The sequence below is a fragment of the Zootoca vivipara genome, chromosome 15 (assembly GCF_965207765.1).
Source record: "Zootoca vivipara chromosome 15, rZooViv2.hap1.1, whole genome shotgun sequence".
NCBI lineage: Eukaryota > Metazoa > Chordata > Lepidosauria > Squamata > Lacertidae > Zootoca > Zootoca vivipara.
The window spans coordinates 10,908,599-11,049,686 of record NC_142598.1 but is presented as its reverse complement, the minus strand read 5'-3'; the positions used below and the strand labels follow the sequence as shown (position 1 = coordinate 11,049,686).

Sequence of the window (141,088 nt, the reverse complement as noted above, 5' to 3'; positions counted from 1 at the left end):
ACAGGATCTGGTTGGCCACTGTGAGGACAGGACGCTGGGCTAGATGGGCCACTGGCCTGATCCAACAGGCTCTTTTTATGTTCTTATATACTTAATTGAGCCTCTGGCTGTTAGGGCTACATAGAAAATAGCCCTGCTGGAGCAAGCCAAGGTCTGCTTCCAACTGCAGCCTACCAGATGCTTCGAAAAAGCAGCCCCTAAGCAGGGCATGAAGGCAAAAAAAAAAAAATTAGAAGCCTCCTACACTGTCTGCATGCCAGCAGCTGGTATTCAATGGCCCATTGCCTCTGGACCGGGAGTTTCTATTTAGCTCTCTCTTTTTGGAAAAATTATAATATTTATAAGTGGCTTTTCAAACATCCAAAGCAGCATTTGTTTTTTTTCAGCACAATAAGACAAAATTATAAAACAAAGCTGAGAGATAGCTCAGTTGGTAGAGCTGGAGACTCTTAATCTCAGGGTTATGGGTTTGAGCCCCACACAGGGCAAAAGATCCCTACATTGTAGGGGGTTGGACAACAAGAACCTCACAATCCCTTCCAACTCTACAAGTCTGTTGATTCTGAAAGCAGCAAACAATAACCCAAACTCCTAAACCAACCAAACAAGAGCTACCAGAAGACTTTAACTGCCAACGTTTTAACAAGCCCCTGCTGTGCAAAGTTTGATCTATAGATTTCTGCAGATCAAGCTGGCAACCCTACATGAGAGTCTCAAAGCAATTTCTGGGTCTTCCTGTTGATATTTTACCCTGGCAGGGCCATTTGTAGCAGCTTCAGCCTGCAGTAACCAGCTACCATGGACTTGCTCCCAGTATGTGTGGTTTTCATGGTTTTACCAGTCAGTCCAAATCTTGATTTTTGGTCATACCCAGAGTCTGGGCTGCAGCAACAAAAACGGATTTCTTCTCTTCTGCGATTGTGCCTGCAAACTGCTGACCAGCCACTGGATCTTACTCATACTGTGCAATCTAAGGTGACTAGGTGCAGTCGGTGGACAAGGCTCTTTCTGAATCTTTAACAGGTGTACAGAAGAGGGTACCTGCGGCATATGGTTGGTGCTTGTTAACCAATGGGGATTGTGGGGGGGGGGGAATGTGTTGGACAGCAGCTTTTCTGCAGAAGTTAATACACGAAGCTTTTTCATAGCACGGAGAAGGAGCATTCGCCAACATCTGGCAATCAAGCTGTTGTTAAAAGGCACAGGAGCCGGCTGGTGGGGACTGGTTTTAAAGGTTGGCAAGCTTATTTGGCAGGTGCAACTTGCCATGTAAGGGTTAAAAACATAAACACACGCAACCTGATCTTCCATAATAGGCTCATCAGGTGCAAACTGGAAAACCGCCCTGCCACTTTAGCAGCGTGTGATACAGAACAAAGGAAGGAAGAAGGGCTCAGGACCCGCAATACCAATACATACAGTGGTACCTCGACTTATGAACGACTTGACAACCGAATTTTTCTACTTACAAATGGGGCAAATGGCCGCATGCCTACAGATTTCTCGACATCTGAACAGAAACCACGGCAGTTTTAGATAGGGTTTTTTCGACTTATGAATTTTTAGATGGGGTTGCTTCGACTTACGAAATTTTCCGTTTCCAATGCATTCCTATGGGAAATCGCGTTTCCAATGGCGCTTTTCGACTTATGAATTTTTCGACCTATGAAGGTGCCTTCGGAACGGATTAAATTCATAAGTCGAGGCACCACTGTACCTCAAGGACCGCCTCTTTCCATATGAACCTACCCAGACCTTGAGATCATCTTCTGAGGCCCTCCTTCGTGTGCCTCCTCCTTGAAAGGTGTGGAAGGTGGCAACATGAGAACCGGCCTTCCCCACAGTCCACGGGGGTCTGTGGAATGCGCTCTCCCCAGGGAAGTTCACCTGGCACCTTCATTATACACCTTTAGGCGCCAGGCAAAGATGTTCCTTTATAACCAGGCCTTTTAAAATGTGTTGGGTTTGGGGGGGGGCTATTGGGTTCTTGTTTTTATTTTTATTATGTATTTTGTAGTTTTGTATCTTGATTTTATTCTGTGAACTGCCCTGAGACCCCCAGGTATAAGGCAGTATATAAATCCAATAAATAAATAAAGCAATAAATAATGTTGCTTTCCCCTTGGATCTGCTCTTCACCTGATCCCCTTGCCCACCTCCCACCCAGTCTCCAGAGAAGTACAAGAATCCTGTCTGCTCCAGAAGGTGGGAGGAATTGAAAAGGGCTGGGGTAAGGAGAAAGCACAGGTTAATGACATAAGAAGAGCCTGCTGGATCAGGCCAAGGGCCCATCTACTCCTGCATCCTGTTCTCCCAGTGGCTGACTAGATGGCTGTGAGAAACCAGTGGGCAGAACATGAGCACAAGAGCCCCCTCCCCTCCCGTGGTCTCCAGCATCTGGTACTTGGAAGCACTGCTGTTTCCAGCTGTGCAGATAGAGACCATAACCATCCTAGTACAATGATGGCACATAAAGTACCACGACCCACAGAGAGAACACAGCATCTTTAGCTGTGTGACATTCATTCATTCATTCATTCATCCATTCATATCCAACCTGAAAGCATGCAAGTTTTTTAAACAGTATTTCTCCCTCCAGGCTTCAGAGATCCTTTGTCCAGCTTTTCTGGCCTTCTACACAGTCTCCTTGTGGCTCAGACTCAGCGTTACTGACATTGCCTGCAGTGGAGGAGTTGTGCACATTCCAGCTGGGATTAATTCTAAGTCTAGCGCACACACATACACACAGAGTTCCCCTGGCCTCATAAAGCCTGGCATTGTGTGAAGGGCACCGCTGCGTCCACCGAAATATCACTCCCATGCAGTCATCGCTGTCACCAAAGCACAATGGAAGGCCTGCCATGCGCTGCCTCGTCAGCTGTAGAATTCTCGGCGGCCGGCTGCTTCTCCCACATTCACCCACCCCAGTCACAGCAGCTTCTCTGGGCATTGCCGCCAGCAACACACAGAACCCAGCTTACAGCTAAGGGGTGGGGAGAACATTAGCACTATCATTAGCATTTATTGTATTATTATCTTTTTGAATACCTAAAGGTATCCCAAGCAATTTGTTCAATCATAAAACTATTTTTTTTAATGTTCTTTTTCTGCACTGAAGCACTCCTGTGTATAAATACATTGAGAAGTGAAAAGGACGAGGAGTCAGAGATACTTCCCGATGGATTTGCATTGTTGGGGAACACCGTTTTTATGTGGATCCCTCTTCTTCTTCTTCTTCTTCTTCTTCTTCTTCTTCTTCTTCTTCTTCTTCTTCTTTAAATTTGTATACTACCCTTCATCCCCCTTCATCTGGATAACACAGGGTGATTCACAACAGAAAAATACAAAATGAGAATACTAAGTGCATAATAAAACAAAAACCAATAATCCCCTACAAGCACATTTAAAAATGCTACTACAGTCATACCTTGGTTTTCAAACAGCTTAGTTCTCAAACGTTTTGGCTCCTGAACGCTGCAAACCTGGAAATGACTGTTTTTGGAACTATTTTTGGAAGCCGAACGTCCGACAGGGCTTCCGCTGCTTGCGATTGGCTGCAGGAGCTTCCTGCAGCCAATCAGAAGTTGCACTTTGGTTTCCGAACGTTTTGGAAGTCGAACAGAGTTCCAGAATGGATTCCATTTGACTTCCAAGGTACGACTGTACTGCGGCCCGTGTTTTGTTAGCCCAAAATTTGAAAATGAGTGAAGTCCCAACCAAAGAAGAATGGCAACTTAAGCTGATGGAATATGCTCAGCTTGCAGACTTAACATATAGAAAAAGAGAACAAGAAGAACATACGTTTAGAGAAAATTGGAAAACGTTTATTGACTATATGGGAAATAACTGTGTACAGCTGAAAACGCTGGCAGCAGCATTAAGATAAATTCAACAGTGTAAATAAATTTTGATGAATGTAATAATGCAATACTGAAAGGTATAGTTTCTGTAAAATATGCAGGGATTTATGATATGTAAAATGAACCATGGAAAGAGAAGAAGGAAAGTCATTGATATCTTAAAGATGTAAAAATGAGTACTTTAAATTGTAAAACAGAAATGTTAATAAAAATTATATTAATAAAAAGCCATAGAATGTTAATCAGCCTGGTTGAAGAGAAACCTTTTCGCCTGGTGCCTAAAGATATATATTGATTGAAGGCACCAAGTGAGCCTTTCATCAACATCATCCATGGGCGTAGCCAGGATTTATGTTGGGGGGGCCCCTCAGAACCTCAATTAAGTTTTATTGATTTACTTGATTTAGGGGGGCGCCCCTCTTTGGCCACGCCCATGTCGTCATCATTATGGCTATTGTTTGGTATTTATTAAATTTGTTACTCCCTTTAACTTGCCCGGGGCAACTCAAAGAGACTTACAACCCAACCAAACTAAACCCAACTCATCATCCGGATTCTATGAGGAAACCGAGTGGAGAATTAAGAACGGGGCGTTTCTCTGCTTCCCAGCCTCTCTTCTTACGGGATCGGGGTCCCGGCTGGGATCCTATGGGGCGACTCGCTTGCGCGCGTCGCGTGCACACGACGCCTGTCCGGCCCCTCGCTCGAGAGAAACCGCGACGTCTGTCCTCCCACTTCCTTTCTGTCGGAGGACTTCTATCCCACACCCTCCTGCTGCTGCTGCCTCCGCCTCCTCTCCTTTAAGGCAGCTCAGCTCACCTGTAGGCGCAGTGCCCTCACCTAGCCCAGGTGGCTGCCGAGAGCGAGCGAAGCAGAGAGGAGGAGGAGGAAGTGGGCGCACCAGCAGCATGTCCGCCTCGGCAGTTTTTATCCTTGACCTGAAAGGCAAGGTGAGTGTGACCCCCCCAGATCTTCCTCTCAGGTGGGGCAGAGCACCTGAAGAGCAGACTCCACCCTACAGGCGAAGTTTCCCAAATAAGTTCCCCTTCTCTCTACGCCCTCCAGTATTTCCGCTCGGCAGATCCAAGTTTCTGGGTGTTAGACTTCCATTCATACTGTGTGTACCCTTATCCCGCCCCCTTCACTTTTCAGCCTAGAGAAGAGGAAGTTAAAGTCTCTTGAGACCAGCTGGGGAGAGGAGTAGCACCCAGGTGGCCTGGCTGTGCCTTCTAACTGCTAGGCCACCTTTGCCTCTGGGCACAAGGAGAGTGATGGAGGCTCCTGGCCCTGCTGCCAAGGTTTCTTCCCACAGCTGCCACCTTCCAGGAGATGGGGCCCACCTGTGCTGCGTCTGGCTGGCCACCCCCTATCCCAGAGCTGGGGCTTCTTGGTGCTCCATTGCAGGCTCTTTCCTGTTGCAGCTGGTATGGAAGAGTTTCCTTTCAGCCCTCCTTTTCTAGGCTGAGGAAGGGTCTGAAAATTGTGGCCGCTTAGTGAGCGGAGGCAGCCTGGGAATGTGTGGACCGGCTTGCTGCCACCCTGGTGGCTCTGGTTGCATCAGGGAAGCCTGTTCGACCAGCTGGGTTGCTTCAAATGGGTTAAAGAGCAGGGCCAGAGCTGTAGCAGCAGAGCAGAATGAGTCCTGAGCCCATCACTTTAAGGAACAGAAACTGGAAACATTTGTTTTATCGGTGATAAGCTGTGCACACTGGAACTGCCTGCTGCTACCCGTTCAAAACAGCAACAACAGTTGATAGCAGGGTTCAGAACAGTAGCAGGCCAATTTGCGGAAGAGAGGAATAGTATCAGAGCTAGCGCAAGGTAGCAGTTAAGAATGTGAGTGGAAAAGTCAACATCTGAACACAAGATTGAGGAGATTGGTGACAAACAAGATTTATTTGCTAGAATCCTCAGTTTGTTCAATTCTGGTATGAGAAGCATGCTAATACCGTTCAGCCATTTACTCCCCACCCCCACCCCCGTTCTTATAGAATCCCCTCCCACACACACACACAAAGCAATTTTATTAACAATTACAATTACTGTGTAATAATGCAAGTCTCAGCACAGCTATAGCTTTACTACATGTTGTTAGGCAAACCACAGTCTACATCAGGCATAGGCAAACTCCACCCTCCAGATGTTTTGGGACTACAACTCCCATCATCCCTGACCCCTGGTCCTGTTAGCTAGGGATGATGGGAGTTGTTGTCCCGAAACACTTGGAGGGCCGGGTTTGCCTATGCCTGGTCTAAATAACACACACCCCCCAATTCTGTAATAGGATGGTAATAAATATACTGACTACCTTAAGGGGCTGTTAAATGGTACTCTGATTAAGCATTTCTAAACAATCCAAAAATTCATCTACATGCATGCTATTAATAACAACTACAACTATTAAGGCTGCATTCCCATACCTACCTTCATGGAAGCAAACCAAACTGAACTCAATGGGACTTACTTTTGGAGTAGTTAGCTATAGGAGTTTGCTGCAAGTGAAGTACTTGGGGAACCTTCTGATGATGGGTGCCCCCTATCTTACACAAAGCTGAGTTTATGCGCTGCGTCTTGTGCAGGCAAAATCATGGAGGTACAGTATCGCATTTTTTGAAAATAAGTGTGGCATGAAAGTGAAGCCTGGTCCGTGACAGAGACAGCTGTGGAAGTGGGGAATATTATGGTACAGTTGCACTTTCCTTTCCCTCCCATCACACCTCTAAAATAACAACTTCATCAAAGGATGAAAAAGACCAGGGCTGGAACAAGACAATTTGCTTCCTGAAGCAAAGGACGATATTGCCTCCCTCCCTGTTCCATGTAGAGAAGCTGGCCAGATTGGCAGTTGAATCTTACTTCAGCTGTGCTAGGGGGATGGTTTCCTCCATCGCACCCGACAGCAGCTGGCAAGTTTAGAGGGTGCATGAGAGGGTTGTGGTGCACATCTCTGTTCTCCCACAGAGGCAAATGGTTAGAAGTGAGGCTGTGGCAGCTGTCACCTGAGGCAATTGCCGCTTCTACCTAATGGCAGAGCCGGCTCTGAAAAGCACAAAGGAGAGAACCTAAGAGAAGAGCTATTGTTTATTTGACCAGGATGTGCTATGACTCACGTACGTGGTCAGGGAAAACAGGGTGAGAATGCAACCTTGAAAACTTGCATCTTCAAGTCTTCAAGTGTCTACTCAGATGTCTGTCCTATTAAGTTCCATGGGGCTTACTCCCAGGTAAGTGGGTAAAGGGTCCCAGTCTAAACCTCCTCCCTGGAAAATGGTATGTGGATGAATGACATACAAGGTGCTACTTAGAGGAAGCATCAGTGAGCAACGCACGATGGGTGTCTCAGTGTTAGCCATGCAAGGCTAGCGTGACTTAAGCTTCCTTCCCATCCTCTAGCCACTCATCAGCCGCAACTACAAAGGAGATGTGAGCATGTCAGAGATTGACTACTTCATGCCGCTCTTGATGCAGAAGGAGGAAGAAAGTGCCTTGACGCCACTCCTGTCCCGCGGAAAAGTGCATTTCCTTTGGATCAAGCACAGCAACATTTACTGTATCCTTTCAGAGCCTGAGCTAATTCTGGGGAGGGGGGGTGGGATGCTGCTGCCCCTGTGAGGGGCAAAACCCAAGTCAAACTGGATTCAGAAGCACTAACTACTGCCTCCATCTGTGGAGCATAGCCAGCAGGGCAGGTACAGTGGTACCTCTACTTACGAATTTAATGCGTTCCGAACGCACATTTGTAAGTCGAAAAAAATTGTAAGTCGAATCCCATAGGAATGCATTGGGAGAAAAAATTCGTAAGCAGAAGCAACCCTATCTAAAAATTCATAAGTAGAAAAAATCCTATCTAAACCACATCCAAGATGGCGGAGAGAGCTCCATTCGTAAGTAGAAACATTCGTAAGTAGAGTTATTCGTAAGTAGAGGTACCACGTAGCCTTTTCCTCCATGAATTTGTCTCCTAAAGCCATTCAAGTTTGGGGGCCATCACTGCCTTCTCTGGGAGGGAGAGCCATAGTCTTGACTACAGGTGAAACTCGGAAAATTAGAGTATTGTCAAAAAGTGCATTTATTTCAGTAATGCAACTTAAAAGGTGAAACCAATATATGAGATAGATGCATGACATGCAAAGCAAGATATGTCAAACCTTTATTTGTTTTAATTGTAATTATTTGTCGTTAGGTGGGTCAATCATAAATGGAATGTAATTAATTAAATGTAATAGCGATGTTTATTTTTGTATTATTGCAACTATTCGTTTTATTACTGCTGAATTTCCAAAAGAAAGTGTTTGTAAAAATTAAAATAAATAATAATAATAATAATAAGTTGCATTACTGAAATAAATACACTTTTCAATGATATTCTAATTTTCCAAGTTTCACCTGTATGTGCTGCGTGAACGGCACACAGTATTCTAAATGCAGTTGCACCATAGATTTGTATAACAGCAATATGATGTTGGCAGTTTGTTTGCAGTTAGCCTTGCCCTGTGCTCTTAAGTTTCAGTCAAGTGGAGATTGCAGGCCCTGCATTTCTGAACTTGTTTGGAATGATAGAGAAAGGGCAAGAATGAAGCATGTGCAGAATCCTTTTGGCTAGACGGAAGCCTCATGTTAGGAGCTGAGTTGTGAGATGAGAGCTGAAAGGCTGGTCCCAAAAAGGGGAAACTGCAAACTGGTGCAAGATCCAGTCGAAGGAAACTTAACCTTTGAAGAATCCACAGGAGGGTTCTGTGCATCCCAATGTTCATCTACTGCCTGACATTGGTGGCTATGTCCTCTGTTTAGGCTAGAGTCCCCCAAAGCCAATACTCCTTCCCAAGTCTCTAGTCCGGCAGTTCAGAAATCTTTTTCTTTACCCATAACCTTTCATGCAGTGGTGGCCTTAACCATGAAGAATGCCAATGCCTCACTGGTGTACTCCTTTCTCTATAAAGTGGTAGAGGTAAGTCAAGAAGCCATTTTTAAACGTACAAAGAACAACAGGGCACCAAGATAGGAAAGGCTGTTGCTATCTTTGAGTTCCCCACTCCATTCTTCTGTTGGCTTGGAGTAGCATGCAGACAACAATCACCCTACCCCATAGGAGCCATCTCCTAGGGGCTGAGGTCCCTTCCCCCCCATAAAATATTTGATGGGGCCCCCAAAGCTGATGGGCATTGCCATTCAAATGCTGTGTGTCCATTGCGCCATGTGATCGATTGTGCGGGGCAGGGCATACCTGGGGTCCCCCAATATTTTGGTCAGGTTGGCATCCCTGCCCTCCCTGCAAATGATCTTAAGGGTTTTGGTTTCCTCTTGGCACTACAAACCCTGACAGCATCCTTTTAGGGTCTGGTATGAAAGACCAGGATCTGGTATGGGACCCAGGTGGTGCTGTGGTTAAACCACTAAGCCTAGGGCTTGCTGATCAGAAGGTTGGTGGTTCGAATCCCTGTGACGGGGTGAGCTCCCGTTGCTTGGTCCCAGCTCCTGCCAACCTAGCAGTTCGAAAGCATGTCAAAATGCAAGTAGATAAATAGGAACCGCTACAGCGGGAAGGTAAACGGCGTTTCCATGTGCTGCCCTGGTTTGCCAGAAGCGGCTTTGTCATGCTGGCCACATGACCTGGAAGCTATACGCCGGCTCCCTCGGCCAATAATGCGAGATGAGCGCGCAACCCCAGAGTCGGTCACCACTGGACCTAATGGTCAAGGGTCCCTTTGCCTTTTATGAAAGACCAGTCTGCCCTTCGTAGCATAAAATCTGGCTTCTTCTACCCCGTTGATTCCAGCCTTTGAAAACTAAACTTGTATGCTGTCTTTTAGCGTATTCACTCTCAAGTTTTGTTAAAGGGTAATAATAACTTCAAGGCCCAGTTTTATAATATTTGCAGCAGGGGTGAGGAATTTGTGCCCTCCAGAAGCTCCCACCAGCCTGAGCCAGCATGGCAAATAGACAGAGATGATGGAAGTTGTAGCTTGCAACATCTGGAGAGCTATAGGTTCCCCGTCTCTGATTTACAACAGTTAAAACAACAGAGCAATTAAACAACAACAACATTTTAGCACCAACAGAAACCAGTTTAAAACAACACTCTTACACTTAAGGACTTTAAATGTAAATCCAATTTACTTTGCATTTGCCTCCCACTTTAATTCAGAATAAAAGTGTGCTGCTTATCTGACGTTTGGGAAAAACTGAAGTAGAAGTCGCCATCTGGCAAGGCTGGAATGGGGGTATAGCAACCCATATGAAGCCAACTCTCTGCCCCTTATTCATACCAGAAGGGCCGACCTATCTTCCTTGTCCAATAACTAATGCATCCCACACTGGGAATTCTGCAAGAAAGATGCACTTGACCCAAATGCAGATGGATCAAAGTTCCGGAATTTGGGTATTGGGGCTGCAGAATTCTAGGATCTTCACCCCTGGGCTTGGTGTGTGTGTGTGTCACCTCTTCTGTATAAAATCCAGTAGGGTGAAACCTTTCATTCTCTCATTGTCAGGTCTTTTCTGAATATTTCAAAGAGCTGGAAGAAGAGAGTATCCGCGACAATTTTGTCATTGTGTATGAACTGCTGGATGAGCTTATGGATTTTGGGTTTCCCCAGACAACAGATAGTAAAATTTTGCAGGAGTGAGTCATTTGGTCTATTCCCCCTCTCCTAACCTCCCCCCCCCCTGCTTTCCTGCTACCTCTTTCTGGCATTGTGCAAATAAATGACCTAAAAGGATTTGAAAACTACCTGTGCTGAGGGTGGGTGTATAGGAGTTCAAGTGGAACAAAACGTTTCCCCGTGTGTAAAATCTCAAGTGTTAAATTCAGATGTTAATCATTCTGCTTGGGCCAAACTTTATTTCTGAGGAGGCCTCAGTTTGAGGGAAATGAGGTCTGAAGAGATACTTAAATTTCAGTTTCAGGGAGGTAGCTGTGTTGGTCTGACGTAGTCGAAACAAAATAAAAAAATTCCTTCCAGCAGCACCTTAGAGACCAACTAAGTTTGTCATTGGTATGAGCTTTCATGTGTATGCACACTTCTTCAGATACACTTCTGAAGAGAAGCTTAAGGGGTGATATGATAGCCATGTTCAAATATATAAAAGGATGTCATATAGAGGAGGGAGAAAGGTTGTTTTCTGCTGCTCCAGAGAAGCGGACATGGAGCAATGGATTCAAACTACAAGAAAGAAGATTCCACCTATACATTAGGAAGAACTTTCTGACAGTAAGAGCTGTTCAGCAGTGGAATTTGCTACCAAGGAGTGTGGTGGAGTCTCCTTCTTTGGAGGTCTTTAAGCAGAGGCTTGACAGGCATATGTCAAGAATGCTTTGATGGTGTTTCCTGCTCAGCAGGGGGTTGGACTGGATAGCCCTTGTGGTCCCTTCCAACTCTATGATTCTATGATTCTTCTATGATTCTGTTTCAGTGTATCTGAAGAAGTGTGCATGCACACGAAAGCTCATACCAATGACAAACTCTAAGGTGCTGCTGGAAGGAATTTTTTAAAATTTCAGTGTTGTGGGGCTCAGAAGCAAATGTCAAAATCTGAACTATCAATGCTTCAAACATGCATTTTATTCTGAATTGGCATTTCAGATCAGGCAATGTGAAGTTTTGCTGAGATTCTGAATCTGCTTTAGAGAGCAGAAAGTGCTCTTTACAGTCCCCCGCAATCCTCTGAAAAGGTGCGCTTGTTGGGAGGTGGAACAACTGCATCTTATGAGGGCCATTCTAGATCTTGATATTGCCCCCCCCTTCACCCTGTTGTAGGTACATCACTCAACAGGGCAACAAGCTCGACACGGGCAAATCTCGTGTTCCACCCACCGTCACCAATGCAGTCTCCTGGAGGTCGGAGGGCATCAAATATAAGAAGAACGAAGTCTTCATTGATGTCATTGAATCTGTCAATCTGCTGGTGAGTGAATGCAGGAATGGGGGGGTCTGTCTGACTCACCTAAGTACGTAGGGATCCGGACAACATTACGAGGAGCCTAAAAAGTTGGCATGGCCTCTCGTGTTCCGGCACCTGCCCCATCGGAATTCCCTTCCTTTAAATATTACATGGGTATCAACTCTGGTGGCATGAAGTTGCTCAGGTGCTTGGCCTTTCTCAGCGGAGTGCAGGAGGAAAGCTGTGTCGCTGGCAGCTGCTCAGAGAAGGGCGTGTGTATCTCCCTTGAGATAAGTGCTGGTTTCCAATGGCGACGGTGGTGCTCCCGCAGGGATGGTAGTGATCAGCCCTGAACCAGTGTTTTCTCCTCTCAGAGCATCAGCTTTGACAGCAAACGAGCTCGGAAGAGACGATGATAAGATGAGAAAAGGAGAGTGGGCAAAAGGTAGCTCGGGATCTAGACTTAGAATTAGAACAAATCTTTATTGCCATTGTCCCCTTGTGGGAACAACGAATTTTCTCGGTTGCTATATCAACTCAAATAGGACACTCCACATAAATTAAAATGCTAATAAGCACAATACAATACAGAACAATATAACAGATAATTAAGATGACTTCAAAGTCCAGAGTTTCCATTTAAGGCCAAAATTGCTCTAGGAAAGAAACTGTTCTACTGGAGATCCCTGGGCGATTTCGGGGTTTCTCAATAGCAACAGAAGCTGCTCTGCACCCCTTTCTGCTGAAATGAAGGGCAGGAGTAGATTTCTCCCTCTTTATCTCTTTATGATTAGAGTGCGTTTATTTATTTAGTGCATTTCATAGAATCGTAGAGTTGGAAGGGATCCCAAATGCCATCTAGTCCAACACCCTGCAATGCAAATATCCCACGTTTCCCCCACCCCCAGGAGCACAAAGTGACTTTTATGGTTCTCCCCGTCAGTTCTAGTCCTGAGATCCACTTCCTGGGCTGAGCATGTTCCTTAATTTTGTGTGCTGTTTCTCTCTCCACCCCCCATTTTGCACCTAGATCCAGTTGGAGGATCTCTGGTTTCTAGTGCAAAAACAAAGCATATAATAATAATAATTTATTATTTATACCCCGCCCATCTGGCTGAGTTTCCCCAGCCACTCTGGGCGGCTCCCAATCGAGTATTAAAACAGTACAGCATTGAATATTAAAAGCTTCCCTAAACAGGGCTGCCTTCAGATGTCTTTTAAAAATAAGATAGTGCTTATTTCCTTGACATCTAATGGGAGGGCGTTCCACAGGGCGGGTGCCACTACCGAGAAGGCCCTCTGTCTGGTTCCCTGTAATCTCACTTCCCGCCAGAAGGCCCTTGGCGCAGATCCAATATGCCTGAGTCTGCCCACTCATATATGATTTCATAATGATTTTTAAATTAAATTTTATAGAATAACAACAAACAAAACACAACGCACAAACAAAACAAACAATTTCACAGTTCATCACATTGTTACTTTCATTATGTTGGGACTCATACATGATTTCAGTTTGCACACAGCACATCGAAGTACTGAATAATGTGGTTTCCATGATGTTTTGTATACTGGTGGGTAACTTTCCTGGGCTTTGAAAGTTCATTTTAAAAAGGGACTAGTTTGAATTCAAATTCAATGTGTCCAAAAAGGAACTAATTCCAGTTTATATTCGTCCCTTTAGTTCTGTTCATGTTCAGTTCAAATACATCCAAACTATTTTACCTTCAGCATTCGGAATGTTACAAGCTGCTGTGCTGAAGTATAAAATATGCTTAAGAAAACACAGTGGAATGTGAATTGTTTGGTTTATTATTCCCAACAATTAAGCTCTTTAAACTTCAAAGCCCAAAGAATCTAATCAGTAGAAAATGCATGTAGGAGATTGAACCTGAAGCTAAGAGAACATTTAAAATGAACACTTCACATTCAGTTCACTCGGCAGTTGTGGGAACTATACTAGTAGCCAAAATTGTGGAAACCTTTTGGAAAAAGTGCATTTCCGAGGTTTGATGGCACATAACACGTGATTGTCTCTCTAAGCACTCATGCTCATTGGCTAAATTCAAATGAAGGAAAACTACTACATTTCAACCTAAGCAAGTTGTGCTTCCTTTTTCTGGTTATTTGGCTATAACCTTTGATAGAATACAGATAATTGAACAAACTTTGTTGCATTACATTCTTCATTAAATTATCTTTCTATTGATATATAATTTCATGGTGTTACTCCAAAAAGTGGGGTTATGAGCCATCAAACCTCAGAAATACACTATTTCCAAATGGTTTCCACAATTTTATGATATAATATTTTTTTATTATTATTTATACCCCATATACATGAGTCAACAGTGTGATGCAGCAGCTAAAAAAGCCAATGCAATTCTGGGCTGCATCAATAGGAGTATAGAGTCTAGATCAAGGGAAGTAATAGTACCACTGTATTCTGCTCTGGTCAGACCTCACCTGGAGTACTGTGTCCAGTTCTGGGCACCACAGTTCAAGAAGGATACTGACAAGCTGGAACGTGTCCAGAGGAAGGCAACCAAAATGGTCAAAGGCCTGGAAAAAATGCCTTATGGGGAACGGCTTAGGGAGCTGGGTATGTTTAGCCTGGAGAAGAGAAGGTTAAGGGGTGATATGATAGCCATATTCAAATATATAAAAGGATGTCATATAGAGGAGGGTGAAAGGTTGTTTTCTGCTGCTCCAGAGAAGCGGACACGGAGCAATGGATTCAAACTTCAAGAAAGAAGATTCCACCTAAACATTAGGAAGAACTTTCTGACAGTAAGAGCTGTTCGGCAGTGGAATTTGCTACCAAGGAGTGTGGTGGAGTCTCCTTCTTTGGAGGTCTTTAAGCAGAGGCTTGACAGGCATATGTCAAGAATGCTTTGATGGTGTTTCCTGCTTGGCAGGGGGTTGGACTGGATGGCCCTTGTGGTCTCTTCCAACTCTATAATTCTATGATTCTACCCCGCCAATCTGGCTGGGTTTCACTCTACTATAAAGCATAGTTAAGAGATTTTTGAACTAATTCAGCAAACTGCATTAAACTGAACTAGCTCATTCCAAGACTAGTGCTGCAATTTCAGCCTGGCTGTTATCAGGGACAGGAGGGAAAAGCCACCCTTCTTCCAGGCAAAGAGAGGAGAGGAGAGGAATTGTGACCCTGAGACTCAGACTCTGCTCTCTCTTCCAGGTTAATGCCAATGGGAGTGTCCTGCTGAGTGAGATTGTGGGCTCCATCAAGCTGAAAGTCTTCCTCTCCGGCATGCCAGAGCTGCGTTTGGGCCTCAACGACAGGGTGCTCTTTGAGATCACAGGACGTAAGTCACCCAGTGCCCTGAAAGCAGGAGCACCAGCAGTTGGGTGGGCTGGGCAGAGAGAGCCTCCAGCAGCAGGAGGTGTTGGGCTGAATGACACTAGATTTGGCTGGGGAGCACAGTAGAGATTTTGCTTATTGTTGTGGTTTTTCATCTTATGTGGATAAGGTGTAATTTCAGCCCAGGAGCTTATTTTTAAAAGTAGCATTCATGAAAGTACATTTTTTTGGGGGGGGCATCTTTCCCTCTGCACTGAAACACCAGAGCAGCACCCACACATCTGGGTGTGTCTATGAAAAATGCTGTTTCTTTCATTAATCATTAACTTGCTGGTAACTTTATTTGGGAGGGGAGAGAGGACCTTTTATTATTCTCATCATTATGATCAATTATTAGTCTTATTCATTTGCATCACAGCTTTCCCCCTGCCTGGGACTCAAGGTGGCTTGCACAGCTAGAGCAGAAACAATTAAAAAACATAGGTGAGGGAAAGCATTCATTAAAAAACAATTGCTGCTGCTGCTGTTGCCATCCATCAGTCTTGAGAAAGAATGGAGTGTGCCTCCAGGGGTGAAGACATACGCTGTGTTAACAGCACCCAAGTGGCCTCCCTGGGGCGCAAGCCTGGAGATCCTGGGCTGCCCAGACGACAAGACACCCCCCCCTTGCTGACGGGGTCCAAAGGAAAGTAGAGGAAGACATTTGGCACCGGCTTGGCTGCAGGAGTGGCCGGAAGGAGGTGTCCGAGGTGCCATCCAACCACCTTAGGGACTTTACTGCAGATTGGCGTAGAATTCACTCCTTAGCCTTTTCTTCTCCTGAAGATAGGGACCCAGGTGGCACTGTGGTTAAACCACTGAGCCTAGGGCTTGCTGATCAGAAGGTCGGCGGTTCGAATCCCTGTGACGGGGTGAGCTCCCGTTGCTTGGTCCCAGCTCCTGCCAACCTAGCAGTTCGAAAGCACGTCAAAATGCAAGTAGATAAATAGGAACCGCTACAGCGGGAAGGTAAACGGCGTTTCCATGTGCTGCTCTGGTTTGCCAGAAGCGGCTTTGTCATGCTGGCCACATGACCTGGAAACTATACGCCGGCTCCCTCGGCCAATAATGCGAGATGAGCGCGCAACCCCAGAGTCAGTCACGACTGGACCTAATGGTCAGGGGTCCCTTTACCTTTTTACCTTTACCTCCTGAAGATATACAGTACTACAAAGCAGCAGAGGTTTAGGATGAGAGAGTTTCCCTTCTAGAGGGGCTCCCTTCCCAGCTGGGCGAGCCCCATCTACCCCTCACTTCCCTCTATGGCAAAGGCAGAAACTGCCTTCTTCACCATTGGACCCACTCTTGGTCTCATCTGCTTCATTCAGCAGAGCCCGTCTTTGCATGCAAGGAAAGTCCCTAACTCATGGAGGGTTTGAGACCCATTCTCACCTGGTTTAGCTGGCTAGTCAAACCCATTTCCCATGGTGTGGATCTTGTGTTTTGGGAATGGACAGCCTCTGTTCTTTTCTGCCAAATACTCGCATATTTCTGCTGCTTCCAGTCTTTGTGTGTTTGCGTTTTAAAGTTGAGGGCTTTAATGATAACTTTAAAAAAACACCCTCCTTTGCAAGCACCTTCCCCACTGAAGGCTTGGAGTTCTGAGAGGCCAAGAATCACAAGGATGGGCAGCTATTTCTTTCTGGCTAGAGCATAGTCTCTCCCCTGCTACCCCCTGGGCAATTGTGACAGGCACACTTCTGACTTCTCAGGTGGAAAAAGTAAGTCTGTGGAGCTGGAGGACGTCAAGTTCCATCAATGCGTGCGGCTGTCACGTTTTGACAATGACCGGACCATCTCCTTTATCCCACCTGATGGAGATTTTGAGCTCATGTCCTATCGGCTGAACACACAGGTTAGTCTGGGATTCAGACCCTAGGAAAAAGTGATGCCATGGTGATCTCATCTTCATTGGGTACTGTGAGGGAACTCCTTGGTGCATGGTTGCACTGAGGCAGTAGCTGCCTAATTTTCCCAGATTAGCGCTTTTTTCTTATTGATCCATGCCCAGCTAGGTCATTTGCCTACTTATCTATAGGCTGATGCTGTCAGGGAAGAGAGAGTTCCTTGCAGAAGGATAGCAGGAATTACGCCCAGTTGACGAACTGGTTCCTTGCTGAGGAAGCCGTGTGCGTTATCTTCAGATCTTGAGCCACTCACGGTTGCAGCTGGCTGACCTTGTGGTGGTGCAGATTCTCTATATATTGAGACATCTATTCTCTGCCGCTATAAGACATGTGGACTTACCTTCCAAGTCCCGGACTGCAGAATCCGGGAACGGCAGCCATGTGACACCGGAGGTTGCGTCGACGTAACTTCCGGTGTCGCTTTGCCCTTCTATGGGCACAAAAAATGGCCGCCGCCGGCTTCGAAAGTCGCTTGTACGCATGTCAGGAAGTGCGTCGATGCAACGTCCGATGTCGCTCCGCCCATCTATGGGCACCAAAAATGGCCGCCGCTGACACCGGAAGTTGCTTCTATGCACTTCCGGACATGCGTAGATGCGACTTTTGAAGCCGGCGGTGGCCATTTTTGGTGCCCATAGAAGGGCAAATCGGAAAGAAAAAAAATGGCCGCCGGCAGGAGAAAACAACGGAGAAAAACAGGAGACGAAGTGATACGGGGGACCACCGGGAAAAGGTAAGTAAAAACGGGGGGTTTCCCGGGGAAAACGGGGTACTTGGCAGCTATGCATGTGGAACTGCAATCCTATATATGCAGTATTGCACTGTTGGATAAATCACACTAGAGATAACCCCATCATTTTGTACAGTCTCATAGTACTTCAAAAGGCATTGCTCTCTTTCTCAGATCTCTTTCCCCCCAACCTGACACTTAATAGAACCCATTGTTGTTAAATGTTAAAGCTGAGAGGAAGGCAAGGGCTGGTTTCTCCAAAAACTCTCTCCTCCTATCAGATGTGTCCTATTGCCCTGGCACTTGTTCAAGCAATAGGAAAATAACTATTTGCAGTATTTATCTTGCAGTCACCAAATGTTGATGATAACAGTTATTTGGTGAATGCAAGATAAATACGACCTGGTTCTTAGGGTCTTTTGCCTGGCTGCTCCAAGGTGGCACAAGATTTATCAAGTATACATTAAGCCGAGAAGACAGGATTTGTAGGTGTTCTGAGCTTTCATCATGCCTGACACACTTCCCATTAACCTTTTGCTCTTTGACCCTAACCTGCTGGAGGCTCTGGACCCCCATGAATGAGATTCTCTCTCTCTCTTTGCTTGAAGGTGAAGCCCCTCATCTGGATAGAGTCTGTCATTGAGAAGTTCTCTCACAGCCGAGTGGAGATTATGGTGAAGGTGAGTCTCTTTGAGGGATACTGCCACCCTTACCCAAGGCTTCCATAATGAGGGCGATTGGAGGAAAACACATAATAAAGAGGACACAATATATTTGGGTATTTATTGCTATAGATTTTGTTCACTCTTAACAGCTGCTCCAAATCATCCAAGAGCGGGATTTGTATTGGCTTTGGAGAAATGAGATCACTTCAAAGTCTTCCATGGAGCACTAAAGCAGTGATGAGCTCTGCTCCTCCTGGCTCAAAGCTTGCATTGGCTCGCCTTCTCTCTCTCTCTTTTTAAAAATATTTTATTTTCGTTTTTTTAGACAAAATTCATATACATTTAAATCATTTTCAATTTGTACACATCTGAGATTACTTAAATCCCCGGACTTCCCCCTCCCCTTCCCCTGGTTTCCAGTTTTTTTCTATTCCTTCTACTGCATCTAATTACATTTTTCAAATTCATTTTGTATCCCCCGTTTTTAAACTAAAGTCATATTACATTATAAGAGTTATAACAATCCTGCTAACGTTTTTAGATATCTGCAGTCGTCTTTAAGATATTCTATGAAAATTTTTCACTCTTACTAAATTTTTTATCGTCTTGGTGTCTGATCTTCAAGGTCCTCTTCGCCATTTCAGCATAGTCCATCATGTTGGTTATCCACTCTTCTTTAGTTGGGATTTCCTCTTCCTTCCACTTCTGCGCAAAAAGCATTCTTGTGGCTATTGTTGCATACATAAACAGTCTTTTAAAGTCCTTAGGTATTTCATCTCCTATTAGTCCCAATAAAAAGGTTTCTGTTTTTTTTTTGATAAAAGTCATCTTAAACATTTTTTTCAATTCATTCTATATCATTTCCCAGAATTCTTTTATTATTTTACATGTCCACCACATGTGGTAGAATGTACCTTGGCTCACCTTCTCTTATGGCAGAGACGTATGGGGGAAACACACACTGTTGCAAACATCTCTCTGTCTTTCTCCCTCTTGGAAAGGCAAAGGGCCAATTCAAGAAGCAATCTGTGGCCAATGGAGTAGAGATATTTGTCCCGGTCCCGAGTGATGCCGACTCGCCCAAGTTCAAAACCAGCATCGGCAGCGCAAAATACCAGCCTGAGAAGAATGTTGTCGTCTGGAGCATCAAGTCGTTCCCGGTGAGAGAGAGAGAGATGCCCCTTTCCCCACAAATCTCCTCCCCCATTTTGTCCCTTGAATTTTGCAGAGGACTTCAAAGATGCAGGTTTAACCCCCAGGACATCTCCATTGCATTTGGGAAGGGAAAAGGGGGCAATTCTGTTACATGGTCCAGTGCTCATGCAAGTTTGTTGAGTGACAATGGAAGAGGAGTGCAGTTGGTATTGGTCAAGAGCAGGGGTCAGCAACCTTTTTCAGCTGTGGGCCGGTCCACCGTCCCTCAGACCCTGTGGTGGGCCAGACTATAGTTTGGGAAAAAAATATGAACAAATTTCTATGCCCCACAAATACCCCAGAGATGCATTTTAAATAAAAGCACACATTCTACTCATGTAAAAACACCAGGCAGGCCCCACAAATAACTCAGAGATGCATTTTAAAGAAAAAGACAGATTCTACTCATGTAAAAACACGCTGATTCCCGGACCGTCCGCGGGCCGGATTGAGAAGGCGATTGGGCCGCATCCGGCCCACGGGCCTTAGGTTGCCTACCCCTGGTCAAGAGCTTCCACTATTAAGCGTGCTATAGCTGCTCATGAATCCCCTGCCCATTAGGTGCCAGCAAACCTTGAGAAAACATGAATGCACGTGTAATGGTGTTGTTGCGGCTACTCTTGAGTAAAGACGCCCAAGCCCATGCTTGTCTTTAATGATTTCTTGTGCATCGTATTTACAGTGCAGAGGTAACAGAAAACATGACCTCCTAGTCACTTGCAGAATCCGGGAGTGGACGTTTCCTGTTGTGTGACCAGCATAAGAGCTTGGGCACCCCAAAACGCCGCCTCCCGACCTTCCGTTTAGTGGCGCGCCTTAATTCGGGCGCCGGAAGGGGCTGCCTGTTCCCCTCCACCTCTTGGCCAAGGGCTCTCCCACATCACTGAGCCTTGCCTCCTCCATCCCGCTAACTTCCTCATGCCCCCCACCTGACCCACTGCTGCTGCTCTCACTGGGCGAAGTGCTGGTCAGCAGGATGGGGGGGGAGTTCCCTATAGGAAGGTCCCCTGACAGCTCTTGATCCAAAAATCCACACACACACACAAAAACAAATCTCACTACAGCCAACCAAAGACAACCAACCAAACCCTTGGCCACCCTAACGTCTCTCACCACCAAGGAAATACAACAAGTGAATAGTAAGAGAACCCATAAAAGTGACACTGACGCAAAGCCCCACACATACACTAATTAAAAGAATAGAGGTATACCCGAAGGAGCGTTTCCACCCCCATCGCTCAGCCCGGACACAGAGGTCCAGCTCCGAGGGCCTTCTGGCGGTTCCCTCACTGCGAGAAGTGTGGTTACGGGGAACCAGGCAGAGGGCCTTCTTGGTAGTGGCACCCTCCCTGTGGAACGCCCTCCCATCAGATGTCAAGGAGATAAACAACTTCCTGACTTTTAGAAGACATTGGAAAGCAGCCCTCTTTAGGGAAGTTCTTAATGTTTGATGTTTTGTCGTGTTTTTAATATTCTGTTGGGAGCAGCTCAGAGTGTCTGGGGAAACCCAGCCAGATGGGTGGGGGATAAATAAATTATTATTATTATTTCATTTATTATTATTATATTTGCATCACCACCCCACTCACGATTCTCCCCTCTCCCCGCTTTTCTTCCCAACCTAATACTGCATGTCTCACAACTAATAATTCACAACAAATGAAACTGATCCGTAGAAACGCAACTTGAAAAAGGAGACAATGCATGTATTTTTGTAAACTAAGAAATATTTAATAAAAATACATTTTAAAAAAACAAACACACACATGGATGTGATCCGTAAGGACTTCCAGAAATGCCAGCGGTGGATTTTCTTGCCCCTTTCCGATGGCCATTGATGAACTCCATTTACACTTCTTGGTCAGGTTGTTGCATTGGCTGGCTTGCATAACCATTGACTTAAAGAAGAAGACCTTACCTTCTCTTGCATTTGGCTCTGCAGGGTGGCAAGGAGTACTTGATGAGAGCCCACTTTGGGCTGCCCAGTGTTGAGAATGAGGAGCTGGAGGGACGTCCGCCCATCTCAGTCCGTTTTGAGATCCCCTACTTCACAGTCTCTGGGATACAGGTGAGCTGGAGTGGATTGGGAGATGGCGAAGCGAGGCCTTGTACACTTGTGAGAGCTGGCTTTTTGTGGCGGTGGTGTGATTGAAAAGCAAGCAGACTCCAAGCTGTGATTTAGCACAAACGGCATGTGGTTGGCTAAAACGTTAAGAGCAAGTAGCTACCATCTGCTGATATAAAATGGTTCTTGGAATTATTCAAACTCTCTTCCCAAAGCTGCATACGAAAAGGGGCATGTCGATTACACTGTAGTTGAGGATTTAAACTCTCTGGAAGTCCAATATTTGAGCTTGTTTCAATGGCTCCTGCTGGTGATGGGAGAGAACACACTGCAAATGGATGAGGAGTGAGTGGAAGTATTTAGGGGAATATTTAAACAAAATATAAATTCCAGGTAGGGGATACCTTGTGACCAACAGTTGACAACATATAAAGGTTATGAGAATGTGGAAAATAAGGTGAAGGAATGAATGTATGTGCAGCTAAGTAAGATTTATAAAGAACTGTCATGGAATGCTGGGTGGGACGTCTAAAAGAACTACTGTAAAAGAATGGAAAATGCTGTAATTTTTAAATTGAAAACTACTACTACTACTACTACTACTACTACTACTAATAATAATAATAATAATAGGGAATGCACTGAATCCTAGCTCCCTGCCTAGCTCTCCTAGGCAGGATAGGGACTATGCAACCCAGAATCCTAGCCTTACCCACAACCCTCTTTAACAACAACAACAACAACAACAACAACAACCACAACGTGTGTGTGTGTGTGTGTGTCTGCTGCAGTCTTTCTGCTCAACCCTCAGCACTGAAAGTTCTCCTCCAGCAAGGATAGCAGGATCACCTGTGGGTTTGACACGCAATAAATCTCTATTGGGGACGTTGACTCGTAACAGGTGTTTTTCAAGAGACTTCCTGGATGTTCCCATCCAATTTATGCTGCTGTAAACAGGGACTCAGTCCTTTCAAGCTCATTGTAGGGGGGAAAGGTGTTGTTCCCTTCCGTTCCTTAGCTTATAGAAATGGAAATGTCTGGAGTACCGGTGGAATGGCTTGTCTTCCTTCTCTGCTCTCTTACCTGTCCCCAATTAAACACACTTCCCAAGCCTGAACAAAGCAAATACACAGGTACGAAAGCTGACCATTTCTCTCTCTTCCCCCTCCCCTCATGTAAACCACACATGGCTCACCAATCAGGTTATTGTTCCTTTAGGAACATAGGGAGGTGCCTTATGCCAAGGCAGACCACTGCATTGGTCCGTAGAGCAGCTCGGCATTGTCTATGCTGACAGTTCTGGGCTTCACAGAGGAGTTTCCCCCAGCCCTACCTGGGATTGAATCAGGAACCTTCTGCATGCAAAGGATCTGTTCTACCACGGAGCTACAGCCCTTCCTTCACTTTGAGACCAGTTTAAAATGTTCATTGAAAAATAATGATCCAAGCGTTCCTTTCCCATGAACCTGAGATGGACACAAACAAATGCCCTGGCGCCTTCATTACATACATATATTTTGGCACCAGGCGGATATGTTTCTCCTCAACCAGGCGTTTGGCTGATTAACATCCCATGGCCTTTTAAATGTGCCTGTGGGAGGGGGGGTTATTGGTGTGTTTTGCTTTTGTTATATATTTTGTTTTTTCATTTTCTATTTTTCTGTTGTGAAATGCCCTGTGATCTTTGGACGAAGGGCGGTAAATTATGATGATGAAGCCAATATCTCTTTGGGAGAAGGTGGGGCAGGGGCAAGTTGCCAAAATGCTGTGTAGACTTGAAGTGCCTTTCATTGTGACCAGCTGGCGATGGGTGGTTTAGAGGAGGTTGACGGATGTCCTCCTTTGATATTGTCCTCTGCTCTGCTACCCCTCTCTAACCCAGGTGCGGTACATGAAGATAATTGAGAAGAGTGGGTACCAGGCTCTGCCGTGGGTCCGCTACATCACCCAGAGTGGGGGTAAGTTGTCAAGGAAGCTGAGCTACATACAGGTTGTACAGACATTGGCTTTCCCTGGCTGAGCATTTTCTGTGTACTAAAAGCTGTATGATGATCCTTTTCTGCTGGAGCCAATGTGGTGGAGTGCTTAGAGCGTCAGACCATGACCATGACTAACAATTGCCCCTAAAAGACTTGTCCCAAGATTCCCTGTGCAGAAGCCATGCTGATTCCCTTTCAGCAAGGCTCGTTCTTCTTCTACAGGTGAAATTCAGAAAATTATATTGTTGAAAAGTGCATTTATTTCAGTAATGCAACTTAATATTTTTTATTTTTCTTTTAATTTTTACAAATGCTTTCTTTTGGAAATCCCACAATAATAACCAAATAGTTACAATAATAATAAACAAACATCACTATTACATTTCATTAATTACATGCCATTTATAATTGACCCGCCTAACAACAAATAATTACAATTACAACAAATAAAGGCTTGACATATCTTGCTTTGCATGTCATGCATCCATCTCATATATTGGTTTCACATTTTATGTTGCATTACTGAAATAAATGCACTTTTCAACGATATTCTAATTTTCCGAGTTTCACCTGTATATGTTTCGCAGTTCTAGCTGTGAATCTACCCAAGAGAGAAGCAATACAGGTTTGTAATTATTTGGATTTCTCAATCTCTGGAAACCCTCCTCTTTTGTTTTTTGTTTTTAACTGACACAATATTGGCCACTTTCCACCATCCTATTAGCCCTGTGGGGGAGTTTGTCAGTGTTCCCATTTCACAGACGAGAAACTTTTGAGACCTGGAGAGAGCACGTTCCTAATGCTCCCTCCCTCCTTGCAGGTTTGTTCCTGCAGGCCTAACAGCTGCTCCGGGAAGAGGCAGAACTTTAAAGAAACTTTCTGGCCCAACCCAGGCCTAACATAGCCTCTACCTTTTTTGTTCCAGATTACCAGCTCCGGACACATTAGTCATGATCTTGCAGAGCTGGACACCATCAAGAATGAAGAAGCCTGAATGGTCTAGAATCCTTTTACTCTGTTGGCACTCTCTGAAGCAAATTGTGTGTGTGTGTGTGTGTGTGTTTGTGTGTGTCCCTCCTCCTCCTCTCAAAATGCCACCCTGCGCCTTTGCCCAACCACAGCTCGATTTGGCAATAGTCCTTGGGCTGGTTTGCCCAATCCCTGCAGGGGGAAATGACGGCTCTGCGGTTGTTGCCTGAGATGGCACCTGCATTGCTTCCCTACCTGAGTGGCAGTGGACTTACCTCTGGCGAAACGCCGACCGGCTGTGCCTTGCCAAGGCTCCTGGATGGAGAGACTCTTCCAGGTGCCTTGCCGTCTTTCAGAACCTCCCTCCTTTAGACGGTTCCACAGAACCAGTGGTGTTGCTTTCCTCCAAAGGTTTAGCTTGGCGTTCTCATCAGGGGGAGATGCGTTGGGCTTCACCCGCGGGCAGCATTCACCTGAGTGTAGCATTCAGCTCAGCCTGGAAGGTAAGCTGAGCTCCCCACAAGCACCTTGTTGCTCTGCAGGTTTGCCTGGTGAAGAGAGAGGCAGGGAGAGTATTGCCTGCCATTGTGTAGAAGCTGGAGCTAGAAGCTTCAGGGCACAAACTCACTGGGCGGCTGCAAACAAGCCCCTTCCCCGCCCCCAATTGTATGATGAGAATAGTGGCTACCTCCTTTTTAAGATTTGTGACCCAAAACTACTTCCCCTTGTCCTTTAGCCCACAATGAGCTAGAAACAGAAGTTGAAATGAAATCGGGCCATTTCGACTGGGTGACCATGACGCTGTTGTGTGTCCTTAGTCCTCATTTCCTTTGGTTTTTTTATTCCACCTCCTTCCTCCATTCTAAGCATCCTCACTACAGCCAACAAGTGGAGCTGCTTGCAATCATACTGGCCAGTTCTTACAATAGCCGGCCTTATCGTTCTGGACACCTGACAGCGAAAATAGCAAATATTATTTGGAGAGGAATGCTGAAGCTCAGGCCTGTTTGTGCTCTTCATAGCTCCTTTTGCCTCTCAATTAGTTTATTTGAAAAACTCCACATGCAATTTCCCCTAATTAAATCTCTCTTCGGTTTCATCTCTAAGGTCAGGAAAAGAGAATGTCCAGCTGATTAGCAATTAATCCACTTGATATTTATTGATACTAGTCTATGCACATTTATATTGGAGTGAGGCCCATTTAATGCAGTGACGTCACATTTGAATAACACAGAGAATTAGGATGCAAGCATCTGATAACTTGTCTATCCATCTTCCTTTGATTTGCTCTTGTCTCAGTGATGTGGTTGCTACGGAAATAGTCTGAAGCGGGTGGCACTGTGGGTTAAACCACAGAGCCCAGGGCTTGCCGATCAGAAGGTTGGCGGTTCGAATCCCCGCGGCGGGGTGAGCTCCCGTTGCTCGGTCCCAGCTCCTGCCAACCTAGCAGTTCGAAAGCACGTCAAAGTGCAAGTAGATAAATAGGGACCGCTCTGGCAGGAAGGTAAACGGCGTTTCCATGTGCTGCTCTGGTTCGCCAGAAGCGGCTTTGTCATGCTGGCCACATGACCTGGAAGCTGTACGCTGGCTCCCTCGGCCAATAACGCGAGATGAGCGCCGCAACCCCAGAGTCGGTCACGACTGGACCTAATGGTCAGGGGTCCCTTTACCTTTACTGTTGATTTGTATAGGAACCTGAACCTGAATTGGACCCTTTGAGAAAAGGGAATTCTAGTCTCCCAACTTTCCCTCTTTAAGCCACTAAAAGCAAGCGGATAAAATAAATGTGGTGATACTGTGAAAAAATACCTCAACGCAGTGCTTTCCCCCCCGGGGGTACACATACTCCTAAACATTTTGTGAATCTAAGTTTGGCCTCATTGAGGGGCAGTTTTTCAATATGAGTAGGAAAATGAGAGTACCTATATATATACCAGTATATATATGAATAAAAAAAGCACTGCCTCACCATATAAGTGGATCCATGTACAGATCTATTTCATTAGTAGTGAAGCTGCCTCAAAGTGAGAAAAATCCCAGAAAAGAATTTGTTGGTCTGCAGCAACAAGATGGCAGAAAGTAATTGCATTATAAAGACCTTCAATTTAGGCCTGTCCCAGACTCTTCCACCTGTTAGGATTTTGGCACTCCCTAATATAATGTGGTTCATGCCTGATTCAGTTCCCCTGCAGATCCAGCAGTACCAACTGCAGCCCAGAGTCAAACTTGCAAGCCTCCAAAACCAATTCCTGCAAAGTGGTGGGTGGCAGAGCACATGCAAAGAATGTCCTGGCGCCTGGATTCAAGCCTTTAAAATATCTGTGTGTGTCCCCCTCCCCTCAAACAAACAAAATAGCGAAACCCCAGCTTAGATCTTGCATAAAGGAATGTGTGCAAATCAGAGAAATTAGCCCTGGGGCTGCTGTGTGATTTGTTCCGAGTCTGTACAGTTGTACCTCGGAAGTGGAACGGAATCCGTCCGACTTTCAAAATGTTCGGAAACCAAGCTGCTGCAGCCAATCAGAAGCCACGGAAGCCGTGCTGGACGTTTGGGTTCCAAAGAATGTTTGCAAACAGGAACACTCACTTCTGGGTTTGCAAAGTCAAAATGTTCAAGTTGCAAGGTGTTCAACTTCCGAGGTACGACTGTATTAGCTTCCTATCTACAGTATGTTCAAGGAGAAACCTGCTAAACACAGCAAGTAGCCAAAGCCCTCACCAGCAGATTTTGGCAGGTGCCCACTTCATGCAGGTATATAGGATTGCATGCTGCTCCAAGCCCTGTGCATTCCTCCCTGAAAGCAGTGGTTCCCCCAAAGGGTGTGGCAGGGGAGGATGGAAAGCATGCCAGGAAGATTCCAGGAAAATCAATATTCTATTTCGGGAAAGATTCGTGTTCTTATGTATCTGCATTGTTTTATACTTTCTGGATGTCTTACGATCATAATATAAAATAGTTGTGTTCTATGTTATAAATCAAGCACTGCTAGTTGTTTCTCAATGTATTTCTTATCAATAAAAGAATTCTGTGTGGCAGAAGCAAACTTTTATTCTGAAAGTGTGGTCCAAAGAAAAAAGTTTGAGAACCACTGCTGGGGGGAACATGAGACTCTTAATTTGTGGGTTTGAGCCCCACGTTGAGCAAAGGATTCCTGAATTGCAGGGGGTTGGACTAGATGACCCTCGGGGTCCCTTCCAACCCTACAGTTCTATGATTCTAATGACTCCCGAGTAAACGTAACTTGGATGAAGGAATTGTAGGGATGCTCATCAAATTTGCAGATGACACCAAACTGGGAGGGGTAGCTAATGCTGCAGAAGGCAGAATTGGGATTCAAGATGACCTTAGCAAATTGGAGAACTGGGTCCAAAATAACAAAATGAATTTCAGTAGGGACAAATGAAAGGTTCTATACTTAGGCAGGAAGAACCAGCTGCACAAATATAAAATAGAGGACACCTACCTTGACCACAAGCTTAACGTGAGTCAACAGTGTGATGCAGCAGCAAAAAAGGCTCATGCTATTCCTGTCTGAATCCACATAAGTATAGTGTCCAGTACAAGAGAAGTAATAGTACCACTCTAGGTAAAGGTAAAGGTAAAGTAAATGACCCCTGGACGGTTGAGTCCAGTCAAAGGAAGCCATGGTGTGTGGTGCTCATCTCACTTTCAGGCTGAGGGAGCCGGCGTTTGTCCACAGGCAGCTTCTGGCGCAACAGAGCACCGTGATGGAAACCAGAGCGCATGGAAATGCTGTTTACCTTCCCACTGCAGCGGTACCTATTTATCTACTTGCATTGGGGTGCCTTCGAACTGCTAGGTCGGCAGGGGCTGGGACAGAGCAACGGGAGCTCACCTGTCGCGGGGATTCAAACTGCCAACCCTCCGATCAGCAAGCCCTGGTCTGTCAGGCTCCACCTGGAGTCCTGTCTCTAGTTCTGGGCTCCACAATTTAAGGATGTTGGCAAGCTAGAACATGTGCAAACAGTGGTGCCCAGGTAAGCCCCACCCCACTTAATCACAAGATGTGGTGCAGGAAGACCATTTGAACGGCAATGCCCATCTACCGGGGTGGTGGTGGCCCCCTCAAATATTTAAGGGGGGGCCTGAAGGGACCTTGGCCCCTAGAAGTTGGCTCCTATGTGTGCTGATGAGGACGACTGATGAGATGAACCAGGGTCTGGAAACCAAGCCTTATGAGGCTGTTGAGAGAGTTGGGTATGTTTAACCTGGAAAACAGAGATTGAGAGGAGACATAATTTAGCCATCTTCAAATATCTTAAGGGCTGTCACACGGAAGATGGAGCGAGCCTGTTTTCTCCTGCTCCGGAGGGCAAGACCCGAACCCATGGCTGAAGTTGCAAGAGAGGAGATTCTAACTAAATGACAGGAAGGACTTCCTTACAGTAAGAACTGTTCGATGGACTCCAATGAGAGTTGGTGGACTTTTGGTTTAAGCATTGCAGGAGTCCCTGGGGGTCCCTTCTAACTCTACAATTCTACGATCTAACCGAGCATGTGCAGAGTGCAGGGCCTGGCGCGCGGCCCTGGGAGCCTCTGCCTCCCTCCTCCCGCCCCCCGCCCCGCTTCTCGGGGGTCGCGACCTCTGCAGCTCGCCTGGACCCGGCGAGGGCGCGATCAGAGTCGAGGAGCCTCTTCCCGCCCGAACCGCGCATTTGAATCGCGGAGGCCCGCCCAGCGCCCCGCCCCAGGGCGGCCAATCAGGAGGCGGCAGACGCCTTCCTCTGCCCGGAGCTGGCTTCCGATTGGTCGGCGGCAGAAAAGAGAGAGCTCCGCAAAGGTTACAATTGTATCCGAAGCCGAGAGGCGAAAGAAACAACAAGGCACGTGGGGGCGGAGCCGAGAGAGGAGGAGGAGGAGGAGGGGCGGCGGCGGATTGCGGCTCCTGTCCGGGCCAGGCTAGGCTACAGCTCGGTAGGTGGGGCGGGGTGGGGTTAGCAGGCTGAGCCGGCTTCACCCTTTGCACCGACGGGGCGGCCCCCTCCCCGGCTTCCCGCAACAGCAGCAGCAGCAGCCGCGGCCCCGACTAGCCAGCCGAGCCCCCCGACGGCGCCGCCCAGGGCACGGCATTCCAGCGCCGCCTCGCCCTCGACGGCTGACCTGCCGGCGGAGGCGAGTTTCGCGAACGAGAGGGCGATCCTGTGCCGGGAGGAGGAGGAGGAGCGGACCGGGGCGGAGACTGCGAGCGGCACGGTCGGCTGACAGGCCGGCTGCTGTCCGCCGGGACCGGGGTCCGTGCGGTGGGCGCAGAGGTAGGCGGCGGCGCGGGTGGGGTGGTGAAAGCCACCGGGCGGCTCGTTGGCAAGCGCCGAAGGGGCGCGGGGGTGCATCTAAGCGTATTCAGAGTGCTTCTCTCCTCTACGCTCCCCCTCTTTCGCGCGGAGGTGCATCTGAGCAAATGGGATTTGCCGTCGCTGGGTGAAAGGCGGCCGAGCGGCCCTCCTAGCCCTTCTCACGCCCGGGGCCCTCCTGGCTCTCTTCCCCGTCCAGGCGTCGTCGCGGGCATGCAGCCGGGGAGCGCCGGGGACCGGCTCAGCGGGGCTGCCGCCCGGGGAGACACGAGCGAAGTGCGGCGCCTCCTCTTCGAAGAGCTGGTGCAGCCGGACGCGCGCAACCGCTTTGGCAAGACCGCGCTGCAGGTAGGCGAGGCAGACTCCTTTCCCTGGTCCCTTGGTCCTGGAGATGATTTGGGAGCCCGTCTTCCTTCTCCTTTCCCCTGAAACACACACTTAGCTCAGAGGATCTAGAATATAAATCCCCGACTTAAAAGATGGAGCACCTGCCCAGGAAGTAGTCCTTCGGTCCCTGACATCTTAAATCTGAACAGAAGGCTTTAATTTCTCTTTAGAAATTAGCCCCAGTTCTTTTCTGAAACTCACCCTCCTGGTGGCATCTTTCCCTTTGATTTTGGACCACAGCACCCACCTCTCTTTCCTTTTATAGCATCCTCCATCCCATCTTTATGCCAGTCTTGGGAAATTCCTCCAAAGCAGAGATACAAACAACTGTTGTTGTTCTGTCACCAAGAGGCAGGCATAGATTCAACAGGCGGCCCTCCTTCCTGCTGGGGCTCAGCTCAGCAGGGTCACTCGAGGGGCACAGAGCAACTGCTTGTAACCAACTTGGGGGGGGGGGGGAAGGAGGCAGATCCTGCCTTGGCTGAGTAATGGATGCCAGGTGGTGTCTGAGCTGAAGTATTTAAAGTCGCCCCATCCAGTCCCTTCTTGGTTGCGTGACAATTGCCTCCACAGCAATTTCCACAATAGATTAAATCAAAATTCCAAAATCAAAGAAGCATGGAGTTTGTGCTGCTCTGGCCACAGTCCATAAATATGATTATTTCCGTCAGAATGTGCCCTGTCTGCCGATCAGAAAACAGCCGAGCCAATTTGACAGTGGGCCCATCCCTCTCTGATGCCTTCGCCTTCCCCCCTAGGTAATGATGTTTGGGAACGTTTTCGTGGCGCAGGAGCTGCTGAAGCAAGGGGCCAACCCTAACGTCCGCGACGAGTCGGGCACGGCGCCCGCCCACGACGCTGCCCGCACGGGCTTCCTCGACACCCTGAAAATCCTGGTGGAATACGGCGCGGATGTCAACGTAGCAGATGCTTCCGGCTCGCTGCCCCTCCACGTTGCCGTCCGGGAAGGCCACGCGGACGTGGTCCTCTTCCTGGCACCGCTGTCCAAGTTGCAGCACCGAGACTCTGACGGGCGGACGCCGCTGGAACTCGCGCAGCACCTGGGGCTTTCGCACATCCAGGGCATCCTTGAGCAGCTCCTCTCTGCCCCGGCTTAACCCGAGGAGGGGGCCACCTTGCCTGGGCAAAGAGAGCTGGATCAAGCACTGAGCCAACTCCTCTCTCTTGTGCTTTTAGGCCAAAGACTCTCCCTTTTTTCTTCCCAGGGCCCTGGAACAAAGGCAGCTTCACCTGCCCTACCTCAGAGTGTGTGTTTGATTCTATTTGCTGTTGTTGCTATTTATATGTGTTTTATGAGCTCTCTTAATCTGCTTCTGATTTTCTCCCCGGGAGCCAGGCGGCCCTTGTACCATCCTGCACTCAGCTTTGGCCAGCGTGCCTTAACTCTACCTACCATTTTCTGCTTCCCTAGCCGCTGGTATACGCATCTCCTTGCATTTTTCAGGTGGGATGGGGAGGTTCTGATGCAGAGAGCATCCCTGAAGGCATTGCTAGAATGGGGAACCTTTGCTTCTCTCCCTTTCCCCACTCCTCAGTCTTCATGAGGAATACCAGCTTATTTGGGAGAGCTCTGGGTGTTCTTTCTGAGAGCTGTTCCTTCCTCGACGTTTGGCTCCTCTTCCCCTGCAGAGTCCAGAACTCCGCAGCATCTAACTGCACAGGATTCTGTTCCCAAAGAGATCTTTATCCACCCTGCAATTTCTCCCTAATTTCTCTATGGTGTTCTCTGGGGGGGGGGGGCCTTGTGGCCCTTTAGCCATTAACAACTGTTTCCATCTCAGCCTTGTAGTAGTTCTCTTCTGTTATCTTTGACTAAAAAAATGTTTAAGCCTTGTTTTTGGCAGCTTGTTCCCTGTAATGAATTTGTGGATCTGAGCTGTGTATATAGTAGATTTTTAAAAAGGAGGGCAGATTTATTCTATTTATTGTGATTTGCAAGAGTTTGTTTTATGAGATGATTAATTTAATGATTAAAAATATTAAATCCATTCGCGACTTAAGTAACTTGTGGTCCTGGGAAAACTTTTCCGGAGAGGAAGGCATCAAGAAAAGGCCTTCCCACTGCTCTGTTCCCTTCAGAAAATGTGGATGTGAGTACGAGGCTCTTGCTGAGCAACTGAACCCCAGAAAGCACATAGGGTAATATCGCTGGACCATTAGAACTCACCTTATGGAAGATTGATGGGAACACTTATTAAACTGCTTCCAGGATTATAATTCCCTGTAATGGGTTGTATTCCTGTGTTCATAGGGAAGTTGCTTTGCTCCTGAAAAATGCTTAGTGACGATGGGGCCTGGCAGCAGGCAGCAAAGGACCCTTAGTTTTTTCCTCTTGACATTCATATTCCCCCCAAGAAGCCCAATACAGCATCTGTGGCATTAGAGGTGAAACGCAGAAAATTAGAATATCGTTGAAAAGTGCATTTGTTTCAGTAATGCAACTTATTATTATTAATTTTTCTTTTAATTTTTTTACAAATGCTTTCTTTTGGAAATTCCACAGTAATAAAACAAATAGTTACAATAATACAAAAATAAACATCGCTATTACATTTCATTAATTACATTCCATTTATAATTGACCCGCCTAAAGACAAATAATTACAATTACAACAAATGAAGGCTTGATATATCTTGCTTTGCATGTCATACATCTATCTCATATATTGGTTTCACCTTTTAAGTTGCATTACTGAAATAAATGCACCTTTCACCGATATTCTAATTTTCCGAGTTTCACCTGTATATCCTATTTTCCCACTTAACAACCCTGTTAGGAAGTTAGGCTGAAAGTGAGCCCACCAAGGAAGCTTTTCAGCTAAGCAGAGATCTAGAGCAGGCATCCCCAAACTGCGGCCCTCCAGATGTTTTGGCCTACAACTCCCATGATCCCTAGCTAACAGGACCAGTGGTCAGGGATGATGGGAATTGTAGTCCAAAACATCTGGAGGGCCGAAGTTTGGGGATGCCTGATCTGTGAACTGACATGTAGCAATTGATCTTGCAGCGCCTTTTTTCAACAGGGTAGTTAACAAAAAATAAATAAAAAATGGGTGGAAACAAGCCAGTGGAATGGCCCTGGCCTTGCCTTCTGCCCACTGCAGTCTGGCTGGGCCCTGAAGTTTGTAAGAAATATAGTTCAGTTGCAGCTTCTCCTTTTTCTTCTAGGAATGCTGGAAACACTTGACAGAAGGAAGGAGATGGAAGTGTGAGCTGGGATGGGGAGCCATTTGCAGCCATACCAAATTTAGAGCAACGGTTCTTAACCTTTTTGGGGTCACAGACCCTTTGGGTATCTGATGAAAGCTGTGAACAACCCATTAACACAAAATACGAAATATTTTGCATGCACTTTTATTGCATCGGAGAAAGCTTTTTTTTTTGTACATGGTTCACGGACCCTTAAAGGGACCCCAGACCATTAGGTCCAGTCGTGACCGACTCTGGGGTTGCAGCGCTCATCTCGTTCTATTGGCCGAGGGAGCCGGCGTACAGCTTCCAGGTCATGTGGCCAGCATGACAAAGCCGCTTCTGGCGAACCAGAGCAGCGCACAGAAACGCCGTTTATCTTCCCGCTTGCACTTTGATGTGCTTTCAAGCTGCTAGGTTGGCAGGAGCTGGGACCAAGCAACGGGAGCTCACCCTGTTGCGGGGATTCGAACCACCGACCTTCTGATCGGCAAGCCCTAGGCTCTGTGGTTTAACCCACAGCGCCACCCATGACATGGACCCCTTAGGGACTCCTTATTCCCTCAGAAGCAGAACCTCAGTGAACAAGTAATTTTTTTATTTTTTATTTAAAAAATAATATTCATTTTATATAAGAAACAAGAAAAAAAAATTACAAACAGAAAACATACACAACATAAATCATTCCTTATATTAACCTGTGAACAAGTAATTTATGGGTTCGTCATCACTTCTGAAATTTGGCTATAATTTAAACGGCCCCTCTCTGCATGTGACATATTCCATGCTGCTCCATCGTCTACTTAGAGAAGCTCACTGACCATTGCAACCCTTTGAATGATCCCCTCCTGTTCACATATTGAGCCTTCCTGGTGCTGAAGAGGTTTCTGAATTTGCTTTTCGGCTGATTCTCCCTTTGAATATGGAGACCGGACCGAGGCCTAAGACGTTTATGTTGGGAAACAACTTTAAATCAGCCCCTAAGCACAGGAGGAAACTACAGAAGCAAAGTTAGTGTCAAGTTTATGGTGTGGCGAAGTGTAGAAATAAACGACAAGGATGGCTTTGCGTAAATCAGGCTGAGAGTTGCATTAAAGCATCTGGATTCCTATGCTCTTCAGGTAGAGTATAACTGGCCTAGAAGCTCCATTCTCTCTCGGTTAGCCTCTTGAGCGAACCTGGAAGGGGCGAGCTTACGTCTCTGATACGTATATTGGTTGCTGTGGTTCGTGGAAGCCCTTGAAGCAATTTCCTGCTTCTCTCTGATGTCTGGGTGGGAGGCAGAGGTTTCGCCCTTTCAATCTGCGGTGGAATTCTACGGAGATCATGTGTCCAATTCTGCAGCAGTGCTGAGACACCAGAAATAGTACAGCGAGGGAAGGCAGACAGGCAACAGCAAAAGCAACCTGCTGGGTTGGACTTTATCGCCCAGAATAATGTCCCAGCTGCTGGGTGTGGCACCCAGCGATATAGGGAAGGAAGGAAGCCAAGTGTTTTGTAACACCAGTTGTCTGCCTTCTTGCCAAGCAGTGTATGTGCGTGCCTGCGTGCGTGTACGTGCAGCCCCAGACGGAGATAGCAGACACTTTAAAAATGAAAGCACAAACAGCTGGGCCTGTTTTGCAACTTTACCAGGTTCGATTCTCTGCCAAGTACCCAGCATTTGCCAGGAAACCACTAACAGCTGAGAGTGGGGATTACCAGCAATGCATGAAAAACCACTGTTCCTTGTCTGTGAGCTGGGTGATGTGCTTTGAAATTCCTCTCTGCACTCCTCCCAGCGGTCATTCCTCGTCTGGTCACTGCTATGGATGCATGACCTGACTTGTCCGTCTCCAAGCACCGCGGTCGTCTGTAAGGGATACCCACATGGCAGAATTAACGTTGCCAGCCTTCATGTCACGTTTGCAGGCATCTTCGTAACGCAGAGTTGGTCTGCCAACGGGCCTGGTGCCGGAAGCTAGATTCCCCATAGACCACGTCCTTGAGGAACCTGCCATCTTCCCTTTTGTGGACATGACCATGCCAGGGTAACCTGGCATGACCTGCATCAGCAGATCTGGCATGACCTGCATCAGCAGATCTGCTCCAGCTGCAACAAAACATGTCTCTCCTGTAACTCTCTCTGTGTAACTCTCCCAACGGTTTGACTTCACCCCCGGAGGTGAACTCCATTGTCTCCTGGATGCCAGCCAACCATTGAGGTGAGAGGGGCGGGACTGCTGATGCCAGGAGGAAAAGGTAGACTTGACCACTGCTCAGCACAGAGGCTCTCAAGATAGGTGTGCTCACATAATACATAATATTAGTTAACCTTTCTAAATATAATATTTTGCATTGTACTTGGCCCCACTGAGCATACAGTAGCTTCCCACCGAACAATAAATAAGTAAATTAATGCTAGCTAGCAGCCTTGTTGGTCCATATAAACGAAGAATTAATAGGACAGTACGATGGTTTATATATTTTACTAGAACTAAAACTGCAGCTCCATACAGATTTAAATGGAAGCAATGTCTACCAAACTTCCTCAGATTTACTTCTTAGTAGACACACTTGAAAATGACCTTGACCTACAAGAAGGCAAAGCAGTGAACTAGCAAAAAAGGGTATTTCAATCAGATCTACAGTCTGGAAAAAAAGTAGTAATTCATAATCTGTTTTCGTGAGTGGGTTTTTTTAGAGCATCAGACTTGCAGGTGAAGAAGGCAGAGACTGAAACGTTTTAAGACTTTAATAGCTATGCTTCGACTAGTCACTGCAAAACTATATAATTACATGACAGTGTGACACACACGCACATACATACATACATAGGGGATAAAATCCATTTTGATTTTATTTATTTACTCCACAACATTTATACTTAAAACGAGAAAGCAAGGAAAAAACCCGAAACCATACTTTTAAAACATACGAAGGTTAAAGATATTTCTGAATCGGCCAGTGTTTGCATGGCGTTTCCTCCACGCCCCAGATCCTCGGCGACGAACCGAATCCTGTTTTCCGGACTCCAGTCCACGATTCGAGGCTTTTAAATCGGAATTAGCAATACCAGCCGCCCGACCTGCAGAGTTCTTCTCCTTCTGCTTTCCCTTTAACGGGGTGGGCGGAGCAGAACGCGCATTTCGCAGCCGTGCGCCCTCACGTGCCGCCTTGACCCGGAAGCGCCCCGTGCCCACGTGCGGGAAGACACGGGGCGGAGGGAGCATGTCGGCCCAGCAGGAACTGAGGATCAACGCGGCTTTCGCGGCGCGCTACGGGCGCTACCGGCGGCGAGAGGAGCTGCAGCGGCGTGAGTGCCGGGCGGGCGGGCGGAGAGGGAGGCGGACCGAGCCAGAGCAGCTAGTGTTGCCTGCACTGGCTGGCAGCGGCTCCGCGGGATTTCAGGGCAGGGAGACTCTCCCAGCGCTGCCTGGTCTCGAACCAGTGCCGGATTTACGTATAAGCTAAACTATAGTTTAGGGCGCCATTCTCTTGGGGCCCCCAAAAAAAATTTAAAGGGGGGAACTGAATGTACATTTCCAAAATATAAGATAAAAAACAAATAAAATAAAACCTACATACAGCAACAGTGTTTTGTGTTGTGTAGGCTCCTATTTGTTATGTAGAAGTGGCTTTAGATACCTATTAGGTCCATAAATTACCATATAGCAGGGGTGGCCAACTTCCAAGAGACTGCGATCTACTCACAGAGTTAAAAACTGGCAGTGATCCTACCCCCTTTTTGGGGTTCAGGTCAAAGTTCTTGAATTTTTTTAGGAAGGAAAGCCCTGTTTTGGGGGGTTCACGTAAAAGTTATAAGTTGTTGAACTTCTTTAGGGAAGAGAAAAGTGACGTTGAACTTTTTTTTAAAGGACTTAAAGCCCTGTTTTGGGTGGTTCAGGTCATTTTAGGGGTGCAGGGCAAAGATGTTGAGCTTTTTTTAGGGAAGCCAAAGTTTTTTTAGCTTCTTTGGGGGGAGCCACTGATCTACCGGTGACCTACCACAGACATCCAGTGATCTACCGGTAGATCACAATCTACCTGTTGGACATGCCTGCCATATAGCATATATTCAAAACAAAAAAAACCAGCGACAATTTGTTGTTGACAAAGGACAGCTGGACATATAAAGGGCCCCATTACCTTCAGTAGCTTAGGGCCTCATCAAACCTAAATCCGGCCCTGCTCCCAGCCCTGCCGGGGCTCGAACCCAGAACCTTCAGGGGCTTGAGGGAGGGTCGCCCTTTGCTGCTCCTCTAACACCCTGCCCGGCTCCTTCCCTCCTTCTCTCCCTTCCACCCCTGCAGTGCAGGACCGCTATGGGGATGCAGGGGAAGGCGATGGGTCGAGTTCTGAGTCTGAGTCCAGTGCCGAAGACGAGGTGAGTCCTTCTGTTTTCAGCTGTGGAGAAGTTTCTGTTTTCAGAAGTTCTGTTTTCTCTGCTGGGAAAACTTTTGGGTTTTTTGTTTTTTAAAAAACTATTACAGTATTTGGTTTTTCAAATTAAAAATTTAAAGAGATTTTTTCAAACATAAATCATAAAAACAAGACTCCAAGGAATCTCCTGGACTTACATCCTCCCCTTTGTGGATCCTTTATTATTAATCAAGAGGTCCGGACAGTGACAACACAAGAACGAGCCTTTTCTGCAGTAGCTCCCTGTCTGTGCAATGCTCTCCGCAGGGAAGTTTGCCTGGCATCTTCATACCTTTAGGCGCCAGGCAAATACGTTCCTTTTTAACCAGGCCTTTCTTTGACTGACCGGATTGACATCCAATACCCTTTTAGAATGTGGCTTTTGGGGGGGGGGTGTTATTGGGTTATTGCTTTTGGTTTGATTTTATATGTTGTGGTCTTCTTGTGAACCTCCCGGAGACCTCTGGGTATAGGGCGGTGTATAAGTTGAGTAAATAATAATAATAATTCTATCCTGCATCATATTATGATAACCCAGATTTTTTACATCTCCATTGTGTCCAGAATTCACCCTTAAACTACAAGTGATATTCCAATCCTACTAACAATTTTAACTGTTTACAATGGTTATAAACTTCTCCCGTTCCTTATTAAAATTTTGATCTTCCTGATTTCTGACTCTATAGTGATGGACTAAGTTGGTGGAAATATTTGGGTTTTGTTCTTATTGGAGAAAGCCAGGAAGGCAGGTCCTCCTGAATATCTTTTTCAGAATACCTGTACTGTATTGTTGTTGTTGTTTAGTCGTGTCCGACTCTTCGTGACCCCATGGACCATAGCACGCCACACACTCCTGTCTTGCACTGCCTCCTGCAGTTTGGTCAAACTCATGTTCGTAGCTTCGAGAACACTGTACTGTATATCCAATCTTAATTGTGCTCTTCTCCTGCGACAGGAGCTTGACCCCAGATTGGATCGTGCTTTTTACAGCACGCTGGCATTGCTGAAAACCAAGGACCCCCGGATTTATCAGAAGGATGTCACGTTCTACCGCGAGGAAGGTAATTGCTGATCCAGGTTATGATTTCTTGCCTTAGGGGCAACTGTGGGGTGTTCTGGCTTGGCACAGAAAGACTTTTCGGAGGATTTTCTGATCTAGGTTGGGCCCCGAGAGCAGCTTTTTTTTCCTGGAATTGTCTGTTGGGTCATCTGTGATTGTTTCTGCCAGCAGATTCTTCTTCGGATAGCAAAGGTGAGAAGGCGCCCCCCAGGAAGAAAGAAAAGCCCATGTTTCTGAAGGACTATGAGAGGAAGGTCATTTTGGACAAGGCAGGGTAAGGCATGAAATTCAGGGTGCCTGCCGTGTTAAACCCCTAACCTGGGGATCTTGAGTCTTGAACTGTTATTGAGTGGTACCTTGGTTCTCAAACACCTTGGTACTCAAACGACTTGAAACCCAAACACTGCAAACCCGGAAGTAAGTGTTCTGGTTTGCGACCTTTTTTTAGAAGCTGAACGTGCTCCGTTTTGAGTGTTACGCTGAGGTCTGTGTGTTTTTGCTTTTTATTTTGCACTTTTGTTTTTATTTTGCACTCTTTCTGTTTTGTTTTGGTGACTGCATGGAACCCAGTTCAGCTACTGATTGATTGATTGTGTGACTGCAGTACATTGTTTATTGCTTTCATTTTATGGCTCAGTGGTCTCATTAGATAGTAAAATTCATGTTAAATTGCTGGTTTAGGAGTTGTTTTTAGAAGTCTGGAACGGATTAATCCATTTTGCATTACTTTCTATGGGAAAGCGCTCCTTGGTTTTGGAACACTTTGGTTTTGGAATGGACTTCCGGAACGGATTAAGTTTGAGAACCAAGGTACCACTGTACTCAGTCTTGTTACTTGGAGTGGGGGATAAGTATTCGGATGAGGCTGCCCATGTTGGTGGCCCTTGACGATGGCAATGCTTATCTTCTGGAACACATGAATAAATCGTTCTGTCTTATGCAATCACTGGGACAAAAAGTGGGAATGGGTAGTTCAGATCAATATGCGAAATCCAGCCTTTGTGCCACCACAAACTCTTCCGGCCACCCTGCTCCAACCTAGCCACATGGGCAGGGTATAATAATAATAATGATACTTAGCCACAGTCCATACACAATACTAGTGTAAAGACACCACTCAGGCTTGCAAATTCATAAGAAACGGTACGAAACGATTTAAAAAGAGGGCAAAGATCTCAGCATTAGACCTACAGCCTTTCTTCCAAAAAGGTTGCTACTTCAAGGAAACTGCGAGTTATCTTCCAAGATGCTTCATCAGCTGGAAGGCCAACAGCACTCTGAAGAGGGTAGCTCTGTGCCAAAGTCCTTTTGGTAGTTCAAAATTTCCTTTATAAAGCGTGAAATATGTATCATTTCCCACCTAATTGGGAAAGTGATGTTTTCGTGTGCTGAAGTGCACGGATAATACGTGACGTTACGGAACATCTGTTTTGTTGGCAGGCTGTGCTTATGGAAAGCTGAACTTTCCATAAAAAGAGGAAGGGAGTGTTCCCATGTTGTGCAACTTGGGGGTGGGGGTGGGGGCAGCGGATACTTCCTAAAATTGCTACTATCGCCCTTGCCATTTGCTTGTCATAGCGGTGGTCCTGGTTCCCCAGAATCCATAGCATACCTGAACTCTGACTTGGAGGTGGATAACTTGAAAGACTTACTAGCAAAGTTACCTGACACAGAACCTGTCTCCCAAACTGAACATGAGTCTGCGTAGATGGCTTCATTTCACCCACAACTACCTCCCCTAGCGCTGCCACCCTTTCAGCAGGACCACAAATATCTCCTCCCTCTGGTCCTGTAAGGAGGTGAAGGCCTTCTGCGAAATGATGTATACTGAAATTTTAAAAAATGCTAAAATATAGGTTTATAAAAAAACCAGAAGCCTTCCTATTACCGTAAGTGTAGTAGGCCAAGAAATACATAAACAGGATAAAACATTGTTTTTAATATGCAACAACTGCAGCGAGAATGTTATTAGTCCAAAGATAGAAACAAGAAGTTTTATCAACAAAAGAAGAAAAGATGAAATTACTGGACTATGCCGAATTGGCAAAACTGACAGGAAAAATCCGGAACCAGCAGGATCCGACTTTTCTGAAAGTCTAGAATAAATTTTTGTTATACAGTGGTACCTCGACTTACGAATGCCTCGACTTCCGAAGTCCGCTAACCCGGAAGTATTTCCGCTGTGTGTGCGTTCTGCGCCTGCGCAAAATGGACGCTTCGACTTCCGAAGTTTTTGACTTCTGAAGAGCACCGTGGAACGGATCGCCTTTGTAAGTTGAGGTACCACTGTATTTGAAAGACAACTGCAAACAACTAACATCGCTAGTAGGGCTACAAGAAGTTTGTAAGGTTAAATTTATTACTTATTACTTATTACAGTTAATTTAGTATGTAAACAAGATTATGATCTAATAGTGATTAGATATACAGTAATACCTCGGGTTACGAACGCGATCCGTTCCGGATCGCAGTTCGTAACCCGAATAGTTCGCAAACCGAGCGCGATGGGCGCCGCCATTTTGCGCATGCGCAAAGCGCGCGACCGCGCGCGCGCGGCTTATGCGCGCGCGCGGGGCGAAAACACTTCCGGGTTTGCGCAGTTCGTAACCCGAACTGTTCGCAAACCGAGGTGGTCGTAACCCGAGGTACGACTGTATAAGAAAATGCAGTACATAGAGAATAGGTTTGAAAACCATCCATCAGGGAGGGGGGAAGTCGCAGGCTTATTCTCTTTTGTACACTTATGATGTTATGTAAGAAAATATCTGTAAAAACCAATAACAATTATTATAAAAAACAAAAAACAAATATCTCCTCCCTCTGTCCGTCAGTTCATGTCCAGCAGAGATTCAAAGATAGAGGAAACAGCATCCCTCTCCTCTATGTGAGCCTTGCTTTGGAGGCGGTGTTTGCCTCCCCCCCCCCCCCCCGACAGATTATTCTTTTGCCTGGCCTAGATATGCTTCCGACTGTCCCTTTTGCTTGATTTTTATTTTGTTGGCGATGATGGCATTTGATCTCATTTCATTCTGATGCAAGTTCCTTTCCATCGCTCCACGTTTATTTCTTAATATTGAAGGTGAAGAAGATGATGCAAACAATCTCTGCGCTTCACTCAGTCACAGCTACAGTTAGGGTCGTCGTCCCCCTTTTCCTCTGACTTGTACATCTTACTGACTTTTTTTTTATAGCTGTAGCCTCAAAAATTAATAAAGATGTATTTTTTTAAAAAAATAAATAAACACGCTTCCCTGCGTTGTACAGCATGGAACTACCAACTCACTATCCCTCTTTTCCTACACAGCAAATATGAAGATGAAGAAAACGAGGAAGGAGAACCAATTAAAAACAGAAAGGTGAGGCTGGGAATCTGGAGATCCCTGTGTGAACTGGGGATTGGTGCTGGGGTTGCTGTACAGTTCTTGGAGAATTGCGCTGTTTCTGGCCAAGGGAATTCCTGGCCCATTCTAGGAAAGGTGCACAATTGTGGAACGGCGTATTAACCTTCTTCTTCCTCCCCCCCCCCCATTTTTCAGAGTTATGTAGAAGAGCAGAAACAGCTTAAGGAGAGGTAAGCTGAGAACCGTGCTGGAGGGGAGAGCCAGACCCATCAACATAACCGGCTTGCGGACATTATCTCCCCCCACCCACCCCTTTTGGCATTCCTCTTTGAGTGTGCCATCTTTTTCCGGCGATGAGGTGCATGAAGGATCAGGCCCCATTCCCAAATGCCATATGTGGGGGGAGTATGCTGCCATTACATAATGTGGGGGCGAAAATCACTCTGCACGTGCACAGCAGCCCCTTGTTGTTTGGGTTTTTCTTTAAAGAAAACAACTTTGAATTTCACTGTGCCAAGCACTGAAAACAGATTCTGAGACTGAGAACGGGCTCCAAGTTAAGCACAAGCCCTTCCGGTCTCCTGAGCTGGGCTTCTCCTAAGCGCTTGTGGCTGCAGCGTCTCTGGGGCTATACCAGAGAAGTGTATGGTGGGCTGGAAGGAAGGCTTATGTCCCCATTGCCCTGGTTTCTCGTAGTCTTTGGGCCTTACTCTGTGGTGCTTTTAAACAGTGTTCGAAATTAGCCAGGTGCCAGGTGCATTTTCCACTGCCTTTCAACTACCAAGTGAAGATGCCCAGGCGCCAGAATGGGGCCTAACATCTCCAACACCTGCGGATCATTGGATCTGGATTGTTCTCTCACACAAATACCTCATCCTGCAGAGTTCTATCAGTTATATTTAATCTGCACAATCAGAATTAATTTCTGGAACCAAGATGCTTTTTTCTGTGCAGCCTGAGCAGGGGCAGACAGCATTAAGAAAAATAGTTCGGAATAGGCCAATACAGTATCTGTGTCAGGCATAGGCAAACTTGGCCTTCCAGATGTTTTGGGACTACAACTCCCATCATCCCTAGCTAACAGGACCAGTGGTCGGGGAAGATGGGAATTGTAGTCCAAAATATCTGGAGGGCTGAGTTTGTCTATGCCTGATCTATGTGGACTGTCCCTGGATCAAGTGACTTTTCTTTAAGTTCTCGAAGCTCTCAACCTAGCTCAAGGTTGTCATCTGAGCTAGCCACATATTTAACTGAAAAATAAGACTCTAGAGTAGGCATCCCCAAACTTCTGCCCTCCAGATGTTTTGGACTACAATTCCCATCATCCCTGACCACTGGTCCTGTTAGCTAGGGATCATGGGAGTTGTAGGCCAAAACATCTGGAGGGCCGCAGTTTGGGGATGCCTGCTCTAGAGCTGTCTTACCCCAAAATGGCAACTAGACGTTCTGTTTTGGCGACTGTAACCTTGGTTTAAGTAGCCTTTTGGTGCCTAGCTTATACAGTGGTACCTCATGTTGCGTAACCTCCAGGTTACGGAAGCTTCGGGTTACTGCTGCGGCAAACCCGGAGGTGTATACTTCCGGGTTTCGCCGCTTGCACATGCGCAGCAGTGCTCTGCGTGCCATGCACATGCACAGAAGCGGCATCTCTAGTTATGGATTTTTCGGGGCGCGCATGGCACCCCAAAGCGAATTAAATTTGTAACCAGAGGTACCACTGTATATGTGAGTTTTTAACACTAAACCTGACTTTGCCCCCACCCACTATGCAGCTTCCAGAAGTTTGTGGCCGACAGTGATGAAGATGATGGTGAAGGTGGAAGCTCATTATCCTTGCTGCAGAAACGGCCCAAAAGTAAAGAGGAGAAGGTGTGTGTGTGTGTGTGTGTGTGTGTGTGTGTGTGTGTGTGTAAAAGGAAGTTGCGTTTTCCCAAGTTATTTGGGCCTTCTCTCATCTAGGAAGGAAAGGGCTTTCAATTCCATTTCTTTGCAGATGGAAGGGGAGTTAGGGTGAGAAACCCTCCTTCCCTTCATGGCTCTCCAGGTTACTAGGAGCCTAAGAGAGATATTGCTTTGAACATGGCGTGTAGTGTAAACGCCTTCCTTCCTGATACCAGTACATGTGTGGCAGATGCCACTAAGCTTCGTAACAGTAAGGTTAGACTACTGCAGCATCCTTTACATCGGAGGCTTTCAGAGTTTCGACATGTTCAGAGCACGGCGGCCGCTCCCTAACCACCCTGAGTGAGTGGGTAATGGGTACGAATTACAAATCACACTTAATTCATACAACTGCACTAGCTCAGAGTGCTGATTTTACTGTGTAGCATAATTTTTTGCACTCTCCTTATCCCTGATCAAGTCCAGGGGGCTTAGAAGCTGCCCTTTTCCTCCCTCCCCCTATAAGACACAAGGCAATTTGAACCCAAACCTAAATCCTGTGGTTCTTACAGAATTTCAGAGTCAGTAGTCTTGCCAATTAAAAAAAAAAGAGTAGCTAGCTGCCTATATCACAGAGATACTATTCCTCTGAAGAGATGCCTCAAATCGAAGGGCTAAGGGTGGCAACTCCTTCACCATCCTATGGCAGTACAAGTTGTTTTCCTGGAGATGCTCCAAAATCTGAGCTTGAGCATCAGCAGGCATGCTGTAAGGTAACCCTGGTGATACCAGGCTTTTGATGGCCTTGGTAACATCTTCTTTCTTAACGGGAGCAGGAGGTGAGGGGCTGAACGATTGGTATACATATTTTAATAGCCACTAAACTTTGATGTATGGAAGTGAGAGCTGGACCATAAAGAAGGCTGATCGCCGAAGAATTGATGCTTTTGAATTATGGTGCTGGAGGAGACTCTTGAGAGCCCCATGGACTGCAAGAAGATCAAACCTATCCATTCTGAAGGAAATCAGCCCTGAGTGCTCACTGGAAGGACAGATCGTGAAGCTGAGGCTCCAATACTTTGGCCACCTCATGAGAAGAGAAGACTGCCTGGAAAAGACCCTGATGTTGGGAAAGATGGAGGGCACTAGGAGAAGGGGACGACAGAGGACGAGATGGTTGGACAGTGTTCTCGAAGCTACAAACATGAGTCTGACCAAACTGCGGGAGGCAGTAGAAGACAGGAATGCCTGGCGTGCTCTGGTTCATGAGGTCACGAAGAGTCGGACACGACTAAACGAGTAAACAACAACAAACTTTGAAATGTGTTTTAATGTTCAGACAAACGTAGCTTCCTTTAGTCAAGGTCAGGGTGGTATGTTGTTGTTGTTGTTTGGCTGTTGTTGTTGTTGTTTAGATTTACCTACTGCGCTTCATCTTAAGTTCTCAGGGTGGTCCACAGAATAAAATACAGGCTAAAAACAAGCACATAATCTCAGGTTGCCACCCTCACGTCGAGGAGGCACACGAAGAAAGGCCTCAGATGATGAACATAGAGTCTAGGATGGTTTATATGGGGAGAGGCAGACCTATAGGGGTCCTGAGCTGTTTAAGGCTTTATAGGTCAGAACCAGCACTTTGAATTGGGCCTGGAAGCTTCTTGGCAGCCAGTGCAGTCTGGCCAGGATCGGTGTTCTATGCCCAAGCCAGTGAGCAACCTGTCCTCCAGATTGTGTACTGGCTGAACAGTTTTCAGAGGCAGCCCTGTGTATAATGCATTGCAGCAATCCATGACATCGTTGCCTCAGTTCTTTCTTCTCTTCTGTTATCTCAGGAGTACGAGGAGGCGGACTACATTAGTTGGTTAAAAGGTCAAGAGAAGCCGCAAGCAGAGGAAGCGCTCCAGGACCTGGTATGTATTATTATTTTTAATATATATATATTAATTTATATGCTGACAAACGAACATAAAACAACAGATAGACATACAGTATATTACAAAAAAATACAAATAATATATAAATATACAAATAAAAATAGAAAAAAGAGAAAAAAGGAGAAAAAAAAGAACATATCTCAAAAATAAAGATATGTATTAACCTAAATTTGACTCCATTTTCTTTGTTGACTTCCTTCGTCCTCTACACGGGTCTAATATCAACCATGGCAATCTGCTTTCTTTAATCTTCTTCTTAACTTTCTATTTTGATTGTCTTTATTCTCACCGTACATCAGTTTACAGAAGTTAATTAAAACAAGTCCAAGAAGTAATATGCGGGCATTGCTTCTTCAGATAGTCGCTATATTTTCCCCAGTCTTTCTGAAGTTTTTGTTTGCTGTTGCCCCTGATCATGTCTTCAATGTAACTGAATAATTTATCTTGCCATTCTCGTTTGATTTGAATTGTTTCTTTTTTTCAAAAATTTTTGCGATCAGGGTTCTAGCTGGCACCACAGCATACAAGAATAGATTCTCTGGGTATACCTGTGTCCGTTATTCCAGCAAGAAGGCTTCTGTCCCGTTCCCCCCCCCCCAAACAAAAGTTATATCTAAAGATTTTCTTCAAAGACCAAGTCCAGGAAGCCCTTAACTTTTTCACATTGCCACCACATGTGTATTATTATTATTATTATTATTATTATTATTATTATTATTATTATTATTAATACCCCCCCCATCTGGCTGGGTTTCCCCAGCCACTCTGGGCAGCTTCCAACAGAAAAATAAAATAATTGATTAAACATTAAAAGCCTCCCTAAACAGGGCTGCCCTCTGATCGGTTGCACCTCCAGCGTAAGTTGGATTTAGTTTTCTACATTTTACAGATTTTTGTAGGTGTCAAATACCACCTGGTATGTAATGGGCTTGGGGACCCGTCACTTTGGTTGACACTCAAAAATGGGCCACAATGATGGGCAGCCGCATCTGGCTCTGTATGGCCCCTGTCTGGTCCGTGGCTTCTTCCTAATGAATTAGGGGCCTCAGAAGATGATCTCAGGGTCTGGGTAGGTTCATATGGAAGGAGGCGATACCTTGAGGTATTGTGGTTCTGAGCCGTTTAAGGCTTTATAGGTCAAAACCAGCACTTTGAATTGGGCCTGGAAACTAATTGGTAGCCAGTGCAGTCGGACCAGGATCGGTGTAATATGCTCAAACTGAATTCTGCACTAGCTGAAGTTTTCAGAGGCAGCCCTGTGTATAACCTGTATCTCACCCTGTTGGGATGAAATGGTCCTTTGGGGGATTTTCTGCACTGTCCCTGTTTTCCGGAGTCCTCTTTGGGTGTGGGCTTGATGGTATGGTGAGCCTTGCTCGGGTCTTGAGGTGGGTGACTTCATTTTGGGTTTCCTCTTGTTTCCCCAGGCTCCCCTTAAAGAATACTGGAATGACCCACAACTCGATGAGGGGGAGCGGTTCCTGCGAGATTATATCTTGAACAAGCGCTACAAGGAAGCAGATGATGGAGGGGAGGAAGAGGAGGATGAGGATGGGTGAGTGCCGATGGATGGATGGATGGATGGATTTTTGAGTTCCTTAAGGATAGGGCATAACTTTCCCTGATGTGTCGCCCCCCCCCCCCGATCCAGATGAAGGTAGATGGAAAGGAAATTTAATTTGTTGAGCTCCCCTCTTCCCCCATTCACTAATAGTGCACCTTCATGGGCAAGATCTAACACAATGTCACTTAGTGGAGGTTGATAATCTCTGGGCATGCCTTCTATATTGACACCAGGTTAACCTTATTCTTTCCATCTTTATTGGTAGAAATAATTTTTATTTATTTTTTTGAAATAATTACTCCACACACGGTCCAGAGGGAGGTGTTCGTGGGTCCATGGGCACGGAGTTGTTTCCTCTTACAGTTTCACTGATTTTCACCAGCAATACAAGGAACTATGCCAAAAGAACTATGCATACAAAAATGTTTGCATGTTTGCGTACATGAACCGGGCCTCGTTTTGGGTATAGAATCTAGAAGGTGGTAACAGGCTTCCCTAAAACCTGATTGGCAGAGGAACAGGACTTGCTGCCCGAGCTTTTTCTGTTGTTGTTCTTCTTCTTTTCAAAAAACCCCCAAACTAAATGCAAAAGCAAAAAGTGTGCATATCATTTGTATATACAGTACAGTCAAACCTCGGTTTGCGACTGCCTTTGTTTGTGACCGCTTCGGTTTCCGACCACCGCGGACCCGGAAGTGTTTACATCCAGGTTCCGCGGCGCTCGGATGCGCAGAAACGATCTGCGCAGAGCGTGCATGCACAGAAGCACTCTATCAGTGCTTCGCGCACGCGCAGAAGCATGCCTTCTGCGAGCGAGCGATTCGGGGAGCGACCGGCTCCGCGGAACGGATTGCGGTCGCAAACCGAGGTACCACTGTATAAGACCAGTTACGAAGGGGGAGAGAATTATCTCGTACGAACCAGCAAGCGCTTCAGAAACCAGAGGAACTTCAAGCTGTCAATTTTGGTGGCAGTCTTTCGGAAATGATCTCTGAGGACTTGGCCACAATCTGTATTGCTTAGCTGCCCTGTTTACGTAGTTGTTTTCTTGAGAACGTGCTTCAGAGTTGGCTGCAAACTGCAATCCTGAAGCAACTCTTTATTAACTAACATAATTTCTCACTAGATGCGTCACTTTGCAGGCTACAAAACCTTCGCTCGACGCAACAGCCCTTCAGAGATTTAAAAATTGCAGCCTTCTCGCGTAAAAAACTTGATGAGATTTGGGTCGTTAAGGTGAAAGAACAGATTAACAATGCCAGTAGGATGCATTTTCAGTTTCTCCTGTTTCCTGGCAGACTTCCAAGCGCATCCAGGCTAACAGCTTAGTAACTTTTCCCATCCTGTTGTATCGACTTCCGAAATCTTCCCGGAAACTTGAGTTTAGGTCCTGTCGGCAATTTGGGAAAATGTTTCGTCGTCGTGACCCATCGGAGCATGCTTCCGTGGGTTATCGTTGGGGCAAGGCCATTCCTCTGCCAGTTTGCAAAGGCCTCTGGAAGGCCGACACTCGCTCAAGTGCACTGGGGCTAGAGCTTAGCAGGGAAGCCAGCAAGGACACCTCTCCCTGGCAGCTAAACCAGATATTCTGTTTGTCCTGCAGTTTCCAGTGGTAAGATACTGTGGGCCTCCAAGGTTGCATCAGCCTCCACCAAGATGGCTAATGTTCAGGGGTGATGGTAGCTACAGTCCATCTGCATCGGGGGCAGGCAACACCGGTTCTCCATCCTCTGCCCTAAGTCAAATCTAATTCATTTGCCATCTATTGTGAAGGTCTCCTGCTTCTTCCATTTGCCTGCTGAAGAGTTGTTGCATCCCAAGGTGCCACAGTATGGTGCTGTGTTACTGAAGGAGCTTCTCCACCCCCATCGTTCAGCCTGGACACTGAGGTCCAGCTCTGAGGGCCTTCTGGCGGTTCCCTCATTGCGAGAAGTGAGGTTACAGGGAACCAGGCAGAGGGCCTTCTCAGTAGTGGCACCCGCCCTGTGGAACACCCTCCTGTCAGATGTCAAGGAAACAAACAGTGGTACCTTGGCTCTCAAACTTAATCTGTTCCGGAAGTCCGTTCCAAAACCTAAGGGTTCTAAAACCAAGGCGCGCTTTCCCATAGAAAGTAATGCAAAATGGATTAATCCGTTCCAGACTTTGGAAAACAACCCCTAAAAACAGCAATTTAACATGAATTTTACTATCTAACGAGACCAAGGATCCGTAAAATGAAAGCAATAAGCAATCAACTGCAGTCACACATTCAACCAATCAGTAGCTGAACTGGGTTCTACACAGTCACAAAAACAAAACAAAAAGAGCCACAAAAACACAAAGTAAATGGCAAAAACAGACAGATCTCAGCGTAACACTCAAAACGGAAGTGTGGCACTCAAAATGGAGCACGTTCAGCTTCCGAAAAAAGTTCGCAAACTGGAACACTTCTGGGTTTGCAGTGTTTGGGTTCCAAGTTGTTTGAGTACCAAGTTGTTTGAGAACCAAGGTACCACTGTATCTGACTTTTAGAAGACATCTGAAGGCAACCCTATTTAGAGAAGTTGTTAATGTTTGATGTTTTATTGTGTTTTTAATATTCTGTTGGGAGCCGCCCATAATGGCTGGGGTATAAATCATAATTTTTTATTTTTATAAAATTTGTATACTTCCCTTGCACTATAGCCCATATTCCCACTCATGTGCTGCCTTTTCCACAGGCTCCCCGGAGCGCAGCTGGCCGTATCGGATTCGTCGGATGAGGGCGAGCTGTTCTTAAAGAAGCAAGAGGATTTTGAGCGCAAGTACAACTTCCGCTTCGAGGAGCCTGAGGCCCAGTTGGTGAGGGGCAACATTCTCTGCCTGCGCGGGCCTGGGGAGTTAGGCTTTCTTCTCGGTGTCTTGGCACCATTATGTTATGAGTGACAAGAGGGACGTCCTCTCTCCGTGAGGAGGCTGGGATGGTGAAAGGGGGTGCCGCTGGGATCTCTGCTCATCTGAAGAATGCGAGGCTGAAGAGTTGTTCTTTTCTCTTCTCCAATGCCAGATGAAAACATATCCCCGCAACATTGCAACCTCGGTGCGCCGGAAGGACGAACGCCGTAAAGAGAAGCGGCAGGAGACTCAGGAGCGCAAGAAGAAAGTGAGTTCTCCACACATATGAGCGGATAATGTTCAGCTCTATTGGGCTGCCTAGGAGGACTCAAACCTCTGCCTATTTTATTATTATTAGAATTTATATAGCTGGAGGCCTCAGGGCAGTTCACAGAACAAAATCAAAATATAAAACCACAAAGTATATAATCAAAATGAAAACAACAACCCAATAACATGTCCCCCCAAACCCCACATTTTAAAAGGGCATAGGGTGTCAAATCAACCCAAGGCCTGGTTAAAATGGAACGTTTTTGCGTAGTGCCTAAAGGTGTATAATTACTCATTACCTTTCTGAACCGCTTTACATTTTTAAGAAAGAAGCTCAAAGCGGTTACAGCATACATTAAAACATCAAAAAAGTAATACAGAATAAAACGTTACAGAAGAAAGTCAAATATAAATTATACATTCCAAGCAGCATAAATAATGGGAAGCTAAAATATTAAAGATTTCAAAATAAAATATTGCAAAGATGGTAACCTACGGAACACACATTTAATGCAGCAAAGTTAACCCCAAAAATTATCTGAAACATTTCAAAAGAAAACATTACTAAAGGAAGTCCCATATAAAATGCACATTTAAAACAGCATAATTAGCAAAGAAGCAAAATATAACCATAAGCATAGAGCATATCTGTTGCTGTTGCTGCCATTCCTCCCAATGGTGGTTCATGGTCATGGTGGGCGACAGCAATGGAAGCTCAGGCTCAGTGACCTGGGTCTGCACTGAGATAGCCAAGATGATCTCTGGTCTCTTCAGCAACCTCAGCTTTTGTAGCTGGAGTCAGTCCAGACCCCGCCCTCCCAAGTCAGGTGGGAAAAGACCTGCAAAGCGGGGAGCAGGCCTCTCAGGACTCACAGTGAAGTGCAGGCGGGTTCAGGCACGAAGGCGCCAGGCGAACTTCCCTGGGGAGAGCATTCCACAGATGTAGATCTGTGTGCCGCCGGATGGGCCAGATAACGGCCTTCTCCTGTAACATTGTGCTTTTCTTCACCCTAAAAGGAGAAGGCTCAAAAACAGGAGGAGCTGAAGCAGCTGAAGAACCTGAAACGCCGGGAGATCCTGGAACGGCTGGGGAAGCTGCGTGAGATCACCGGCAGTGCAGCCAGCACCTTCCAGGAAGTGGACCTCGAAGGGGACTTTGATCCCACCCAGCATGACCAGCTCATGGAGGTGAGTGCATGTTGTGTATACCAATGCCGAGGGTTTTGGCCGGCAGCCAGAAGACACTGCCCCAGCCCCTCTTCAAAATTGTAAATTGTTAAGGGTGAGTCAACTGAACCTCGTTCTCCTGCCACAACGAGAAATAGAGGGAAGTAGATTTGGCTTGTCGTTTGAAAACGGCTCAGTGAGTTGATTTGAAACTGGGCAAGTAGCCAACTCTTCTTCTTTTTTTAGAAATCATTTGTATTTATTTTACAGATATAAATTTATAACATTCCAAATGCATATCCATATATAGAGATTACTCTGCAACTCAAGACTTCCTCCCATCCCCTCCATGGATCCTATTGTCAACATTCACAACTGCCTACGTATTATTCCATATTCTATGCAGTCGTACCTTGGAATCCGTTCTGGAAGCCCCTTCGACTTCCAAAATGTTCGGAAACCAAAGCGTGTCTTCTGGTTGGCTGCAGGAAGCCGTCTAACCCTTCTCTGTTTCCTACAGAAATTATTTGGGGACGAGTATTACGGAGTTGGTGAGGAAGAGAAGCCACAGTTTGAGGTGGAGGAAGGAATCGATGGTATGTCGAGAAGATGCCCTGGCACAAGGGAAGCTTGCCCTCTGTCTGAAAACAAATTTGCTTGTGAGGTCAGCATTGGGATCCCCAATTCTAGAGCAGTCCTCCCCCCCCCCCCCCGCTTGACCTGGTGCTTTTCTGGGTGAGGAGAGCGGAATCTGTTTGTCCAAACCATCTGGAGGGCACCAGGTTGGGAAAGGCTGCTTTAGATGGGCTTTTAATGATGTGTTTGTGGGGTGTTGCATGAAACTGGATCTACTTTGGCTTGATCCAGCAAGGTTCTTGTTGGAAGATCTGTTGCAGAACCGGGAGATGTTTTTGGCTGGGAGAATTTTTGCTGAAGAGAACATGACTTGGGGACATGAAAGGAGGAAGCCAAGCAAGCAGGGAGTATTTTGCAGAAGCTGCCCATGTAATCTGGAATCTGCCAGGAATGTTAAAATGAGTGCTGGCTTTAGAGATCCTCAGAAGTCATTGGTGACGCTTGTTTCTTTTTTTATTTATATATCCTTTTTATTAAATTTTCTGATTTACATTTCAAAATATTCATCTAAACAACCTTAAATCAATGACTTGCCTTCTTCTCTTTCCGTGGTTCATTTTGCATATCACCCATCCCTGCATATTTTACATAAACTAAACCATTCAGTAATCCATTGTTACATCCATCAGAACTTATTTTCACTGTTGAATTTGTCTTAATGCTACCAGGATTCTTAAATGTACACAATTTTCACCCATATATTCAGTAAATATTTCCAGTCTTTTTCCAGTCTACGTTCTTTTTGTTCTCTTATTCTATATGTCAAGTCTGCAAGCTGCAGTAGTCCATCAGTTTAAATTGTCATTCTTCTTTAGTTGGGACCTCGCTCGTTTTCCACTTTTGGACTAACAAAACACAAGCTGCAGTCATAGCATACATAAATAGTTTTTTTTTGACACCTGGGAATTTCCCTCTGAATTATCCCCAACCAAAAGGACTCTGGGTTTGTTTTTTGTTTGTTTTTCCGGAAAAGTACTTCAGATCCCTCAACAGGAGGGCTTTTTTTCTTTATCCATCCCAACTTTGGTTGAGGGATTCTTGGGCATTCTGCATGCCAGCTCCTGGGTGAGGTTCAGAAAGCAACAGGACGAAAGGAATCATTAGCTTAGAAAGCTAAAAAATGTCTTTTCCGTCTTCATCCCAATGCAGATGAATGGAATTGGGACAAGTGGACGGGAGGGGATGGAACTGAAGGAGAAGCTGACCTGGGGCTGCAACAGGAGGAAGAATACCACCCTCACTGCGAGGATCCTGACTTTGTGGTATGTCTGGTTGGCATTCTTAACCAGGGGGCCCAACCCTGGTTGCTGTGGTAGTGTGGGTCTCTTATATAATATAATAATAGTTTATTATTTATACCCCAGCCATCTGGCTGGGTTTCCCCAGGCACTCTGGGCAGCTCCCAACAAAATAATAATTAATAATAATAATAATAATAATGCAATAAAACATCAAACATTAAAAACCTCCCTAAACAGGGTTGCCTTCAGATGTCTTCTAAAAGTCAGATAGTTGTTTATTTCCTTGACATCTGTTGGAAGGGCGTTCCACAGGGCGGGTGCCACTACCGAGAAGGCCCTCTGCTTGGTTCCCTGTAACCTCACTTCTCGCAGGCAGGGAACCGCCAGAAGGCCCTCTGCACTGGACCTCAGTGTCCGGGCAGAACGATGGGGGTGGAGACGCTCCTTCGGGTATACTGGGCCGAGGTCGTTTAGGGCTTCAAAGGTCAACACTTTGAATTGCGCTCGGAAACGCTTTGAATTGTGGTCGCGCCCCATACATGCACTGCAGCCATGGATTGGCAGAAGATGGTGCCCGTGAAGGGGAGGGCAAGTAGATGAGGGAAAGCCACAGTCTCTGGCCAATGTGACCAGAACGCTCCCTGCAGATTTGAGGACACTTAGCAAAAATGGTGGCATCGAATAACTTAATGGATAGAGGTGGGGAAAGGGGGCGGACTTTGGGCAGCATCTTTCATGAGATGATGGCAGGATTTGATGCATTTTTGGTCGCATCCAGACTTTCCTCCCTGAGGACTGGGAACATATTTAATGAAGAGCATTGAAAGCTGGATTTCCTAGGAGCCTTGCACAACCATAGGGGTGCAGTTGGCATTTATATGCTGACGTGGGCCGTGGGAGAGATGCCCGTGCAAATATTTGATGGAGGGCGTGGCTGGTTGAGCGATGAGTGGCAGCTCCTTGCTCTGTGTCTGGGGAGCTGGTTGGATTCTAGTCCTATTTTCCCTGCGTGGACTTTTGGCACTAGGGGAGGGGGGAGGTTGGCTCTGCTCTCCTCCCGGGGTTTGTGACGCCCGCGTGAAATGACGCTTGCTTTTTCACCTCTCTGCTCCCCTCCACAAACCACCTCTTCAGATGGATGCCGATTACGACCCCACCCAGGAGCCAGGCCCATCCAGAAAGCAGCGGAGGCTGGAGGCTCCCCTTCTGGGCAAGAAGAAGCGCAAGTCGCATTTTGCAGAGGCTGTCAGTCGGGAGAAAAAGCCCTTTGACCCTGGTAAGGATGGTAGGAGAGCCGGCCTTACTTGGGGTGGCGTCTTTTGCCCACAGAACCTCTCCCAGGCCAGGCGGCGTCAATTGCATTTGAGGAATGTTGGAACAGAGAGAGAAGGGGGGGACTCTCTCTCTCTCTCTCTCTCTCTCTCTCTCTCTCTCTCTCTCTCTCTCTCTGGGTGATGGAGACTTCAGTGAGAGAGTGAACGCTTCTGGACATTCTTCAGCTTCCCCGTTTGGTGAAAATCTCCTTGCCCAGCCAAGTTCCTCTCTCTCTCTCTCTCTCTCTCTCAATTATTTATGCTTCTCAGGTTTATACATTTCATTAATTTCACAATCATTTTAACGTTTCAGAATTTGACTTCCTTTGCTTCCTTAGATTTATTTTAATATCTTCTGCGTATCCGAATTCACTTAATTTGCTCAATTATTTATCTACTTTAAATATATACTCTTATAAAACTGCAGGTTATTACAACAATCCTGCCGATGTTCTTATCTATTTAAAATTTATCTGCATATATTCAATAAACCATTTCCATTCTTTTATAAAAAAAGTTTGCTATCTTGATTTCTTATTATTCCGGTAAGTTTCGCCATTTCTGCATATTCCATAAGTTTTTGTATCCATTCTTCCTTTGCTGGGACTTCTGCTTCTTTCCATTTAGGGGGGGGTAACATTCCTGCTGCTGTAGTAGCATACATAAATAAGTTTCTTTTTATTTTATTTTTAAAAACATTTTTATTAAATTTTATTTAACAAACTTAAATTCAAACATTAAACGTCCATGCCATCATTTAGGCTTCTCTGAATCCTTCGACTCCCCTCCGCCCTTCCATGCTTACCATTATCAATCTTTTTTTTTTCAACTCCTTCCCTTATATTCTCTATTTAAAAAAAAGAAATAATCCATTTTTACCATAGTTTTTTGTACATTACAAGCATTACTGCAATCCTGCCAAAGTTTTTAATGGTTTACAGTGTTCTTTTAAATACATTGTAATTTTTTTACATTGGGGGGAAATATGCATTAAAAAGTTTCTATACAATTTAGGAGGTTCTGTCCCTATAATTCCCCAAAGAAAAGCTTCTGGTATTTTATTTTACAAAGGTTATTTTGTTTTTGGTTTCCCCCCCAATATTTTTTATTGATTTCATCATATATGTCATCATATATATTGTTTTACACTTCATCCTTTCATCCATACATTATCACCATATACAGACTATACATACTATATAAATTCCAAATCTAAATCTGTCCAACTTTTTTCCTTTTTACTCCTAGGAGTTGGCTCCCATTCTACTTTTGTCTGTCTTCTTTTGTCATTTTTATCTTTCACGTTATTTTTCCACTATTCAGCTTGTTCTCATTATTCCAAATAGTTCAGGTTTTGGTTATTATTAAAACATATAAGTGCATACTGTTCTTTCGTTGTTGTTTATTCTGTACAGTCATACCTCGGTTTAAGTACGCCTCGGTTTGAGTATTTTCAGTTTAAGTACTCCGCGGACCCGCCTGGAACGGATTAATCCACTTTCCATTACTTTCAATGGGAAAGTTCGCTTCCAATTAAGTACGCTTCAGGTTAAGTATGGACTTCTGGAACCAATTACACTCATACCTCGGGTTAAGTACGCTTTAGGTTGAGTACCCCGCGGACCGTCTGGAACAGATTAATCCACTTTCCATTACTTTCAATGGGAAAGTTTGCTTCAGGTTAAGTACGCTTCAGGTTAAGTACAGACTTCCGGAACCAATTGTGTTTGTAAACCGAGGCACCACTGTATTTATATATTTACTGTTCAATTTTCAGTAAAAAATACTCTTGAAGTTTTTGTACTTCCTTATCTTCAATCCATTAAATCGTGCTTCCAAAACCCAACAAAATTTTCGTTCTAATTTCTTTTATGAGGTTTATCCCATTTTTGCTGGTAATTATACTTTTAACATAATCTATCTATATACACCATAAATTTACCCCATTCTTTCAAAAATGTTTCGTTGCCCTGGTAACTAACCCTTCCCGTTAATTTGGCTATTTCCATATATTCCAAGATTTTTTGTTGCCATTCCTCTACCGTTGGCGTTTGATGTTGTTTCCACATCTTTACACAAAGGTTATTTTGAACACTCTCTCTCTCTCTCTCTCTCTTTGCAGAGACAAAGACCTTTGAGCAGTACCTGGATGAGTTCTACCGCTTGGACTACGAAGACCTCATAGGAGACCTGCCTTGCCGTTTCAAGTACCGAACCGTGGTCCCTTGCAGCTATGGGCTCTCGACCGAGGAGGTAGGTAACCTTACCTTTTGGCAGAGACTGAGGTGGATTTCTTTTCATAGAATCATAGAGTTGGAAGAGACCACAAGGGCCATCCAGTCCAACCCCCTGCCAAGCAGGAAACACCATCAAAGCATTCCTGACAGATGGCTGTCAAGCCTCCGATTAAAGACCTCCAGGGCCATCTCAAGGATATCTGGCGCCGTGGTTCAAAAATCCCTCCGGCGCCGCCCCCCCCCCATTCAAAGATCCCTCCGGCGCGCACACGCACACACACCGTTTCACCTTTTTATAGCGGGGAAGAGGCAGAGGCTCCAGGGCTCGCCCTCAGCGGCCCGCTGCCTCCTGGCAGCCCTCACGCGCAGCAAGGGTTTGGCGAAGCGCGTGCATGTCGTGGTGGGCCTTGGCGCTTTGGCAGCTCCCGCCGCCATGCCCTGAGGGCCCCTCCGGGCAGGCAGCACTCCGATGGGACGGAGGCTCCAGGCGCCGCTCGGTATGGCGGAGGCGGGCGAGGGCAGCAAGCTGATGCGGGGAGGTGCCGCGCGTCTGCTGCGGGCACAGCGCGGCTGTCTGGCGGGCGCCGCAGCACGGAGCCCCCTGGAGGCCCGACACCCTGGCGCATTGCGCCACGCAGCCTTGCCTTAGGGCCGGCCCTGAAGACCTCCAAAGAAGGAGACTCCACCACACACCTTGGGAGCAAGTTCCACTTTTCTCCCACTGGGGTGGGGAGGACTGCTGTCTCTTTTGGTAATATACTAGACGAGATCCAACCAACTGAAGCTCAATCCAGAGAAGATTGAGGCACTATTTGTGGGCGGCTCCCTAGACTGGATGGATGGAAGGTGACCTGCTTTCTGTGGGGTTGCATTCCTTCTGAAGGAGCTGCTATGTAGCTTGGGGGGGACTTCTGGACCCATTGTTTGAGGGGACTTCTGGACCCATTGTTTGAGATGCAGGTGGCCTCAGCGGCACGGAGTGCCTTCTGTCCGCTTTGTCAGGTGGCCCACACATGCCTCTGTTTGGACAGGGATAGCCTAACTTCCAGGTAACCTCCAGGCTAGATTATTGCAACACGTTCTACATGGGGCTGCCTCTGAAGATGATTTGGAAACCTCAGCAGGCACAGAATGCGGCGGCCAGGTTGCTCGAGACTGTTTGAGCATATTACACTGATCCTGGCCCGACTGCACTGGCTGCCAATTAGTTTCCGGGCCCAATTCAAAGTGCTGCTTTTGACCTATAAAGCCTTAAATGGCTCAGGCCTGCAATACCTCAAGAGCCGCCTCTACATGTGAAGGTGCCTAGACCAGTGTTTCTCAACCTTTTTTGGGCCAAGGCACACTTGTTCCATGAAAAAAATCACGCGGCACACCACCATTAAAAGACGGGGCAAATCCTGGGGGTTGGGAATGGGTGGGGGACTGAGGAATAGGGAGGGTAGGGAGACAGGGGGGAAAGGAAGTAGGTCGACCCACTGGCACACACACACACCCCCAAAAAATGAGACTGAGAGAGGTCATTCCCACAACATTTACCTGCTTTGCCAGCCCTGGATGAGGTTGGTGTACTTGCTGAGAGAGCCCTCGAGCACCGCCTCCGTCGTCCTGCCTGCCGCCAGCCCCCTGCTTCCTCCTGGGCTGGCTGCGGCTGAGCTGGGGCTGCTGCTGCTGCCGCCACCACCGCCTCACTCCGGCCTCCCCGCTGGTGTAGCCGCCGCCGCCGCTGCTCCTTGGCGGCCCGAGAGCCCTGCCCGGCTGGTGGAGGAGGACGGCGAGGAGCCCGCCGAGGTGGGGCGGCTGCTGCTGCGGCTGCTGCTGCTGTTACTGCCGCCGCTGGACGGGGCTGCTGCTGCTCCGGAGTCCCCGCCGCCCTGTGCCGCAGCCGCCGCTGCCTTCTCCATGGAGCGCGCGGGGAGAGCGCGAGGAGGCGGCCTCGGCTGCCGACGGCGGGCTGGGAAATACCTGACTCATACGCAAGGAGGGAGAGAGGAAGGGCCGGAGAGAGAGACCCGAGGGGCAGCCTCCGCCGCCGCCACCGTCTCCTCCTCCTCCTTCTCCCAGGATTGCGGAAAGCAGCGGCGACGGCGCTTTGTGTCCGGTGGCGGAGAGATCCGCCCCGTCTCTCGATGTTCCCGCTTCCAAGCCCGGCCCCTCAGCCCAGGCGCGCGGCCATGAAGCGCTGCCTCATTCAGGGAGCGAGCGCGAGGAGATGACGGAGAAACACCCTTCGCGCCCCCGCGCCCTCCAGACTGACCCGGCCGGCTTCCTTTCCGGCGGGTCAGCGCTGCCTATTGGCGGCCGCAAATCGCCCTTCTCGTCGCCTCACGTCGCGGCACACCAGCCAGCGTCTCGCGGCACAGTAGTGTGCCGCGGAACAGCGGTTGAGAAACACTGGCCTAGACCCTGAAATCATCTTCGGAGGCCCTTTTTCACGTGCCTCATCTGGAGGGTGGCAGCATGTAAACAGGCCTTTTCTGCAGTGGCTCCGTTTGTGGAATAGGGTGATGGCTTTTTTAAAAAAAAATCTCAAAAATTATGTCCTGTAGCGCAAATGGACGAACGTTTGCCTATTAATGACTAAAATGAGGTATATTCCATTGAAATATTTAAAAAGGTCACGCACAAACCATTATTAATTTTTTTTGTATGCCGTTTTACCATTTCATAAAATTGTATTAACAATTCTATATATATTTCGTATCAAATTTGGACACAATGCCACATTCCACAATGTGGAGTGTTCTTAGCAACATAGGGTATACAAATGTCACACCTGCGCAAGGTAAAAGCCCCTTTTTGGGACCTCAAAACTCAGCCAGAAGACCCTGCCGGGCATGCTGGGGAAAAAACCAACAGGAGAGGTAGCAAAACATCGCCCTCTAGCGGCGTCTATGCTGTTACTGCAGCTAAAAAAAAGCTTCCTTGTGTGTTTGATGGCCCTATATAATGTTGTATATATGTGACTCTAAAGCTTGGGTTCAATTTTATATCTGCTTATAGTGACTTCAAAAATGGTCAAAAAACTGATAAATAAAAATTTTTAAAATCATTTTGTGCGTGAGGTTTTTTTTTAATCAAATCTCTTTGAAAGTTTTAATTAAAGCTCATCAAATTATGATACAGGGAAATGAGGTTGTAAAAAAGTCATCACCCTATGGTGGAATGCTCTCCCCAGGGAGGCTCATTACATATCTTTAGGCACCAGGCGAAACCATTCCCCTTCAGCCAGGCCTTTGGCTGATTTGCCATTCTGTGGCCTTTTCAATGTGTTTACGGGAGGCGGGGTTCAATCAATCAATATACTTTATTCGACCGATAGTCAGAAACAAAAAACATTTCTCAATACAAAGATAAACATATAAAACTGAAGGCATCAGCAGGATACATAAAAATATAAAAATATAAAACTGAGGGCATCAGCGGGATACATAAATGGGGTATGACCGCGCTACTAAACCTCCTACAGATAACCCACATCAAGACATTCGATTATACGTTTCCAACACTTGAGCGCCAGGAAGAGGAATTTAGCCACTGAGAAGGTTATTTTCCCGGTGGGCTTGTTTAGCAAATATGCTGCCTGCCGTTCTCTTGGTCGGGAACTAAACTAAGATAAATACGGGTCTATAAGATACTGCCTTAAATCATTATAAAAGGGACAACTCAGTAGAATGTGTTCTGTGGATTCTACCTCACCCAAGGCACAATGGCACATTCTCTGACCGTATGGGACTCCTCCAAATCTTCCCCTCAAAACCGCCGAATCAAGGACATTCAGTCTAGCCGCAGTAATTAGTCTGCAGTATTCCACGTAGTGGATATCAGCCAGGTAACGGGCTGGTGCAGACCAATACACCTGCTCCCCTAAAAACATCCCAGATTTCACGCGGGCTATGTCCTCCCGTCTGGCGATATCCCCCAATCTCTGAGTGATCAAGGGAGGCAGGGTTATTCGTTTGTTTTTGTTTCGTTACGTGTTTTGTGTTCTCATTTGTACTTTTACGTCATGAACTGCCTTCTGATTTCTGGATGAAGGGAGGCGCACAAATTTAATAAATAAACAAAGGCCGGCGTGGATACTTCTGGAGGATCAGGTGCCAATTTGTGCAGCGTTCAAATAAGAAACGAATGGTTCTTTCTCCCTAGATCCTGGCAGCTGATGACAAGGAGCTGAACCGCTGGTGTTCTTTGCGGAAGACCTGTATGTACAGGTGAGGCGCAGGAAGGATGCGGTGTCTGTCTACACTGGAAACTGAATAAAAGTGGGGATCCTGCTGTGTGCAGTGTGGCTGGGGGGACCAGGACTCCTGGGATCTAGCCCAGTTCTGGTTGCTCTGGTCGCCGCGACTCGAGCTTCAGTTTTTTCCGAAGAATTCAAGATTTTCTGGCAAGCGACAAGGAACAAAGGGGCCTGCAAGTTTGGGAATGGGGCCGAGGTGTTGGCTTCTAAGCCACAGAGCCATCCACCGCATTTCCCCTCCCGCCCCCATCAGGGTGGGAGAGAAGGGGAGGAGGGCATCCTGCACCTGGCACCTGACAGGTATTTTCTCCATGCAGGTCTGAGAAGGAGGAGCTGCGTGACAAGACAGCCTATGAGCAGAAAGGCCAGAATACGTGGAAGAAGCAGCAGGTTCTCAAATCCCTTCAGTCAGAGTATGTGCTCTGTTTTACATCTATCTATATTACTAATTTATTTGGTTTCAATATTAAAAATTGCATTTTAACACTCAGTAATTATACTCCTTCAATGCTAATGACTTTCTGCTTGTCCATCCTCGAAAGTTCCTAAATATAATTTCACGGAACTGCATTTTAAAGTACCCTCATGGCAAGCTTCATCCTCTTTAAGAGGTTTCTTAATAGAATCTACTAATTCCCCCCCCTTAAACTTCAAACCCCACTGTGGACTTCATAAAGAATTACTTTTTAAGAACAGGTAGGTAGCCGTGTTGGTCTGAGTCAAAACAAAATAAAAAAGTTCCTTCAGTAGCACCTTAAAGACCAACTAGGTTTTAATTTTGGTATGAGCTTTCGTGTGCATGCACACTTCATCAGATACCACACGAAAGCTCATACCAAAATTAAAACTTAGTTGGTCTTTAAGGTGCTACTGAAGGAATTTTTCTTATTTCGTTTCGACTCAGACCAACACGGCTACCTACCTGTATCTAGAACTATGGAAGGCACTACATTGAGCCGCATGAAATGGAAGTCCATCAACCTCACCAGTATCTGATGAAGTGTGCATGCACACGAAAGCTCATACCAAAAATTAAAACTTAGTTGGTCTTTAAGGTGCTACTGAAGGAATTTTTTTACTTTTTAAGAAGTAACCTAGGAAAGGTCTCCTTTCCTCCTTGCAAGGATCTAAGCTCGAGTCACTTATCGGTGCCACCAGTTTAGCCATCTCTGCATATTCCTTGATTTGTGTCAGCCGTTCTTCCTTGGAGGGTATTCTTTCCTCCTCCCACTTACGAGCATAAATATTTCTTGCCACTGTGACTACTTTGCTCCCCTTTCAGGGCGGAGGAGCCGGAAAGCGAAAAGAAAACACCAGGCAAGAAAGGAAAGAAGAGCAGGGACAAGGCCAAGCGCCAGGAGCTGCCGTCTAAAGAGCCGCGGCTGCCCGGCGCCGAATGCGAGGAAGAACAGCTCCTGCTTCCCAAGGGAGATCCTGGACCAAAACCAGCGCCAGCCGCAAGTAGCCACGTTGAGGCCACCGCCGCACAGGAACCCTCTCCTGCCCTCCCCAGCGTCCAGAGACCGAAGAAGAGAAGCAGGAAGGGGTTGGCGCGGGTGCGTGTGGGCCGCTTGGAGTTCAGCCGCCAGCGACTCCAGGCCTACGGCCTCAACGCAAAGCGCCTGCACTTCCGCCAGCTGCTCCGCGAGAAAAGGCGGAGGAAACCTAAGGAGGGCAATCGAGACCAGGCCAACAGAGCAGCTCAGGCCTGAGCTATCCTGCTGCGGCTCGTCTTCAGAGCAAAAGTTTCCTTTCCTTGGACAAGCGATGGCCCAGAAGGTGGTGTTCGGTGCCTCTGGGCTTCAGGGCAATATTTGTGCGGAGGAATGATTCAGATACATTCCTCTTTTGATACCTTTGTCCCTCTCGGCGTTTCGTATCGGTTCAATTGCGTTCTTCTGTTCTTCTACCCCAGTGTTTCCCAAACTTGGATATCCAGCTGTTTTGGACTACAGTTCCCATCCCTGATCACTGCTAGCTAGGGATGATGGGAGTTGTAGTCCAAAAGCAGCTGGAGACCCAAGTTTGGGAAACTCTGTTGTAGCCTTTAAGTCTGCGCCCATCACAGTGTCTGTTCTCTCGTCAGTCCTTACACAGCATCCAGACCATTTCTTTCCAAGACGTCATTGGGATTGGTGGGTTTCCCGTAAAATGCAGTTGCAGAACCAGCCGCGTCCCATGCGGATTGGCAAAATGCTCTCAAAACTTTCCAGAGCTGCTGTGACATTAATGAAGCATCAACATGGGTAGGAGGTTGGTGGTGAATAAATATCTTTCGAATTCTTTAAATATCTTTCGAATTCCACTCTCTCTTTCTGCAGGGACATGGGGGCCTTTAATTCCTGGTTTCTTTTTCCATTTTATTTCTTGATAGCTGAATAGCAGTATTTTTAAAAAGTGGGAGAAGAAATCGTGAATTAAAACCCACAGAAACTGATGCTGACATTGGGGGAACAGAGAGGCTATCACCAATTGGCTACCCAGCTGCTCATTGGGAAGCAATAAAACCAGACTGAACATCATCAAGGCTTGAGTTAAAATCACAGAAGGCTCATGGTTGTGAAGGAAGGGCATTGCTGGATGATCTGCTAAAATAAGTAATATGTGGAGCCTTCATTTTAATTCTGCTGTCACCTAATTATAGAAAATAAATTCCTGGGCAGTGCAAAAGTGAAGCAGATAGTATGAGCTGTCTAGTTGCAAGCAAACAAGTCCTGCAAGCTTTTTTTCTTCTCGTAACTTGTTCCAAAAACCATTCAAGACAAAACTATTTATATACATGACCACAGCTGCAAGAAGTCTCTTAGCCCTGAAATGGAAAGATGGTACAACTACGACCAAAGAAGAGCGGCAGACAAAACTGGCGAACTTTGCCAAGATGGCAAAGCTTACAGGAAAAACGAGAAACCAGGAAGAGGAGGTATTTAATAAAGAATGGGGAAAGTTTACAATTTATTTGAAAAGCTGTTGCAAACAATTACCTGTATATACGTTGGTAGGATTGACAGAGAACTAGTAGTAAAGAATTGTACTATGGATTGACAAAGGATTTATAAGAAATAGAGTTATGATAGAGATGCAGAGGGGTAAATCGTTACATTAAGATCCACAATTGGGGGCGGTGAGTCAGAAATATCTTATATGTTTACAATGGAACCTCTGTTTACGAACGCAACCCGTTCCATGGAGGCGTTCGTAAATGGAGGCATTCGCTCCCCGAAGGTACGCTTTTGCACGTGCGCAAAGCGCCAATAGAGCGCTTCTACACGCATGCTGCGCAGATTGCTTCTGCGCATCTGACGCCATGGAACCTGGATGTAAACACTTCCGGGGCTGCGGCGTTCGTAAACAGAGGTAGTTGTAAGCCGAGGTTCCACTGTATGTGTGTAACTCATTTGTTTATGCGAAATAGAAAATGCAAAAATAAAATTTATTTAAAACATCAAAAACCATTCATGAGGCTGTGCTCAAAATAAGATGCACATATTTTCTTTGTGGGAAGGACGTGTGGGTCCAGAATTGACTTCCACAGTCACTTAAAGACACACTGTTAAGACCGTGATCACGGAAGACAGTCTTACTCGGCCACAAGTGATCGCCAAAGAAAAAGAAGAAGATATAGTTAATGAGAGGCAAGAACAGATCAAGAGCTGTGTGCCCTGCCCTCCCCTCTTGGACACACGAGCATTCATTCACCCGGGCGTTTTCACGCATACAATCTGCGAAACAAAGGTGGGATTCAATCCAGACCCTGTTCAGCCCATCTAGTTGACTGGACTACATGAAATCACAGAAAGCAAATCCCCGCCTGCCTCCCCAATTTTTTTTAAAAACAAACCACAGAAGGCAGGCCTCTCCCGCTGGCTTCTCTAGTTTGTGACCTCGAGAGAACTTGCTAAGGCAGCTTGATGCTGGCATTAAACATGTCCTTGGGATCTGTAATCCTGAAGTGGGTGTATTGCTCCACAGTGGGAGGCCAGGGGAGAGCGCAGAGAGGAAAATGCCACGTAGATGGGACCCAGCACAGGTCAGTTCGGTTCTTGAAATTCAAACACTTAGCATCTTTTATCGGAGGGCTGCCGTGCTCCGCTTCTCCCTGAGCGCGTTCTTGTGCTGTGTTTAGGCCACTAAGTCTCTTAGCATCCCTACAGCTGTGCATTCTGTGTTTTTTTATGTTGAGATTTTATCTTGTGCACCGCCCTGAGGCCTGCAGGTATAGGGTGGTACAGTGGTACCACTACTTACGAATAACTCTACGGAGCACCGTCCGCCATCTTGGATGCGGTTTAGATAGGATTTTTTCTACTTACGAATTTTTAGATAGGTTTGCTTCGACTTGCGATTTTTTTCTCCCAATGCATCCCTATGGGATTCGACTTACCATTTTTTTCAACTTACGAATGTGCGTTCAGAACGCATTAAATTCATAAGTAGAGGTACAATTGTATACAATTTTAATAAATAATAATAACAACAGCTGGAAATGTGTGTCGGGGGGTCTAAACGACTGACAGGCTTTTTTTCTTTTTTCTCTTTAATTTTCTTTTGACAAAATAATCATCATAAATAAGAATAAAAATGAGCACCCCACCCCTGAGACCGTTCCATTGTAACCAACCTCCCAAAATTTCAACACCTCTTGCGATAGTTTGACCCCTTTCCATTTCAACGGTACAAATTCTACAAGCGCCCTCCATACCTCCTTGAAATAATTTCTCCTGCATATTCCCCCTGTCTTACCTTAATGGCACACATGTTTGTTTATCATTAATAGCTATATAGAATCATAGAGTTGGAAGAGACCACAAGGGCCATCCAGTCCAACCCCCTGCCAAGCAGGAAACGCCATCGAAGCATCTCCTCCACCACTTTATGCCATTCTTCTCTTGTTATATTCTGCTTGCCCCTTCCTAGCTATCATAATCTGTGCAGCTGTCAACAAAACCTTCCACCCCATCGTAAAACTGATAATAATGCTGCCTGTGGACTTTGGGTCAGCTTTAAACTACCGAGAAGCTTCTGAAGTGTTTTGAAAATGTGCATCGGAATCGGTTCAGGGAGCTATGCAGCTGTGGGATCCTGAAGCTTGTGCTGACATGAAGGTGGAAACTGGGTGTGGTGCTTGGGTTCGGCAGCAGGAATGGGGAACCGGTGACAAGAACCTCTCCCCCCCCCCAGCTGCTGTTGGGCTCCAGGCCCTGTTCTCCCAGACCATGCTAGCTAGGGCTGTTGGGAGTCTGTAGGACCAAACACCAAATCTCTCTTTTTTATATATATAATTTTTATTAAATTTTCTGTTTTACAATTTAAAATACTCATTTTAAATCCTTAGGATATCAACGACTTCCCTTCTTCTCTTCCCACGGTTCATTTTGCACACCATAAATCCCTGCATATTTTACAGAAACTATACCATTCAGTATTCCATTATTGCATCCATCAAAACTTGTTATTTTCCATATATTCAATAAATGCATTCCAATCTTCTTTAAACATATGTTCTTGTTATCTTATTCTATATAGAATATTCTATATTCTATATATCTATTATATTTATCTAATATATATCTATTATATATATATATATATATATATATATATATATATATATATATATATATATAATACATATCTATATATCTATTCTATATTCTATATATCTATTTCTTATACTATATGTTAAGTCTGCGAGTTGTGCATATTCTGTCAACTTAAGTTGTTCTTCTTTGGTTCTTCTCGCTCATTTTCAATTTGGGGGCTAACAAAACACGGGCCGCAGTACAGTCGTACCTTGGAAGTCAAACGGAATCCATTCTGGCACTCCATTCGACTTCCAAAACGTTCAGAAACCAAAGTGCAGCTTCTGATTGGCTGCAGGAAACTCCTGCAGCCAGTCGGAAGCCCCATTGGACGTTTGGCTTCCAAAAATAGTTCGCAAACCGGAACAGTCACTTCTGGGTTTGCAGCGTTCAGGAGCCAAAATGTTTGAGAACTAAGCTGTTCGAAAACCAAGGTAGTAGCATGCATAAACAACCTTTTTTGATTCCCACAAAATCTCAGCACTCTGGGGTGGTTGTTTTTACTGAAGTCATTTCTGTCCCTTGCAGGTATTATTTCCAGGGCACCTTTTCCAGGACTTGGGGTGCCTGTTCCCTGAACTGCCCATCTCCCTTTTCTGATGCCTTCCAGATAACACGAAACCCTCCCCACCCATGGAGGCCGTGTTCCTCCTTTGCAACTCTTATCTGCATTTTATTCAAAACTTGGGGCAAGCGGCTGAGTTTAGTTAATAGGTTTGGGGTACTGCCTTGCACCAGTCGGGTGAGATGTGGCATTCCTTAGCTTCTTACGAAGGGGGTCGGGCTGCTGTCCTGTCGTCTGAATATGGGTCCCCCTCCTTAAGAAGCCTCGGCCCCTTGTGCCCAACAGCTGCTCTCTTGAGGCCGGTAGACTTTGACGCGTCAGATCTTCCATCTGCTTGTTTGGCTGCCTCGTATCTCATAATAGTCTGTGGAAGTTCTGAGCCGCTTTAGGGAGGTGAGGCGAGGTAAGGCACCCATTGACTGAGAGGCTTACGTGGCCACTGGACGAAAAGCGTGATTTGGTGACTATTTGGAGCTGAGCTGCACTGAGCGTGGGGAGCCTCTACCCCGGGCCCTGAAATTCCAGAGTGGGTGCTGCCCTGCCTAACCGCTGCCCTGAAGATGAACTGCTTCTGCCTCTCGGTTGCCATCTGGAGACACCGCTCCTTGCTCCTAGGTGCCATCTTCCTACTTCTGCTGCTCCTCCTCAGGCAACTGACCAAGCAGTGAGTATTGGTTATATGGGGTACAAGGGAGCTTTGCAGAGCGAACTGTCTTGGTACCGTTGCTCACCTCTCTGCTTGATTTCTGAAAAAAAGGGGTTCGGAGCCAACGCAGGAGAGACGCGTCTTTGAGCGTCTTTGAATAACCACAGCCAGCTCCTTGAATCTGGCCCCAGAGGGAAGGGTTGCCAATCTGCAAGAAATGTCTTCCATCCTCACTTTTGTGTGTGTGCGTTTAATAAAGACATCCCTACCCTGCCTTCCTCCCAAAGCAGTTCAGGGCATGATTAGAAATTAAGCCTTGTGTAAGAAGACCGAGAAATAAATTAGCCCTTGGTATTGAGGTATCCTTAGCAGCTGCCCTCTGCTAAACTGCCTTTTTGGTTTGTTGGCACCTTTGGGCACTCTGAAACTTTCGGTTCCAAGTGTCCAGAGATGCTCTCTTTTTGGTGCATGTGTGGAGCTGGTTGTTGGCCCAGCAATTCTGTAAAAGGCTCTAATTTATCACTAGGTCTGTTCATTACCCCCTCGATCTTTCCATGAGCAATCGTGTGCATGCACACTTCTTCAGATACAAAATGAAAAAATTCCTTCAGTAGCACCTTAAAGACCAACTAAGTTTTTATTTTGGTATGAGCTTTCGTGTGCATGCACGCTTCCGAAAGCTCATACCAAAATAAAAACGTAGTTGGTCTTTAAGGTGCTACTGAAGGAATTTTTTTATTTTGTTTCGACTACATCAGAGCAACACGGCTACCTACCTGTAACTAGATCCATGAGCAATGTATTGTTTCTTTTTTTTAAAACCGCCAAACTTCCAGTCGATAGATAGATAGATAGATAGATAGATAGATAGATAGATAGATAGATAGATAATAGATATCTCAAAGGGTTTCAACCTTTTTGGGTCCACGGCTCCCTTGACCAACTCCATTCTTTCTGCGGCACCCCTGTGGGGCTCAGGAGCCCAGTTATGTCACCCCTTGCCTGTAGAGCTGGCAGCCCCTCACCCTTTTTCAAACACCCTCCCTTGGGGAGGGTTCCCTCAGCCTCCTCTCCCCTCTCCTTGGGAGTCCTCTGGGCAGCCGCTGCTGCCGCCCCAATCTCTGAGCTGCCCCCACACACACCCAAAGAGAGGTGCCTCCTCACACTGCCCACAGGGGCCTGGGAAGCACCCCCTGGCCAGCCCCAGAGGCACCATTCGCCTGGGGAGCTTGTAGCTGCAACAAACAGCTGTGCAAGCTTTTGGGGGGCTGAGAAGCAAGAGGGCATCAGAGGAGGGAGGGAAGGAAAGAGGGACAGAGGCCAGTGTTGCCCATGGCACCCCAGGGTGCTACAGCACACTGGTTAAAAACCGCTGATATATATATATCAGTGATATTTGTGTGTCATTCTTGTGCAAGGGCTACGCTGATCTCTGTATCGTTCTAATTTTAGTCTAAGTGCTGCCGATGCAAGTAGCAGTCTCAAGGTAAATGAAATGAAGATGCAAGCAGCAGCTATTGTAATGAGGACAACAAGCCTTGTGTTGGGTGTGCCACCATTCTCTCTGCGACACAGCTCCCTGCCTGGATAGGGCCATCTGAATATGGGGAGAGGGCAGTGTCGGAAGCTAAAGTTTCACAGATCACCTCCCCATTTAGCTTAAGAGAGCCAGTGTGGTGTAGTGGTTAAGAGCGGCAGACTCGTAATCTGGGGAACCGGGTTCGCGTCTCCGCTCCTCCCCATGCAGCTGCTGGGTGACCTTGGGCTAGTCACACTTCTCTGAAGTCTCTCAGCCCCACTCACCTCACAGAGTGTTTGTTGTGGAGGAGGAGGGGAAAGGAGATTGTTAGCCGCTTTGAGACTCCTTCGGGTAGTGATCATAGCTGCCAAGTTAACCCTTTTTTTAAGGGAAATTCCCTTATGCTGAATAGGCTTCCTCGTGAGAAAAGGGAAAACTTGGCAGCTATGGTAGTGATAAAGCGGGATATCAAATCCAAACTCTTCTTCTTCTTAAAGTGGCATAAAATGGTTCTTTTTAAAAAGAGATGTTATTCTTACCCTTTCCCCTTAGGGTAAATTACAATACTAGTAAACTACTGGAGAGCACTGTAGTTCACCCAGCTCTGCTCCTGGGCTCAATTTTCTGTCTGCGGAGGAGAGCAATAGAAGCTTGCTGTCAGGAGCAATTTCTTCATGTGAAACCCAGTTTACCTGGCTTCCAACTTCTAGATACCCAGTAGATCAGTGGTAGGAAATGTGTGTTGGTAAGCTCCATCTCCCATCAGCCCACCATGGCCAAAGAGTTGTAATAGATGGAAATCATGCTGTGTGATAAGCCTTCCAAAATCCTCTGCCTAAGGGTTTGCTTAACCAAGAGATTGATTAAACCAGGGTTTCCCAAACTTCGGTCTCCAGCTGTTTTTGGACTGTCAGGCTTTTCAGGAATAGACATGGAGCTGCAGAGGGTATCTTGCCCTATAAGAAACTGCAATGTTATCATGGATACGGGGAATGGGAAGTATCCAGGTAGGATTGTCAAAGGCCTGTAATGTACACAAGGGACTAGTTTATGAGCATTTAGCACACATCCTCCTGAAGGCATTTCCCAGTTACTAGCAGAGCACAGAACTGTAACACGTGGCATTGTTTGGTTCTGACCTGGGAGCCAGAAAAATTTTATCTCTGTTTTTCTTTAGCGATCACTTGTAGCCGAGTAAGGTTGTCTTCCATGAACACTGTTTTAACAGTGAGCCTGTAAGTGGCTGTGGAGGCCAATTCTGGATCCACACGTCCTTCCACAGTGGGGACATAGGTTTCCAAGTGGGAGTTAATCACGGTGAGGGTTTGCCAAACATGCCTTCCTCTTAGCACATTTCTCCTTTTCGTCCTGAGTTCGAGCGTCTTCAAAGTCCATGACACTTTTGGTAAAGGCTGTTCTCCAACTGGAGCGCTCGCAGGCCAGTGTTTCCCAGTTGTCTGGGTTTATATCACATTTTTAAAGATTTGCCTCAAGCGAGTCTTTAAACCTCTTTTGCTGACCCCCAGCATTACGCTTTCCATTTTAAAGTTTTCTCTCTAACCCACCTGAGACAAGCTTCAGATCATTTCTGTACGTACAGCAAGGAGTTTGGCCGTTTGGCCATCACCAAGGGGCAGAGGGTGATATAAAGTAATTGCAAGGCTAGTCCTACTTATACATTATCCCTAAAGCGACTAGACAGATGATTACAAAAATATCCTTATACCCCGAGGATCCCTACCACAAGTTGTGCCAAAGTAACTGTGCTGCTGTGGCCTCTTGCTGTGGTACACTTGTGGGTGGCGCTGCGGTCTAAACCACTGAGCTTCTTGGGCTTGCTGATCAGAAGGTCAGCAGTTCGAATCTGTGCGATGGGGTGAGTGCCCATTGCTCTGTCCCAGCTCCTGCCAACCTAGCAGTGCAAGTAGACAAATAGGTTCCATGCGCTCTGGTTCCCATCACGGTGCTCTGTTGCGCCAGAAGCAGTTTAGTCATGCTGGCCACATGACCCGGAAAGCTGTCTCTGGCCAAACACCGGCTTCCTCGGCCTGAAAGCGAGATGAGCGCTGCAACCCCATAGTTGCTTTTGACTGGACTTAACTGTCCAGAGGCCCTTTACCTTTTTTTTAAAAAAAACCTTTACTAGTAAACTACTGGAGAGCCTTGTAGTTCACACCAGCTCTTTTCCTGGGCTCAAATTTCTGTCTGTGGAGGAGAACAATAGCAGCTTGTTGTTAGGAGCAATTTCTTCGTGTGAAACCCAGTTTACCCAGCTTCCAACTTCTAGATACCCAGTAGATCAGTGGTAGGAAACATGTGGCTACCCAACGGTGTTTCTGTGCACTCTGGCTTCCGTCATGGTGTTCTGTTGCGCCAGAAGCAGTTTAATCATGCTGGCCGCATGACCCGGAAAGCGTCTGTGGACAAACACTGGCTCCCTTGGCCTGAAAGCGAGATGAGCGCTGCAACCCCATAGTTAGCCTTGACTGGACTTAACCGTCCAGGGGTCCTTTACCTTTTTTAAAAAACCTTACCTTGCAGAGAAGTATTGCGGATCAGCCCTGCAGAAGAGCTGCGGAGCCTGCATCGGAAAAACGCATCCACTCGCTCTCTGGCTGTTCAGAAGCTGCAGGGGAAGACGGGCTTGGAAGAGCCGGGGGTCCTTAACGTCGTCTTTCTGAAGACCCACAAAACAGGCGGCAGCACAGTGCAGAACATCCTCTTCCGGGCTGGGGAGCGGCGGAACCTGACCGTGGCCTTTCCCCTCTATTCCTACCAGTTTGCCTACCCAGAGGCCTTCTCCAGGACGTTTGTGGAGGACCTCCCCACCGGGGCCGCCCATTTCAACCTGCTCTGCAGCCATATGCGGCTGGCGGTTGGCGAAGTGCGGGCCGTCATGCCGCCGCGCAGCATCTTCCTCACGATCCTGCGCCACCCCGTTCAGACGTTCGAGTCCGTCTTCCACTACTACCGCAATGTCGTGCCTGCCTTCCAGACGCTGGCCAACCACTCCAGGCCGCTACTGGCTTTCCTGGAGGCGTCGGCTCGCTACTACGATGCCAGGGACGCTGGCAATGGGCTGGCCAAAAACCCCATGGCCTTTGACCTAGGCCTGAACGCGAGTCAGGAAGAAGCGCCGAGTGGCCGGTGGCTGGGAGAGCTGGAAAGGCTGAATCGGACTTTTCAGCTGGTGATGATCGCGGAGCACTTTGACGAGTCGCTCCTCCTGGCGAGGGAGCTGCTCGGGCTGGACATGGAAGAGCTGGTGTACGTTAGGCTCAATGTGCGCCACAAAGAGGGCGAGCCTCTGCCCAAGGCGCTGGTGCAGAAGATCCAGGCCTGGAACTGGTTGGACGTGCAGATCTACAGGTTTTTCCAGGGCGTTTTCTGGCGCAAGGTGGAACGCTATGGCTACATGCGCATGAAGAGGGAGTTGGACGCCTTCCATGTGCTGCTGAGGGAGACGGGGGCCAGGTGCCTGTCGGGGGAGCCTGTCGGACCTGAGCGCATGGCTGATGAGCTGCGGCCTTGGCAGCCGGGCAGTGTCACCATTCTGGGCTACAGCCTCAAACAGAACCTCACGTATGCCCAGTACAGTGGCTGCTTCCGTATCATCCTGCCTGAACTCCAGTATCACGCTTACCTCTATTACAGGCAATACGGAAGGGACATGCGCCCTTAGTGGGTTCCTGGCTATTATTTGGGGGATATTGGGTGCAATCCTGCTCTCCTCTCTATCCATTGACCTCAGCTGTCTTACTCATTTGTTTTCTATTGGTTCTCTTGGGTGTGATTCCTGCATTGCAGGAGTTTGGGCTAAACTAGGATCCTAGGGATCCTTTCTGACTTACCAATTATACCCTGGGTTGCCCGAGCCCACTTTGGGCAGTTTGCAACCTATATAAAAACATAATAAATCATTACGCTTTAAGAAGCTTCTCTAGACAGGGCTGCCTTCTAAAGGTTATATAGCTACTTGATACCTGACGGGAGGGCATTCCACAGGGTGGGTGCCACTACCGAGAAGGCCCTCTGCCTGGTTCCCTGTAACTTCACTTCTCGCTGTGAGGGAACCGCCAGAAGGTCCTTGGAGCTGGACCTCAGTGTACAGCCTAAGCAATGGGTGTGGAGATGCTCCTTCAGGTATTACGGGCCAAGGCCATTTAGGGCTTTAAAGGTCAGCACCAACACTTTGAATTTTGCTCAGAAATGTACTGGGAGCCAATGTACTGTAGGTCTTTCAGGACCAGTGTTATATGGCCCTGGCGGACACTTCCAGCCACCAGTCTAGCTGCCACATTCTGGATTAGTTGTAGACTCTACAACTATGCAAATATCAGATTCTCCTGGATAAAACCCTCGATCCATTTCAATCTAGTGCTCTGCTATACAATCAGAGACAGCATCCAAGCCTCTCTTGGGTGGCCAAAGAGAATTGGCTATTCTTCTACAGTTCTCCATGACATACTGTTGTGAACAGGGATTTTCAGATACAAAAGATCAGAAAAGAGAAAGGCTTCTTTGTGCTGATATGTTTCTCTCAAATTGGACCTAAAAACAAGCTCAGGTCTCTGATTGAATTTGTATACCTACTTGAGGGACATATGCAAGAGGCTTGATTATCATTATATTCATGTTATTATGTAGCTGCATTGTTTTATACTCCCTGGATACCCCATGATAATATTATAAAGTAGTTGTGTTCTATGTTATAAAGCAAGTACTGCTGGTTGTTGTCTATTTTTGGTTTCCAATGTATTTTTTTAACAATTAAGTGCTGCAAGCAAATTTTTATTTTGAAAGTGTGGCCCAGAGAAAAAGTTTGAGACTGACCTGAAGCAGTCTTCTGCCACCTCTGGTTAAGAACCCTTTAACACTAGTAGTCTCTTGTTCACCAGCACAGAAGCTAACTGGAAAAAATCTGAAGTTCTAATGTTTAAGTCCAATCCCTTGCAATGCAGGAATCTCATCTAAAGCATGGCCTTCCAACCTCTGCTTAAAAGCTTCCAAGGAGAGCCTACAACTTTCCAAGGAAATCCGTTCCACTATTGAACAAATTGTACCACCAGAAAGTTCAGTTAGAATATCCCTTCTTGTAACATGATGCCATTGCATGGGGTCCTACCCTACGGAGAAAACAAGCTTGCTCAATCTTCCATGTGACAGCCCTTAAGATATTGGAAGATGGCTATCCTATCTCCTCAGTCTCCTCTTTTCCAGATCCTTCAACCATTCCTCATAAGGCTTGGTTTCCAGATCCTTGTACATCTTGGTTGCCCCCCTCTGCACATGTTCCAGCTTGTCAATAGCCTTCTTAAATTGTGGTGCCCAGAACTAGAGACAGGATTCCAGGTGAAGCCTGACCAAGGCAGAGTAGTATGGTACTATTATTTCCCTTGATCTTGACACTATACATCTGTTGATGAAGCCTAGGATAGCATTAGCTTTTTTTTTTTTTACTGCAACATCACATTGTTGACTCATGTCAAGCTTGTGGTCTGCTCAGACCCCTAGATCCTTTTCACATATATTACTATTTCACATGTATTCTATTCGTGAAGTTGGTTCTTCCTGCCTAAGTGGAGAACCTTTCATTTGTCCCTACTGAAATTCATTGCCAGTTCTCCAATCTGTTAAGGTCATATTGAATCCCAATTCTGTCTTCTGCACCATTAGATACCCCTCCCAATGTGGTGTTGTCTGCAAATTTGATGAGCAACCCCTCAATTTATTTATCCATGTTGCTTAGAGAGACGATGAATGACGACGAGCCCAGGACAGCACCCCACTTGGCACTTTCGTCCAGGATGATGAGGAACCATGAATGAGTTTTTCTTTGGGTCCAGTCAGTCAACCAGTTGCAAATCCACCTAACAGTAACCTAGTCCAAACCACATTTTACCAGCTTCTCTGAAGAATATCGCCCCGCCCTGGGTGCACAGCATGTGCGATGTCCCGGGTGCCCGGGTGGCTAGCTCCGCCGCTGGCTTGTACCCTGTTTGTGGGCATCTAACTGGCCACTACAGGTTGGACCAGGCGGTCTTTGGTTTGGAGAAGCAAGGATTTTTGCCAGTAAACTGGTTCCCGAGTCGTAGCCAAGGTCAATGAAAAGCTACACCATAAGAGTACACCTGTTGGAGCAGAGCTTTTATTGATCAAACCGATCTGAAAGGAGGAGTGTTGCCTCTGAAGGGGGGAGTCCGGGTTGCCAGCAGAGTCATCCGCACAGCAAACCTGGCTGACCGCAAACACACCTGAGTTAAGAAAAGCAGTCACTGGCAGAAGAGCACCCAAGCCCACTTCTGAGAGTTGTCAGTCTAACCTTTGCTCTAGCAGCTGCTGAAGAAAGACTGATAAGGCAGGAGGAAGTGCAGGGAGGGGAAAGAGAATTCAAGCAACTGTATCCAGGGTAAAGTATACAGGTGGTTGTTTAATACCCTTTTGCCACAGATCACTCAACCAATATGCAAGGCTCTATCTATCCCAGGGATGCATCTCTGTAGGGAATCCTATTCTCACCTGATACTAACCTGAACTGTCCCCTCCACTCTTCCTTAGCCTCCTTCCTAAGGGAGACCTTCCTCTACAATTTGAAACCATGTCATAATACTAATTATTCAAGTCCACCCAATACATCATTAACCAGACAGGTCTTGTGCTTCTTTCGTTCTTCCCCAGCCACCTGTTCCAGTGAACAACGTCTAGCTCGTAAAGTCTTCATCCCTCAATTTAAGTGAATACTTATAGATTTGTCTCTATACATACACCTCAATTAAAAAATAGACAAGACAAGCTGTGCCCCTCCCTCTTCTTTTATGGGCCTAAGGAGTGCACTGAAACAAATTGATGGGGAGAAGCAACCACACAAGCAAGAGGAGCAAAGAACCTCAACTTGGGCGCAATAATGCACAGGTTAATAGCCTGGTCCTGAGTTCAGGACTGAGTTCTCTGTGTAGTTGATGAAGCTGCCTTGAACTCTCAGTCGAATAGACAGAAACCTACTTTTAGAAAACCAACCCAGAACCACCTTGCTAAAGGTTTCCCTCTCCTCACTCTGTGAGCTGCCTTGGCTCTTGCCATTGTACAGTCATTTCAGTGCTCAATATCGCTTGCCCATGTTCTGCAGGCTTATTCCAGTGTCTTGACTTCCTTTTAGCAGCATCCTAACGATCGAGGAGTTTGGTAATCCCCACAAGACATTTCAGTTGCAGCCTCTTACATGGAGTGCTACCTGACTGCTACAGGCTAGAGTAGCAGAAGACAGTCACTGCAAGAGTGACACAGGGACTCTCTCTCTCTCTCTCTCTCCTGGATCAAAAAGGGAGAGGGCTGCCGTAGGCATCTACATAAATAAAAATAAATATGTCAGTGGTGTTGGGGCTGCCTTGCCAGCGATCATAAGACGACAAAATCCTCTGTGGTTGCCTTTTTTGCCCTGCCCCTCTTGCTGGGCCGCTGCCCTTGCACTGTTTGCTGGGAGAATCGGGAACAGAGCTCTTCTAAACCATAGTCCTGAGCGCAGCCATCTACAATGGAGAACATGGGGTATTTCTCTTTGGCAGCCGCAGAATTGAGGACCTGCAGTAGACACAAAGGAGGACAATTGGCACAATCCGATTACTTGAGGCAGAGACAACAGGAGGTCTTTATGCCAGAACAAAATATAGCTAGAGTCTATTTCTTCTCTGTTTCGTGATGGTCCAAGTACAGGGAAGAATCACAGGGATCTTACACCTTGTGGTAGAACCCCTGTACGAAAGAATTTGTACATCTTCCTCTCAGTTTGTGAGCTATCATTAAAAAAAAAACCATAGCTCGCAATGCCCATGAACAGGGAAGCTCCTGCAGCCAATCAGAAGCCACAGAAGCCGCGCCGGACGTTCGGGTTCCAAAGAACGTTCGCAAACCGGTACACTCTCTTCTGGGTTTGCAGCATGCGGGAGCCAAAATGTACAAGTGCCAAGGCGTTCGGCTTCCAAGGTACGACTGTACTTCCATCACTGCCTCAAATCACCTCAACCAGATCCTCGCCCTCAACATTTCCACATTTCAGAATTCTGCAAACCCCGCTCCCACTAAACCCTGGGAGTGTGGAGTTTTGTCAGATCCGCACATCAATTCAAAGCTGGCCCCACTGGCAGGGCTTGGGGTTGCCCCAAGGCAAATATAACCCTCACCTGTGTCAATTCCATGCACAGGCCCTCAAACTCTCTTCTGTGGCTGACATAGAAGCCAATGGTGCAGCTGGGATCCACCTTGCTGAAGGCTGTTTTCCGGGGTGAGTTGCAGTGGAAGGACTGGGGGGAAAAAGAGGATGCAGCAGAGCTGTCTCACATCAAAGTGACCCAGAGACTACGCATTTAGTATCGCCAATTTATACACCGCTGAGCACCGTAGCTTCTAAGCGGTGTACAATGAGGTTGCAAAAGATCAGTTAAAATCAGCCATGAAGTCAGAAAAGCTTGTTCAAAATGCCTGCTGAAATTTCAGAGTGTGTTCACCAAGTGCCTAAAGTTCAACCAGGGTGTGTGGGTGTGGGTGTGTCTCAGCCAAGAAGGAAAATCAAGTGGAGAATTTATCTTGCACAAGTAAAGTCTTCAATATCACCCCGCATCTCAAAACGTGTTTTAAAAATGCATCTGGAGCATATAGACCCAATGATTCTTCTCTGTTTCTCCTCCATGAAGAGAATTCATAAGTATCAGAACTGACCTTGAGGGGAAATTAAGATGCCTTTAGTTTTTTACTCCACTGATGAAAATATGCCTTGCCCAGTTTTGTTCCTTCTGCAAGTGTCAGAAATAAATGTAACACCAGCTCTTGCTTGGGCTACTTACTTTTTACCATTCTTCTCTTAAAAGGGCTATTATGTTTCCTCACTTTTTAGCGACAAAACACATTTATGATTTGGCAGTTAAGCTGTAAACTCTCCACACTGGATGCAAGGTTAACTATTTTGCCACAGTTGTGCCTAAGGTGCAATGATACATATTAGCCCCCATGCCATCCTGGAGCTCTAAGCAGATGCTTACCTCCAGGGGGAAATTCTCCTTAGTGGTGTCCACAAAGAGCTGGCAATAATGCGGGTCCAGGAACAGAAGTGTGTCATCTGGAAGACAAGAGAAGTGGGAGATCAATTATGGATCCTATCTTGTCTTATGAATGAGAGTGGTGGGGGTATGAGGGAGGAAGGGGCTCCTTTAAACTCTGCACCACTAGGAAATGTTTACACATGGCTATAATGAAGGAGCAAACAATGGTCATAATCTAGTAAGCCCACTTGGACCTGCTGAGAGAAAGGGGGTTCCCTCCCCCTGGTTTTAAGAACTAAGACTGCAAAGGCAGCTGAGTAGCAAGATGGTTAACCACAACTGGCATCTTAAAACCCATCACAAAGTTTTGCAGAATCTGACACTAAAGAATGGTGAGAATCTGGCTTATCATTACAGTCGTGCCTTGGTTTTCGAACAGAATGCGTTCCAGAAATCTGTTTGACTTCCGAAATGTTCAGAAACCAAGGTGCGGCTTCCGATTGGCTGCAGGAGCGTCCTGCAGCCAATCAGAAGCCGTGCTGGACGTTTGGTTTCCGAGGCAAAGTTCGCAAACCGGAACACCTACTTCCGGGTTTGTGATGTTCGAGTTCCAATGTTTGAAACAATGACCAATAACAAAAATGGCAACGTTCTGCATGTTAACTTACATTCAGTAACTTCTGCAATTGCATTTTGGTCCATATTGAGCATCCAAGAGTGACAAAGGATGGATCAAAATGTATGCAATTACAGAAATGGATGTCACGCTAACCATTTTGGTGGAAAATTTGGGGTGCCTGCCCTTGTTGCGAAAAAGTAAAGCAGCACGTAATAACCCAACATCTGGAGGAGAGGGGAGAGCAGATATTTCTGCACCTCAGCAATGAAGTCTATTACCTTGATATCCAACGAAGTACAGAGAATGCCTTGGTTTTCCTCCAATGATCCCAATACAGAAATCCAGCCTCAGAAGTTCCTGCACAACAAAGGAACTTAAATCACACCACCTTCGACCAGCTTCCTTTTCCAAGGGGTCGCCCAGTGATGGAAGGAAACAAATAGCTCAGTCGGTAGAGCATGATACTCTTAATCTCAGGGCCATTGGTTTGAGCCCCATGTTGGGCAAAAGATTCCTGCATTACAGGAGGTTGGACTATATGACCCTGGCGGTTCCTTCCAACTCCACAAGTCTGTGATTCTACTCTGTGGTATGCCCTGATGCAGAATGACCTGGAGAGACACTAAACTCCACCACCTACTTTGGGCATTGTGCAGGGCAAGAGGAACGCAACTAGTAAGTGCACTTGGGTGCGGAGGCAAGTCGTCAAACATGTTTTATTCACTGCTCTTCTTGAGTTGTTACATTCAGAAGAAGCAGTTTCTCTGTCTTGGCTACCCAACTTGGCCGTCATTACACAGCAAAGGAACCTCCCACCCCACCCTTCAATCCAAAGAATGGGCATAATCCTCCTTAAAGAACAGTTACATTTTCATTCTATCCCATAGAGCCAAAGAAGTAAAGGACCCCTGGACGATTAGGTCCAGTTAAAGGCGACTATGGGGTTGTGGCGCTCATCTCACTTCCAGGACAAGGGAGCTGGCATTTGTCCACAGACAGCTTTCTGGGTCATGTGGTCAACATGACTAAGCCGCTTCTGGCACAATGGAACACCAGGACAGAAACCAGAGCACACGGAAATGCCATTTACCTTTCCGCCACAGTAGTACCTATTTATCTACTTGCACTGGAATGCTTTCGAACTGCTAGATTGGCAGAAGTTGGGACAGAGCAAAGGGAGCTCACCCAGTCATGAGGATTTGAACCGCCGACCTTCCGATCGGCAAGCCCAAGAGGCTCCGTGGTTTAGACCACAGCGCAACCCATAGAGCCAAAAAGACACCCCCACCAGGTCTGCCTCTCTTTTCCTGCTCCTGGCTTGGGAGAAGAATGAGGCATCAGCCTGGATTCCAACAAGGATGTGCCCACTTGAGTCCCAGAGTCCACCTCACACCTATTCGTAACTCACCTTAACACAGTCCACGTAGGCGGGGTTAAATGTCTCTCCCCCTAGTCGCATGGGCACCAGGATGATGACTGCTTTCCATTCGGCGGCAGGGTCCCACGCGGTCCTGTCCTTGCTTCTATTGGCCAGGTTGGCCACATCATCTTTGTACACTATGGGAAGCAGCAGAGCAAGGAATTCAGGTCCTGCAACCAAGGGGATCTCAGCCCAGCTACCTGGGCTGTGACCTACCAGGTGCTTCATGAATTGCAGGCAGGGCTGCTTACCCCCCACCCCCATTCAGCTCCTTTTACCTGTGCAGTCCTGAGACACATACACCGCGAGGTTGCCTGCTTCCGAACAGCAATCCACTGCTTTCCTGCAGGGGGGAGAAGGTGCACTTCAGTTGGACACAGCGTTGCCTCCCGACCCCCCTCTCCAGCCAGCCTCATCCCTGCAAGACCACCACCAGAGGATTGAGGACAAAAGGAAGCAGCTATAGATTTCTAGCTTCCGAAGTCTAGCTTCCGTCTGTCAGCTTCAGGGCTCCTTTGCTTTTGATGCTTGGCAAAATTCCCTCAACCCCCCCCCCCCCCTTAGCAAAACAACAACAACGCCAAAGTGCTAAAGGCTCAAAGGCAGGCTGACTAAACACTGCTGGATCAACACACAAGGGAGGGAGGGAGGGAGGGAGGGAGGCAGAAAAGACCCACTGTTCCTGAAATGGGCTTTGTTGAAATGGGCTTGGATGATGGGCTTGAGGGCATCCTGAGCAAGTTTGCAGATGACACCAATTTGGGAGGGGTGGCTAATACCCCAGAGGAAAGGATCACACTTCAAAATGACCTTAACAGATTAGACAACTGGGCCAAAGCAAACAAGAGGAATTTTAACAGGGAGAAATGTAAAGTACTACACTTGGGCAAAAAAAATATGAAAGGCACAAATACAGGATGGGCGACACCTGGCATGAGAGCAGTACATGTGAAAAGGATCTAGGAGTCCTGGTAGACCACAAACTTGACATGAGTCAACAGTGTGATGCAGCAGCTAAAAGAGCCAATGCAATTCTGGGCTGCATCAATAGGAGTATAGCATCTAGATCAAGGGAAGTAATAGTACCACTATATTCCGCTCTGGGTAGACCTCACCTGGAATACTGTGTCCACTTCTGGGCACCACAGTTCAAGGATACTGACAAGCTGGAACGTGTCCAGAGGAGGGCAACCAAAATGGTCAAAGGCCTGGAAACAATGCCTTATGAGGAACGGCTTAGGGAGCTGGGTATGTTTAGCCTGGAGAAGAGAAGGTTAAGGGGTGATATGATAGCCATGTTCAAATATATTAAAGGATGTCATATAGAAGAGGGGGAAAGGTTGTTTTCTGCTGCTCCAGAGAAGCAGACACGGAGCAATGGATTCAAGCTACAAGAAAGAAGATTCCCCCTAAACATTAGGAAGAACCTCCTGACAGTAAGAGCTGTTCGACAGTGGAACTTGCTGCCAAGGAGTCTCCTTCTTTGGAGGTCTTTAAGCGGAGGCTTGACAGCCATCCGTCAGGAATGCTTTGATGGTGTTTCCTGCTTGGCAGGGGGTTGGACTGGATGGCCCTTGTGGTCTCTTCCAACTCTATGATTCTATCTAGGTCAGGACCACATACACACACAGTGCAGAAATACACAAGTTAACATTCTGGAGGGACACATATTCTCCTTTGATTGCAAACCTTGGCAGCAGGCCAAGACTCGTCTCTTAATTTTAACGCTGTGGTCCCATTCACGAGATAAAACCTTTGCCTGTTCTCATGGCTTAAACTTTGACTCGCCCGATGCCGTATGCAGTGAGATGATCCACACCCAAGTCAAAATGGGGTGGCAGAGGCAGGCCAGTTCTGGATGTTCTGTGGATTTGAAAGCCTTTGCACTGCCAAATCTGGCCAAGCATCTTTATTTGTCTTGTGCACTAAGCATAGCCATGCAATAATTGGCAGAAACACGTGGCAAATGAGCTTTTACAACAAATATAGGCCTCCTCATTGAGGCTGGCAATTCGCCCCACCCCATTGCACAAAGATGCCTGGTGAGAATGTGCCAAAATCTAACGCCCTCACCCCCCCCTTATTTCCTGGAAGTCAAATCATTTCTTGTGTCTTATCACCTCTCACCTGATTATGTGGGCTACAATAGAAGGCCCATACCAGTCCCCTGCTTTCTTCCCTGAACTGTGCCCCAGATCAACCAAACGGTGAATTCCAAAGGGTGCTTGAGGCCGATCAGCAAACCATGAGATAATCTTCCGGTGGTAACGCTCCTTTTCCAGTTCATCAAAACTGCAGGTGCGCCTAGGGGCCTGCAGCTCCCAGGGTCCCCTGCTCCTGTCAGTAGGGATAGGTGGGACCTGGCGCAGGTTAGCTGTGCTGGGGCAGGGCAGAGGGGTGGCTTTCATGGGCTCCATCTCCGCCAAACTGGGGGCATAAAGGGCATCTGACCAGGTCCAATCTGAAAAGCGGAATAAAAAAACCAAAAAGCAGGCTAAGGACTTGGGCACCCTTCATTCCCATTAACCACCCAAACACTGAAACATCCCAAATGCAAGGCCATTTCACTTGCCCAAGATTGCAAATAATTATAGCCTACATTTTGATTGGGATGTCGGTTGAATCTGGTAGCCCAAGTCTTTTGGCTTTGCAAGTAAAATCAACTAAGCACAACTCGTAGTGCTATTTGCTCTGCAAAAAAACTTTTCCACTGCTCAACTTTCCTTCAATTGCCGATCTTGGGGTGGGGTGGCAGGTGCAATGGGAGGAAGGGCTGTTCAGATTAGATGGCTCTTTGGGACGCTCCGTGATTTTGGGGCACACTGCAGATATCTGCATGCGTGAATGCATGCTTTAAGATGGGACAGGGGAATGGGAAGGGGCGGGCGAGAGGGATCCCCTCACAACATGTTGCACACAGAGCTGTGTCTCTCACCTCTGCCAAGGAAATGGACGACGAGACCCTGAGCCAGCAGCATCTGACCACTGCGCAGCATGCAGCCCCAGCCGCAGTCAGTGGTCCACATAGTGCCTTCTAACTGCTGGAATTCCCGTCGGTAGGTTAGCCAGATGCGCGAGGCAAAGTCCTTCTGAAAGCACTCCACATCCTCTGTGAGGCAGAACAGAGACTGGTAAGGAAGAGGCCCAGCCAACAGCAGCAGCACACAAACGAGCCCAGAGGCAGAACTTTTCCTTTGTGCATCACAACGCCCCCAGCCATATTTGCAGGGAGACCCTCTGGCTCATGGATGGGGAAGTTCAGGACCAGCACAGGTCTCAGTTTGGCCTGTGAGGTTGTTTCCCCCAAACCATGCTCACCTGCCCCGCACCTGACATCTTATGGGCAGGTGGAGCTGAGGCTGCCAGTGCACAAATGTGAGTGCCAAAGCCCTGATTGTGCATTGGCTAGGCTGGCTGTGCTACAAGCAGTCAGCCAGTTCCCAAAAAGGGCTCTCACCAAGTCCTGCATGGCCCTAAGAAGTCCCGACAATTCAGAGCACCTGCTCCCTAATGCAGTTTTTCGCAAACACGATCATCAGGTGGGTGATCATGTCCAATCTGGCCCACAAAGGATCTGTTGGGCAGATCCAGTTCCCCACCCGCCTTGTCTAGCTGTACTGTCAGAAATGCATCCATTGTCATCGACTGAGGGATTTCGCACCAAATCAATAGTGTCTTGTTGGGGGTCAGAGGAAGAGTTGCACAAAGGAACTGCACAATACCATTGTAAAACGAAAATGAACCCAAGTTCTGGGAATCCCCTCCACCCTGCCTCCCAAACCACTCACCTTCACGTTCAAAGCGGTAGATGTGTCCAAAGAGGTAGACTGGGGAAAGCTTGCTGAAATTAGTTTTGGTCTTGACCGTCCAACCTCAGGAGGAAAAGGAGACAGGTAGGTTTGTTACAAACCATGCGGCATTCAACACTGAGCCTCCACTTCCTTCCTGCGGGTTGGTACGGAGATCCGGGCTTGACCTGGCCTCCAAACCAGAGGCCTCCAGTGGCAGAACTCCCCACACCCACCCTGATTGCATAACAATCTGCACACCTATGCTTAAGATGTTGCCTTCCATAGAGCTTACCCACCAATTAACATCCACCAATGCACTAGAAGCCACCCTTCAAATGCGATTTACTGCAGTTTGCGTTCTCACATCCACCTCAGTCTTCACTTGTGTGACTGCATGGCTGTAGTTGGGAGTGTCTCTCCAAGAACAGCCTGCATGAACAAATCTCGCTCTGCACATGTAAGAACTTTGTTAAATCAAAGAGGCTTCTCCAATGTGCTCTGGCTCCTTTCTTTGGCCCTACTCCGCCCCCTCTGGCCAGGCGTCCTTTGTCCTAGCTGGCCAGGTGGCGGGTCATAGGCCAAAGCGCTCAGGTGGGTGGCACCAGCCAGGTAAGCCCCCCCCCCTGTCGCAAACCCCGCCCACCTGAAGGGTGGGGTGAGGGCAGATATTGTTAAATCTCACCTGGTGTTATTTAGACAGGCCTTTGAAATGGGAATTTTCTTTTAACCAACCACAACTTATGGAAGTTTTTACTGATGCTTTATTGACATTCTTATTATTGTATCTTTTGTATGGCATTTATTTATTTATTTTGCAGGAGTGTGGTTTATAAATACTTAAATGAACAGATAAAGTATTCACCAGCATGAGCCTGCAATGGGGAATTCTACACTGTGCTGTAGCTCAGGGCTCATGTGTAGAAAGAGCACTATAAATGTTTTATTTTTTTTCAGCCCTTCAACTACAGATTAAAAGCAACCCCATCCAAATTGCCCCTGTTCATTCCTGACAAGCCTGACAAGAGAAGCTACCTGGAATCACAGAAAGTAGGTGCTCTTAATGCAGGAGAAATAAAATACAGGGAGGGACGATACGGTGGATTTCTGCTCCCACCGCCAGAATAAAGCAATCAAGTTAAACATTACATAAAAGGAAAGCAGAACTGAATCTCTCCAACCCCACCCCTGCCTCTTGGATTAGTTTTTAAAGGTCATGGGGTGAGATATGAAATCCTTATCTGTAAACACAAAACACACAATCAGTGTTCTAAGTAGAATTTAATAGGGCATTTTCACTAACCCAGATAGATCTGTGCTCACATTCACTCTCCACAGCCATGATTCAAGGAGCTAATGCAGAAGCTGGCAGGGGAGGTGTTCTCAAACCCACTAGAAAAGCGTGCAAGAGATGGCAGCTTTATTAGCCCAGCAGAGGCTAATGGCAATATGACAGGAAAACAGAAGTAGAACCTGCTTTCCAAATCATATTATCCTCCCCACCCCATGACCAGTAAGGCTAACCCTATTTGTTCAAGGTGTGTAAGCCTCCTACACACATTTTCTCTCTGCTCTTTGTGTAAAAACACACTTGGCAGCTGTTCTCAGAAACAAATACTGACATATCAAAAGCCTGGGCTCAGCCTCCAAATCTGAAAAGGGATTTTGGGTGAGCTTGGCATGAAAGTGCCTTTTGTCAATGAATGAATGAATGCTTTTGTTGCAAGACCTGGAGATTTGCCATATCCCAGAGGACATGGCAGAATTCCAGATCTCAACATATGGAGGAATTTCAGAGGAGCTCTTGCAGCACAAATAAAGGAAGTCACTTCATGGCACAAGAAGACAAAGGCCAACATGCAAACCAGGCCTCTCAAGAGTGCAGGCTACAAACTGTCTTGATGTTTGGGGCCATCTTGATTCTCAAAGACAACATCTACCCACAAGTCTTATGACACTGAAATCTGAGGGTATCCTGGGTCTCCCAAAATCATACAAAGCCAAGTGCTAATAATTCTACTTTTATATGCCTGTTGTCTTTGTCCATGGAGTTTTCTTGGCAGGGATACTGGAGTGGCTTGCCAGTTCCTTCTCCAGGTGGATCACGTTTAGTCAAAACTCTCCACTATGACCTGTCCATCTTGGGTGGCCCTGCATGGCATAGCTCATAGCTTCTCCGAGTTATTCAAGCCCCTTCGCCACGACAAGGCATTGATCCATGAAGGGTTATGGTGCTGGAGGAGACTCTTGAGAGTCCCATGGACTGCTAGAAGATCAAACCTATCCATTCTTAAGGAAATCAGCCCTGAGTGCTCCCTGGAAGGACAGATCGTGAAGCTGAGGCTTCAATACTTTGGCCACCTCATGAGAAGAGAAGAATCCTTGGAAAAGACCCTGATGTTGGGAAAGATTGAGGGCACTAGGAGAAGGGGACGACAGAGGACAAGATGGTTGGACAGTGTTCTCGAAGCTACGAACATGAGTTTGACCAAACTGCGGGAGGCAGTGCAAGACAGGAGTGCCTGGCGTGCTATGGTCCATGGGGTCACGAAGAGTCGGACACGACTAAACGACTAAACAACAACAACAATAATTCTACTGAGTACTCCCAGAGCCATACCTTCTATGCCACTGTATGCTAAAACTAGCACATTGCCAATTTAGTATTTAATTCCATGGTTTTTAAAAAATGAAACAAAAATAGTTCAAAACAACTATTTAAAACATTTTAAAAATTAAAATAAACATTAAGTTAAAAACCTGATTAAAACACAATTGAGATGCATACATGTTTAATTTCTGGTTTAAGATTTTAGACATTGTTGTAAGAATTTTAAGGTTATATATATTATATAATAATTGTTCATAAACTTGTACGTGAATGTACAGGCACATGTCTGAAGCAGCACAGGAAGACAGGCCTGACTGACACCATTTTGACCAGGTGTTCCTCTGCAAGGAGAGAAGGGGGGTGAAGGAACTTTCTCAATGTCTCAAGAATTAAAGTGATTTCCATCTCAAAGGAATGGCCAGGCTACCCAGGAAAAGACAAACTAAGAACTAACAAGTTACCGTGTTTCCCCCTTTATAAGACACCGTCTTATAACTTTCCCCCCCCTCAAAAAACACAGGGTGGCTTACTTTCGGTGGGATGTCTTATATTTTTTATTACCGGTACGGTTTTTACGGTTCAGGGCGCTGGCTCAGGGCGCTGCTGGGCTGTCTTGAGTGCTCGGCGCTGCAGCAGCCCCCAGTTCCGGGTGGCGGGGTGGCAGGCGTCTTTGGCCGGGCCAGGCAGAGGCCGCTGGCTCATGCGCTCCGCCCGCCGCTGCAGGGCGCTCCAAGCTCCTTGGCCGGGCCAGGCAAGGAAGAAGCAGTGAGCCCAGCAGTGGCGGCAAGCACGGAAGTGGCAGGGATGGCGGTGGACGAGAAGGCAGAGCGCGGGGATGCAGCCAGCCAAGCGGGAGCGCGTTCAGCTGTTAAGCGGAGCTCTTGGAGCGCCTCATCATAGCTGATCGCGCTCCTGCAGTGCTGGCTGCATGGAGTGACTCTGTGAGTGGAGGTGCCTGTGGAGGTTGGTTTCCGCGGCGCGGAAGTATGGCTTATTTTCGGGGTATGTCTTATATTTCTCAAATACTTAAAAACCCTGCCATGGCTTACTTTATGACTACGTATTAAAAAAGGGGAAACAGGGTATATAGAAAACAGGATAGACAGGATTTCATGTTAATGCCTCCTCACACCCAAAGGCTTACCAACAATACTTGCATTTACATCTTGACAAATTCAGAGACATCGAGCCATCTCCAGAATAATCAGGGTGCCATTTCCAGAAGATTCACAGATAGAGCTCACAAGTACTCTGTTTACTGAACTCACAAGTACTCTGGTTACAGGTAGGTAGCCGTGTTGGTCTGGGTCGAAGTAAAATAAAAAAATTCCTTCAGTAGCACCTTAAAGACCAACTAAGTTTTTATTTTGGTATGAGCTTTCGTGTGCATGCACATTTCTTCAGATATTTCTTCACTTCTTCTGAAGAAGTGTGCATGCACACGAAAGCTCATACCAAAATAAAAACTTAGTTGGTCTTTAAGGTGCTACTGAAGGAATTTTTTTATTTCACAAGTACTCTGTTTACTGAAAATGTTAATCTCCCCTTCCCACCCTCCATCCACCTACATGTACAGCAAAAGGTATATAAGGAAAAATGTTCTTTCGTTCAAGGTTCTTCTTGCCATCTCTGCATTGGGGGGGACCGGGACCTCTGTTATAACATAACTTTTTTTAAAAAATAAAGATCACGCTTTGCTTTACAAACCCTGGGTTTTGGTCTTTGTTATTTTATCCCGACCAAAAGGAGCCTAGGTCTACCTGCTCCTTAGAAGATTTCAGTCCTCCTTATGAGGCTGATTTCCCTTTAAGGGAACTTATTAATTAATTTATAACAACATCAATGATTAGTGGCTAACAAAGCTTTCTCAATAAACAATTTTCAATTGTTCATTTTTTAAGATAAGGATGTGTTATAAATCATATTGGGGGGGGTCAACCACTATCCCCCTTTTTGTTCTGACTTAAAACCAGAACCTGCTACTATATTTTGGAATATTGGGGCCAGAAGTTTATGGTTCATTTTTCTAGCTTATAATATTTATATAATTGTACGATGCTGTAATTCAATTGTATGCCACCTTTGGTGGGGTTTTCCCTCTTAAAGGAAGCACAAACATTATTTAAACTTGTCAAGTGGAGGACTAAGCAGAAGAAAGATTATTTCCCTTCATTTCCATGCAACAACCGTAAGTATGACTCACCATATTTCACATTGTTCCAGACAGAGAAGAGCTTGCTTTTGATCTTGTCCACTTCGTCAGGCTCACTATGTTGGCTGCGTGCGGCACCCCCTCCGGGGAAAAGGCCTGGGTAGTTCCCCCCTTGACTGCTGGACCTGGGATTAAAGAGTTGCCTTCCGTCTGAGTGGCGCAGCTCATCCTGGCTTAAGTACTGCACTGAGGTGGGTGACACGGAATTCATTTAACAGCTGGGACCAGTGCAGACTGTGTCTTCTGTGGGGGGTTGGGATGAAACTTCCATGTGCCTCGCCAGGGAAGCAGAACTGCGGAACCATCAGAAACAAGGGTGAGAATCTCACTAACAATATCCGCCCTCACCCCTGCCTTCTGGTGGGCAGGGTTTGCGACACCGCGGGGGGGCTTACCTGGCTGGTGCCACCCACCTGAGCGCTTTGGCCTATGACCCGCCACCTGGCCAGAGGGGGCGGAGTAGGGCCAAAGAAAGGAGCCAGAGCACATTGGAGAAGCCCAAACTAAGGAAGCCCAAAGGGCCCAAACATTTTAAAGCCCAAATCAATGCATTTGCAAACAAGACTCATGTTACCCCCACCTCCTGCTCTGTCTGTCTGTCTGACTCAACCCTTCATGCTAGCTGTATGAGATGTGTCAAGGAAAAATGTTTAAGGGACGCTAAGCTGTAAAGAGCAAATGGGAGAATTCATCCAAACGCTGACTCTTTTTCAAACAATGGCTGTGAACCCCTGGCATCTCCAGTTTAAAGGATCTCGGGCACCAGGACTAAGAACAACTGTGCAGGTGGCTCACCTTAGACTGGACTAAGAGAGTGGAAAGGAACCAGAGAAAAGCCTACAGCTTTTTCTGTATGTGTCTTGTATGCACATATTTCAAAAATTTATACACTGCTTGATCTTTTTTTTTTTTTAAAAAACCAAAACCTCAAAGAGGTTTGTGAAAAGATAACATAGGTGTAGCCGGGGGGGGGGGGGCAGAGAGGGGCAATAAAAATCAATAAAAATACATAGCAAACTGAGGTTCCCCTCCCCACAAAAAGGCCTGCACCCCCAACAAAAATCCTGGCTACAGCCATGAAAGATAAGACAACAAAATCGAGAAATGTTCACACCCCTACATACCAAACATACCAACAGTTAAGAAGCTAAAGCAGGTTAAAGTTTCCCCAGCTTTCTAAACATCTGGCTTTTGCCTAAACAGGAATCCCTAAACGGCCTCGGCCCAGTATACCTAAAGGAGCGTCTCCACCCCCATCATTCAGCCCAGACACACTGAGGTCCATCTCCGAGGGCCTTCTGGCGGTTCCCTCCCTGTGAGAAGTGAGGTTACAGGGAACCAGGCAGAGGGCCTTTTCATTAGTGGCCATGTGGAACACCCTCCTTCAGATGTCAAGGAAATAAACAACTACAGTACCTGACTTTTAGAAGACATCTGAAGGCAGCCCTGTTTAGGGAAGTTTTTAATGTTTGATGTTTTTTCGTGTTTCTAATATTCTGTTTGGAGCGGCCCAGAGTGGCTGTTGAAACCCAGCCAGGTGGGCGGGGTATAAATCATATTTTTTATGATTATGATTATTTCAGCAGGCGTCGCAGAAAGAGTGAAGGGAAAGGCGCCTGCTTGATCTCCTCAGGCAGGGAGCTCCAAAATGCAGGCGATGCCCCCCCCCACCAAAGTGGCCGAGTCCTCGCAGATGCGCGAGCGGACGAGGGACCCTCTCTCCCTACCAACCAACCCAGCAAGCGCGGCCCTAGCAACCCAACTCGCCCCCAGCAACCAGCGCCCCTTCCACCGCCACGGAAACCTTCCCCTCTCCCTCCTGCAGCGACACACGGCCCAGGCGAGCACCGCTTCCCGCCCCTTCGGACACCCTCACACCCAACCTGGGCGAGCATGGGACGAGGGAGCCCGTTTCCCCGGGGCGAGCCGCCGCCGTTCAGTCCGCCATGGCTTCGGGAGACCCTTCCGCCGCTAGCGGCAGCGACAGCACCACCGCCATCTTAGATCCCCGGAAGCAGCTGAGAAGCACCCGACGTCCGGGCGGAAGTAGCCCTTCGCCCTCAGACGGCTGCCGGAAGTGGCTCCTCTCCCCGTGGCGAACCTAGAGATAGAAAGGTAGAGGGAGAAACACTCCACCTTGGATAGCCTCACCATCACAAGAAGACTACAACTCCCACCATCCCTAGCTAGAAGGACCAGGGGTCAAGGGTGATGGGAGTTGTAATCCTGGGTGGCCCAAGGTTGAGAAAGTATAATAGAATTGAAGAATTGGAAGGGACCCACCAGGGTCATCTAGTCCAACCCCCTGCAATTTCAGAAATCTTTTTTATATATATTTTGTTTATTTATTTATACTTTTCAAGTTTATATATTTCACTAATTTTATATATTTCACTAATTTTATATATTTCACTAATTTTATACATTTCACTAATTTTACAATCATTTTAGCATTTCAAAACTTAAGTTCCTTCCCCCTCCTTCTGCCGTTCCTTAAATTTGTTTTTAATATCATCTGCATACTAGAGGTCAAAGAGAACAACAATTACCAGACCTTTAGAAGGCATCTCAAGGCAGCCCTGTTTAGGGAAGCTTTTAATGTTTGATGGATTTCTGTATTTTAGTGTTTTGTTGGAAGCCGCCCAGAGTGGCTGGGGGAACCCGGCCAGATGGGCGGGGTATAAATAAATAATAATTATTATTATTATTATTATTATTATTATTATTATTATTATCCAAATTAACTTAATTTGCTCATTTATTCATCTTCTTTAAATATATACTGTTATGAAACTGCCGGTTATTACAATAACCAATATTTTTTATCTGTTTATCATTTATCTGTAAATATTCAATAAACCATTTCCATTCTTTTATTTAAAAATTGTTATCTTGAGTTTTTATTCTTAGCTCCACTGTCGGGGTTGGATAAGGAAGTTCTGAACACAGCCTTTGGTTCTTCGCTCTCGCTTCCTGAAAATGACAGCTGAGGACAGGCTTGTATTGCTGTATCCCCAGAAGAGGGACTATCGCACTGTGGTTGCAGTGCAAAGTCAGAAGGCTTTCCTCTGCTGGGAATACGGTTGCTGATTTCTTGTAGCTCAGTCAGTGTTACTTGGTATTTTACACAATAAGAAAAGCAAGGGGGGGGGACTAAATTAAAAGGTCCCCAGTCTTAAAGGATGTACAGTCAAAATTCTGGAACTGAGGCACAAGTCCCCAGTAAGAATACCACAGCCACCGCATTGCTGAAATACTTAGAGAGAAGATGGGAATTTGAGAGTCAATTAACAATTCAGATTTAGAAGTGGGACCTGACATGTTGCAGCATGGGACGCTCCTTTTCAGGGCTCTAGTAAGCCAGCTATGCCTTTTTGGTAGCCAACCCACCCCATGGCTTATTTCATTCTTCCTTGCGTTTAGAACACCCCAGGGGCGTAGCCAGGATCAAAACTAGGGGGGGGGCAAGCCATGGTCGTTCAGGGGCGGGGCCAAGGCACGGGAGGGGAGGGGCCACAAAGTGGGAACGTGGGCGAGGCTACAGGGCCAGTGGGCCCGACGACATTGTGGCGGCGGCGGCAGCGGCCACCTTGTGCTTCTGGGGCTGGCAGCGTCGGCAGCTACCCTGCTTGGCTGGAGAGGACGGGAGGGTCGGGCAGGCGAGAGAGGGTGGCAGGGCGGGCGAGGGCGAGGCAAGGCATGGCCGCAGTCACGACGGCTCCGAGGCGTTGCTGCATATCAGCATAATATTTCAACCATGTCGTGGGTTCAAGCCCCACCTTAGGAAAAAATTGGGGGTTGGACTAGATGACCCATGTGGTCCCTTCCGACTACAATTCTATGATTCTATTGATATATTACCATAGCATATGCATCATTCTGCTTTCTTGAATTGTCCTAGGCATAGCAGCCAACTCCTAGAGGCCTAGGTGCCTCTCCCCCCCCCCAATTACTGGTAAATACTGTATTTGAAAGAGTCATCCCCCTATGTTGATGGGCTTTCTATGTGGGGCTTATCCCCCCCCCCAGTATTTTATTAAGGATGGAAGAGGGAGGGAATGAAGGAAGAAATAGAGAGAGGGATAACTCACATTTGTGGGTGCCTCTGGGTGACGCTGTGACGCTGGGTGACGCTGTAGCAAGAGGAAGGAGCCTTGTAAGCAGCTTTCTCTCTGCTTGATTTACAGCAGGCACGTCCAACAGGTAGATTGTGATCTACCAGTAGATCACTGGATGTCTGTGGTAGATCACTGCTAGATCACTGGCACCCCTAAAAAAGCTCACCCAAAATTTTCCTTCTCCCTAAAAAAAGCTGAACTATGACCTGAAGCCCTAAACAAAAATGGGCCTCCCTCCGAAAAGAAGCTGAACAAGTTTGACCTAAACCCCCCAAAACAGGGCTTCCCTTCCTTAAAAAAACTCAACAGCTTTGACCTGAACCCCCCAAAAGAGGGTAGATCACTCCCAGTTTTTAACTCTGTGAGTAGATCAGAGTCTCTTGGGAGGTGGCCACCCCTGATTTACAGTATACAGATGCAGGAGGAGGGGCAGACTGGAACACCACTGCTTTTTATAAACATCACTGTGTCTATCAAAGCTACAGCCCCCCTTTCTTATTCACTTCCTTTTAGCCTTGCAGAGCCACCTTAGTCAAATTGAATCCTCTGCACCCTCATTAAATCACCAATAGATCTCTTAATGCGATCCCTGAATGCTCATTAACAACTCCAACTGAAGAACAATAGGGTGAAGTGGTGAGCTATAAATCTTGCCAGAAAGGTGATATCTGCTCCATTGTCTTAACTGCTTGACTACCGGTAGCCACTTTGCTTTGCAAAGCCCTTTCCACTTCAGGTTTTGGAGGGGGAAAGTGCTGGTTATGGTCTGTAAAATACATTATTTTTTTGCTTCGGGGGGGGGGGGGCAGCTGCCCCCCTGCCCCCCTGTCTACGCCCATGGAACACCCCCTGCATAGCCATAGACATAATTGTATTGTAGCCACATTGCATGCTCAGTCCTCCCTGGTCTCTCTCTCCCTTTTTGAGATGTGATAATAATAATAATAATAATAATAATAATAATAATAATAATAATAATTTATTTATACCCTGCCCTTCCTGTTTTAAAAACTGGGCTCAGGGTGGCTAACAGCAAATATAAAACACTAATTAAAATGTGACAAAAACACCATAAAATACAGCATAAAATGCAGCATCAATATCAATAAAATTCAAAAATTCAGGGGTCATTTTTTTTTGGGGGGGGGAACCCAGTCAGTAGACATCAAATGATCACCAGGGCTAACTGGCCAAGTTGGACCTACTAGGGCCAGCAAGGAGACCAGGGAAGAATTTAAATGTGGGGTCCCAGAAAGGGTTTCTTCATTAGAACAAGGAAAGGGAAAAGGGAATGGAGGATCAGGCTAATTCAAATTGAAGGTCAGGCGGAAAAGCTCTGTTTTACAGGCCCTGCCGAAGGAGATCAAGTCCTGTATGTAAGGCTTTTATTTGTAGTTGGGTGTGTGTTTTTTTGTACTTTCCCCCAAGCCTGCTGATCCCCTCCTTCTTGTGTGGATAGTGCATTTTCGGTCACATAAGGATTAGAACTCAAAGAATTGAGACCATTATTAGTTTACATACTACTGTATAGGCTGTATAATATACCGTGTTTCTCCAAAAATAAGACACCGTCTTATATTTATTTGTAGGATAATTCTTGGCGCTTGAACAGGGGTAAACGGTAGATGTTTTAATAGTATAGTCCCATTGAGCTTGGTAGGATTTACCCTTGAGTAAATAGGCATAGGATTGCTAGAGCAGCCATTACCTTTTTTGCCCTCTTAGTGTACACTGCTTGGGTTTTGCTTGCTAAGCCTGGGGAAGCTCTGCGTCACAGAAGGGCAGTGAAGTCTCCCGAACAGGTTAGCCTGGAAGAGCTGACTAATTAGTGCTGGATAAACAATTAAAACAGAGATATATATCAGCGGGGGAAAAGATCAGGGACATGTTGAACGTGTCCTAAATAGCTGTATATCATGGCTTGGTCCCAATTAGATAGTTTTATAGAGATGTAAGCTGCATCCTTGGCTGGTTGAGAAGAATTGAGCACTACTGTACCTTGTTTTGCTTCTGGCCATAGAATTAGATCATGCTTGCAATGTTTCATCCTGTCTTATATGACAATCCTGATAGCATCTGAGGGCAGCACAGACTTGTTCTCTGCTAAGCCGAGAGGCAGGTTGTCATTACCTTTTCTAAACATCGGCTTGTTTTCCTTACTTGCACTTCCTTTGAATCAACACGTCTTAGAGACAGAAGAAGCTCTAAGGGCTTTCGAGTTAAACATCCACTGACTTCAACATCAGCCAATGGCAACCCAAGTCCTTCCTTCCTCGTAAGGCACTTGGGTCCTGTTTCAAGGAATTTCAGCTTATTTCATTTCTGAGCGGGTCTTACAGTGTTCCTTCTTCCACCTGTGACCCTCTTTGTTTTCTCACATCCTCATGCACATAGCAGTCACTGCAAAGGGCTGTCCTTCAGCTAAAGTCTGAATTGACCCAGAGCAAGGGCGCCAACTATAGGGAGCAGAAGGGGCTTCAGCTCCCTCAATATTTGTGGGTAGGGGGATGAGCCCCCCCCCATTATTGAAGGGGCTGCCATCCCCCACAGCCCGCCGCCACCGGGCAGGGGTGGAATGTGCAGAGGGGCCCAAGACTTGTATGTGATGTCATGTGACCTCAGGCCCCCTCAGTGTGGGGGACAAGTCGGCGCCCCTGACCCAGAGACTTCCCACCCAGTATCCATTCTTTGAGGGCCCCCCAAATCCTAAAATGTCTGCGGTTATCTATCAGGTTCTGAGTCATATGCAGTTGAAAATGAGCCTCTCTGGAGGACTGAAATGATTCATTCCAAAACAAACTGGGTCATCTCATTCCAGCCAGCATTCAGAAATGGTTTTTCTATTGCTTTTAGAAATTGTTTGTTCCTTGTACTCTTATAGATATTATGCAGGCTTTATTACTGTGCTACATGCCTCTCTGAGTGCTTTTAGTAAAAGAGCACAATAATATATTATTATTATTATTATTATTATTATTATTATTATTATTGGTATTGTTAGTATTATTTCTTAGGGCAGTAAAGTACATTGCAACTCTAAATTAGTCCTGTTACCTAACCATCTGCTGAGGTCCTCTGATATTTTTCCTTCCCCGTCCCTTGCTCTGGAAATGTTTGTCTCCCACAATTGTGTGGATCAAGTTTTGCCATAAAGTTCTTTTTCTGCTCAGCATGTGGTTTGGTAGGGTAGAGGAGATGAAAAATGAGAGGGCTGAAATGCTTTCATGCCATCATGGCTACAGCCAAATATTGAGCCCAGCAAAACAAACAGGATGACATCTGCCAGAACGTAGGAGACTATAATTAAGCCCAGAGCTCTAGAAACAGCAAAGGCCCCAGGAAACTATCTGAGTGTTTTTCAGAGCAAACGAACAAGAGAGAAACTCTGAAACTTTGTTTCATGGAAGTCTGGGGGAATCTGCTTTTGTGAATGTGTATCATGTGAATGTGTATCATGCTGTGGTGCTGTGGGTTAAACCACAGAGCCTAGGGCTTGCCGATCAGAAGGTCGGCGGTTCAAATCCCCGCGACGGGGCAAGCTCCTGTTGCTTGGTCCATGTTCCTGCCTACCTAGCAATTCGAAAGCACATCAAAGTGCAAGTAGATAAAGAGGTACCGCTACAGCGGGAAGGTAAACGGTGTTTCCGTGCGCTGCTCTGGTTCGCCAGAAGCGGCTTAATCATGCTGGCTACATGACCTGGAAGCTGTACGCCGGCTCCCTCGGTCCATAATGTGAGATGAGCGCCACAACCCCAGAGTCGGTCACGACTGGACCTAATGGTCAGGGGTCCCTTTACCTTTACCTTTACTATCATGTGTGTACAATCTGTGCCTGTTAAAAGTACAGGAGAGTCAAGATCCATTCCTAGTTAAGGGAATATGAAGGGTTCTCAAGAGGAAGCAGGCTGGGATGCTTGATATCCAGTTTGTACACTCTCCGATTTTTAGTCCCCAGGACTCAGCTACACTGTCAATTATATTGTTATAACTGTGTTATAAACATGTGACAACAGATGGCACCATAGAGCAGCCCAAATTGCCACTGGGATTTTACATACCAATGACAAACTTAGTTGGTCTCTAAGGTGCTACTGGAAGGATTTTTTTTATTTTGTTTTTCCTGTGATTTGTTTTTTAATGTGCCTAGGGCTAGATCTAGGGAAGGATCTGCATGTCTTCAAATGTGGGTTCATGAAGCAAAACATTCCGGGGGTGCCTTTGGTAGGGCTGCCATACACCTGGGAATCGGGGTGCGAAATGGCATCCGGGCGGGTTTTTGCTGAATTGGCAAAACGTCTGGGGAAAAGTTCAACAACTTTGTCCAGATTTCCACATTTGGCAGCTCTATCTTTGGAGCCTTATTCCTTGTTGTTTGAGGCCATTGCAGCAGTCTTGCCTAAGTAGTGTTATCCACCTCTAGGCTGTTGGGAAGGCAGTTGCAAGAAAGAGGAGAGAGGGAATCCTTTCAACCATTGCAAAGGAAGAAAACTATAAGGCAATTGAGTGGCCTGCCCTTCCAGGCCCCCTTTGGCTTCCAGAATCCCTTTTTTTGCTATTTTTTTGCTTTTCTAATTGGAATAGAAAGCTGTTTCTCTGTCCCCATTTTTCTGGTGGCAGCAGCTGCTGGGCTTCTGCCCTGAAAGTTGTGTCACGAGCCACCAGGTGTCTGCATAACATTGCTGCCTCCCATTCCCTTCAGACTTCCGGGTGGAGTGAAGCGGGATTGTTGGCCGAGGCTGATTCTCTTGCACTGAGGAAAAGCCTTTGTTCCCATTGCCCTGTCCAGAGCTTTTGGTTCTGTTCCACAAGCTCCATCCCACTGGCTCACAGCCCTGTTTATTTTGGCACATCATGCAGTCTTGGAAAGGTCTTGTTGCATTGGCCTCTCTTAACTGTTCTGCCAAATAAGTAAAACTTGGGGAAAGAAATTAAGCAAGCAAACAAACAAACCCGAACCCTGAGAAACACTTTGGCTTCCAAATCCATCACTGAATACTGTAATTTAAGGAAGGGAGAGGGCAGTCACCTGAGAGAGTTACAAAGGAAGCTGTCTTCTGCCAAAGGAAAACCAATGGGTTCCTCTCCCTCAATAGACTCTACACTGACTGCCCAGCGTTTCAGACAGGGAGTCTTTTCCAGGGGTATCTGGAGATGGTGGGGATCAAACCAGGACCTTCTGCAGCCAAACCAGATGTTCTGCCACTGAGTTAGGTCTATTCCCCATCTGGATCAGCTATGGGAGGTTATCCAACTGTCCCTGCCTGTTCTGTTATTTCCCCTTGCTATCAATAGCATCTTCTAAGAGAATAGAATAGAATAGAATAGAATAGAATAGAATAGAATAGAATAGATCTTCATTGTCATTGTCCCCTTGCAGGAACAACGAAATTTCTCGATTGCTGTATCAACTCAATTAAAACATTCCACATGAATTAAAATACTAATAAGCACAATACAATACAGAACAGTAAGCAAATGAAAATAAAATGATTTCCATTTAAGGCCAAAATTGCTCTAGGAAAGAAACTGTTCCTGAGACGGCTCGTTCTCGCCTTCATTGTTTTATATCTCCATCCCAGTGGCAGGAGCTCAAAGAAACGATGAATCTCTTGATATGTCTAGTGCCTTTCTGTGGCACCTGATGGTATAAATATGTTCTAAGGTAGAGAGAGAACTTCAGGTTTCTCAAAGGGACAGGCTACTATAAGCAATTAAGATTAGGTACCTCAAGAAGAGACCACAGAAAAACAAAGGAAACTATGAGAGCTGCTGGTTCTCATCACTATCACATCAGTTGAGGATACAAATATAGCCGTTCTATGATTGGCAATCCATCCTTAAATGGGAGACTGGCACGCCATCACTTGGCATTCAAAACCAAACCACTCAGCTACTGAAAACAGCACAGGGACTGAAAAAGGCACAGGTTCCCAATCAGCACCATTCAAAATTCAGTTGTCACATTCAGAATTTGAAATAGTTTGCTTCCACCTCAGGGCATTTTACTGCTTGACAAAAGCAGAATTCAAACAATAGTTCCACTGGGCATTATATTCCCCATAACAATCCCGCAAAGCCTAAGGGCAAGATCCAAACATGCGTTTACTCGAAAGTCATGTTCAGCAAAAGTCTCAGTTCACTTAGCTTTCAGCCCTTTAATTAGGTGCTTGGTCTTTGTTCATTTGTTTTATTGTGATGATACAATTGCGATGATGATAATGTAGCTCCGGCTACAAAGAGAAAAGTACATAATTTAAAAGCCCCACCAGCAATGACAAGCCAAACCAGGAATCCCCAGGCCATGAGTGAATGGAAGCAGCTAATCTGAGAAATAAGATGTGTACACTTTTAAACTAGCATAGTCCTTCCCTCAACGAATTTTGGGCACTGCAGTTTACCTCTCACAGATTTGCAATTCCCAACAACCCTTAACAAACCATAGCATGAAGCAGCTGAGAAAACAGATGCTGATTTTTAGAAAGGGCAAGGACGGAACCCGGCATCAAAGGGCTTAAAAGCAGAGAAAAGCCTCGGTCGTGCTTTGCCAGTTCACACTAGTGATCACGCTGAACTCTGTAATTGCTTAATCCAAAATACAAATACTGTATGATACATTTGTAAACTGCCCTAGTGTTATGAACTGGGCCTTCGCCCTCAATGGGAATTCTCTGGCACAGCTCACAATAGCAATCTTCCAAGAATGGGGGTTGGCAACAGTGTGTGTGTGCTTTGTGACAAGAAAGTAGGTGAAAGGCGAAGGCAGATGATGAAAAGAGGAAGGAGCAAAGGGGAAGAAGACAGAACCTTCCTTCCTTCCTTCCTTCCTTCCTTCCTTCCTTCCTTCCTTCCTTCCTTCCTTCCTTCCTTCCATCCATCCTTCCCTCCCTCCCTCCCTCCCTGCCATTCCCATTACAGTGGTACCTCTAGTTATGAACTTAATTCGTTCTGGAGGTCCGTTCTTAACCTGAAACTGTTCTTAACTAGAGGCGTGATTTCGCTAATGGGGCCTGTTGCTGCCCCACACGATTTCTGTTCTCATCCTGGGGCAAAGTTCTCAACTCGAGGTAACTCTTAAAGGTTAAGGGAGTTTGTAACCTGAAGCATTTGTAACCTGAGGCGTTTGTAACTCGAGGTACCACTGTACTTGCAAAGGAGGAGGAGCCAGCGCCACAAAACCAGCCAGGCAAAGGGGATTGGTGCCTTACTTTGGGGTAGGAATTCAGAACCTGAAACACCACTGATGATGTCACCAGGGGCAAAATAGGGTCCGAATTGTGCTGTTTCCTGGTCGTTCAAGGGGTGCACAGTGTCTCCGATGTAGTGATGTGACAGGCTTGTGGCAGAGGCAAGAAGCAAACCTGGGCAGTCCTGAGAGAGGTCTGAAACACCAGAAAATGAGAGGAAGTGTTCTTCCCATTTTTAGGGTTGTCATATGTCCGGATTACCCCGGACATTACTGGGATTTCAAAGGCAGAATTGACGCCCAGGCGGAATTTTCCGAAAGGCGGTGCTTTGTCCTGGATCTTAGGCAAGTCAATCGGAAAATTGCTTCTTCTTCTTTGGGGGGGGGCATTTTTGTAAAAAAAAAGGGGGGGGAGTACAACTACTTTGAGGGTGTCCTGGTTTTTACTTATTGAAATACGGAAACCCTAACCATTATCTCTTTCTGGAATCCCAGACAGAAACCATGGGAGCCACATCTTCTCTCCTTTTCTGTAAAGGAGCGGTGCCTTGAGAAATGGGACAGGACTCCTGGGTTCAATGCCTATTTGCGTGGTTCTCTGCTTCTGCCTGTGAAGCATTCTGGGATTGCATCTGTGAGGCAATCTGGGATTTCGTCTCGCACCATTATTTAATTTCTTCCACACAGGACCAGAGATCTTCTGTTGTTGTTTAGTCGTGTCCGACTCTTCGTGACCCCATGGACCATAGCACGCCAGGCACTCCTGTCTTGCACTGCCTCCCGCAGTTTGGTCAAACTCATGTTCGTAGCTTCGAGAACACTGTCCAACCATCTCGTCCTCTGTTGTCCCCTTCTCCTGGTGCCCTCAATCTTTCCCAACATCAGTCTTTTCCAGGGAGTCTTCTCTTCTCATGAGGTGGCCAAAGTATTGGCGCCTCAGCTTCACGATCTGTCCTTCCAGTGAGCAGAGATCTTCTAAGATGCCCCTAAAAGGACAGCAACTGAGTGGGCAGCCAAAAATGTGGTCTGATACATCCACAGTAGGAGACTCTCAGTTTCCTGACCCAAGACCCACATGATGGCCTCCAATGTAGCACAGATGCAGCCTGGGAAGATTTCTCTCCCCCATCCCAATAAATCCTCTTTCTCTGGATTTGATGTGAACCGATGGGGGTTTAGCGTGTCAGTTGTTCAGGCACTCATTTTTGGCCCAGTCGGCAGCGGTGATAAAAAGGCACACAATCAAAGTCCTGTTGTCGTCATCCTGAGTGCTGCAAACTATACGCTATGACATGTTGTCCTTTCTCCAAAACCACTCAAATAAAAAAAGAAGAAGAACACAAAGCAGACCCTCTCACTCCCCTCTGATACAAGTATGCAATAAATCTCTTTCTTTCTCTTTTTTTAAAAATAGTTTTTATTGTTTAAAAATAAAACACATATACAACAAACATTATCAGACACACATACATTATACAAATAGACAATTTTAAACAAAGTTTTCCAAGCAAACAAAATTTGAACTTGACTTCCAATTATTCTCACCTTCAGTTATATTTTATTATTGCTTTATCACACATTTATGTATTTCTATTTATCCCTTAGTTTCTTGTGATCATTATACTCTTAGTCATCCTTACATTTCTTCCAGGTCAGTCTATTAATAAATCTCTTTCTCAAATGCAAACACACACAGGAGCTAACAACCCACCACACAAACCTCTGAAACCTACATGAAGGCAGCTCCATAATGAAAATGCAGGCTGTTTGCTGTCTGCTGCTAGACTTCTCTGCTGAACCCAACTGTGCAATGGGCACTAGAAAATACGAGGTCCTTAGCAGTTATATGGAGCTCTTGTCTCCGATTCCAGGAAAGTGGCTGTGCCTTTTCTAGAAACACCCCCAGCAAAGAATAATTCCTCACAGGAAAGTCCTTCAGTGGTTTGGGTAATTGGTCAAAAGAACCCCAGCCTTTTCTTGTGCCTTTTAACATTAGCCAGCTACAGACTGTGAAACTTTTGAAAATAAATGTGATCACCTACTAATACCTGCACACATTTTAGCACCTGGGGTGAACCACAAAATGGCGCCCCCTCCCCACTAGGGAAGAAGGGGTGAGCGAAGATCTACACCAGGAGCAAGGATGGAATAAAGATCTACATTGGGATCTGCTACCCCTAGGGATCCTGTCACAACCCGAGATGGTCACCTCACTTTGCCTAATAACAATAATAGGTAAAGGTAAAAGGTAAAGGGACCCCTGACCATTAGGTCCAGTCGTGACCGACTCTGGGGTTGCGCGCTCATCTCGCATTATTGGCCGAGGGAGCCGGCGTACAGCTTCCAGGTCATGTGGCCAGCATGACAAAGCCACTTCTGGCAAACCAGAGCAGCACATGGAAACACCGTTTACCTTCCCGCTGTAGCGGTTCCTATTTATCTACTTGCATTTTGACGTGCTTTCGAACTGCTAGGTTGGCAGGAGCTGGGACCGAGCAACGGGAGCTCACCCCGTCACAGGGATTCGAACCGCTGACCTTCTGATCAGCAAGCCCTAGGCTCAGTGGTTTAACCCACAGGACCACTTGGGTCCCCAATAACAATAATAATAATTAGTATTTATACCCCGTCCATCTTGCTGGGTTTACCCAGCCACTCTGGGCAGTTTACAGCATTATCTAGAAACATAATAAAAATATCAAGCATTAAAAACCTCCCGATAAAGGGCTGCCTTCAGATGTCTTCTAAAAGTTGTGTAATTCTTTATCTCCTTGAGATCTGCTGGGAGGGCGTTCTACAGGGCGGGCGCCACTACCGAGTAGGCCCTCTGCCTGGTTCCCTGTAACTTTGCTTCTCACCCGCAGAAGACCCTTGGAGGGTGGGCTGGCCCTGTCCGCACATACTGCTAAAGGTGGTTGACTGAAAAAAAAATGGCAGGAAACTCACTGCTTCTGTGAAGAAGAAGTGTGCATGCACACGAAAGCTCATACCAAAATATAAACTTAGTTGGTCTTTAAGGTGCTACTGAAGGAATTTTTTTATTTTGCTTCTGTGAAGTTTCAGAGAGTCAGACAGTGCTGGCTTTAAACCTGATAAGCCCAAATTCAGACCTCAGAGCTCAAATAGGAATTACCTCAGAGCTGTTGCAAAGATGAAACGAGCTAAGAAAATATAGTTTCTCACTCTGGGGCTCTAAGATGAGGTAGCGTCTAAAGAAAGAAAGTGATAAGACGTGGAGGTTACTCCTGAGGCTGCTTGCTGAGATTAACAAAACTGGACCAACATGGTGTGACCACAAGGTGAGGCAATGCTGGAATGGGAAATGCTGACACTCGGAACGCAGGCCACAAAATGTGTGGTGTCATTTAGGGACCTGAGAACTTTCAACTTTTTTTTAAAAAAAAGGAGAGAGAGGAAATTAGAAACAAAAAGAGACACTGAAGCGTACTTTCTATCTGTTGTGCTGTAGCTGCCAAACTTGTCGAAATCTGGACGGACAAGAAAATCTTCATTCATAACCTGCATTCAGTTTCTGAAATTCGGCACCGAAAATTCACAGCGGAGTTTCATTACTGGCACCAAACGACGATTCTCAATCATTTCCCTGTTTCCTTCTTTTTAAAAGAAAAGAAAAGAAAACTATTCCAGCCATTATGGTCCTGAACACCTTTGTGTCAAAAAAAAGTCTAAAGTTTTTGTTTTGTTTTTTAAATAGGTTGACATCATAAAATCTTATGGCAGCGCGTTCCATAAGCTGATGTTGTGTTTGGGGAAAATTTACCACTAGACAGTTTCACTATTCTCTCTTCCTACCATTTATGCCGCCTGGTGTTGTGGAGGTTTAGACCTCATGAAGGTCATTCTGAGTGATGTCCTTTTTATTCCAATGATCCCCAACAACAAAACGTCATTCCCTTGGGGTCATTCCAGAGAATAAGGGGTCTCAGAGTTGTTAATCACTGTCCCTACTTATTTTGTGGGGACACCTTTCTAAAAATGTCAGTGATGGATTTGAGGTGCTGTTCTTTCAGACCTAAAATGTCTCGAAAGTTTTAGCTGGTTTTGCTGCATGTTTCAAAGAGAGAGTTGTGGTTTTGTCATTGTCCTACACAAGAAAAAGAAGTATTTGCTCAAACACTGCGAGACTACAATGCAGAAGTAGGACAATCAGACTACAATGCAGAAGTAGGACAATCAGAACTCTTACAATAAAGAAAACAAATACTTTTCAATACTTTTCAAATACTTTTCAATACTTTTCAAATACTTTTCAATACTTTTCAATACTGAATTTATTTCCCCCTTTCCTTATTCTTTAGTTTTTTCCCTACTTTGTTTATTTATTTATAGTCCACACACAACCAAAACCAAAGAACAACAAACATTTCAACATACACACAAAATACATACTCTCAATCCAGAATATCTCCAATACATTTCTATTACATCAATTTACAAGTCAATAAATAAACTATTACCCCACCCCCTCCTTTCATTCCCCCCATCCCCGTCCCCACCCGTCCACATTCCCCTCCCACTCCCATCTCACTGATTTTTACTTATCTTACTAGTTTTTGATGACACTTACAATTTGTATGTCACCCATATTAATAAAATCATTATTTCTCCAAATCGTTTTGTTGTTGTTGTTGTTGTTGTTGTTGTTGTTGTTGTTTATTAATGTTGTTATTTTTCCTTTCTGTATGTATATGTTTGATTGTTAATTGGGGGGTGGGGTGGTGGGCCTAATTAATTTTTCTATATTTCAACTTGTTTTGTTCCTCGGACTTCCTGTCATTCCCTAACGTATTATACCACGTATTATAGCATTGAACGTACGTAACATAATGCATTTCTCTATATCAGATGTCAAATGCGTTCTTATTCCTTAGTGCACCAATAATTTACTATCAGTCATTTCCTTCTTCTCGCCAGTCTTCAATCTTCTTCTTTAGTTTTATCTTTACCTATTTCTGCAATCTGACAGATCTTTGCCAGGCATCAGTTCAAAGACGATGGTTCAGGATTGCTACTGTACACATTCTCCTGGCACCTAAAATGTTTTTAACATGTTTCATATCCCACAAATGAAGCCAACACTACAAATATTTTAAATTCATCACTATTAGGTATTTTGGGAATACGCAACACCCGTTTAAAGACACTGAACTTGCAGAATCACCATATATGCATGAAATCAGATGGATTCTTTTTCTTTTTCATCTCCAAAAATTTACAAGGTGCAAATTGCAAGTTTGCTGGTTTTGAATACACTGAAATTATATACATTTCCCTTTGGGGTTGTGAATACTTTCAGAGGGGATATTATGCCAAACTTGGTCCATACTGCACATCTTCTTGGGAACGGGAGATTTAGGTTCTTCACTCATTTAGGCTGCAATTGTAACATAATAGGAATAAGCTGCTTCATGCCCACTGAACACTGAACATTGTGGCACTTTACTTCTGAGTAAACACTGGAGGAAGTTAATGGTTGGATGTTTCCCATTCCTTCTCCCTCTGTAAAGGTAAAGCAAAAAAAAATTCCTTCCAGCAGCACCTTAGAGACCAACTAAGTTTGTCATTGGTATGAGCTTTCAGGTGCATGCACACTTCTTCAGATACACTGAAACAGAAGTCACGAGACGCTTATATATAGTGAGAGGGTGGGGAGGGGTATTAGACTTATATATAGTGAGAGGGTGCGGAGGGGTATTACTCAGTAATTCTGAGTAATACCCCCTCCCCACTCTCTCACTATATATAAGCGTCTCGTGACTTCTGTTTCAGTGTATCTGAAGAAGTGTGCATGCACACGAAAGCTCATACCAATGACAAACTTAGTTGGTCTCTAAGGTGCTACTGGAAGGAATTTTTTTATTTTGTTTTGACTATGTCAGACCAACATGGCTACCTACCTGTAACTGTAAAGGTAAAGGTACCCTTGACCATTAGGTCCACTTGCGGACGACTCTGGGGTTGCGCGCTCATCTCGCTCTATAGGCTGAGGGAGCCGGCGTTTGTCCGCAGACAGCTTCCGGGTCTTGTGGCCAGCATGGCTAAGCTGCTTCTGGCGAACCAGAGCAGCACACGGAAATGCCATATACCTTCCCACCAGAGCAGTACCTGTTTATCTACTTGCACTTTGACGTGCTTTCGAACTGCTAGGTTGGCTCCCTCTGTACCCCCCTGAAAATCTTCTCCAGATGCTCTCTACCCCCAGGGTACCTGGTAACTCACATTGTTGAGGACACAGCAACTCTTCAGAGACACTTAGCTGGGTGCTCCAATTCATGGCAAAGTTGTAGAAAGCATGGATCCATTTACTCAGGGTAGGGCTGCATCTCTCCTCCACTCATCACCCCCAGGCAGATGGGCAGATGGAGTGCATTCAGCAGAATCTGGAGCAGTACATAACTATCCCTTGCCCACTTTGCATCTAGTACTTATTTTTGTTTGTGTTTCTGGTCATTACATCCCATTTTCAGCCTTACTCCTTTCTCGATTCTTGCTGATGTGCAGATGCACCAGCCATGGACCAAATTTTAGGAGAATTGCATGCAGTGTAAACAGAGCTCAGGGAATTGCTATGCTAAGCCAAGAAATCATGCAAGGCTTCTTGGAAAGATAGCAAGAGAGTCTTGAATCATTAGCCTGGCCCAGAGGCAAATGCTTGAGGAGAGAGAGAGAGAGAGAGAGAGAGAGAGAGAGAGAGAGAGAGAGAGAACAGTACATCTTTTGCGAAATGCTAAGTGGCACTGCCTGTGTTTGTGTTTCTCAAAAAACAAAACAAAACGAGTTTAGTGCAAATTCACAGGTGGTTAGGAAATTGCCACCTAACATGTACTGTCACACCCAGAAGGTCCACAGCATCGATTGCTCCATCTATAACCGGATGTGGGCTAATTTGCAAACGTCTCGAAAGCAGAATATATTGGGGATGTAACAAAGGTGGGAAATAATTTCTCACGCTGTAGCAATCTATAAATGGAGGCTGGGACTTCACATATGTTAACCTCAAACACTTTGCAATTTGCTACGACAGCATCAACCGTAGAGGGAATGGCATTGTGGCATGATTCTGTTGCAAGACTCCCAGCATTGTTCAGAAGATACACAGAAGCCAAAAAACAAGTGAACCGCTGACCCTAGTGAGGTTCATGAATGGTCAATATTTGAAGGCAGGGGAGGGAACTATTGAAGCGTTAGTTCTCTGTACTGTCAGGGTAAAAGAGGTAAAGGGGCCCCTGACCATCAGGTCCAGTCGTGTCCGACTCTGGGGTTGCGGCGCTCATCTCGCTCTATAGGCCAAGGGAGCCAGCGTTTGCAGACAGCTTCCGGGTCATGTGGCCAGCATGGCTAAGCTGCTTCTGGCGAACCAGAGCAGTGCACAGAAACGTCATTTACCTTCCCGCCAGAGCGGTCCCTATTTATCTACTTGCACTTTGATGTGCTTTCAAACTGCTAGGTGGGCAGGAGCTGGGACCGAGCAACGGGAGCTCACCCCGTCGCGGGGATTCAAACCGCCGACCTTCTGATCAGCAAGCTCTAGACTCTGTGGTTTAACCCACAGCGTGCCACCTGGGTCCCACTGTCAGGGTACCTACCCTATAAAGAGAGCAAGAGAGTTTGAACCAGGAGCCTGACCCAGGAGCAGTGTGTGGGGAAGAGAGAGACAAGATTACAGCTCCTACATACATTCATTTGATACTGGCTTACTTTACAGATTTGTTGTAGAGATTACAAAGATATTTATCTCAGTACAGTAATCTCTTTTTTTTATTATTATTTTTTAAACATACTTTTTATTAATTTTACAGAATACAAAAAAACAAAAAAACGGTACATACATAAACACCTTTTCCACCTCCTTCCTACCCACTCACATGGGTCCTCCCCTGCCACAGAAGTATCCCATGTATGTGAACAGTCAGAGATGGTCCATTTTATGCTTGGATTTCTGTCCTCCTCCCCCTCCCCTGACCCCAAAGCCCCCCCCCCCCTGCCACCAGGGAGCTCCAGCAAACCAGGGCAGTACGCAGGAGGCCATCCATCCAACCATCTATTGTCATACCAAAAAAAGAGAAAAATAGAAATAGGAAAAAAGAAAAAAAAGAAAGGGCAAAAAAAGAGAAAAAAACAATACAAAACAGAAAAATTTTTCTTACATTCATGATTGTAAAGCCATATTTTGTGGGCTTCCCCTCCCCCCCCCTTCCCCGGTTTTCATCCCTTTTTTATCATCTGCAACAGTTTCTTACTTTATAAAAATACACCTTTGTATCTTATACAACTTATAAATCAATTGTTAACATTTTCATCTAATATTCAAATCACTGAAAAATCAAACTCCCATTTTATCTTCCCGTGCCTAATTTTTTCTCCCTCTATAAGCCTCCATATTTTCACATTTTCCAAAATCTATTCACTTTTAAAACTATAACTATTCTCAATTTAACCTTACATCCCCGATTACCGGCTCCACCCCCCCAATCCAGCAAATTCCATAATCAGCAGACCAGTTATAAACCTATTAATCCATCCATATAATCACAACATCACTTTCCCTTCACCCCACCCCCTGTTTACAGTCTTTTGCCATCCAGGCCACCATACAGGACCCCTGAATTTCTTCTCTTCTCTGCATATTTTTTCCTTCTTCCCTGTGGGCGTTCTGGAGTTCCAATAATACCAATCGTGCCCCCCTCAAAAGCAGGGCACTCCATCCAACTTTTTGTAGAGTAAAGTCATCATTTTTTTCGTGGTGTGCTTCATTTTGTGTTGAATCATCACAGTCCTCATCTTCATCTTTTCCTTCCAAATCACAGTCATCATCATTGTCATTCTCACATTCATCTTTTTCAGTGTCAAAAGCTTCATCTCCTGAAAAATCATATTCTGCCATCACCATCTGAAATTTTTGCTGTAACTCTTGCCGTCGTGTCTCCTCTTGACATAGCTCTATTCTTGTTTCCCACATTAAGGTCAAAACAGACCGCTGGAACTCAGGGGAACACTTTTTTGTTGACATAATTCAATCCTGCCAAGGTCAAAACTTGTCACGTGGGGTGGAATATGATCACAGTTTATTTTCTCGACTCCATTTTAACAAGCTGGCTGCATTCTTCAAGTCTTATTAACAATAAAGTTCGAACTCACATTTCACAAACATTTAAACCAAAAAAGAAGTTCCACAAAGTCCAGAAATACAAAGTGAAATAAAAATTGACTCATAAATCCTGATCAACTCACTGGGTTGTCTGGGCTGCCGGCTCCCGAGGAAAAGAAAGATTTTTCTCAGTCTTTACCTCTTGCTGCAGGGCAGTCATAAACCACAGTCTCTCTCCCCTTCTCACCCTGCATCAAAGGGGAGATTCTCTTTGATGCCTTTGAGGGATCCTTTTGAATTGCAAATCTTCTGTTTATGGCTTCGGGTTTCTATTTACTGTCTCTTTTGTTGCCGTGGGGGGGGGGGGTGGCTTCCTCTTTTCTCCCCTCTCTCCCAGATCCAAATTGTTTTATAATCCAAATCGTGAGGTTACTTACAGTCTTTTCCAATCGTTTTATTTTCGGAAGAATCCAGCGCTCTCCGCCTTCGGCTTGAAGCTTCTCCCTGCTAGAATAACGTTGCCGCTCAAAATGGCCCCCGCGACTTCTACCCTCCTCGCTCCGGAGCTCTTATTAGAGCTAACCGAAGAGTTGGGGAGTCCGGATTGGGGCTGTGCCGAGCAAATTGCCCCCGGGACACCCTTCCCGAGGTTCTAAGGGGCGCAGCGTCGCTCTCGCTGCCCTCCCCACTCCTAGCAGGGACGGGCCGTCTCGGAGACGAGACGAAACCCCGCCGATCGGCGCTGGCGCTGAACCCGGAAGCCTCAGTTCAGTAATCTCTACAAGGAATCTGTAAAGTAGGCCAATATTATCATCCTCGTATTGCACGTGGCCTGGCCAATGTGTGCATGAGACAATTGTCCAAACATTGCAAAAGGGCACCCAATAGGGTTGCCACCTTTGGTAGGACAAAATATGGGACAAGTGCAGGCGGGAAGGACAGGTTGGGGTGGGTGGGGATTGGGGGGCACACACACTCTCATGACACCAAAACCTCCCCAGCCCTTTGTGGAGGGGGGCTCCCCGCATTTGGCCTTCCACCTCCCTCGCCACCCTGGCCCCGCTTTTCCCCTTGACTCACAAAGGCGGGCAGGGGCCAGGGGTAGACGGCCAGCTCCCTTGGGAGACCTGAGCCATAGCTCCAGCCCCTCACCCGTGTTGGCATCAGAAGAGACTTGAGTGCAGAGGAGGAGGAAAGAGGAGGGAGGAGGAGAGGGCAGGGCAGGGTGGTGGAGGGGGCAGGCGGTGGCTGAGGAGGAGCACTAGAGAGAGGGAAGGAAAGAGGGGATAAGGGAGAGAGAGGAGGAGATAGTTCTTGCCCCCTTCTCTCTATTGTCACTCAGGCCGGGCCAGGCTCCATCTCAACTGACACAACCACCATGTGGGGCTGGTTGAGCTTGAATATGGGGGGAAAGGCATCCTGTCTGAAGTCCAAATGGGATGTTCAAAAATGGGGCGACCCTGTTTTCCTAGGAGCAGGTGGCTATCCTAGCATCCAATGATTTCCTGCGAAAGCAAAGGTTTGAATCAAGAACTTCAAGCCGTACATTCTTAGAAAGCTTTACTCAGAAGCAATTGGCACTAAATTTAAAAGGGGCTTACTCCCCGGCAAACATGCTGAGTAATACCAGTTGATGATACAAATATCAGCCCATCTTCCTTCCAGTGCGATTTAAAATCGTGCATTCTTGGGCCTTCCAAACTTTGTGAAAGGCATAGAATATGTACCACAGAGATGTGTTTGTGTGTCGCAACCTGCTTTTACGGTCTTCTGTGATTGCCATATTTTGAAGAGCAAAAAAGAGGACACATTTGCTGACTTCTACTTTTAACTACTGATCGCTATGACGACTCTCATTTTAAATGCCCCTACTATATGCAGGCTAGAAAAGCTGTGTTATATTGCTAGTAGTAATGTTCTTAACTTTCAAGAACAAAATAATGATAATAATAATAATAATAGATATTGCTCCCTCACTTGCCACATGAAAGTATTTGGGCTCGTGTTCACATCTTTGTGAACATAAGTGTGCACAGAACAATTTATTAAACTGTTTAACATGTACATATGGACTCTCTTTAAGGGCAGGGGGATGTTAACCCTTGCCCTCCCAAATATTGTAGCTGAGCCAGCATCCTTTTAGTTCAGCCACAAGAGAAGGGATTTATACAATATGTAGCTGGTTTAAGATGCTGCTTTGTTGTGATTCTCTGCTGCAGACTAGCTTAGTCAGGTGCCTTAGGTAAAGGTAAAGGGACCCCTGACCATTAGGTCCAGTCGTGACCGACTCTGGGGTTGCACGCTCATCTCGCATTATTGGCCGAGGGAGCCGGCGTACAGCTTCCAGGTCATGTGGCCAGCATGACAAAGCCGCTTCTGGCGAACCAGAGCAGCACACGGAAACGCCGTTTACCTTCCCGCTGTAGCGGTACCTATTTATCTACTTGCATTTTGACGTGCTTTCGAACTGCTAGGTTGGCAGGAGCTGGGACCGAGCAACGGGAGCTCACCCCATCACAGGGATTTGAACCGCTGACCTTCTGATCAGCAAGCCCTAGGCTCAGTGGTTTAACCCACAGCGCCACCTGGGTCCCTAGTCAGGTGCCTTAGATGAGTCTAATGCACCAGAAAAAAAATCTTGGGTTACTGCAAACAAACAGAAAACCCCTGGGCATTTCGCCAAATTTTAAAAATCTGCCTGGACAGAAATTTTAATCCTGAAAAAGAGGACGTAGCTGGGGGAAAAGAGGACATCTAGCAACCAGACCTGAAAAAGAGGGTGTGTCCTGGGAAAAGAGGACATATGGCAACCCTAACTTAGACCAGCCTTCACAAATCTGGTGCCCTCCAGATTTTTTTGACTATAACTCCCATCAGCCCCAGACAGCATAGTGAGGGATTATAGGAGTTGCACCATGGGATTATGGGAGGTCACCATGTTGGGAAAGCTGCCTTAGGCCTTCTAAGGGTGTTTTCATCCAAAGAAAAACGTTTTGACTAAGAAGACGGTGGCGAAACCTGCCTGTTGTATCCTGGGGCTCTGGACCTGCTCCCAAACACACCACTAAGCCTTCTTCAATGGGATGCACCGCAGGAGCCAAGGCCGCTTCAGGATGGGAACACCCCGTTCCCAGGACATAATCAGTGCCAGGCTGCATTCCCAGGAGAGAACAAAGCTCCTAGCCATTCTCCTTCTACTGTGATAAAATCATCAGCATTCAAGGTAGCTGTGAATAAGCATTAATAAAATTACCAGATGATTTCAACAGGGCACTGGGAAGCACAGTGGTACGGTACCTCGGTTTAAGTACACGATTGGTTCCGGAAGTCTGTACTTAACCTGAAGCGTACTTAACCTGAAGCGAACTTTCCCATTGAAAGTAATGGAAAGTGGATTAATCCGTTCCAGATGGGTCCACGGAATACTTAAACTGAAAGTCCTCAAATCGAAGCGTACTTAAACCGAGGTATGACTGTACAGATTTGTCCTTGTTCCTTGAAGTTGTCTCCCTGTGCTTTTTTGTTGTTGCACACACACACACACACACACACACACGGGTTCAAAATAGGAACAGGAAAGTAAGTCATGCCTCTCTCTATAGAGAGACTCCATTGTCATTTAAGGAATCAAGCTTGAATTTGCAAGCGTAATTATCCCAGCTTCCAAAGCAGATGGGAAGAAGGAAACATGCCTAGAGGAATCTGAAGCAGCCTAACACACTCACTTGGTGCACTGATAGAAAGCTCTCAGCCAAGCAACCAGCCAACTGAATTCATCATCCCTTTGAAATGATATAATATGCTCTCTGGTTGGAAAAGTCCTCTTTGAGAGCCACATGACCTATGGGTGGGGGTCACCCTCCTCGTCTCCTCTCCTCTTTCCTTCTTCCTTCTCTTCCTCTTCTTGCCACTGTGTCAGCAACAACGAAGCTCTTCTACTTAACACTGAGGCAACTTTTATTTATACAGCCAAGCAGCTCAGCCCTTTGTTGAAGGGGTTGCCAATCTGTTGGCATCGACAAACACATGTGGTGGAGCTGCCCTCAAGTTGCAGACTTTGGGATGAAACAATTTAAGGAAATCACCTTAATAATGACACAAACAGTCACGGCTTCTCCATATTTAGCTCTTCTACATCTATTTTTGGAGTCACGTGGACAGTGGCGGACCTTGGGGGCAGGCCCGTCCTAGTCATAGAGGCTAGTGGCGCGGAGAGCCACGGCGCCGGGCGCTGGAGGGCGCTGGAAGGGCGCCAAGAGAGCGCAGGGTTCCAGCGATCTGGCCAGGACTGCGCTCCTTCTCCAAGGACCGCGCGCTGCGCCTCCTTCTCGTTTCCCCAACGCTGGGTTCCGCTCAGTCGAGCTTTGCCGCTAGCGCGTGCACAGCGCCCAAGCAGCTCTTGCTGGTCCCACGGTGCGCACGCTGGTGGCGAAGCTTGACTGAGCGGAACCCAGCGCTGGGGAAACGAGAAGGAGGCGCAGTGCGGAGTCCTCGGAGGTGGCTTCGCGCTGCTGCTGCGGTCCGCTTGGCACTCCTGGGCCCTTGGAGAGACTCTGGAGGGGGGCGCTGGAGGGACCTAGCGCCAGGGCGCTGGATGGGCTTAAGAGGGCCCTGCTTGGGGGGTCTCAAATTTCAGCAGTGACCTGTGTGGCACCAAAATGAATGCCTTCCACCTCTTGGCTTCCCTTCTCTCTCATAGTTGCAGCACTCCCTGAGGTGCCCCCGAGGCTCTGTGCCCAGTGAGACTGAACCAGTTGAGCTCCCATAAATCCACCTCTGAGACAAAGAATTACAAAAAGTAAGGAGCTCATCTTGCCTCTCTTTTTTTGCACATCGTCAAGAGCATCTGTGGCAAAATTTTAAAAAAACCTTTGATCTGAATAATTTACATTATTTGTATTTGAAAGTCTGGCAGGCAGCCTTGCTTGAGAAGATTTCCCATAAACTTAAGACCTCAGGGGGATATAGTAAGGAGGATACATTTATTGCAATGTGGGGCAATCTCATTTCAAATTCAGCATACACTATGGTGTGGAGCAGGCATCCCCAAACTTTGGCCCTCCAGATGTTTTGGACTACAATTCCCATAATCCCTGACCACTGGTCCTCTTAGCTAGGGATCATGGGAGTTGTAGGCCAAAACATCTGGAGGGCCGCAGTTTGGGGATGCCTGGTGTGGAGTGTATGAAAATAGAAAAGTTTTGGGGTTTTTTAAAAATCCTCTTTCTTGGATAAAGTGGGAATACAGTATAAAAACACAGGGGGCCTTTTTCTATTACTTTTTTTTAAAAAAGTAAGTATTCCTCTCCATAAATGCTGTAATTTCTTTTCCTGGATGCTGTGCTGTTGCATATGGTTTTATTTTTTCCTCTCCACCCTTTTCTCACTTTGTCTTCATTTCCTGTGTGTATATTTCTCTCTTTCCTACAAGTTACTTAAAAAAAACACAAAAAGTATGGGAGTGGAAAAAGCAATGAATCCCTCCGGATGGAGGCATGTAACTGAGCACCCAACCCCTGCTCACTTCAGGGCGCATTGAAGAGCCCAGCGTTGAGCATTGAGCAGAAGATGACCTCCAAGGTTCCTTCCAACCTGTCAAGGCAGGTCTGTTCTACTGTGGCCTTGGCATTGGCCATTGATGAAGTTCCCCTTAACACTCTTAGCCAAAATCTGCTTCCTATCCTTTGCACCCTTCTGTGCTGCTTCTCCTTCGGTCTCTCTCAGTGCACTATTAGCTGAGCGAGGCCAGGTAAAGGAAGCTTGGTTGGTTGTTTTAACAAGACAAAGCTTGGAAGGTTCTTCATCCAATCTTTTCTTCTCTTTTCACTACGACTCCCGTGGTCCCCTGATTTATTTCAGACTGACAAAAGAAGCGCCCACGGAATTCTGTAACAGTTAAGAGGTACATAACTAATCGCCAGAAGCTTTTCTTTTGGTAATTTTAGGGGCAGAACTACCCAAGCTGTACAGAAATTTATTCATCTATGTAACTACAGCAGCAAGAATGCTATTTTCCTCAAAATGGAAAGGAGTCCCGACGAAAGAAGAATGGATACAAAAACTTTTGGAATATGAGAAATGGCGAAACTTACTAGAAAAAAATAAGAAATCAAGATAACGAACTTTTTATATAAAAAAGAATGGCAATGGTTTATTGAATATTTACAAACAAACTGTAAGCAGATAAGAACATGGGCAGAATTATTGTAATAACCTGCAGTATTATAAGAGACATCTTGGAGAGTGAAGTCAAATGGGCCTTAGAAACCACTGCTAATAACAAGGTCAGTGGAAGTGATGATATTCCAGCTGAACTATTTAAAATTTTAAAAGATGATGCTGTTAAGGTGCTACACTCAGTATTCCAGCAAGTTTGGAAAACTCAGCAATGGCCAGAGGATTGGAGAAGATCAGTCTACATTCCAATCCCAAAGAAGGGCAGTGCCAAAGAATGCTCCAACTACCGCACAATTGCACTCATTTCACACGCTAGCAAGGTTATGCTCAAAATTCTACAAGGCAGGCTTCAGCAGTATGTGGACCGAGAACTCCCAGAAGTGCAAGCTGAATTTCGAAGGGGCAGAGGAACCAGAGACCAAATAGCAAACATGTGCTGGATTATGGAGAAAGCTAGAGAGTTCCAGAAAGACATATACTTCTGCTTCATTGACTATGCAAAAGCCTTTGACTGTATCGACCACAGCAAACTATGGCAAGTTCTTAAAGAAATGGGAGTGCCTGATCACCTCATCTGTCTCCTGAGAAATCTCTATGTGGGACAAGAAGCTACAGTTAGAACTGGATATGGAACAACTGACTGGTTCAAAATTGGGAAAGGAATATGACAAGGTTGTATATTGTCTCCCCGCTTATTTAACTTATATGCAGAATTCATCATGCGAAAGGCTGGACTAGATGAATCCCAAGCCGGAATTAAGATTGCCGGAAGAAATATCAACAACCTCAGATATGCAGATGACACAACCTTGATGGCAGAAAGTAAGGAGGAATTAAATAACCTTTTAATGAGGGTGAAAGAGGAGAGCGCAAAATATGGTCTGAAGCTCAACTTCAAAAAAACTAAGATCATGGACACTGGTCCCATCACCTCCTGGCAAATAGAAGAGGAAGAAATGGAGGCAGTGAGAGATTTTACTTTCCTGGGCTCCTTGAACACTGCAGATGGTGACAGCAGTCACGAAATTAAAAGACGCCTGCTTCTTGGGAGAAAAGCAATGACAAACCTAGACAGCATCTTAAAAAGCAGAGACATCACCTTGCCTACAAAGGTCCATATAGTTAAAGCTGTGGTTTTCCCAGTAGTGATGTATGGAAGTGAGAGCTGGACCATAAAGAAGGCTGATCGCCGAAGAATTGATGCTTTTGAATTTTGGTGCTGGAGGAGACTCTTGAGAGTCCCACGGACTGCAAGAAGATCAAACCTATCCATTCTGAAGGAAATCAGCCCCGAGTACTCACTGGAAGGACAGATTCTGAAGCTGAGGCTCCAATACTTTGGCCACCTCATGAGAAGAGAAGACTCCTTGGAAAAGACCCTAATGTTGGGAAAGATGGAGGGCACAAGGAGAAGGGGACGACAGAGGACAAGATGGCTGGACAGTGTTCTTGAAGCTACAAACATGAGTTTGACCAAACTGCGGGAGCAGTGGAAGACAGGAGTGCCTGGCGTGCTATGGTCCATGGGGTCACGAAGAGTCGGACACAACTAAATGACTAAACAACAACAACAACAATTATAAGAGTTACATTTAAAGGAGATGAATAAATGATTAAGTTAATTTGGAATATGCAGAAAATATAAAAAATTAAGGAACTGTAGAAAGAGGGGAAGTCGAGTTTTGAAATGTTAAAATGATTGCAAAATTAATAAAATGTATAAAATTGAAAACCATAAATAAAAATTTTAAAAAGAAGAGGTATAACTAATCTGTGCTTGGTGTTCCTAAGGGCACACTCTTGCTGAAAAACAGCAACATGTTTTGCCTGGTCCAAGTGTCACCTTGTCTCAACATTCTTGCAATGGGTCCTAACAGCCAGCAGCTTCCTGAGGCCACCCAGCGGCCCACCGGTCTCCCTTCTCTTCATCCCAGTGCTAGGCAGCAGTTTGAGCATCACCTGCTCTAGGAATTGTGTCTTCTAGCAGGCAAAAGGAAGGGGGGTGGGGTGGAATTGCTACGGGCCTGGACAGCTCAGCTCTGCTGTGAATAGTGTGGGAACCATCACCATCTCCTCTTGAAGTCTGCAATTGTTTAGGGAGGGCCCAGCTAATTAATGGGGCAATTTAAGTTCATTTTGTGGCCATTTCATTAAGAGGAAACTAGTTTGGCTGGACAGCCACATGTGATGTCCTTTTTAAATGGAGGCTGAGAAACTTCCCCTCTCCAGAGAGCAGCAGCAGCAACAGCAGCAGCAACAGCATCCAAAGATTGATTCCCCCTCTGTCTTCTCCTCCTCTCAGCAGCCCATTGGGTGGTCCCTCTGTCCTGCGCTTCCTGGCATCTCCACCTGAGGTCTGTAACATGTCTACCCAGCAAGGAACTCCCAAACCATCCCCACATGCCTCCAGTGGGCTGCAGAAGCGCTGATGCACTGAGAGACACGCCATCAGAACAGGAGAAGGTTGGAAGCAAGCTCCATTGCAAAGGTAATGCTAACAAGCATCCTTTCCTTAAGCTTGGTTAATTGTCCTGCAAGCTGCCAGGAGCCTTCTAGGTTGGCAGGCCCAGGAAGCCCAAATTTGCTTACGCTAATGTGACCTCCCATGGAGTTAGGAGCCTCACTTGCAAAGAGGGAGAGGAGAGGTAAGCTCAGGGGCAATGCCAAGGCAAGGGTGCGGCTGGACCAAAGGGCTGGTCTGAACTTGCAGGATAAGCTTGCATGAGAAAGCGGGTGAGGACCGAGCTGAGGAAACTGCCCTGGGGACTGGGACAAGCAGAACCAGTTCAGCAACAGGCCAATCGCAGCGTTTCGAGGCTGTGGATAGGGAGCGGGGGTCCTTGGCAGCACCTGTAGGATGCAGAAAGCGGCAGCATTGCTCCTGACAGAAGGACCATTTCGAATCAGCAGAAATGCTTAGCCTTACAGAATTCTGTCAGGGGCAAATCAAATGTCAAGGAAGGCAAATGCAACCCGGAAGCTGAAAACGGAAGCATGTATGCAAATGTCGGCAACATTCGCTCCGGAGCAGTGAGTAGACTGGTGAAGAGATGTAAATCCCATTCAGTATTATGGCTACGCTCATTAAGCTATGCAGCAGAAACCACCAGCTTCCACAGTGAGCATTGGGGTGGTTTGGGGGGAATAATAATAATCATAATAATAATCATAATAATAATCATAATAATAATCATAATAATAATCATAATAATCATAATAATAATTTATACCCTGCCCATCTGGCTGGGTTTCCCCAGCTACTCTGGGCAGCTCCCAACAGAATAATAATAATAATAATAATAATAATAATAATAATAATAATAAACAACTGATAAAACATCAAACATTAAAAACTTCCTAAACAGAGCTGCCTTCAGATGTCTTCTAAAAGTCAGATAGTTGTTTATTTCTTTGACATCTGATGGGAAGGCATTCCACAGGGTGGGTGCCACTACCGAGAAGGCCCTCTGCCTGGTTCCCTGTAACCTCACTTCTCGTAATGAGGGAACCGCCAGAAGGCCCTCGGAGCTGGACCTCGGCGTCCGAACTGAGCAATGGGGGTGAAGACGCTCCTTCAGGTATACTGAAGAGACTGCTTTTCTTCGTCACACCCCCAAATCTGTACTTCCCCCTCTTCTAGTGTCCCAGTTGTGAGGACTACCAACAGGATAGTCCAATGGGCAGAGCGAGGCAACAGCCACAGGTGGCAAATTCTGTGGGGCAGAAGGTGGCTGGAAATGTGTACCAGGGCAGCTCCTAAGCTGGCTTGCTGCCCTAGGGTGTGGTAGAGGCCTCTGCTCCATCACCAGCGCTGAAGTAAGATCCACCAACTGTCTGGTCAGATTTTGTGTGCACAGAATGGGGAACATGCCACCCTGTGTTTTGCCTCAGGCAGCAAAATGGCTTGGTCCTGACCTGACTACCCAAGCCATACATCTTGGCTGGACCACCTCTGCTCTGGGCGTCTTGCAGTTCCCCTGTTGCTCTTATTAATCTGCCCACAGTCAGTCAAGGGATTCATTTCTAAGAGCCGTCCCAGGGAATAATTATAATAACTGCATCATAAATGGACAATTACTGTGCCATTATTGCTGGGATCTGGAAAACCTTTCCTTTCCCCCCCAAGGCAACACTGTTGATGCTGGAAGAAGAGGGTTGGGGGTTGTTTTTCCAACACTCACAGCATTTTAAGCACACACTCAGCAAGTGACTTCTTGCAGAATCTGACTGCATGAGCGTTAAAACAGAAGTTTTGTGGAGCTGCTAGCCTTACTTCAGCTGCAGGTTTTACAGTCTATTATGCTTACTGCGTAATAATGCTTACTGGATGTGGGTGGCGCTGTGGGTTAAACCACAGAGCCTAGGGCTTGCCGATCAGAAGGTCGGCGGTTCGAATCCCTGCGACGGGGTGAGCTCCCGTTGCTCAGTCCCAGCTCCCGTTGCTCGGTCCCAGCTCCTGCCCACCTAGCAGTTTGAAAGCACATCAAAGTGCAAGTAGATAAATAGTCCATGAGGATAAATAGTTTACCTTCCGGCGGGAAGGTAAACGGCATTTCTGTGTGCTGCTCTGGTTTCGCCAGAAGGGGCTTAGTCATGCTGGCCACATGACCTGGAAGCTGTACGCCGGCTCCCTCGGCCAATAACACAAGATGAGCGCTGCAACCCCAGAGTCGGTCACGACTGGACCTAATGGTCACTGAAGCTTACTGAAGTGCTTACTGAAGCACTTGCAAGCACTGAAGTCTTGCAAATGTAAAAAGGATTGTGAAAGAGAGCCAGAATCTACAGCACCAATTATTAGCCACTGGCAGGTCATCTCTGCTTTAAGGGCACTGGCTTTCTGGCTCTGAAATATTTGAACTGTGAACATTTTGGGAGATGCTAATAGGCTGTATCTGGAATCCCAGAGGGCCCTATACACTTCGTATAGCTGGTGCCTGCAAAAGGAGCATCATGGTGCTGCAGGGCTTAGTCAAACCTCCTTCATGACTTTAGCCACATATCACCCCAAACATAGCCAGACCTCTGTTCCTACCAAGACACCCCAGATTCTGCAAAACCCCAAAGTATGGTTCAAAACAAACAGTAGCACCTTAGAGACCAACTAAGTTTGTTTCGTGTGCATGCACACTTCTTCAGATACATGCACACGAAAGCTCATACCAGTGACAAACTTAGTTGGTCTCTAAGGTGCTACTGGAAGGATTTTTTTTATTTTGTTTCAACTACATCAGCCCATCACGGTTACCCACCTGTAACTATGCATATTGAGTGAGCTTTTGCAATACATCCTTGCATAACTGCATTGGTTGGCATAATTTGTGGGGTGTTTTTTGGGGTGGGGGATCCAAACTATTTGACTTATAGGGTGCAGAATTGAATGTTGATGTCATAGTATGTGTGGAAGACTGTGCACACACTGTAGCTTTAAAGCACATTTGAAGTACGTTCCTTCCTTCAAAGCATTCTGGGCACTGCTGTTTACCCCTCACAGATTCACAATTCCCAGCAACTTTTAACAAACTCCAGTGTCCAGAATTCTTCAAGGGAAAGAATGTTCTTCAAATGAGCTTCAAAGGCATCCTGCGCTACAAAACACTATTTTGTTTTTTGCCACAACGGGCTAACATGGCTGCTTGGAATAGATGAATACGTCGATTTCGGTTTCTCATTTTCCCACTCTTAAGCACACTTTGTCACATTTCCGCAGCCGTCTGCAAATTTTGCTATAAACAAGTCATCAGAGTTGTGGTGCCCATTTCTCCTGCTACACATTTTTACATGCTGTTCCCCCCAATATCCACATTCTTTGCAAGCCACTTCCCCTAATACAATGCACTTTTAAGGTGCTTTCGCCAAGATATGCGTTTTCACACGTTCTCCTAACGTACATATTTTTGTGCACATTTTGTGATTGGAGAGCTGCACTGCAAATTTTGGACAGGTGTGAATTTCAAAGGATAACTACTTTTTTTTGGTTTACGTATTGCTTTGAGAAGTGTGAATTAGGCCAAACTGAATTTCTCTGCCCTGCCCCCAGCATCTCCCCTCTGGCAGATGCAGAATGTGGACAGAGGCAACCAACACAGGGCAAATCTGTATATGTCTTAGGGGTGCCTCCCTTCCAGCAAGTACACAGCACATTGTTAGGCCTCTGGCTCAAGTCTTCTGCCTTCTCAAAGCCGCTAAGGAGCTGGGCCAAAGGAGGAGCCCAGGATGGCTCTCAGCCACGTCTTGCCATGTCCTCCAGCCCATGTCGCTTGCTCGTGGGTCCCAGCATTGGAGTCGGCCTTTTATTGTCTCCGCATTAGGCATGGCTGCTGGTCCCTCTGCCTGCCTCAATGGGGCATTGTTCGCCGTGCCCAAGGGAAGCCAAGGGAATGCCTGTGTGGAAGCAGCAGACCATCCCTAAGTGCTGAGCTGGGAATGGGGACTGAAAGTCACCGACAAAACTGAGGACTGGCATAACCGCAGGGAACGAACCAAAAGCCCATCCAACCCTGGCTGAAACTGGGTTTAAGCAGAAGGGGGTTGCCAGGTGGGGCAGAGCTGATATGCACTTGGAAACATTGGGACAGCACCTGAGATTCACCTGCCATGCAGAGCAGATATCCAGTCGCTTATGATACTTCCTTCCAAGGGAGGCTTGTCCAATAGCCTTTTTCAGTTTGACACTGGAAATGATAGTTACAGGTAGGTAGCCATGTTGGTCTGACGTAGTCAAAGCAAAATAAAAAAAATTCTTTCCAGTAGCACCTTAGAGACCAACTAAGTTTGTCATAGGTATGAGCTTTCATTTGCATGCACACTTCTTCAGAAGAACTTCATCTGAAGAAGTGTGCATGCACACGAAAGCTCATACCTATTACAAACTTAGTTCATCTCTAAGGTGCTACTGGAAGGAATTTTTTTATTTTGCACTGAAAATGATGAGGGTTATGTCGATGAACATCCCAATGTGAATGTATTGAATTGTTTCCATTATGCTGTAAGCCGCCTTGGGTGGTCTGTACCCCCAAAAGGTGACATCTATCTATCTATCTATCTATCTATCTATCATCTATCTATCTATCATCTATCTATCTGGTCTTTCCCATTGTTTGTTCTACTCAAAGCAGACCCACTGAAATGAATGGAAATTAAGCGGATCTGCTTCGAGGAGAACTTGGTTGGATGCAACGTGAAACAAAACGAATAAACAGATCCGATTCAGGGTGTCCCTGCTTCCCCATGTTCTCACATAAGTAAAAATGGGCCCGGGAGAAAACTTACAACTCCATGGTGAGGATGATAAATGGCAACAGGCATAATACGCTTCTTGCACAAAGTAATTGCTCCCTCAGATGGTATAATATTCCTAGTGCCTGTTAGTGTGAAGGCCATCAGCTTGGATGGCAAACCTGCTTTTGTTACCTGGATCAAAGAATTCTAAGCCCAGGTTCTCGTTAAAGGTTTCACATTTAACCAGAAGGAGTAAATCCCCTTGAACTAAGCAGGGCTTGCTTCTGAGTAAACTTCTGAGTATGCATAGGTTTGCACCACATTTTTTTTTAAAAAAAAAAGGATTTGAAGATGAAGCCCAAAAAGTCTCCTGCCTAGATCTGTTCTGTTGCATTAACATGATATCACAAAGTCAATCTCTTGTTCCAAATAATATTGCTGATCCTGCAGCAACTCAGCTCTGCCTTTATAACTAGTTCTTTCCTACGCTGAACAACATTTTGGAGATAGCATCATCCATGAGGCTTTTGACTAGTAATTCAGAGAGTGCCTCTAGCCAGTCACCCCACCCTGAAGGCTGAAGAGATCCTTGGATATCTGCCAAATACTCACAAGAAAAGGAATTCACATTTCATCAGCCTCCTGTGGTGCATGGGTTTTGTCTTTCTTCCCAACTTTCCATGTTTTTCCTTCTCTAGGCAGGGCCTTTTCCTCCAGACGGTTTCATCAGCCTCCTGGGACTGATGACCCTGCTTGCTAGCCTATTAATAATTATTCCCAGCTCTTTAGGGGGGGAGGGGGAGGACTTCTGCATTCCCCGATTGCCAGTTCCGGGAAAGGAGTGGGCTTCAGTGATTCAACCACAGGCAGCTGCCCACCAGGAATTCCGAATTCATTTGCTAAGCTGCCCTGAACACAAAACCACCTGGAGAAGTCATGTTTTCCAACGGCCACCAGTGAAGCTACCATGTGCCTGCCAAGAGATCTCTTGCAGGGTGATGCAGGATACCACCCCCTGAAACACTGCAAAGGATCTCTTGACTCATACTGTACCCCTGAGAAGGAGGTGCAGCAGGGTGAAGTATCGTGGGCCAGCACAGCTACTTCTTGGGAAGGACTGAGCTTGGCGTCTGGCAGGGCAGAGGGGGTTTGAGTGGGGAGTGGAGGTCAGAAAATGTGCGGCAGAACTCACCTTCCTCCCCGCTGCCCTGCCTCAAGCACTTAAGCTTTGCAGTGCAGGGGTTTAATCCCAGAACATAAAGAGCTAACTCCTAGGGGCCAAGGTCCCCCCTAAAATATTTGAGGGGGCCCCCAGTTGATGGGCATTGCCATTCAAATTGTGTGCATGCGCCGCGTCTTGTGATCGATTATGCAGGGCCGGGGGTTACCTGCAACTCCCCCATATTTTATCCAAGTTGGCACCCCTGTCCCAGAACAGACGAGCCCTGAAGGCCAGAAGGTCAGCCGTCTCTCTCTCTCAGAGACCAGCCCGCGAGCTGGGGTATAGCAAGAGTGCCCCTGAGAGAGCGCAGAGTGCCTGTCCCTCGCTGCAGCCGGTGGCACCAGGGGCCGGGTTTTCCGGGCGGCCTTGAACATCCCCCACCCCCGGCCCGGTCAGACCATGCCCTCGAACCAGATCCTTGCCGCCTTCCCGCTCCCCCGGCCTGCCCATTCCTGCGCGGCATCATCACCAGACGTGTCCCGGCTGGCCCCGGCCCGCTGGGCTGGCAGAGGCGTCCCTCCTTGGGCAGCTGCGAGGGAGCGCCTCTCTCGCGCGCTAAGCCCGGGACAGACAACCCGACGGAGTGGGAGCGCTCGGCGGCTCACAGCCAGCTCTATCTTCCCCACCCCGGATCGCGGAGGGTCCCGGCTCCACCCGCAGCTTGCTAGCTGCCCCGAGCTGTCGGCGCTCGGCTCCGCGCCTCGACTTCGTGGGAGCAGGAGGTGCTGCGAGCGAGCGGCCGCCGCCCCCTCGAATCTCAGCGGAGACCCGAAGTTCTCTGCAGCTCTTCTGGGTGGGGGGGGGGGGGGAAACGCAAGGGAGCCCAGCCGGGGCCGCCTCTCCGGGGCGCGGTCGGGAGCCAAGACCTAGGGGGCGCGCCGGCGGACGAGAGCAAGCTGTTGCTGATCCCGAGGCTCCGGGTCCCCCCTCAAGAGCAACTCGGGTAGTAGCCAGCCATTTCTCACGGTCACAGACCAGTAAGAAGAGCAACTCAAGTAGGACTTAGACGGGGCGGACGCGTTGCGCTCCCCGTGGGCAGGATCGCCAGCTAGAACGTGCACGGCGGTTTTGAGGGGCGCAACCCAGGATTCGCACCCCTCCTTCTTGCGCTTCCCACAACCCCGCCAAGGTAGGTGACGAAAACCTTTCACCATCCAGGACTTGGGCTGGTTAGCATTCCGTGTCTTCTAAATTCGTATGTGGGAGGGAAGGTTTTGTTCTTGTTTCATTAGGTACGTTGGCACTAATGAAGGGCTGTAAGCAAATTTCAGATGAAGGGCTGTAAGCAAATTTAATAAATGCTGTCTGTAGCAGCAACAGCAACAACATTGAAAGCCTTATCCGCCTCCATGCATTTGCCTAAACCTTTTCTAGCCATCCAAGCTTGCTGCCTCTTGTGGGAGTGAGTTCCACAGTTGAATTGAAAATTATTTTCTTTCCTTTGTCCTGAACTTCCCGACATTCTGCTTCAGGGTGGGGGGCTTATTATTTTTGTTTCTTACTAGGTTATGTATTTTTCTGCTTTTATGTTGTAAACTGCCCTGAGATCCTCAGATGAAGGATAGTTTAGAAATTTAATAACAATAACAAAATAATAATAATAACAACAACAACAGTATCCCCTGTTTTCTGGGAAACCAACAGAGAGCAAGGGAGGCATCATCTCCATAGGTTGGGCACTTTAAAAGCTGGTCATCAGTGTAATAATATTAGCTACCGGTACCTCCAAGGTAGCAATGCAGAATTTGGAATAATGAGTTCTGAATGGAAGTGCTCCATTTCTGTTCCAGGATGGCTTCTTTTAGAGTAGCCTCATCTTAAACACATCATAGGTAAAGGTAAAGGGACCCCTGACCATTAGGTCCAGTCGTGACCGACTCTGGGGTTGCGCACTCATCTCGCATTATTGGCCGAGGGAGCCGGTGTATAGCTTCCAGGTCATGTGGCCAGCATGACAAAGCCGCTTCTGGTGAACCAGAGCAGTGTTTCTCAACCTTTTTTGGGCCACGGCACACTTGTTCCATGAAAAAAATCATGAGGCACACCACCATTAAAAAAGTTAAAAAAATTAACTCTGTGCCGCCCTATATTGACTATATAATTATGACTGTAATTTAACCCATGTGCAACTGTACTTCGTGCCTATTTTATAGTTTTGTTTTTCATCGTTTAATTTCCATCAGCTGTCATAACTGTTCTGTTTTATATACATTATGATTTTTTTTAAGCTTTACCCCCCCCCCCCAAATATTACAATAGTTCAGCCAGCTATCTCCCTGTCTTGCTATTTCCCCCCTAGGCATTTTATTTTATTTGAATACGTATAGGCCCCCCTATTAAGTAGGAAGGAGGAAATTAATCTCCCTCCCGCCGCCCCATGGGAGGGGAGAAGCCTTCAGACCCCCAATTCTCCTCTCCCGCGGCCCGAAGTGGTACAGTCCAGGCAAGGCTCTGCCTGCCCCCGGATTACAAGGGCGCGCACACTTCCAGGGGAGCTGCGGGGCGGCTCAAAGGTGAAAGGTTACCTTGGCTGCTGCTTGCGAGTAATTCCGGACCGCGAAGCCCAGCGTCCGCCGCGCAGCCATGGCGAAGGACGGGCGAAGGAGGCAGGGGAGGCGGAGCAACCTCGATGCGGCTTAAGGGGGGCCGGCGGTGGATCTGGAGCGCGCCTCCCTAGGGGGCCTCCCTAGACTCTAAAACCACCCTCCAGTTGTTTGCACTGAGCTTTGGGAAAGAGGAGGAGAAATATTGCTTTCCGGTGGGTCAGTGTTGTATATTGGCGGCCGCCAGGCACGTGACAATGCAAATCGCCCTTCTCGTCGCCGCACGTCGCGGCACACCAGCCAGCGTCTCGCAGCACACTAGTGTGCCGCGGAACAGCGGTTGAGAAACGCTGAACCAGAGCAGCACGTTTACCTTCCCGCTATAGCGGTTCCTATTTATCTACTTGCATTTTTGATGTGCTTTCGAACTGTTAGGTTGGCAGGAGCTGGGACCAAGCAACGGGAGCTCACCCTGTCACAGGGATTTGAACCGCCAACCTTCTGATCAGCAAGCCGTAGGCTCAGTGGTTTAACCCACAGCGCCACCTGGGTCCCTTAAACACAGCATAGGAGAACTGTTTCTTTAACTTCCCTAGTTATCTGGGAAAGGGTCCTCTGCAATCTGGCAGTAAGGCTGCAGTCCTATAAACACTTATCAGGAAGTTAAAGCCAAAGGCTTTGCTTCCATATAGATATACATAAGTCTGAGCAGTAAATCTCCTGGTTGGGCGTGTGGGGCAGTGGGGTGGGGGTCAACCTTGAGGCACAGTCCTTTTAACTGTTTGGAAAAAAATGATAGTGGGGTGTTCTCTCCACCACCACCCCTATTTCCCCCTCTTACAGGTTTAAGGTTTGCGGGTAATTGATCACAACACCCTGCAGCTATGCTTTACACAGCACAAGTAAAAGAAAAAGAAAAGAAGAGGAGGGAGAAGGGGGAAAATATTGGTCTCTGCTGTGATGAGCTTACAGGCTATAAAGTTGGACAGTGTCAGGAATAAGCGGTTGGCTGGGGAAAGAAAGAATGCGTAGCATGGGAAGAATGGAAACAGATGCCGTTGAGAAGGGACTGGGAAATTCAGCAAATGGACTTCGTGGGAGAGGACAACTTTGAAGAGAGATTTGCAGGAATTGAGACTGAGAGGGAGTTGCAGCCAGCAGAAGAGAAAGCAAAAGAAGTCAGCCCCCTTCTGCCTTCTCTCCTCCTGGCATACCTGCTTCCCTGCAGAGAATCCTTTTTTCATTCTCTAAGAGAAAAGCAGCTTCAGGAGGGGGACAGTGGGGAGCAGAGAACAGGGTGAGGAGAAAGGGCCTTTAACCCTTCCCAATGCCTGCCTGCCTTTCCTGGAGGCTGCTAGCAGCCCTGCAGCTCAGGAAATCCAGCTTTCTCTTTGCCCTGCTTTTGCATGTCCCATCCAGTTCAGGCTCCATTGTGGGCATGACAAGATAGGCAACCAATGCTTAATGTATGTAGGGTCAAAACAGATGGAGAGGTTTGCCAAGCCAGGTGAATCACTCTGCCCGGGATTATGTCCCTGATTGCGAGGCTGGCAAAGGCTTCTCTTGAATATCTTGACCGTTGTTGTCCATGTGTGACAATCCTGTGTACATGCATATCATATAGTGTGATGCCCTGCTTCTGTCCTGCCAGGATCTGGGTCAGTTGTTCCTCACTGACCTTTGGGTGGAGAAGCTGTTGCACCTCCCTCTGATGGTGTGAAAAGGCTCAGCTAGCCTAGATCCCAGTTTTGAGCATGTTTCTTGGAAGTCAGGACCCACATCATGAGTGCAGAAGAGTAGCAGCCATAGGTTGAATTTTCATGTCCAGTGTCTAAGGATGTCAGGACAATAGAGATATCCCCTTCTACTAGCCCAATGTTATGACTCTCCAAGGTTTTGCACAGAAGGCATTCCTGGCTGTTTCCTGAGAGCCCAATGGGAGATGAACCTAGGATCCTATACTGTACATGCAAAAGGGGGTATTATGCTGCCAAATTAAGCTGCACACACTGTACAATTGATTTTTGGGGGGGATAAATTGTAGGTCTGTTGTTTAGTCGTTTAGTCATGTCCGACTCTTCGTGACCCCATGGATCAGAGCACGCCAGGCACTCCTGTCTTGCACTGCTTCCCGCAGTTTGGTCAAAGTCATGTTGATAGCTTTGAGAACACTGTCCAACCCTCTTATCCTCTGTCGTCCCCTTCTCCTTGTGCCCTCAATCTTTCCCAGCATCAGGGTCTTTTCCAGGGAGTCTCCTCTTCTCATGAGGTGGCCAAAGTATTGTAGCCTCAGCTTCAGGATCTGTCCTTCCAGTGAGCACTCAGGGCTGATTTCCTTAAGAATGATAGGTCTATGCCTCCCCATTTCAACTTTCAGTTTGTGATCACTAACAGCACTTGGTGAGAATCTGCCATAGTTCCATGCAATTAACGGCTGGGTGGAAATTTTGTGTACCAATTGCACTCCCTCCCTTCCCCATTCAGTCGTTTTGTATCAAGTGCAAAGTCAAGGGCAATTCCCAACAGCCTGGCCTTCGCAGCTCCCCCCCCACAAATCACTGCAAACGTTGAAGCTCTCTTTTAGCCTTCTGCTGGCCATCTTTCCTGTACTTTTGAGCAGAGAGCGCCTGTTGATCTGTTTAAAGCCATCAGGCTTTGCAGGTTACAGTTCCCAGCCTGGGAATCTCTCCTCTTCGCTCCTCTCACATCCCTCTCTGAAACTTCTTTGTCTCTCATCGCTCAGAAATGACCCCATCCTGAACCCAGTTTCTGGGCTTATGAACAGGAGGATCGCCCTCAGATTGATTACATTGCTGCCTCACCCCTCCCTTCCATGAGGCCAATGTGGGGAGAGCTGTTTCACAAACTCTGCTTCCTCTACATGGGAACACACGGGTGAAGGAAGAAAACCCCAGACCTCACCATGCCCAATGATCACACACCCATGTCTGCTTTGCCCAGCATTGGGAAACTGTGACTGGAAAGCTGCAGTATGTTATCTTTGTATGTGTGTGTGTGTGTGTGTGTGTGTGTGTGTGTGTGTGTGTATTTGAATAACCAGATAAAATGAAATAAATAATTCTTCATCTCCATGACCAGCTTCCAATCATTCCAAAAACAAGTGGCTGGTGTTTGATAGATTGGGATAAAAAAAAAAGCACATTGCAGATGCTACATGGAACTTCTGCACTGCACTAGGAAAAGCTCCTAGACCCACAATGTCAAGGGGCCCTTGGGGAGGGGAGGCAGGGATTTAGGGGAGAGCAACCAGTTTGGTCGTACTGGGTGCAGAGCCTTGGAGGCGCCACAGTCCTTGGGGATGTGTGTGACCCTGTGGTCTAAACCACTGAGCTTCTTGGGCTTGTTGATTGGAAGGTCGGCGGTTCGAATCCCCACGACGGGGTGAGCTCCCGTTGCTCTGTCCCAGCTCCAGCCAACCTAGCAGTTCGAAAGCACACCAGTGCAAGTACTGTAGATAAATAGGTACCCCTGGGGTGGGAAGGTAAATAGCATTTCGGTGCGCTCTGGTTTCCGTCATGGTGTCCAGTTGCACCAGAAGCGGTCTAGTCATGCTGGCCACATGACCCGGAAAGCCATCTGTGGACAAACGCCGGCTCCCTTGGCCTGAAAGTGAGACAAGTGCCGCAACCCCATAGTTGCCTTTGACTGGACTTAACCGTCCAGGGGTCCTTTACCTTTTACCTTTTTACAAGGGGGCGCTGCAGTTATGATGTAGAATGGAAGGTGAGGGGCAGAGGGGGGCACTGAAATTTGAGACCCCAAATTCTGTCACTGCAGGGAGTCCATCCTCCTCTTGCCCCCCAGTTCATGCCGTGGAACTTGCAAAGCAGCAAGATGATTGTTTGTGGGGATGGGATTTTACCCCACAAGGGTCTGTTGTTGTTGTTGTTGTTGTTGTTGTTGTTGTTGTTGTTGTTGTTGTTGTTGTTTTTACTTAGTTGCTGTTTTTTTCGTTTATATAAGGCAGGAATATGGGACCCAGGTGGCGCTGTGGGCTAAACCACTGAGCCTAGGGCTTGCTGATCAGAAGGTCGGCAGTTCGAATCCCTGTGACGGGGTGAGCTCCCGTTGCTTGGTCCCAGCTCCTGCCAACCTAGCAGTTCGAAAGCACATCAAAATGCAAGTAGATAAATAGGAACCGCTATAGCGGGAACGTAAACGGCGTTTCCATGTGCTGCTCTGGTTTGCCAGAAGCGGCTTTGTCATGCTGGCCACATGACCTGGAAGCTATACGCCGGCTCCCTCGGCCAATAATGCGAGATGAGCGCGCAACCCCAGAGTCGGTCACGACTGGACCTAATGGTCAGGGGTCCCTTTACCCTTTACCTTAAGGCAGGAATAACCAATGTGGTATCTTTCCATTGCTCTTGGACGCCAATTCCAATGCTGGCATTTTCCATCCCCCGTGTTTGCCAAAATGGTCTGACGGCCTCATGGTAGCCACTCCATAAAATGTCTTTGAATGTGTCTGGGTGGAAGAAGACATTTCCTCAATAGATGGAACAAAGCCATCATCTTTACCCTACCCGCTGAACTTCTGGCTTGAAAAATGTTCCATACAGTAATTCTCTTGGTCTTTCCCCCATATCGTACACAATACTCCTTCTCTGGTTCCTTTCATACTCTCCCCAACGCTGCGTGGCCTTAAAGGTAGGCTATCTGATTTGCATTTTCCACCCATCTCTCTCTTTTTGCTAAGCGTAGGGTTCACCCAGTTTCAGAGCAAAAGCTTTGCTCAGGCCTGGCCAGTTTGACCAGGCCTTCATGGGGACCCTGATGGTCTTTTATTGGTCTCCAACAGGAAAGGGGAGTCAGGCCTGCTACTATCTAAGCAGCAATAACTAATCGGTGGCACAGCTATGGACCGCACAGAGCCTCTATCAACAATTTCTGTGCACAAATCCTTCCTACCATGGAAAGATCTGCTTCTTACTTGGCAAGCACACACGCACACCCCACACACCCTGTGAGAAATGAATGGCAAGATCTTGTATTGCTCTGGCAGAAGAGAACTGCCTTCTAGGTGAGAAGGCTTCACCAGCACCACTCCTTGAGCACGTTTTGCTGGAGAAGTAGTGTTGTATGATGAGAAACAGCCTGCAACTCATCATCCATCGAGGATCGGGTTAATCCGGCTCCTTTCCCTGTCCAAGCAGTATTATCTTGATTGTTGGCTTTGTAGAAGCAGCCAAGAATGAGCTAGTATTTGAAAGCACCATATGCATGCACAAACCCCTTCTTCTTCTAATAGATTTTTTATTAAAGATTTTTTGGTTTAGAAAACTACGTGCACTGTCTCTTTTTTCAAGTTGCGTTTTCTACTGACCAGTTTCATTTGTTGTGAGACATTAGTGTTGCATGCAGTGTTAGGTTAGGAAGAAAAGAGGGGGGTGGGGGAATGGTGAGTGGGGTGAGGTGGGGTGGGGTGGGGTGGCAATGCTTCTATTCTTATACTTAGTATATGTGTGGGGGTTTTGTTTCAGCGTCACTTGTGTGGGTTCTCTTGCTATTCACTTGTTGTATTTCCTTGGTGGTGAGAGAGGTTGGGGGTGGCCTAATAATAATAATAATAATAATAATAATAATAATAATAATAATAAATTATTTATACCCCGCCCATCTGGCCGGGTTCCCCCAGCCACTCTGGGTGGCTTCCAACAAAATATTAAAATACAGAAATCCATCAAACATTAAAAGCTTCCCTAGGGTGTGGTTGGCTGTCTTTGGTTGTGAGATTTGTTTTTATGTGAGAGTGGTGTGTGTGTGTGTGTGTGTTTGGATCAGGTTAGCCAGATTGATTCGTATGCTGTCGGCGGATTCTTGTTGTTGTCTTGCTGGGTTGTGTATGTGATAAAGGGGAACCATACCGGGGTGAAGACGTCGTCTTCTATTTGTCCCCATATCAGTTTCAGTTTATTGGTTAGTTTTTTCTAATGAGGATGTCTTCCCACACTATTTGATACCATTGTTCCATGCTCATTCCTGACAGGTCTCTCCAGTGTCTGGCTAAGATGTTTCAGGCTGCTGAGAGTTAAGAGCTCTTTATGATGCGAGTGGGCATTATTATCACGGAAGATTGCACGATCCCCTTCTGAGCAGATTTTGCACCTCTTCCTCACATGTTGCTTTTGAAGCAGCCCACCTCCTCCCAGAGTGATGTGGGGAGCAGCTCCAGCCGGCTGAAAATCACTGTGCCTTGCTGCTTCGCACCTGACCTGCAGTGAACCGTTTTCAACGGAGAAATGGAGGAATCCAGAAGTCATGGCAATGGCCAGATCTATCACCAGTTCATGGTTTGATTGGGTGAGAAGCAGCTCGCAAGCTCCTTCAGTCTGGCAGGGGTTATGATGGCATTATCTGAGGTTCTACCCCCATAGCAGCTTGCAGAGAGAGGAAATCCAGACCCTCATTGTTAAAACGTTGGCCATCCCTGCACAAGACAACTGAGCCTACGGAGTATATTCGCTGCTCAAATGTGGATGGCAGGGAAAGGGATTGAGCAGGCATCCCCAAACTGCGGCCCCCCAGATGTTTTGGCCTACAACTCCCATGATCCCTAGCTAACAGGACCAGTGGTCAGGGATGATGGGAATTGTAGTCCAAAACATCTGGAGAGCCGAAGTTTGGGGATGCCTGGGATTGAGTATTGTTTTTCTGAATTGCTTCGCATCAGTTCCTTACTTTTGAGAGTCATGTTGTAGAGAGAGCTCTGCCGAGGCAGAATGGAAACAAAAGCTTGCATGCTGCTGGTTTTTTTTGGGGGGGGGGGAGGATTGCTGCACATAGCCTGGGAACTTATCTGCCTTTTATGTGGCAGGGAGGGGCAAAAGAAGCCTCTGCCAGGGGATTTTTTTTTTTTGCTCATTAGTGTAACAGTTGTGGAAGCTGTTGTGCCAATTAAGTTTCTTCTAGCTGAAATTCAAAAGTGAGACGATTCATGGCTGCGTGGGTGTAGGAATCCTCAGGACACCATGGGTCGGTGTTCCATTGATAGCATCAGAGCTAGCACTGTGAGAAACTAGCTGAGATAGTGTGCACACGAGGCTTGCAAGAACTTGTCAAGAGGGAGGGCGAAGTTTCCCCAATGCAGAACAGTGTGTGGGAGCATGAAGGGCTCTGGATTTCAAAAACTAAGTATGGAGACAACAGCAGTTCAAAACAAAAGGGCACCTATCAACCCTGTCCTAACTGATGCTCCTAATGGTCAGGCATTTTTGTAGGATTGTTGGTTCGGACAAGGCGGACAGATTTTTATTTTTGTTATTGAGACTGCTCCATGGCTCTCTGCCTACCGGTAATTTCCAAAACGAGAAACTCTGGGGCTCGTGGCTAGATGACCAGCTCTCGCCAGAGTTATGTTAGAGCTACTTGTAAAAGGAACTCTACACATGCACAAAGATGCTGTAGCCCAGGGGTCCCCAAACTAAGGCCCAGGGGCCGGATGTGGCCCAATTGCCTTCTAAATCCGGCCCGCGGATGGTCCGAGAATCAGCATGTTTTTACATGAGTAGAATGTGTCCTTTTACTTAAAATGCATCTCTGGGTTATTTGTGGGGCCTGCCTGGTGTTTTTACATGAGTAGAATGTGTCCTTTTACTTAAAATGCATCTCTGGGTTATTTGTGGGGCATAGGAATTCATTCATTATTATTTTTTCAAAATACAGTCCGCCCCCCCCCCCACAAGGTCTGAGGAACAGTGGACTGGCCCCCTGCTGAAAAAGTTTGCTGACCCCTGCTCTAGCCATATGCTTTAGGGTTAAGTCCTGACAACTGATAAGATGTTCTGAGGCTGGATAACGGTGGGTTGTCTCTCTAATGAAGTCTTGGCTCAGGTTCAGATGATGATGATAATAATAATAATAATAATAATAATAATAATAATAATAATAATAATAATAATTTTATTGATACCCCACCCTTCCCAGTCAAGACCGGGCTCAGGGCGGCTAACAACAAAAATACCAAAGCAAGCATAAAAGAAACAATTCAATTAAAATACAGATTAAATACAATGTTAAAATTCAATTTTAAAATTAGGATAGAGGTTCGAGTGTGATAGAGAGAGTGTGTGTGAATGCTTTGGGGATGATGCATCTATTCTTTACAAAAGTTCTTCCAGGGCTGTTGTCCTTCATGGTCCCAGACAGCCCTGCTCCCCCCCCCCCCGTTTACTCCACTAGCTCACTTTTAAACACCCCCGCCCTACCAGCAGGGCAGAGTTTCTTTTAGTATTCTTTTAGTGCCTGGTAGGCAGCAAAGTCCCCTAAGTCCATGATTGGCCAGAGAAGGATGGATGGAGGCAGGATCCAGTGGAAAGCAAGGCGGATATTTATTTTTCTGTTGCAAAAGAGTTTTCCCTCTCGTCCTTCCAAGGAGGGAGAGACCCTGAACAAAAGCGTACAGGAACCTTTAAAGACTTTTGACATTGCCCAACCCCCTTATCCAAAAACCACCCCAAAATCATCATAAATACATCATAGGAGGTGGTCTCCCGGGATACCTGATAATGAGCGCTGATTACGTTACTTAGGGAGCCTGGCCATTCTTTTGTGATGGTTGTTCCTGAATCCAGGTCACAGGCTCACCCTATTCTTGCACAAATACGCCCTACGCCCTTAAGAGAGGATTTATAAGTGGAAAGACATGGGAAGGCTTTCCCCATTCGCCTCCCTTATCGTAGAGGAGTATTTGAGATCATTGGGAGAGTCAAAATGACTTCAGGATTGCTCTCCTGTACTATTTCAGACACATGGCTTATATATTTAGATATGTGTGCATTTATGAATATTTTTTCTATATTTGAGACCTTCACATTCTTATAACACTACGTTAAAGGCAATGAAGTGTCTGTGTGCATGTGTGCGCATGCAATACATTCTCTGGAGTGTGAGAGGTCATTTGGGGGCCCTGTCTGGAATGTTTTGTGTGCTCAGCAGAAGACTATTGTTGTAAGTGTGAGAGAGGGGGGGGCGGTGCACCAAGGTCTTGAACACAGCAGAGCAGAATTCTTAGGAATGCAGGGGAAGGGCGGGGGGGGGGGACTGGGCAAATGGACAGGAGTTTATCTTTATTACAAAAAGTTTCTCGATTGCAATTATTTTATCTCATTGCTGCTGTACTCTTGACTTTCGGAGGTCTTTTAAGTTTGCAAAAGCAACAACAAACCTTTCCAAACTTCATTGTGGGGTGGCTCTATATCAGCGTTTCCCAACCTTGGGCCGCCAGCTGTTTTTGGACTACAACTCCCATCATCCCTAGCTAGCAAGACCAGTGGTCAGGAATGATGGGAATTGTAGTCCAAAGACAGCTGGAGGCCCAAGGTTGGGAAACACTGCTCTATATGACCCTTCCGTCGGAACGCTCTCCCAGTTCTTTTCGCATTACGGACTGGTGTTGGCCTGATGATGTCTGTAGCTGTATTGGGAGGGTGGGGTGTGTGAATTGCGTCCACGTAACATTTTCCAGATCCTTTCCCACCTCTGTTCCGGCATCAAACTGGGAGCACCTTGGAATTGGATGCTCGGGTTCTGAGTATCCTGCACAACATCAGTATAAAATGGCAAGTCCCATAAATGGCAGGATATCTTGACGATATGACTGATATTGTGCCAAGTGGTTACCTGGTCATGTCCCACCCCTCTGCCAAGTTGGTGAGACCCTCATTCAGTCTTTAAAAAAGGGACATCTGTAACTTGCATACAAGACGGATGCTGACGTTTGTGTCAATTTAATGTATTAATTTAAACCATTTCAACCTCGCTCTCCACTTTGAAAAGGCTCCCGGATCAATTAAAAAGAAGACAATTCCTGCTCTCAGGCTTACAATATAAAGAACATAATACAAAAGGCAGCTGGCCTTTCACCAGAGCTGCTTCCCTTGTCTTGCTCTCTTTTTCTCTCCTACAACCTAGTTTTACAATCTTGGCTCCCAAAATTTTCCTGGTCTTGTAAACAGCCACCTGCCAATTGCCTGTGGTGAATAAGGATATCCTCTATGCAGGGAAACACTGGAATGCCAGTGTTATTAGACCATCGATGTGCTACAAATGACTAATTTCTTTAGGTGTGGGCAAGTGGGCTAGTAACTTGTGGGCCAATAACGGTAGCCTTGCTTGAGACATTTGGAGCTCTGTTGTATTTGCAAAGATGTACTGCTCTCCTCAGGGACGCAGGTGGCACTGTGGGTTAAACCACAGAGTCTAGGGCTTGCTGATCAGAAGGTTGGCAGTTCAAATCCCTGCGACGGGGTGAGCTCCCGTTGCTCGGTCCCAGCTCCTGCCAACCTAGCAGTTTGAAAGCACGTCAAAGTGCAAGTAGATAAATAGGGACCGCTACAGCGGGAAGGTAAACGGCGTTTCCGTGTGCTGCTGTGGTTCGCCAGAAGCAGCTTTGTCATGCTGGCCTCATGACCTGGAAGCTATACGCCAGCTCCCTCGGCCAATAATGCGAGATGAGCGCGCAACCCCAGAGTCGGTCACGATTGGACCTAATGGTCAGGGGTCCCTTTACCTTTACTGTACCTTCACTGCTCTCCTCGGATTGCGCATAAGAATGTGAGAATGTAAGAAAAGCTTGCTGGATCAGAGGAGTGGCCCATTTAGTCTGGCATCCTGTTCTCAGTGTGGCCAAGCAGTTGCCTATGGGGAAACCAGCAAGCAGGATTCTTGCAAAACACCAATGTTCTGATAGCCATCAGGGAAACAGCAGTAGCAAATATTGCCTTCACTACCTCCAAACTGAGAAGGGAAATGTAAACTCAGGTCACCAGGACAATGGGGCAAAAGGAGATGTGCCTTGGAGGCAGGAGGAGTGAGTGACTCAGTTATTCCTAAAACAAAAAGTGAATGTCAAAGGGCATATTTGTAAAAAGAGAGGTGAAAAAATCTGTGGTTGGAAAGATGCAATGGTTAAAAGAGGGCAAGTTAGAGTTTTAATATGATGAAAGTTTGAAGAAAGGAATTGGCGGGGGCAGCAGAATAGGCCAAAGATGCCTGACACAGATAATAGGAGCTGGGACATTATTTGTACCCCGCCCATCTGACTGGGTTGCCCCAGCCACTCTGGGCGCCTTTCAACGAATATAGGGCGGGAGAGTGCTAGAGCCCTGTCTAGTCATGTTGTATGGGATCAATTCCAATCTGTTACCTCCGAGGATGTGGACAGGCTGCTTGGACGAGTGAAACCCACCACCTGTCTCCTTGATCCTTGCCCATCCTGGCTAATAAAAGCGAGCCGGGAAGGGCTGGGCGATGGGCTCCGCAGGGTGGTGAATGCTTCCCTCTACGAGGGAGCCTTCCCAGACCCACTGAAAGAGGCGGTCATTAAACCGCTTCTTAAAAAAAAAACATCTTTAGACCCGGCCAATATGGCCAACTACCGCCCAGTCTCAAATCTACCATTCTTGGACAAGGTGATTGAGCGGGTGGTTGCTGAACAACTCCAAGCACGCCTGGAAGAAGCAGACCATTTGGATCCCTTCCAATCGGGATTCAGGCCTCACCATGGGACTGAAACTGCCTTGGTCGCACTGGTCGATGATCTCCGGCGGGCTAGGGACAAAGGTGAGAGCTGTTTCCTACTGTAGTTCTGCTGGATCTCTCAGCGGCCTTTGACACCATCGACCATAACATCCTTCTGGACCGTCTAGAGGGGCTGGGAGCTGGGGGCACTGTCATACAGTGGTTCCGCTCCTTCCTCCTGGGCCGTGTTCAGAAAGTGGTGGTGGGGGATGAGTGTTCAGACCCCTGGGCACTCACTTGTGGGGTGCCTCAGGGTTCCGTTCTCTCCCCCATGCTTTTTAATATCTATATGAAGCCGCTGGGAGAGATCATCAGGGGGTTTGGGCTGGGTGTTCATCAGTATGCGGATGATACCCAGCTCTACCTCTCTTTTAAATCAGAACCAGTGAAGGCGGTGAAGGTCCTGTGTGAGTGCCTGGAGGCGGTTGGAGGATGGATGGCGGCTAACAGATTGAGGTTGAATCCTGACAAGACAGAAGTACTGTTTGTGGGGGACAGGAGGCGGGCAGGTGTGGAGGACTCCCTGATCTTGAATGGGGTAACTGTGCCCCTGAAGGACCAGGTGCGCAGCCTAGGAGTCATTTTGGACTCACAGCTGTCCATGGAGGCACAGGTTAATTCTGTGTCCAGGGCGGCTGTCTACCAGCTCCATCTGGTACGCAGGCTGAGACCCTACCTGCCCGCGGACTGTCTCGTCAGAGTGGTTCATGCTCTGGTTATCTCCTGCTTGGACTACTGCAATGCGCTCTACGTGGGGCTACCTTTGAAGGTGACCCGGAAACTGCAATTAATCCAGAATGCGGCAGCTAGACTAGTGACTGGGAGTGGCCGCTGGGACCACATAACACCGGTCCTGAGAGATCTACACTGGCTCCCAGTACGTTTCCGAGCACAATTCAAAGTGTTGGTACTGACCTTTAAAGCCCTAAACGGCCTCGGTCCTGTATACCTGAAGGAGCGTCTCCACCCCCACAATTCAGCCCGGACACTGAGATCCAGCATCGAGGGCCTTCTGGTGGTTCCCTCATTGCGAGAAGTGAGGTTACAGGGAACCAGACAGAGGGCCTTCTCGGTAGTGGCACCCGTCCTGTGGAACACCCTCCCAGCAGATGTCAAGGCAATAAGTAACTATTTTACTTTTAGAAGGCAACTGAAGACGGCCCTGTTTAGGGAAGTTTTTAATGTTTAATGCTGTACTGTTTTAATATTTGGTTGGAAGCCGCCCAGAGTGGCTGGGGAAACCCGGCCAGATGGGTGGGGTATAAATAATAAATTATTATTATTATTATTATTATTATTATTATTATTATTAAAGCATAATAAAATATCTCCTTCCTCTGCCCCTGTACAGGGCTGCCTTCGGATGTCTGCTAAAGGTTGTTTAGTTACTTATCTCCTTGACATCTGATGGGAGCCACTACCGAGAAGGCCCTCTGCCTGGTTTCCTGTAACTTCGCTTCTCGCAGTGAAGGAACTGCCAGAAGGCCCTTGGCACTAGACTGGATCCCAGTGTCCGGGCTTAACGATAGTATACTGGGTCGTGGCCATATAAGGCTTTCAAGGCCAGCACCAACACTTTGTTTTTTAAATTTTTTATTTATTTATCAATATTAAAACAATACAAATTATCGATACTACAATCAACTACATTTCTCCTTTCCCCCTTCCCTCCCTCCCCCTCCCCAGACTTCCCTTAGCTCCCTTATCCTTTTACATTTTGTTTCTGCATGTTATACAATTGTACATATCATTTCCCTAATTGTTCACATTGTTTTAATAAAAGAAAATTGTGTATGTTTATTTGAATCCTGCCAGTGAATATAAGTCTCTCTGGTTTTTCCCCCAGATAATTTGTAAATAGTTCCCATTCTTCCTTAAATTGCCGATTGTCCTTGTCACATAGTTTGTATGTTAATTTGGCAAGTTCTGCATAATTCATCAATTTCTCTTGTAATTGTTCTTTCATTGGTATTTCTTCCTTCTTCCAGCCTTGTGCTAATAATACTCTTGCCGCAGTGGTTGCATACATAAACAAATTCTTCATCTTCTTTGGTATATCATGCCCTAGAATTCCTAATAAAAATGCTTCTGGTTTTTTAACAAAGGTCTTTTTAAACATTTTCTCAATTCATTATAAATCATTTCCCAATATTTTTTAACTTCTCTACATTCCCACCACATTTGATAAAAAGTCCTTTCTTTTTCTTTACATTTCCCACATATATTTGAACCAGTTTTATACATTTTTACCATTTTGACTAGTGTAATATACCATCTATACATCATTTTCGTATAATTTTCTTTCACCAAGGAAC

General features: G+C 46.5%; 6 protein-coding genes and 1 pseudogene across 14 annotated transcripts in view; 5 read left to right on the top strand and 2 right to left on the bottom strand.

Moving 5' to 3' along the window:
- Positions 1-4,650: 4,650 nt before the first annotated feature.
- AP1M2 (adaptor related protein complex 1 subunit mu 2) lies at positions 4,651-27,658 on the top strand. Its single transcript, XM_035097295.3, has 12 exons — positions 4,651-4,810; positions 7,254-7,410; positions 8,741-8,808; positions 10,352-10,482; positions 11,618-11,765; positions 14,944-15,070; positions 16,818-16,960; positions 18,351-18,422; positions 19,409-19,567; positions 21,544-21,669; positions 23,549-23,624; positions 24,571-27,658. The coding sequence occupies exons 1-12, from the start codon at positions 4,769-4,771 to the stop codon at positions 24,591-24,593; spliced, it is 1,272 nt and encodes a 423-aa protein (XP_034953186.2). The 5' UTR covers positions 4,651-4,768; the 3' UTR covers positions 24,594-27,658.
- A 1,264-nt stretch (positions 27,659-28,922) lies between these two features.
- On the top strand, positions 28,923-32,323 carry CDKN2D (cyclin dependent kinase inhibitor 2D). Of its 3 annotated transcripts, none has more exons than XM_088658337.1 (3): positions 28,923-29,021; positions 30,127-30,275; positions 31,073-32,323. In XM_088658337.1, the coding sequence occupies exons 2-3, from the start codon at positions 30,141-30,143 to the stop codon at positions 31,430-31,432; spliced, it is 495 nt and encodes a 164-aa protein (XP_088514463.1). In that variant the 5' UTR covers positions 28,923-29,021; positions 30,127-30,140; the 3' UTR covers positions 31,433-32,323. The 3 variants fall into 3 exon arrangements, with proteins under 3 accessions (XP_088514463.1, XP_060124822.2, XP_034953385.3); XM_060268839.2 differs by lacking the exon at positions 28,923-29,021 and adding an exon at positions 29,394-29,888; XM_035097494.3 differs by lacking the exon at positions 28,923-29,021 and adding an exon at positions 29,431-29,550.
- Positions 32,324-36,220: 3,897 nt separating this feature from the next.
- Positions 36,221-65,265, top strand: KRI1 (KRI1 homolog). Of its 4 annotated transcripts, none has more exons than XM_035141234.3 (19): positions 36,221-36,819; positions 37,817-37,890; positions 38,881-38,986; positions 39,157-39,259; positions 42,290-42,341; positions 42,522-42,556; positions 44,099-44,195; positions 46,040-46,117; positions 47,569-47,696; positions 50,408-50,528; positions 50,734-50,829; positions 51,849-52,019; positions 52,519-52,594; positions 53,784-53,896; positions 55,010-55,151; positions 57,311-57,441; positions 61,575-61,639; positions 61,986-62,081; positions 62,951-65,265. In XM_035141234.3, the coding sequence occupies exons 1-19, from the start codon at positions 36,735-36,737 to the stop codon at positions 63,378-63,380; spliced, it is 2,199 nt and encodes a 732-aa protein (XP_034997125.3). In that variant the 5' UTR covers positions 36,221-36,734; the 3' UTR covers positions 63,381-65,265. The 4 variants fall into 4 exon arrangements, with proteins under 4 accessions (XP_034997125.3, XP_088514451.1, XP_034997124.3 ...); XM_088658325.1 differs by having other exon boundaries at positions 55,010-55,160; positions 62,951-65,117; XM_035141233.3 differs by having other exon boundaries at positions 39,154-39,259; positions 62,951-65,117.
- Positions 65,266-68,234: 2,969 nt separating this feature from the next.
- Positions 68,235-73,788, top strand: LOC118097883 (galactosylceramide sulfotransferase-like). Its single transcript, XM_035141173.3, has 2 exons — positions 68,235-68,476; positions 72,519-73,788. Exons 1-2 carry the CDS (start codon positions 68,373-68,375, stop codon positions 73,657-73,659), a joined length of 1,245 nt encoding a protein of 414 aa, XP_034997064.3. The 5' UTR covers positions 68,235-68,372; the 3' UTR covers positions 73,660-73,788.
- LOC118078972 (U6 spliceosomal RNA) lies at positions 69,834-69,934 on the bottom strand (annotated as a pseudogene).
- Positions 73,789-76,103: 2,315 nt separating the features above from the next.
- ATG4D (autophagy related 4D cysteine peptidase) lies at positions 76,104-91,679 on the bottom strand. Its single transcript, XM_035141251.3, has 11 exons — positions 91,543-91,679; positions 89,651-89,952; positions 84,837-84,920; positions 83,984-84,157; positions 83,176-83,509; positions 81,327-81,391; positions 81,037-81,185; positions 79,907-79,985; positions 79,010-79,086; positions 78,155-78,274; positions 76,104-77,555 (listed from the first exon to the last, which is right to left on the bottom strand). Exons 2-11 carry the CDS (start codon positions 89,868-89,870, stop codon positions 77,373-77,375), a joined length of 1,485 nt encoding a protein of 494 aa, XP_034997142.3. The 5' UTR covers positions 89,871-89,952; positions 91,543-91,679; the 3' UTR covers positions 76,104-77,372.
- Positions 91,680-125,138: 33,459 nt separating this feature from the next.
- Positions 125,139-141,088, top strand: part of S1PR5 (sphingosine-1-phosphate receptor 5) — a 21,256-nt gene continuing 5,306 nt past the window's right edge. The window contains exons 1-2 of one of the 4 annotated variants that reach the window (XM_035097267.3): positions 125,139-125,818; positions 133,243-133,556. The gene's annotated coding sequence lies outside the window, so the exon portion shown is untranslated. Of the gene's footprint in view, positions 125,819-133,242; positions 133,557-134,918; positions 135,054-138,327; positions 138,816-141,088 lie in introns of those variants that run through there. The other 3 variants (XM_035097266.3, XM_088658912.1, XM_060268827.2) reach the window with 3 other exon arrangements.

What these genes read in the sequence shown, in the direction of transcription:
- AP1M2 (XM_035097295.3), top strand. Translation starts at nt 4,769, where the DNA reads ATGTCCGCCTCGGCAGTTTTTATCCTTGACCTGAAAGGCAAG. An exon ending in TTGAATCTGTCAATCTGCTG is followed by an intron (nt 11,766 to 14,943) that starts GTGAGTGAATGC and finishes TCTCTCTTCCAG; the next exon opens with GTTAATGCCAATGGGAGTGT. An exon ending in GCTCTTTGAGATCACAGGAC is followed by an intron (nt 15,071 to 16,817) that starts GTAAGTCACCCA and finishes CTGACTTCTCAG; the next exon opens with GTGGAAAAAGTAAGTCTGTG.
- CDKN2D (XM_088658337.1), top strand. Translation starts at nt 30,141, where the DNA reads ATGCAGCCGGGGAGCGCCGGGGACCGGCTCAGCGGGGCTGCCGCCCGG. An exon ending in TTGGCAAGACCGCGCTGCAG is followed by an intron (nt 30,276 to 31,072) that starts GTAGGCGAGGCA and finishes CTTCCCCCCTAG; the next exon opens with GTAATGATGTTTGGGAACGT.
- KRI1 (XM_088658324.1), top strand. Translation starts at nt 36,735, where the DNA reads ATGTCGGCCCAGCAGGAACTGAGGATCAACGCGGCTTTCGCGGCGCGC. An exon ending in GCGAGAGGAGCTGCAGCGGC is followed by an intron (nt 36,820 to 37,816) that starts GTGAGTGCCGGG and finishes CCACCCCTGCAG; the next exon opens with TGCAGGACCGCTATGGGGAT. An exon ending in CGGAAGACCTGTATGTACAG is followed by an intron (nt 61,640 to 61,985) that starts GTGAGGCGCAGG and finishes TTCTCCATGCAG; the next exon opens with GTCTGAGAAGGAGGAGCTGC.
- LOC118097883 (XM_035141173.3), top strand. Translation starts at nt 68,373, where the DNA reads ATGAACTGCTTCTGCCTCTCGGTTGCCATCTGGAGACACCGCTCCTTG. An exon ending in CTCAGGCAACTGACCAAGCA is followed by an intron (nt 68,477 to 72,518) that starts GTGAGTATTGGT and finishes CTTACCTTGCAG; the next exon opens with AGAAGTATTGCGGATCAGCC.
- ATG4D (XM_035141251.3), bottom strand. Translation starts at nt 89,870, where the DNA reads ATGAATTCCGTGTCACCCACCTCAGTGCAGTACTTAAGCCAGGATGAG. An exon ending in TGTGTCTCAGGACTGCACAG is followed by an intron (nt 81,186 to 81,326) that starts GTAAAAGGAGCT and finishes TGCTTCCCATAG; the next exon opens with TGTACAAAGATGATGTGGCC. An exon ending in GTACTTCGTTGGATATCAAG is followed by an intron (nt 79,087 to 79,906) that starts GTAATAGACTTC and finishes CTTGTCTTCCAG; the next exon opens with ATGACACACTTCTGTTCCTG.